The 131,477-nt window shown below is 44.9% G+C and overlaps 3 protein-coding genes, 1 long non-coding RNA gene and 1 other non-coding gene across 9 annotated transcripts; 2 read left to right on the top strand and 3 right to left on the bottom strand.

Moving 5' to 3' along the window:
* Positions 1-6,148: 6,148 nt before the first annotated feature.
* On the top strand, positions 6,149-26,143 carry LOC142666408 (zinc finger protein 512B-like). 3 transcript variants are annotated; one of them, XM_075846437.1, is made up of 17 exons: positions 6,149-6,232; positions 7,714-7,812; positions 10,424-10,497; positions 11,408-11,536; positions 12,292-12,464; positions 12,918-13,069; positions 13,203-13,274; positions 15,427-15,552; positions 17,653-17,777; positions 19,044-19,136; positions 21,310-21,408; positions 21,500-21,667; positions 22,759-22,953; positions 23,166-23,267; positions 24,128-24,190; positions 24,268-24,366; positions 25,310-26,143. In XM_075846437.1, exons 1-17 carry the CDS (start codon positions 6,202-6,204, stop codon positions 25,589-25,591), a joined length of 2,082 nt encoding a protein of 693 aa, XP_075702552.1. In that variant the 5' UTR covers positions 6,149-6,201; the 3' UTR covers positions 25,592-26,143. The 3 variants fall into 3 exon arrangements, with proteins under 3 accessions (XP_075702552.1, XP_075702551.1, XP_075702553.1); XM_075846436.1 differs by having other exon boundaries at positions 12,292-12,506; XM_075846438.1 differs by lacking the exon at positions 23,166-23,267 and having other exon boundaries at positions 12,292-12,506.
* Positions 26,144-30,723: 4,580 nt separating this feature from the next.
* On the top strand, positions 30,724-50,623 carry LOC142666058 (uridine-cytidine kinase-like 1). 3 transcript variants are annotated; one of them, XM_075845937.1, is made up of 15 exons: positions 30,724-30,821; positions 36,247-36,431; positions 36,954-37,060; positions 37,382-37,552; positions 38,836-38,907; positions 39,037-39,226; positions 39,348-39,409; positions 40,562-40,578; positions 47,918-48,016; positions 48,205-48,298; positions 49,188-49,250; positions 49,366-49,488; positions 49,895-50,002; positions 50,080-50,236; positions 50,481-50,623. In XM_075845937.1, exons 1-15 carry the CDS (start codon positions 30,769-30,771, stop codon positions 50,549-50,551), a joined length of 1,572 nt encoding a protein of 523 aa, XP_075702052.1. In that variant the 5' UTR covers positions 30,724-30,768; the 3' UTR covers positions 50,552-50,623. The 3 variants fall into 3 exon arrangements, with proteins under 3 accessions (XP_075702052.1, XP_075702051.1, XP_075702053.1); XM_075845936.1 differs by having other exon boundaries at positions 30,727-30,821; positions 36,244-36,431; XM_075845938.1 differs by lacking the exons at positions 50,080-50,236; positions 50,481-50,623 and having other exon boundaries at positions 30,727-30,821; positions 36,244-36,431; positions 49,628-49,987.
* LOC142666061 (uncharacterized) lies at positions 40,351-86,503 on the bottom strand. Its single transcript, XR_012851628.1, has 3 exons — positions 86,269-86,503; positions 61,710-61,912; positions 40,351-40,628 (listed from the first exon to the last, which is right to left on the bottom strand). It is a non-coding gene; the product is annotated as an uncharacterized LOC142666061 (long non-coding RNA).
* Positions 86,504-92,922: 6,419 nt separating this feature from the next.
* LOC142666417 (dnaJ homolog subfamily C member 5) lies at positions 92,923-119,408 on the bottom strand. The gene is made up of 5 exons (XM_075846446.1): positions 119,232-119,408; positions 103,830-103,945; positions 102,215-102,428; positions 97,420-97,591; positions 92,923-96,826 (listed from the first exon to the last, which is right to left on the bottom strand). Exons 2-5 carry the CDS (start codon positions 103,934-103,936, stop codon positions 96,720-96,722), a joined length of 600 nt encoding a protein of 199 aa, XP_075702561.1. The 5' UTR covers positions 103,937-103,945; positions 119,232-119,408; the 3' UTR covers positions 92,923-96,719.
* Positions 119,409-127,899: 8,491 nt separating this feature from the next.
* On the bottom strand, positions 127,900-127,971 carry TRNAE-CUC (transfer RNA glutamic acid (anticodon CUC)). Its single transcript has one exon. It is a non-coding gene; the product is annotated as a tRNA-Glu (tRNA).
* Positions 127,972-131,477: the final 3,506 nt, after the last annotated feature.

Below are 131,477 nucleotides of genomic sequence, written 5' to 3'. Positions count from 1 at the left end.
TTGATTAACTTTATTTTAGGAGAGAATTGAAAATAAGCAGCTATTCCAGCATTAATTTTTACGTTATAAATTTACGCCGTGTACTATGCAGCGTAAATAACATGTTTAGTTTATTCTATGGGTCGGCACGATTACGGGGATACCAAATATGTAAAGGTTTTATATGTTTTTTCTACGTTTGCACAATAAAAACCCTTTTAGAAAAAAATTACTTGTTTTTGCATCGCCGCGTTCCAAGAGCCGTCATTTTTTTATTATTCCGTCTGTGGCCGTACGTGGGCTTGATTTTTGCGGGCCAATGTGTAGTTTTCATTAGTACTATTTTGGGGTACATAGGACTTATAGATTAACTTTTATTTAATTTTTTATGGGGGGAATGGGAGAAAAGAGAATTTTGCCGTTGTTTTTTGCAGTTTTTTTGGACGCCGTTCATCCGGCGGTTTAATTAATGTGTTCATTTTATTGGTCAAGTTGTTACGATCGCGGGGATACCATATATGTGTATGTGTGATTTGTTTTGACACTTTTACTGAATAAAACCACTTTTTGGGCAAAAAAAGTAGTTTTATTTGATTTTGACTGTAATTATTTATTTATTTTTTTCAACAAACTTTATTTAACTGATTGACATTTTTTTTTAAAGTCCCACCAGGGGACTTCACTATGCGATGTGCCGATCGCATATATAATGCTTTGGTATACTTCGTATACCAAAGCATTATTGCCTGTCAGTGTAAAACTGACAGGCAATCTGTTAGGTCATGCCTCCGGCATCGCCTAACCGGCAGTTGCGGAAGACAGACCTGGGGGTCTTTGTTAGACCCCCGGCTGTCATGGAAACACGACGGCGACCCGCGATTTGTTTGCGGGGGCGCAGATCGGGTGACAGAGGGAGCTCCCTCCCTGTCAAACACATTAGATGCCGCTGTCACTATTGACAGCGGCATTTAATGGGTTAAACTGCCGGAATCGGAGCTCGCTTCGATTCCGGCAGTTGCAGCAGGAGCCAGGCTGTGTATAACAGCCGTGCTCCTGCCGCTGATCGCGTGGGTACAGTGACAGTACCCGCGCCATCACAGGACGGATATATCCGTCCTCCTGCGCGAACTAGCAGCTGCTGAGGACGGATATATCCGTCCTTCGGCGTTAAGGAGTTAAACTAATACATCAGCATGGCACATCTTGACTTGGCAATTGTTGCCCACTCTTCCTTGCAAAAGCTCCAAATCTGTCAGATTGCAAGGGCATCACCTGTGTACAGCCCTCCTTTAGGTCACCCCACAGATGTTCAATGGGATTCAGGTCTGGGCTCCGGCTGGGCCATTCCAAAACTTTGATCTTCTTCTGGTGACGCCATTATTTTGTTGATTTGGAGGTTCTATTTTGGGTCGTAGTCGTGCTGAAAGGTGAAATTCCTCTTCAGCTTCTTAGCAGAGGCCCCATAATGCTGCCTTCGCCGTGCTCCATAATGCTGCCTCCCGCCGTGCTCCATAATGCTGCCACCACCATGCTCCATAATGCTGCCTCCACCATGCTCCATAATGCTGCCACCACCATGCTCCATAATGCTGCCACCACCGTGCTCCATAATGCTGCCTCCACCGTGCTCCATAATGCTGCCACCACCGTGCTCCATAATGCTGCCACCACCATGCTCCATAATGCTGCCTCCACCGTGCTCCATAATGCTGCCACCACCGTGCTCCATAATGCTGCCACCACCGTGCTCCATAATGCTGCCACCACCCTGCTCCATAATGCTGCCACCACCGTGCTCCATAATGCTGCCACCACCGTGCTCCATAACGCTGCCTCCACCGTGCTCCATAACGCTGCCACCACCGTGCTCCATAACGCTGCCACCACCGTGCTCCATAACGCTGCCACCACCGTGCTCCATAACGCCGCCACCACCGTGCTCCATAACGCCGCCTCCACCGTGCTCCATAACGCCGCCTCCACCGTGCTCCATAACGCCGCCACCAGAGTGCCCCATAACGCCGCCTCCACCGTGCTCCATAACGCCGCCTCCACCGTGCTCCATAATGCCGCCTCCACCGTGCTCCATAACGCCGCCTCCACCGTGCTCCATAACGCTGCCACCACCGTGCTCCATAACGCTGCCTCCACCGTGCTCCATAACGCCGCCTCCACCGTGCTCCATAACGCCGCCTCCACCGTGCTCCATAATGCTGCCTCCACCATGCTTCACTGTGGGTATGGTATTCTTTTGGTGATGTGCAGTGTTGGCTTTGCGAAACCTTTTGGAATTATGGCCAAAAAGTTCAACCTTGGTCTCATCAGACCATAACACATTTTCCCACATGCTTGTGGCAGACTTGATGTAAGTCTTTGCAAAACATAGCCGGACTTGGATGTTGTTCTTTCTTAGAAAAGGCTTCCGTCTTGCCACCCTACCCCACAGCCCAGACATATGAAGAAAACGGGAGATTGTTGTCACATGCACTACACAACTAGTACCTGACAGAAAGTCCTGCATCTCCTTTAATGTTGCTGTAGGCCTCTTGGTGGCCTCCCGGACAAATTTTCCTCTTCTCTTTTCATCAAGTTTTGAGGGACGTCCAGTTCTTGGTCACTGTTGTGTAATCCACTTCTTGATGACCGTCTTCACTGTGTTCCATGGTATATCTAATGCCTTGGAAATTCTTTGCTACCCTTCTCCTGACTGATACCTTTCAACAATCAGATCCCTTTGATGTGTTGTAATCTCTCTCCGGACCATGGTTTTTAACAAAGAAAATTTCAGGAAAATCCTAATAGAAGAGCTGAACTTTATATGGGATTTCTCAGAATCACTATAAATAATGGCAGCTGTGTACTGACTACTACTGAACATGAGTTTAAATGTGATTGGCTAATTCTGAACACAACCACATCCCCAATTATAAGAGGGTGTCCACACTTATGCAACCACATTATTGCAGTTTTGTTACTTTTATTTTTTCCCTTTAAATGATTTCCGTTTCTTTTTAAATACAATTGTACAGATTATGGGTCACATTAAAGGTGGAAAAGTTCTGAAATGATTCGTCTTCTAGTGATTTTTTGAAATGACAAAAACCTGGCATTTTAACAGGGGTGTGTAGACTTTTTATATCCACTGTATATGGGATATGTATATGAGATCAGTCAGTATATGGGATGTGTGTATATAAGATTAGTAGGGATATGGGAGGCAGATGTAGGATCAGTAGAGATATAGGATGTGTATATAGGATCAGTAGATATATGGGTTGAGTATATAGGATCAGTACGTATATGGGATGAAGGTATATAGGATCAGTACGTATATGGGATATGTGTAGAAACAGGTACGTGGGGTGTGTGTATGATCAGAATGTATATAGGATCAGTAGGGATGTGTGTGCATATACAATCAGTAGGTATATGGGATATATGTAGAATCAGTAGGTACATGGGGTGTGTGTCTGATAAGAAAGTATTTGGGGTGTATATAGGATCACTAGGTATGTATATAGGATCAGTAGGTATATGGGATTGTATATAGGATCAGTGGGTATGTGGGGTGTTTTTAAGATTAGTAGGAATAGGGGATGTGTATATAGGATCAGTAGGTATATGGCATGTAGGTATATAGGATCAGTAGGTATGTGGGGGTGTAGGAACAGCAGGAATAGGGGATGTGTATATAGGATCAGTAGTTATAGGGGTTGTGTGTAGGATCAGTAGGTATGTGAGGTGTATATAGGATCACTAGGTATGTGGGGTGCATATATATGATCAGTAGGTATGTGGGGTGTATATAGGATCACTTGGTATGTGGGGTATATATAGGATCACTAGGTATGTGGATGTATATAGGATCACTAAGTATGTGGGGATGTGTGTAGGATCAGTAGGATGGGGGAGTGTATGTAGGATCAGTAGGATGGGGGGGTGTATATAGGATCAGTAGGTATGGGGGATATGTATAGGATCAGTAGGTATGGGGCGGGTGTATGTAGGATCACTAGGTATGTGGGGTGTGTATATATATGTATAGGATCAGTAGGCATATGGGATGTATATAGGATCAGTAGGTATGGAGGATGTGTATATGGGATCAGAAGGTATGTGGGGTGTATATAGGATGATCAGTAGGTATGTGGGGTGTATATAGGATCAGTAGGTATGTGGGATGTATATAGGATCAGTAGGTATGTGGGGTGTATAAAGGATCAGTAGGTATGTGGGGTGTATATAGGATCGCTAGGTATGTGGGGTGTATATAGGATCACTAGGTATGTGGGGTGTATATAGGATCACTAGATATGTGGGGTGTATATATGATCAGTAGGTATGTGGGGTGTGTATAGGATCAGTAGGTATGTGGGTTGTATATAGGATCAGTAGGTATGTGGGGTGTATATAGGATCAGTAGGTATGTGGGATGTATGTAGGATCAGTAGGTATGTGGGGTGTATGTAGGATCACTAGGTATGTGGGGTGTATATAGGATCACTATATATGTGGGGTGTATATAGGATCAGTAGGTATGTGGGGTGTATGTAGGATCAGTAGGTATGTGGGATGTATGTAGGATCAGTAGGTATGTGGGGTGTATGTAGGATCACTAGATATGTGGGGTGTATATAGGATCACTAGGTATGTGGGGTGTGTATAGGATCAGTAGGTATGTGGGGTGTGTATAGGATCAGTAGGTATGTGGGGTGTATATAGGATCACTAGGTATATGGGGTGTGTATAGGATCAGTAGGTATGTGGTGTGTATGTAGGATCACTAGGTATATGGGGTGTGTACAGGATCACTAGGTATGTGGGGTGTATATAGGATCACTAGGTATATGGGGTGTATGTAGGATCACTAGGTATGTCGGGTGTATGTAGGATCACTAGGTATATGGGGTGTGTATAGGATCAGTAGGTATGTGGGGTGTGTGTAGGATCAGTAGGTATGTGGGGTGTATGTAGGATCACTAGGTATGTGGGGTGTATATAGGATCACTAGGTATATGGGGTGTGTATAGGATCAGTAGGTATGTGGGGTGTATGCAGGATCACTAGGTATATGGGGTGTGTATAGGATCAGTAGGTATGTGGGGTGTATATAGGATCAGTAGGTATATGGGGTGTATGTAGGATCACTAGGTATGTGGGGTGTATATAGGATCAGTAGGTATATGGGGTGTATGTAGGATCACTAGGTATGTGGGGTGTATGTAGGATCACTAGGTATGTGGGGTGTATGTAGGATCACTAGGTATGTGGGGTGTATGTAGGATCACTAGGTATGTGGGGTGTATGTAGGATCACTAGGTATGTTGGGTGTATATAGGATCACTAGGTATATGGGGTGTGTATAGGATCAGTAGGTATGTGGGGTGTATGCAGGATCACTAGGTATATGGGGTGTGTATAGGATCAGTAGGTATGTGGGGTGTATATAGGATCAGTAGGTATATGGGGTGTATGTAGGATCACTAGGTATGTGGGGTGTATATAGGATCACTAGGTATGTGGGGTGTATATAGGATCACTAGGTATGTGGGGTGTATGTAGGATCACTAGGTATGTTGGGTGTATGTAGGATCACTAGGTATGTGGGGTGTATGTAGGATCACTAGGTATGTGGGGTGTATGTAGGATCACTAGGTATGTGGGGTGTATGCAGGATCACTAGGTATATGGGGTGTGTATAGGATCAGTAGGTATGTGGGGTGTATGCAGGATCACTAGGTATATGGGGTGTGTATAGGATCAGTAGGTATGTGGGGTGTATATAGGATCACTAGGTATATGGGGTGTGTATAGGATCAGTAGGTATGTGGGGTGTATATAGGATCAGTAGGTATATGGGGTGTATATAGGATCAGTAGGTATATGGGGTGTATGTAGGATCACTAGGTATGTGGGGTGTATGTAGGATCACTAGGTATGTGGGGTGTATGTAGGATCACTAGGTATGTGGGGTGTATGTAGGATCACTAGGTATGTGGGGTGTATGTAGGATCACTAGGTATGTTGGGTGTATATAGGATCACTAGGTATATGGGGTGTGTGTAGGATCAGTAGGTATGTGGGGTGAGGGTCGGGACATGACCTATGTGTAGGGGTCAGTAATGTGTCCGGTATATACAGATCTCGGCACCCCCTCCCCTCGGTTCTCCCCCCTTCAGTACCGCGAGAGTTCGGGCTCCGGGGGCGGAGTAAGCTCAGCGCATGACCGACAGCAAGCGACGGGGCCCGGCAGGTAAGATCCCGGCACACCGGAGACCGGATTCCTGCTCCCACACTTGTCATCACCCCAAATATACCTCCGTGTACCTCACACCTCACTGCCTGCCTGTCCCCGGTACCGCACACCTCACTGCCTGCCTGTCCCCGGTACCGCACACCTCACTGTCTGCCTGGTACCTCATACCTCACTGCCTGCCTGTCCCTGGTACCTCACAGCCTGCCTGTCCCCGGTACCTCACTGCCTGCCTGTCCCCGGTACCTCACTCCTCACTGCCTGCCTGTCCCCGGTACCTCACTGCCTGCCTGTCCCCGGTACCTCACTGCCTGCCTGTCCCCGGTACCTCACTGCCTGCCTGTCCCTGGTACCTCACAGCCTGCCTGTCCCCGGTACCTCACTGCCTGCCTGTCCCCGGTACCTCACTCCTCACTGCCTGCCTGTCCCCGGTACCTCACTGCCTGCCTGTCCCCGGTACCTCACTGCCTGCCTGTCCCCGGTACCTCACTCCTCACTGTCTGCCTGTCCCCGGTACCTCACACCTCACTGCCTGCCTGTCCCCGGAACCTCACTGTCTGCCTGTCCCCGGTAAATCACTGCCTGCCTGTCCCTGGTACCTCATACCTCACTGCCTGCCTGTCCCCGGTAAATCACTGCCTGCCTGTCCCCGGAACCTCATACCTCACTGCCTGCCTGTCCCCGGTACCTCACACCTCACTGTCTGCCTGTCCCTGGTACCTCACGGTACTTGACCTTTCAGCCGCCACCTGATACTTCACATCCCACTACCTGCACTTGGTACCTCATGCCTCACTGCCTGTCAGTACAGCTGATATCTCCTACATCACTGCTGTCTCTATACCTCACTGCCTGCCACTAAGCCTGGCTCGTGCCTCACCCTGTCCCTACATCTCATACCCCACAACTTCCGTCCTGCAGAGGGGGCAGTCACACCCAGGCCTAACAGCCCCTCTGCCACATAAGAAGGCCCCAGTCTTATAGAGGGCACATTGTAGCGGGGAGGGGGATCTCTGTTATGTCCTCCTGTCCCTATTCCCCATTACCCCCCCCCCCCCCCCCCCCCCCCCCCCAGGCTCCGTCCTCACAACTGATACATTGTTACCTACATCCGATACCTCACTACATCATTGTTCTTGTGCCTCGCACCTCACTGCCTTTCTCCACCCTTGATACCTCACTTATTACTTCATGCCTCTAGCTGTCCCTCACCACATACCTCACGCCTCGCTGCACGTGGCTCATCCCACTACCTGGACGCCTGCTTTATGTGGTATATATGGTGCCAACAGCTGGCGCCAGCGTCCGAACTGGAACTCACCGGTGTGCGAAGAACGTCATTTTTCCCTAATCCTCAAATCAAAGAAGCTTACACTCTAGTTTCCCTACCACACATTCTCTATGGGATGTCTAGTAATCTGCCACTGTGATGCCCGCCCTCTGCCCAGATTGACTCCGCCTTTTTAAAAATTTCTCGCCAGTCATGGCTGACTCTCTCGCCACGGGATCCAGAAGGCAATTTCCCAGGATCAGTAAATCCAGAGCTTCCACGCAGCTGCAGTTCCTCGCTTCGGACTCCGGTAAGTGTCTGTCTCGTCTTCCGCTCTGATTGGCTGCTCCTGTGAGAAGTACCACAACATTTATAGATTGGCTTTATTGCCCCCTACTGACATTTCTGGTGCACAGAGATTTAGAAGGTGCGACATACCAAGAGATGGGAGAGCAGATCCCGCAGGAATTCTTGTGACCGTGACACCTTTTGCTCAATGTTTACCGTTGACGTCTATTGGAATGGGTCTCAAATCGCGTCAGAGTCGCATTGTGGCGCCAGGAATCTCAGAGCAGAAATCTGAGCTGTGGAGAAGGTTCGGCCTTGGCTACGTGGGGACTTTTACTGATCACTGGCAAGCAATTTCTTGTCTCTGCCCATGGCCAGGGCATTGTGTGCCAATCGGTGTCACGGGTAGTGCCACCCAATACTCATAGGTCTCCCAGTGAGGAAATTAAGATACAGACATATTTCAATGTTGTCTTTTTGGCCAATGATACATACAATGCCCATTACTCTAAACTGTGCCCATATCTAGGTGCCCAGTGGTATGTATAGTTGTCACTTGCTGGTGCCCAGATGTATTGGCATTATATACAGGGTAACACACAATAACCAATCCCTTTATTTCTCCGTATTTGTGATGCCCAGGCCATTGTTCATTGGTATATTGTGTGCCCGCTGGCATGTATATTGCCAATGCTGTTATGTGCAGTGGTATAAGGTGCCCAATCCCTGTCAGTCAATAGTACCTGGTACCCGCTGGTATATACATTTCCACTGCGAATAAGGCCTGTCACATGATGCAGGTTTTGCAGACTGTGTTGCCACATTTATTCCGTTAAACATTCATGCCCCTCGTTCACTACTTGGTGCTCATTAACATTTTGTGCCCATTTAGTTCCTAATGACGGTCGATTCTCCTGTAGTTGTGGTGCTGTAGGCTCGGCACAGATCCCTCTGGTACATCTTCAAAGGGCCGTGACGTGAATGCCCAGGGCACAGCGTTCACCCAGGTTGTCATGGATGCCGTCATGCTTTGAAATTACACCCAGGAGATCCCTTTCTTTGCCGACGGCTGCACAGAAATAACCCGGCGATGGTTTACTGCAGGTTTAAAGACTGACGCAATCATTATGTATGATTCCCAGATCCAAGTGCAGGCCAAAAACATATGAGCTGCAATACCGTTCACAGCCCATAAATCAAGAGTGGCGCTGTTTCTGGGGAATTTTTTTTTTTTCTAATTTCCTACAACCCCTTCTAGATAACATACGCCACCAATGCCAAGGAAAGTGACACGAGGCTATTAAAGAGCCGTGCCACTTTGTCTGCTGTCGGCTCCGTTCTGCTTGCTCATAGCTGCCACGTGCTCGGCCACTGACTATAAGAACAAGCTGAGAGGATTCGGCAGAAGACCAAGTGGCACGAGCTTTCCTAGCGCCACTGCCACATCACCGGCAAAGGTCAAGATGGTTGTACACCCTCCGATTCTTGGCATATCCTTGCAAGATTGAGGCTTCTTTCTACACGGAAGTCATAGTTAAACCGGGCACAATGCAGATCCCTTACCTACAGAGCGGTGCCAGGCTGCAAAGCATCATGGCCCCAAATTTTATCACCATGTAAATGGCATTGACCGGCGATAATTATTCGGCAGCCCTACCGCTGTATTTATACTTCTGTTGCCATCCAAGGGGAAGTGCTGAAAAAAAATACCCCATATGGAAATTCCTTATGATCTGTGAGGGTCTTCTCCCTTTTTTCTTAAATGTCTATCAGTGTGTTTGGTGCAACTTTCTAATTTAGTTTTTATTAAAAATAATTTTTGCTTTTTCAGATACAGCTGCTTTGTATCCTGTACATAGAGCAGCTGTATCTAGCGCTGAGACCTGAATCCGTCAGGTCCGCGGGACTGACGGGTTCAGTGACAGCGGGTCCTGCGTGTCTCTGTTATCGATCACATCTAAGTTCATAACTTAGATGTGATCGGTAACCGGTGGATCCGGTGTAGACCCGCTGACACTGAACCCGTCAGTCCCACTGAACTGACGGATTCAGGTCTCATACCCTAGATACAGCTGCTTTGTATCCTGTATACAGAGCAGCTGTATCGTTCGCTGAGACCGGAATCCATCAGTCCCGCGGGACTGACTGGTTCAGGGTCAACGGGTCCAGGCAGGATCGACCTGTAATCTATCACATCTAAGTTAAGACCTTGTTGCTTATATAAAACATGAAGTTATAGGTGTAGTTGCCCTTTAAGAGTTATTTTTGTACATTTTAAGTACGTCTTGGGTATATTTGGAGCGCGCTAGGTGTGACGGAGAGTGTCAGCGATAAGTGATAATTCCTGGTGGGGCCGGGGGGGTGTTAGTTTCTGAGGTAAGATGCATAATAATCAGCCAGGGAGTTGACGGCGACGTGTGAGCTACCACAGAGAAGAGAGAACGAGGAGATGCTGGGAGAAGACGTTCAGTATTTTGTTCCTGATAGAATCCGTTTATTTGGCGCGGTTTATAGTTTCTCGCTACAATTCTCGTCTGATAGTTTCTGTAATAAAATGGTTAAAATAATTGCTTTGTACGAGCGAGTCCAGCCCTGTACACGACTCTGAATCTTCTCTCCTCATGTGTTTCCAGGAAGCTTTTACAACAAGAGGACAGTTCAGAAGAGATATGCTAGACCAGAAAACCGCGAGCTGCGAGGAATACCTGTAAGACACCACTTAAAGGGGTATAAAAAAATGGGGGTCCCAGAGCTGGATACCCCACCTATCTGGAGAATAGGTGTAGTGTGTCCCCTGTTGTGCCTTTGAAACCAGCACAACCTGGGCCGCAAAGGGGGAAGTGCTGCGGCCCAGCGTTGGCACTCTCCATTATAGTCTATGGGGAGATATGGAAATGGCCGACTGTCCCCTTTGCAAATGTTCTCCGGCCTTTTCAAAGTCAAAACGGGGGGTACACAGGTCTGCTTTTCTCCCAATAGGTGAGGGTTCCAGTCATTTATGGTATATAAAACAAGAAATTACTTCCTGTCAGCCATATTCGCTCCTGTGGGGCTAATATTTTTGTCACACGGTCACTGACAAAACTTAGCTTATTTGTGCCTGTATAAGGCTTCCACCATTCCTTTGTCAACTCTCCCTGGCAACCAATCTGCAATCAGCTGTTCAAGCATGCCAATATAACTGCAGACTATTGCGCCCACAGCTGGCAGAGAAATCATGTAAATGTATAAAGTCAACACATAAGCACAAAGCATATGAATAATATGTGCGAACATTGAAAGCACATATTGAATAATATATAGACAGGCGTCGATTGCTCCCCAGTGAACTAATTGGAGGCTATGTATCCTATGCATGCTGGGCAATGTATCCTGATGTCATAATTGGGGGAGGGCTCCTGCTGCAGCCAGTTGCCTTACAGCCAAGGACAGTTTTGATCTTCACAGATAAGAGAATTCTTTATAAATTGATCACAGTTTTGATTGTAGTATGAGACAGTGGGATACAAGGAGGAGAGGGTACTGGGTACTAAGGGTGGAGTTTCTTTTTTTTTTGTATATTTCCTACAGTTTTTTTCAGACCATTTGAGCATTTTTTTGTCCCTTTTATATTTCAGCCCTCCCTGATCAGCGAGTGGAAAGAAATGTTTAAGACGTTGTCGAGGGTGAGATGTCCAAGTTCAGGCTGCTGGGTGGAGTTCCCCAGTGTGTTAGGACTAAAACAACATTATCAACGGTGCCAAGGGGTAAGAAAAAGTGGGTCAGTGGTGGGTAAGACGTAGGTGGAACTGACAGAACAAAGCTCCATAATGAGCATAATCACAGCGTGCATAGAGAGCCTTAAAGGGGAGATACTCCTTTAAAGGAAGACCCACACTTACATATTAGAAAAATCCCATATACAGAAATTCCCAAACATACCTGCATAATCCGAGTCACCGTGGACCGGGGGATCCCATTATACAGCAGAGAAGCGGCGTAATATGAAATTCCTTATGTCGTCCCTAACAGCCGCTCACCAGACAAGGGGTCATTTTATGTCAACCTTTGTCTGCGGAGCCATAGGGGGCGTTAAAGATAGCGTTACATGTGGCTTCCTGGAGCTACCACTAGGGGGAGCTCACTACATTCCGATGTATACAGTTCCCATTGAAAACAGTATGTAGTGAACTCCTAGGCTCCCCCTAGTGGTGGCTGCAGGTAGGCAAGATTTAATCATGTAGGGGAACTTATTAAGCTGTTTACGCCACTATAGTGGTAGAAAAAAGTTGCAGATTTAGGCGCACAACTTTTTTACTTTTTACGCGTGGCACTTTTACCAAGTGGCTTAACAAAATGCGGCTTTTGCAAAAGGCCAACCACGCGTTTATAGCATTTACTATCATTCGGCCCAGAAACTGGCATAAATTATATAGGAAAGTGGTGTGCTTTATATCTGCGCCGATACAGACTCCTGTTCTCTATATTGCCTGCTTTTCTCACGCATTTTGTTCCTTCCCAGGCGCCGCTCGTGTCCCGGTTGGTGCTCTCCTGCCCGCACTGTGAAGCCGTCTTCGCCTCAAGGCCGCAGCTGCAGAAACACTTGATGTGGAACCATTCAGAGACGGAGGAGACCAGAGAAAACAGGCCAACCCCACACGTGGTCTCTAATGGGGCGAAGGAGAAGTGCAAGGGGTACCCCAAAATTGCACATGGCAACACAACGCATTTTGCGCAGTTAAATGAATGGCACCGCTATATTAAGACTGGGGTGGACTGAGCAGGCGGGCAATCGGGCAGTTCTCCGTGGCATAGAAATAGGCGCATTTTTTGCACGTGGGGCCTAGCAGTGCGATCCTGCCACAACCTAGGACATCTCCACAATTCCTCTATGTTCATTTAAAATACCGGTAGCCGATCTTTAGCAGCCATTAGCCTTGTTAGGGACATCATTGAACCCGGTAGCGTCCAATAAGTCAGTGACCATTCACCATCTACTACGTGAAAGGCTGCTAAACGCCAGTTTGGGGGGCCCAACGACGTCTCAGTCCACCCCAGTAATTGTATTTTATTTTATAAAGCTTTTTCTGTTTGTATGGTCTTGTGGTGTGGTCTTGGTTTTAAGTTTTCTCTTTATATTGCCTTCAGGGTGATGAAAAAAAGATCTCCGGCAAATAAAGTGTCAAAGTCGGGTACAGGGCAGACACGGGGGGAGAACGGTGACGTCCCCCATCCCAAGGACAACGACAAACAAGGGGATCTATGTCTGTCTGATGAGGATCCGGAGAGAACGAGGCACAGTAAGGGGAGGGCTGGTGGTTTATTAGTCATTGTATAACCTCTCCTTCTCTCTTAATGGCGCCCGGTTGCTTTTTCTCGCCTTTCGAAATGGTTTTCATTTATTTTATTTGTTTCTGCTCTTTCATGAGTCAGGAAGGAAACAGAAGACTCCGAAGAAGTTCACAGGAGAACAACCGTCTATCACCACCACCTTTGGGTTAAAAGGTAATGGATGTATAAATCTAATATTGTACTTCATGCAGGACATTACTCTGTTGTGTTCTAGATCCAGCAGGATAGTCCTTGATTTCGGGACTGCAAAACGTGCGGTAATGTCAATGAGACAATACTAGCTTTACTGGCTGCTGCCAGCAGAGGGCAGCATTACTCTGCATCTGAGAGGAGGAGAGTTTGTGTTCAGCGCAGGTGCAGTGGCTACTGTGATGGGGAACTCGCGGACCTTAGGCTCTAAATTAAGCATAGTATGGTGTTCTCTGGCCTCCATATGGCACTATGTGAGTAATATTGGGCCCCTATGTGGGCAAAATATAGCACTCTGGTCACTGTTCGCTCCATGCATGAAAAATATAGCACTATATGGGTTGGGGTCCATGTAGGCACTGTATGACACTATCTGGGCAAGGTATGGTAGTCTGGGTATTTTAGTACACGTAATGTATCAGGGCAGTAAATGGGTCCGGTATGGTACCGTCTAGGCCAGGGGTGGGGAACCTTTCTTCTGCCGAGGGCCATTTTTATATTTATAACATCATTCGCCGGCCATACAAAATTATCAACTTAAAAATGAGCCTGCTATATTTGGTCAAACATCTAATTAACTCCCCCCTAACGTGATGGCGGGAGCTGCTTCTCTTTGGTGCGGCGTGCGATGTTCGCCGGTATTGATAATGTTGCGTCGGTCAGTCCGGAGCGCGGTCGACTCTTTGCAATGGTTAGTTTTGAAAACAACTCGCACCGACTTCCATACTTAAAGGGGTTTTTCCCATCAGGCACATTTATTACATATCTACTGGATATGTCAGATACATTCAGGTCCCACCTCTGGGACCCGCACCTATCTCTAGAACGGGGTCCCCTAAACTCTGTTCTACCGCTCTGTGTTCCGGCTGATTTCCGACCATGAATAAGAAAATAGCGTAACTCGCTGAGCTGTTTCCGTAACTCCCATAGTAGTGAATGGCGGTTACGGAAGCAGCGCAGCATGCGAGTTACGCTGTTTACAGAACTACCATTCAGTTCTATGGGAGTTACGGAAACAGCACAGCTCAGCGAGTTACACTGTTTTCTTATTCATGGTCGGAAATCACAAGCTTCTGCCACAACATGAAGAGGAAGAACAGGGTTTTAGGGGGCCCCGTTCTAGCGATAGATCTGGGACCCGCACCTACCTGACATTTTATGACATATCCTGTGGACATATCATAAATGTCCTTGATGGGAAAACCCCTTTAAGTCACCTGGCCTCACCTCATGCATTCAGCACAGGTGCTATGTCGACTCTACAGCTAAATTTCTACATTTAGGCCTCAGTTAATTTTCAAAATTTTAGGTCAGGAGCAGGAGGAGGGCAGATGAGCCAAGTACTGGCATCACTACTAGTGAATGAGGATGTGGCGGTCTGAGTGAGGAGGTCAGTGCGTGCCGGCCCGGGAGCGGACCAGTCCAGTCACCTGACCTGAGTTACCTGACCTCACGCACCAGCCTCACTCAGACCGACGCCATACTTGGCTCCGTCCACCCTCCTCCTGCTCCTAAATGTGAGTAAGTAAGGCGGACGGAGCCAAGCAGGTTATTCCACGGTGGCAGGGCGGTCAGAGTGAGGTCGGTGCGTGCTGTGACGGGAGTGCACCAGTCCAGTCACCTGACCTCACGTGACTGGATTGTGCTGGCCCGGGAGTGGACCAGTCCAGTCACCTGACCTCCTGTCACTGCCGTGTGGTCAGGCGACCGGACTGGTCCACTCTTGGGCCGGCATGCACCAACCTCACTCAGTACGCCTGAGCCCAGTAGCGAACAATGCGCGGTCTGAGTGAGGTTGGGCCGGACCAAATGATCTCGCGGGCCGGACTCTCCCCGCCCCTGATCTAGGTGATCCGTAACACTTTCTGTGCATTATTTATGCAGAACTATTTATCTATGGACATATGGCAGAAACATTGCTACATATTGATGTCCTAATGTGATTTCAGGAGGTATATGAAGAAGGGCCAGGCAATACACAGATGTGATAAGTGTGAACTTGGTTGAATCGTTGAAGTAAACGCTCATGTGTAACGTCGGTCCACGTCTCATGGAGTGCTGCCATCAAAGAGCATTGAAGACTTGAGGAACTCAGATCCCAACTTTTTGTCCACAGGTTTGGGAAAAACAGAGGATAAGTCCAGAGGAAGACAAGGACGGGTTGTACAGGGGAGAGTTGAGGAAAAGAAGAAGATAGAAAGTGCGAACCTAAGACTGGAGCATATCATGAAGCCCCCCTCAGGTAAGAAGCACAATACACCAATCTTCACAATTACTCTCAGTAAGTCACTACTTAGGCCTCATGCACACAAACGTGTTTTTGCGTCCGCAATTCATGCATAAAAACGGATGGGCCCATTCATTTCTATGGGCCCATGCACGTGAGTGTGGTTTCCATGGTCCATGCATTGGCCAGGAGCCTGGACCCCCCCAAAAAATAGGACAAGTCATTCTATGGTCCAGGTTTGAGGTTCGGGCTCATTGAAATCAATGTGTGCATGGTCCATGAATTGCGGGCCGCCCGCGGGTGACACTCCGCGGCCGTCCGAGCCGTAATCACAGGCCGTGCACACGGCTACGGTTATGTACATGAGGCCTTAGGGCACACGACCGTAGCTATGTGCATTCATTTCAATGTAATAAGACATGTCCGTTCTTTCTGCGGTCCAGGTTCCCGGGCCATGCACGGACCGTGGAAATCACGGTCGTGTACATGGGCCCATTGAAATCAATGGGGCCGCAATTCACTCGCAGATTTGCGGGAGAATTGCGGCCGCAAAAATAAGTTTGTGTGCGTGCGGCCTCAGGGTTCGTTGTTTAAGAGCCCTAGCTGGACAATCCAGTTTTGCAGGATAACATTTATGGGATATGTATTGTTGTGCAACCATGTTTTATTGCTCCTAGGCATCCAAAATAAAAAAGGAACTATGCAAATAGTCTTGATTAAAAATAAATAAATAAGCAAATCCTATCGTTTTGTGTACACAGGAGCTGTGCAGATCTATGTGTTTCCATGGTTGCATAATGCAAACAAACCCTGGGTGCACAGTGATCCTGCAGTCATGTGTTACTCCACTCACTCTGTCTCTAAATGCATAAGCTATAGTTTGCCCTTCAATCACTTCTCACAGGCTTCAGGATGATTTGAAGAAGAGAGTCAAAGGTAACGTGGGCTTATCCCTAATACTTAGATTTTTTTTTGAAGACATGAGCCCTCCTATGATTGGCTGATAGGGCTCTCTGAGATTCAGCTCACATCATATGCATATAGTGTGGCTCATTTCTGCCCCCTATTGGCACTTCAGAGAACTCCTTTTCAGAGAACTCCAGAGAACACGTCAGGTGAGAAGTTTCCTTTAAAGGGAATGTGTCGCTAGAAATAATTTTTTTTTCTTTTTTCGTTTAACAGTTATTATATACATGATTACACATTGTTCTACTTTTTTTCACGAGTCAGGAAATATTATAAATTAGATTCTAATTTATAACATTTCCCAGTGCTGGTCACTAGATGGAGCAATTCCCAAAATTGCAGCATTGGCATGTGGTAAAGCAACCTCATTGCTTTATGCTGCAAAATTTGAGAAGACACACTCGCTCTAGAGTCCTCAAACAATCCCCCTCCTTTATCCTTGCTAGTGCCAGGAGAAGGAGGGGGTTGAATCTTCAAACCTCCTACACTGTGTGCCGCCATTTTTTGAGCTAACACACAGTGTAGGAGGATTAGATACAGTGGTAATCACACACTAAAACACGAACATACACAGACATAACTTACCTGCTCCTGCCGCCGCCGCTCCGTCCACTCCTAGTCCTTGCTTCTGACCACATGTCCGGAAGCCGCGACCGGAAGTAGTCATCTTACTGTCCGGCCGCGGCTTCCGGTCCACAAGAAAATAGCGCCGGATGTCGCTCGGCCGAAGACCTTCCATTTGCACTGTGTGGGAGCGGCGCATGCGCCGTTCCCACACAGACGGCGTACACCATAGTGATTGGAACGGCTCCCGTTCGCATTCTCTATGGGGTTGTATGTGCCGTATTCCATCTCTGTATGTGTCGTTAATCGACACATACAGAGATGAGAAAAAAATGGCAGCCCCCATAGAGAAGAAAAAGTTAGAGAAAAAGTAAAACACAAACACACATAAATAACATTTATTTTAATAAAACACTAAAAGCAAATTAATATGAAAAAAAAAAAATTTCCGCGACACCCTTCCTTTAAGACACCCCACTTGTCTTGCTGTCAAGGCACTGGAAAAGCTCATGACGTGTGATTTGATGAGAATATTCTTCTTTGGATGGGTACAGATCGCTCTCACATTTCTCCCCCTTGTACCAGGCAGTGTGGATGACAAGTGCCAACGTCAAAGCAATAAGAAGGGTGAGGTGACCTGTCCAAACTGCTCATCCGTTACACGCAAAACCATGGCGGGGTTAAGAAAACACATGGATGTATGTGAACAGGTGAGGCTGACTGACAACCTGATTTCCTCCTGTCTACTTTAGGGATTTCCAATAGTTGAATCAGGCTGGAAAAAAAAAAAGGAAAACATAAATTCTGGATTCTTGGAAAGCTGGGTGACAACCAATATGGCCACCACTACTGCTTTCACTCAGCTTTCCCAGACTCCATAATGGTAAGTCTGCCCGGTTGTGCCTGATGAATCCCATGTCTCCTAGCTCAGCAGATTTGCCATGACAGACTCTAGGAAAGCTGGGTGACAAGTGTGAGCTGTAATATTAGTGGTATATGTTGTCACCCAGCTTTCCTAGAAAGAGTTATAACTAATAGAATATTTTACAAGTTGACGGGAGAGGACAAGTCTTTACTGGTGGTTCCTGGATTATATTGGGAAGTCATCGTGGACGTTTTTTTAGGAGAAAAACATCAAATTTAAAGGAAAACTCCTCCAATATTTTACATAAAAGTCTAATAACTTTTTGAATGCTTTTCTTTACTTTGTACTGATTTTGAGCTATTTGTTGTTTTCTTCTCCATTCACACCCAAAGAGAGTAAAAATTCTGCTGGTTCCTTAATAAAATCTGTATGCGTCTTATCTACACTCTGCAGACCATCATATGGCCTAACAGCTGAGCTCCCACAATGCACCACTCTCCGGTAACAGGAGTATTTTTAATCTTCCTGACGGAACGAATAGTAAAAAATAATATGATTAAATCTCAGTATGATATAAGTAAAGCAAAGTGTTTACAAAGATATTCAACATAAACTGTAAAATGTTGTCAATATGTTGTATAAAGTGGAGATTTTCTTAATGGTTTGGCTTAGAAAGCGTGTCTGGCACTGGAGGACCGGCGGGCACCTCTATACATTACATGACAGCCCATTGATGTCATTAGGAAGAGTGCAATACTTCATTTCCCCTGTGGTGGCACTGCAGTGGAATTATACAGGTTCTCCCCAAAGGTTACCGCTGATCACTGATGGTCTTCTCTGTGATCAACTTATCGTCCTGGTACCCTTCTAACAAAAAGGGATTGTCTGGCGCTTACACTTATATATACATTTCATATTGACCGTTTTTGTTTTAATGTAAGCTTGCTGTATGGGAATCCTGGGAGTTGTAGTTTTCCAACAGGTTGGAGATCACTGCTATAAGGGATATGTCAGTTTGTGTGTAATGATATCTTCAGCTCTTTGTGGGGGTAGTTACACAGCAGCTGCAGAACCAGCCATGCGCTGACGTTACCTGTCTCTTATTTTTAAGCTGCAAGAAGCACTGAGGTGCCAGCAATGCAGGAAGCAGTTCAAATCCAAAGCCGGTCTCAATTATCATACCATGGCAGAGCACATCAATAAGGTGAGCTAAACGCCCGCGCTCTGCAGCTTCTACAAGGTCGGCGGAAGGAATTCTATGGATTTTACCTATGTAAACACATGACATTACTTATCCTGTACTGATCCGGAGTTACATCCTGTATTATACTCCAGAGCTGTACTCACTATTCTGCTGGTGGAGTCACTGTGTACATACATTACTTATCCTGTACTGATCCTGAGTTACATCCTGTATTATACTCCAGAGCTGCACTCACTATTCTGCTGGTGGAGTCACTGTGTACATACATTACATTACTTATCCTGTACTGATCCTGAGTTACATCCTGTATTATACTCCAGAGCTGCACTCACTATTCTGCTGGTGGAGTCACTGTGTACATACATTACATTACTTATCCTGTACTGATCCTGAGTTATATCCTGTATTATACTCCAGAGCTGCACTCACTATTCTGCTGGTGGGGTCACTGTGTACATACATTACATTACTTATCCTGTACTGATCCAGAGTTACATCCTGTATTATACTCCAGAGCTGCACTCACTATTCTGGTGGAGTTACTGTGTACATACATTACTTATCCTGTATTATACTCCAGAGCTGCACTCACTATTCTGCTGGTGGAGTCACTGTGTACATACATTACATTACTTATCCTGTACTGATCCTGAGTTACATCCTGTATTATACTCCAGAGCTGCACTCACTATTCTGCTGGTGGAGTCACTGTGTACATACATTACATTACTTATCCTGTACTGATCCTGAGTTATATCCTGTATTATACTCCAGAGCTGCACTCACTATTCTGCTGGTGGGGGTCACTGTGTACATACATTACATTACTTATCCTGTACTGATCCAGAGTTACATCCTGTATTATACTCCAGAGCTGCACTCACTATTCTGGTGGAGTTACTGTGTACATACATTACTTATCCTGTATTATACTCCAGAGCTGCACTCACTATTCTGCTGGTGGAGTCACTGTATACATACATTACTTATCCTGTACTGCTCCTGAGTTACAGCCTGTATTATACTCCAGAGCTGCACTCACTATTCTGCTGGTGGAGTCACTGTGTACATACATTACATTACTTATCCTGTACTGATCCTGAGTTATATCCTGTATTATACTCCAGAGCTGCAATCACTATTCTGCTGGTGGAGTCACTGTGTACATACATTACATTACTTATCCTGTACTGATCCTGAGTTATATCCTGTATTATACTCCAGAGCTGCACTCACTATTCTGCTGGTGGGGTCACTGTGTACATACATTACATTACTTATCCTGTACTGATCCAGAGTTACATCCTGTATTATACTCCAGAGCTGCACTCACTATTCTGGTGGAGTTACTGTGTACATACATTACTTATCCTGTATTATACTCCCGAGCTGCACTCACTATTCTGCTGGTGGAGTCACTCTATACATACGTTACTTATCCTGTACTGATCCTGAGTTACAGCCTGTATTATACTCCAGAGCTGCACTCACTATTCTGCTGGTGGAGTCACTGTGTACATACATTACATTACTTATCCTGTACTGATCCTGAGTTACATCCTGTATTATACTCCAGAGCTGCACTCACTATTCTGCTGGTGGAGTCACTGTGTACATACATTACATTACTTATCCTGTACTGATCCTGAGTTACATCCTGTATTATACTCCAGAGCTGCAATCACTATTCTGCTGGTGGAGTCACTGTGTACATACATTACATTACTTATCCTGTACTGATCCTGAGTTATATCCTGTATTATACTCCAGAGCTGCACTCACTATTCTGCTGGTGGAGTCACTGTGTACATACATTACATTACTGATCCGGAGTTGCAGCCTGTATTATAGTTCAAAGCTTTAGTCGCAGTTCTTCTGGTTGTTACTGGAAACAGTCAGCAAGTTTGCCTACTTACCCCTAACATCTCGGCTGAGTTTTTCCTACTTCTGAATATTGTACGGGGACTGGTGTTCTGATGACACTTCCCAGAATGCAAATCACTAGAGCAATCTTTGTGCAGACACTGAACAAGCAGGGATTACTGGGAGATTTCTGCTCTGAAGCCTGGTATGCTTTATGGTGTATGGCAAATGCTGAGAATTTAATAGTTTCTACAATATTGGTGTGTGTGTGCACATATATTCAGATTCTCATATATTCCCCTTCCCAAAGTCTTCCAGTCTTCACGGTAACCCACTAGATGATCCCAGAGAGCGGGAACGCCTGAGAAAAATGTTGAAGCAGATGGGAAAATTGCGCTGTCCTAAGCAGGTATACAGCGAACTGTAAATGCCATATATTGCTATTGCCGGCCCACCTGTAGCGGTAACACTGTGTGTACTCTCGGCTTCTATGATCCCAGAATTGCACGGCCACATTTTGCAGCTTGATGGGGTATCAGTACCACACCCAGCGCTGCGGCACCCAGCAGTGCGACCGGGAGAAGCTGCACTTCTCCTGCCCTCAGTGTAAGAAGGCTTACCAGTCCAAGGCCGGAAGGGATTACCATGTGCGCTCGGAGCACTGCGCGGTGAGTTGCTCCTTTGTAAAAGATGTTGTAATTGTGTTTTTCCAGATCCTGAGGCTTCTGCGCGGTCCGAATACTTTAGTTAGGCCCCACGACCATAAGAACCGTCCGCAATTACTGACACATTCACCTCTATTGACCACGGATACCTTCCCGTATATATTCACGGGAAGGTGTCCGTGCAGTAGAAGTGTACCGCACAAGGTAGGACATGTCCTATATTTTGTTTTCACGGACCATGCTCCCATTTATTATACATATGGGGGCACGACCTTCAAATGTGGGTGGCTGTCCGTGCCCGCAATCTGATTTCGGGCACGGCCGTGTGCATGGGGCCTTGACCAGTTACCATTCATGACTTCCATTGATGACTATTAAGACCTGAACTAAAAATGTCAATCCGTCCTTATACTGACAGTAGCCGTTTTGGCCCACAGCTTATCTAGCCGACTTCCTCATACACCCGCATGTTCATGTGCTTCTTCTGCGAGAACAGGGGATCGGGGATGATGAAATTGATCATTTCCAAACCTATTTTCCCCTCGACATCTGCCACTAGAGAGGGTTGAGACAAATACATGAAAATTATATAGGTCAGCCGGCCCCGCCGAATTAGGCAGGTATGGCGGACTTTCATCTAGTGTGTATGGGTAGTACTTGTCACCCGTGTGTTGTGTGCATTGCCACACTTAGGCCTCATGCACTCGACCGATGTCAGCACCTAATATATATATGCGTCTCCCTCGACCTCCCCATAAACGTGCACAGTTGACTCGGCCATCTTCCTAACCTTCCCCTGCCTGCGGGGTCTCTGCTAATGTTCCGAAAACTGTCACCAAAAATCTGTCCGTGGGGGAAGAGGGGGATGCAGCTGCAGTTTCTCACTAGAGTTTGATGGGGAGAAGGAGAGCAGCAGGGGGAGACATTTGATTGGCTCAGAGCGCACAGCTCCACGTAGACTACCCCCGATGGAGAGAGAAAATGTGCATTAACGCATCACTAGGTCACATGACCACAGTACGTACACGCGGCCGGAGGCTGCAATGACTTGCGATTCAGGAAATGACTAAGAAAGCCACATATTTTTTTTGTAGGATTCTGCGGAACCAGAGCCAGAGTCAAAGCAGACGAAGGTGGTGGAGGATTTTGAGCGCACCCCGAGTGGCAGGGTCAGGAGGCACTCGGCACAGGTCGCCGTCTTCCATTTGCAGGAAATTGCAGAGGACGAGCTGGCGAGGGAAGGAAGCCGCAGGAGAAAGAAGGAGGATTTGGTACCTGACAGCAAGAGGGTGAGAGGCAGATTATGAGAATCTGTGGCGTCTAACGTTTACAGGTATAATGATAGAGACGGAAGCCGCGCTCGTAGGTATAATATGGGAAGGTAAGTGCACTGTCTGCAGCTATTGCTTGCTGTGATGTCACATCTGTAGAATATATTCTGCAGCCGTCTAGTTATGTCTGAGGTCCAGTAGGGATGTCTAATATGCATGTCATGTGACAGCTGAACTACCTCCGCCCCGGCCTGCCGACCTTTAACCCCCACCTCCTGGACCGCTGGAAAGCACTTGTGAAGGAGAACGGCTTCATTTGTTGTCCCAATAATGTGAGTGGATGTGGGTTTGGGGAGAAAATGTAAAAAAATGAGTAGTATATCTGAACCATTTTCAAGATCTCTGCTTGCAATCTGTGAATGGAAACATACTTGTTTACACACAGAGGCTGAAAACATCAACAGACCTAATACTTCTCACAGCTGAGGATTTGTTATAATTGTATCCAGTCTAGACTAAACAGGCTGATACATTGTACATGCCCCGATACATTGTAACAAACTATCAAGACAGGGCAGAGATTTGTTTTACTGATTTGTCACAGATTGTTTAAACTGGATACAATTGTAGCAGCTCAGCTGTATAAGCAGGACAAGTTTTCAGCCTCTGGATGTAAACAAAAATGTTTCTATTCACTTACAGCAAGTAGAGGTTGTGAAAATGGTAAGGAACTGAAGTATTTAAACTATTTCCAACTTAAATGTTTAAAAAAAAATGACCCGTAAATTGAAGTTCTTGATGGTCGTTTTCTCAAAAGTTCTTAGAAATTCTATTACGCAATATCTCTTCTTTGGAAAGCTGGGTAATATTAAATGACCTCCAATATGGCCGCCGTATCGACTCCCACAGGAAGAAAACTGTCTGACCTATTATATCCGGAACTTGATTTTCACTTTGGATTTGCCATAGCATTAGGATAACCAGGTGGCAACTCCTGTGGTGGATGCAGTAGGAGGCCTAGAGGGGGTCACCCAGCTTTCCCAGAAACAGATATGACCTGGAAATGAATAGAACTTTTAAGAACTTGACCGAAGAGAATGAATCCGGAACGTTTATTTACTGGGGACTACTTTAAGGGGAAAATGCTCTTTCATGCCGGCCCCGTCACTCATTCCGTGCTTTGCTTTGGCAGTGCTGTGAAGCGATATACTCCAGCGTGTCTGGGTTGAAGGCTCATCTAGCAAACTGTAATAAGGTACCAAGTTACTACTTTTCCATCATTGCAGGCTGTTGTAAGGGGGTGGTCTTCATCCTGTTGTATTTCCCTTATAGGGAAATCACTCCGGGGGGAAATACAGATGTCTGCTGTGTCAGAAGGAGTTCAGCTCCGAAAGCGGCGTGAAGTATCACATCCTGAAGACGCACTCACAGGTGAGGAGCCGGTGATGGGGAAAGTTGCGCTCCTGATGGGGGAGCGGTTCACTGTCCAGCAAGGTAAGGCCCTGTTCACACAGTTTTTTTGCATTCAGAAAAGATCTGCCTCAGAATTCCTTCAGGAACTATTTTTCCGCGTCGTTTTTTCGCCTGCGGTCATTGAGGCTAATGCCAGGACCATGGGCAAGAAACGCTCAGAAACGAGCGCCGTGCGTTTTTTCTGTCCCCCATTGATTTCAATGGGAGGTCAGAGGCGGAGACTGCGGCGAGAAAGGACATGCTGCTTTTTTTCCCTGTGAGCGGCTAAATGCTGACAGGAAAAAAAACGCCTCTGCCTCTCGGGCGATTTCGGACGTTTTTTGTAGAGCGGATTCCCTCTTCATACGCTGTAAGGCCCTGTTCACACTGGGTTTTCTTTACACTGATGTTGACACGGAATTTGCGTCTGAATCAAATTACGTCCGAAATCGCCCCCCATGGACTTCAACGGGTGTTAGTGGCGTGTTTTTTTTTCCTGCGTGGGTTTTAGCCGCTCGCGGGAACAAAAAACGGCATGTCTTGTCCTGATTGCCGCGGCGTCCTCCTCTGGCTTCCCATTGAAAAAGCTGCGGCGCTCATTTCCGAACAAATTTCACTGCTTTTTCTGCCCGCGGTCTTTGCATTCGCTTCGTGGCCGTGTGCGAAAAACGCTGCAAAGACTCCCGCAAAAAAAAAAAAAAGCTACTTCTGAGCCAGATTTTTTTTATGCCGGCAAAACACACTCTGTGTGAACAGGGCCTAATAGAGAGTGACCGCGCCTCTGCGACGGTATGAGAACCCATGTCAAGGAAGTGGGGGGAGGGTGGCAAGATGGAGTCACACGTACTGGGAGCATGCTATGGGATCACAGGACTATTTGCAGCAGAGTAACCCAGTTCTACTACTGGCTGTGTATTCCTAGAACTGGTTCCGGGTTTCCACCGTTTCGTCGCCTTCTAAAAGAAAAATGAGTCCGGAGCGCTCCCCTGATGTGTCGGAGACGGAGGAAATAGAGGAGAATAAAAAGATGAAGGTCGAGGAGAAAGCCCCGTCATGCCGTCCCCCAACCTCGAGCCCACCCCCCGCTCAAGAGACTCCAGTTGCACTAAAAACCCAACCGAAAAAAGCATCCAGTAAACCCGGGGTCTGTATGGCACCCAAGGGGAACGTGCGGAAGGGTGGCCCATCAAGAAGAGGGAAATGACACCCAAGCGGTGCCACAGTCCGGCTCCAGAACCCACTTTAGTAACCAACGATAGTCGCACCAATCAATATACACATTCCTATTGTGCCCACCGCTGCAGCGTAACACAGGACCAAGTATACTCCGTATATCATCCGCTCAATACTACTTGAAAGTCAGGATAGAAAATAGTGACGTTATTATTGAATATTGTTATAGGAATCTATATGGAAAGGATATCCGCTGTCTAAGTGTCGCCCCCAAAAAAGGAAGAAGGGACGACTGTAGTCATAGGGGAGACAATGCTAATATTGCATTTAGGTGCAAAGTCGGCACTGAGGAATAGCGACCATACACGACCTCGGTTACCAAACGCAAATAACGCGCAGTGCAACGCAGCTTGGAGTCTCGATGCGTCATCTTATCTGCGTGAGGGACGTTACTGAGAAATGTGTCGTAAAAGGATTTTCCAGTTTTATATAAGTAAAGCTTGAAGGGGTTGTATGGGATTAGGGAAAAAAAAGTTTTCACTTTTTTATTTTTTAGAAACAGCGCCACTGTTGTCCATGGCTGTGTCTGGTACTGCAGCTCAGTCCCATTTACTTGAATGGATCCGAGCTGTAATACCAGACACAGCCATGGACAACCGTGGCGCTGTTTCTGGAAGAACACCAAATACTCTCATACAACCCCTTTAATCATTGTATAATGAATTAAGACAAAGTATATTAGAAAGTCGCAGAACTTATGCTCACCGTTTTTAAGATGTCTGCTTGCTTTCAGTGAATCGAAACCTTTTATATTCAGAGGCCTGTAATCTCATTCTGATCTGACGGAGGTCCAAAACTTGTACGGCTGCATTCACGAAGGGTTCTATGGTGATAACATTGGGTTCATTTGAACCATGGCAGGTCCGGGTTTTGCATCGGCTGGCGGTAAAATGTTGCTTTATTTCTGTCGTCTGTTCTTACAAAAGGTAACGAGCTGTGCATCTGTGTCAGTTGAATAGGATCGGACCGGTTTCTAGCCTCTGGATGTAAACAAGAATGCTTCTATTCACTGACTGCAAGCAGAAATCCTGAAAATGGTAAGGAATTACAACACAAAGTATATTAGGAAATCTGAGAACTATTGATTACACATAAAACTGGAAAAGCCCTTTAAAGTGTAACTAAATGTTTGACAAACCTCTGACATATCAGAAGATTTGATTGGTGGCGGTCCGAGCACTGAGACCCCCACCAATTCGCGTCTTGTTTGTCTTTTTCCGGAAATCAATGTATCGGAGTACAGGATCAATAGAAAGTCTAAGTGTCCGTACTCCGATACATCGGCTTTCCGGAAAAAGCAGAACAGAAACGAAGCGGCTCCTCCGAGTCGTGTTGCCGCTGCGTTGTAGCGATTGCTGGGGGTCTCCGTGCTCGGACCCCCACCAATCAAACCTTCTGACATATTACCATGACATGTCAGAGGTTTGTTGAACGTTTAGTTACCCTTTAAGAACCACCTATGCACTGAACAAACTTTTCCCTAGGGGAACCGTACAAAATTTGTATATCACCTAGTTGCACCCTGTCCCTGATTCGCGCCCATATGGCGCCATTTCATTATAGTACAGGATCCCCTTCACCTATGGAGTAAATCAAGCTGAACTGTGCCTCATGCATTTCATAACCGAGGTCTATAGACTTGCACTACAGATAAACGCTGATTCCTGATTGGTTGCTGGGCTTTTACTGCACCTGGATGCAATGTTGCCTTGCAATGCCGGCCCTTTAAGGGTGAGCTGCATTCAGACCCTCCCTGCTGAAATCAGGAAAAATCATGGCGCATAATGAAGACAATGCGAAGAGAAATGACTGTTTATTGACTCCGGTATAAGAAAAGAAAAATTATATGAGACGTTTAATTTATATATTTAATAAGCACTTACCGATCCGCCAGTGGTCAACGTCTGGAGACCGCCAGACCTAGAAGATACTATGATGTCATCGTACATACCTGGAACGCCGCGAGGCAGCCATTTATAGGACGCTAGCTGCGCACACAAAGGAGACGGCTATTTTGCTTATTCACTTCAGTAGCAACCGGAGGAATTTGTAAGAATACAGCGCGCTTAGTAAAGCGGCTCGGTCCAATGTATTGTCGTGGATATTGTGTTCAAAATGGACGCCCCCGCTCCGTGTATGATTGTAGATTTTATAACGCAGCTCCGCTTTTGCACGTGTACAGTTTAAATCCACTTCTAATATTGAGTAGCATTGCAGGAGCCTTGATTTTGCTCATCTTGACTTACATCATGTCTTATACTCCAATCACATCCAAAGCTGCATTCACATTTCTCCAGTTTTTCCAAATATAGCTGTCCCACAGCAGGCTCTTGCATTTCACTGCTACCCCCTGTCGGTTCAATGTCCGTACTGTGGTGCGTCGTACGTGATGTTGATGACATCTCCCACAATGCAATGCAGCCAGCAGAGTACAAAGCTTTATAAAAGTCTGACCGATGCCAAGTGGATACCAGCGGAATTGGGATTGCAGCTCTGGATGTGACTGGAGTATTGGACACACTATAACTGAAGATCAGCATTTGCAGAGTTGCTGCACGTTATACGAGGATTTAATGACGTGCGGGAGCGGAGCTTCACTTTAACACTAAGCACATAAAATATATACTCCAGTCTTTAGTTTCTCTTATGGTTGACCTTGATGCTCATCCATGACCATTCCCAATACTTACGCTTTTATTTGTATCCATATATGACCAGATATTCAGCCGCAGCTTTGTAGGTGTGTAGAGCAGATACTGATTTACGCACTCACGTGAAGCTCTGTGTATACCAGTTCCCCGTATTCCTCCCGTGTCTGTCATCTCTCCGTTGTATATTATTTGGCATCCGGCTTCATATTACAATAAAATGACGACAAGATTCTTGTACGCGGCGTGGGTTGGTATGTGTCAGTGTTGTTATACATCGTTCTTACAGAGGTATTGTTCACACGGTGCAGATTTTGCATGCAGTTTTATAAACCAATACCAGAATTGGATGCAGGAGAGCAGAATTATAAGGCTTTCCGTTATACATTTCTTCTGTTTAGGTTCTGGCTTAAAAAAAATACAAGAAAAACCTGCAGGAAATCTGCGCTGTGTGAACAAGGACACACAAATCTGGATCACGACAAACATGGCTGCCTTTTATGGGGATTGCCCCCCAGCTTTTTCAGACCACTGAATGGAAAGTAGAGATACATCATGCACTGCGTTATCACTTTATTGGCAGGTAGATTTGCCATTCAGGACCGTAGCGAGCTGGGTGACAGCCCCTGCTAGAGCTATAATATTCTTTCATGGATATTGTCTGAAAAACTGGACACCTCCACTGCGTACCGGATTGTAAAACGTAACTCCGCTTTGGATCATCCGACCGGTTACCTCTACTTTCTTCATTTTGAGATGTATCAGATCTTCCACTCCAGTCACATCCAAAGCCACATCGACAATTCTTCCGCTTTCCAATTAGAGGGCAGTCACCACTCCGAGCTGTGGTGCATTGTTTTGCGGAGCGGTTTCCGTGCCAAAAAACTCATCAAAATACTCTAAGGGTTGTAGTATTTATACCAGTGTGATGTAGAATGCTGCATCTCCCGCAATGCAGTACAGCAGATTGCCGACTGTGAGCTGTAAGATCCTACTATCTCCGTCCCCAGATATTTTACACCATATCGCTGCATGGCCAATAGCAAAGTAGCCACCCGGCCACGGCCTAGCAAAATATCTGGCTGCAAAACTGATTCATTAGAGTCGGAGGACCCCTTTAATACACTTGAGCAGCAGCGATCCTGATCACCTGACACTTGGGGTATGTTCACACGGACTATTTTGAGCTGGTTTTCGGGCCGTAAACGACTGAAAAATCGGAAGCAGAACGCCTACAAACATCTGCCCATTGATTTCAATGGGAAATACGGCATTCTGTTGTGATGGGGCGATTTTTACGCAGCCATTTTTAAAAACGGACCTGTAAATAAACGCCTCTTAAAAAGACGTGCGTGTCAATTCTTGAGCCGTTTTTCATTGCCTCAATAGAACAACCGCTCCAACAACGCAGCAAAAAACGTAAGTTGCTTAAAAAACGGCTGAAAAATCAGAGGCGGTTTTCCCTTGAAATCAGCTCCGTATTTTCAGACGTTTTTTTGTTAAGCGTGTGAACATAGCCTTACGGTAAACAGCGGCCTGTATTCTGCTGACAGACTTGACCTGCCCGCCGCCATGCTCTATTATCAGAGAGCTACTAATAAAAGACAACGCTTTGTTGAAAAAGATGGCTAGATCTACAATTCTAGTATCCACGGGTGATCTCTAACCTGAGACTCTTCGGCTGTTTCGAAACTACAACTCCCATCATGCCCTGACGGCTGCAACTCAGCCCGGTCCCAGCCTGAGGTAAGCACGAGCTTTGTTTTTTGGAGGCGGGGCCACGTTATCACCAGTGGGGTAAGAATGACGCTCTTCAAAATGAGGCGGCCATCTTGGGCTCTCATGGCTGGCACTCATGCAAATCAATAATTCACCGATTGTTTAGCCACGCCCCTTTAATGCGTCTTTTTTTTTCAATCTTTCTGTCGTACATGGGGCACAGAAAAATTAAAACCGGCGCACGTCCTTCATAAATATAACCCATTTATCTGCACCATTTTTGGGGCACAAAATGAGTCACTTAAAGAATATTTTAGTGGGTATAGCGTACCTATTTCCCATTCGAGGGTACGTGGCTGTGTTAACCCTTTAATACTGTTACTTTATCCTTTTATCTATGGCCAGCGATAAGTAATGGCCGCTGTAACTAATGGCAACCAGTACATTTAAGTAATTGAACATGTCAATATCGGTTTGTCACGTGTTCTACAATTTTTATTTCCTATTGGTTACTAAAGGGATCTCTGGGTAAACATGGCTGACTGGTGATTTATTTTTGTACTGATAATGTGAGGCCTATGGAAGCCATCTGCTCCCATGCCTGCTTGTATTTGGTTACCTAGGTAACCAGACTGCCGCAGCCTCCTGTTGGCGTCGCTTACTGCCGCAGGGTCTGTCGGGAACTGTAGTCCAATCTGGCAATTTACGTCCTATTAGGCGTCTGCCTCGAACTACAATTACCGACAACCTCTGCGGCTCCTGCTTGTGACATTCCCCTGCAATGGCGGAGCCTGAGAGAGTCTGGTCTGGGAAGGAGGTTGGGGGCATTGAAAGGTGAGAGGGAGACTGGAAGAGGGAGGAGACAGGTTACCGTGGTTTGGAGTAACTACAGTAATGGAGAGGAAGGAGACGACATTGTAAGACTTTGGGAGCTGCTGCTGTGTCACTCTTAGCCCGGTCTCTCCACGGCTGTCGTGTAACTACAAATCACAGCAGGTGCAAGGTTGAGAATTGTAGTTTAACAACAATGCTAGAGCATTTGCAACAGCCGCAAAGCTTCTCCATGAAGCTGCCGCAAAGCTTCTCCATGAAGCTGCCGCAAAGTGTCGCACAGCTCGGGTCATGTGATGGACGTGCAATTATTGCACAACGCCCCCCCCCCCCCCCATTTCCAGAACTCTGCAGGGGGCAGCGGTCACTACAACCATCAAGGTTCAGACTGTTTCCTCACCATTTCCAAGATCTCTGCTTGCTGTCAGTGACTAGGAACATTGTTGTTTACACATAGAGGCTAAAAACCGGTAAAGACTTAAAGCTCTGTTCACATTAGCATCATGGATTCTATTCTTCGGATTGTCTCATGAAGACCGCCCCTCTCCATGTGCTCCATTTAGTGTAGACTCCCCTCTATGAGCCAGAACGGACGGCGCCGTAGCACATGGACGACCGTTCCATCTCCCCTCCAGGCTGTGGGGGCTTCTGGAACCCTTTTTAAAAGGGGCTTTATCTGAAGAGACCCTTTAACGCAGCCATAACCGCTTATATGTTTTGAATCCCTTGTGGATCCAGCAGGTGTTTCATTTTTTTTTAAGGCCTGAATAGCGCAAAAGAATTTGCTATAGTTGCCGCTGAGGCACAACAGAAAATAAATGGAATGGGGAACAGTGTTTTTGTGAGCTGAGGGTTTGTTACAGTTGTATCCAGTCGAGATAATCCTCAGGGCTTAAAAGGGTATTCCGGTGGCGTGATGACGTCTTCCGAGATACTGGAGCGCGTTCTAGCAGCGGCCGTGTCACCTGTCTGAGCCGTCTTTCTACTTTCCTAAAATTCTCCGCTTTTATCAAAGCGCGCTCACGACGGCCGGCGCGCCCTGATTGGCTAATCTCTGAGCAGCCTGACGCACGTCCAACTTGGCGCATGCGCGTTCTTGAGGGATACTAGACCGTGAATGGGCCAGACTATGTGACGATATTGTTTTATTCTCGTTTCGACAAGGGGCACGTGCAAAATACAGACTTTTTTCTTATGAAAAACTAGGATTACGTTAAATTGATACATTATAGCCCATCCAAAAGTTATAAAATGTAACTGGATTACCCCTTTAAGGGCGTGGCCTCCAGACTGCTACAATGTATCTATGAGGACAGGAGAGAGATTTGTGCTCTGATGTGATGTTTATCTCACGGAAGATTGTCTAGACTGCGTACAATTGTAACAAACCTTCAGCTGTGAGAAGTAGAAGGGCTAGTTTACATGGAGTATTTTGGCGCTGTTTTTGAAGCGGAACCCGAGTTGGAAACAGCGGCGATAAAAAACGCCCGAAATCGCCTCCCCATGAGTTCAATGTGAGGCGGAGGCGTTTTTTTTTTCCTGCGAGCTGTAAAAAACGTGCGTGCATAGGTTTTCTCCCTTTGGGTGTAAGCAAGAATATTGCTTTTCACTGACAGCAAGCACGTGTTTTGAAATGGTGATGAAATGTATTAGAAAGTTGCAGATCTTTTCATTTTACAGAAACCCCCTGAAGACGTTACCAGGGGAGGGGGGGGCATTGTATGACCGTCTTGTTTGTATACTTACTGTAGGGGATGTGGGGGGTTATAGTACAGTGATGTCGCCGCGGCTCCGGTTTCGCCATTCTTGTCCTGTAGCCGATGTCACCGGGTCGCTGTTCTGCTGTGTAAGGTTTGACCTATGAGTGACGGCGACTTCTGTACACGTAGAAGGGGCTTCTTTTTGAGAACCCATTTTAATGTTTCGCTGTAACTCCGAATTGTGTGCTGAGCTGTGATTGGCTCAGAGGGACCATAGCTCATGGATAGCGCCGCCCTGACGTCACAGGGGGTTGTTAAAATGAGGACCAGGTCTATCCCCGGAACCTTTAGGACAATTCCACTTGGCGATAATGAATACTTTTCAAAAATGTGCCAATTAGTGCATCCAAAAATATGTAAACAGGATTTAATGGGGCTTGGGTCAGATGGCGTTAATGGGGGTCATGTGAAATAGCCTGTGCAAAGAACTCTGAGAATGCAGCCCCCTATAATCTAATATTCGTGGCAGCAATGCACGATATGGCACTGCGATCAACACAAAGTGGGATAATCGTGGTGCATTAAAGGGACACTCCGGACAAATCTATAACACTGGGTTATTCCTAATGCAGGTCTATAGGGGGTGGTATGTGACACAGGGATTCACAGAACAGCGTCGTGCCCCCTCCCGCAGGCTCTGCATTAGGCATCAGTTTTGTTCGGAGCGTCCCTTTAAGCTTTATTTAAGATTTGAGGACCCCTTTAAATTGAGTGTTGGTAAACAGGGCAGGGTGTCATACACAGGTCAACATGCCCCCATTCCATAATTAAAGGGACATACACTGTAGATAGCTGCAACAATTGGAAAATCGTTTCGATCCTTTTCTTAACATTGCACGATGATCAGTAGGGATCGCCTCTTGTGGTCAATCACCGTTACGCCTGCCGTTAGTGATGATCGCACGCGTCCTGTGACCAGCCGTGTTTGTTGTGCTTGGTTTTGCACAGCCATATTTATATCCTCCAGGCTATTAATACCAGCCTGGAACATAATCCCTACTTGAGAGGGACACAGGATTTTCTCCGGATGAGTCTGTCCCTGTGTCCTGGTTCGGGGGTGACCGGGTGTTGGAATCTTGGGGCGCACACCAGGTCAGTGCTACTTACCTGCCCGGTCCCAGATCCTTACTGACCCTATAGCCCTGAGTCTTGTATCCGCAGCAGTCGCCTCCACGTATTGTGCTGCCCTATAGGCACCTGGCAGCTGTTCCGATCTCCTATAACACAGCGGTGCAGCTTCTCTGCAGCTTGTTTTTGTTGCTCTGTGTCAGGATTGTTGTGACTGCTTCAGCCTGAGCCAGGACATTTTAGAAGCTTTGTAATGATGCCCCGAGGATCGCGTGACGTCCCCACCTCCCGACATTACGCCGTCACCCCCTTCCCTGCGCTAAATAAACCTGCTGTCCTGCGATGTACGTGGACGCAGCCGTCCGGTCATCCAGCTAGAAAATCTCTGTAGAGCAGCGTGCGGTAACGAATGGCGTAGAGCCGTGTCCTCGTATATTGTCTATTATACTGGATGTGGGGGGGGGGGGGGTCGAGTCTTCAGGACTACCGGGAAGGTTTGCAGCAGTGATTTCCTGACTATAATAATGTAAAACGCGTTGGCATTGATCCTCTTACCGGTGGACGGGGCGGCCGGTTATTTTAGAATCTGTTCGTGTTGTAATTCCTTAATATTTGCTTCATTGAGATGAAAGGGTCTTTAACCTTTCCCGCTGTCTGCGTGAAAAGCATAGGGTCTCCGCAGCTTGGTCCGTGTATATATACGGGATAGAGCAATGATGTCGCTATATGTATATGTTTGGTGTATATGTTGATGCCATAGAGAATCATTAGCCAAACTTATGCAAAAAGTTTGCATATATTTGGTCCGTATACATTGGTTTACCGTTTTTTTTATAAAGCGTAGAAGACTTACGCATTTCATACAAGGTGATTACGCAAGAAAACATATACAGTGTCCTATAACGGCAGACGTATGAAAGTTTATAGGCCTAGAGTTGTAGACGTAAGATCGGGTTCACATTGTTGGTGTTTCCGTTGTTCTGCTTCCTCCGTCATACAACGAAAATACCAGAAGCGCCGGTTTCGTTGTATGACGGACATCACTAGCGCTTGACGGAACCCATTGGCTTTTATGGGTTCTGCCAGGTTTCCGTGATTTTACCAGCATGCTGCGCTATTGTGTCCGGTATTTTTGGCTGGATCGGTGACGGAGCCCGCGACGCAGATGTGAACCGGTTCTTAGGCTGAATTCAGATGCGGCAGGGCTATAGTGGATTTTTCGGTTCAAACTCTGCACCAAAATCCTGCAACAAATTTACAGTACAATGTCAGTATATGGGATCATATAAAACCCCATTCGCACTTGGTGGATTTTTCTGCTGCAGATTTTATTATTTGTGGCACACTTATTATATTGTGAAATTCGCTTCAAATCCACGTCAAAATCTGTGGCGGAAATCGGGGTACTCTGTGTTTTGTTTTTTTTACTGCAGATTTTGCCGTCTGCAATGCAAAGGGTGAAATCCGTGAAGTCCGGATATAACGCGTGCAGATTTTGCTGTGTTTTTCGCGTTTAATTTTTCCTTCAAACATTGACGCCAAGTGTAATGCTGGAATAAAATGCGTAGTTTTAGGCTGGGTTCACATGAGCATGTTACGTCCGTAATGGACGGAACGTATTTCGTCCGCAAGTCCCGGACCGAACACACTGCAGGGAGCCGGGCTCCTAGCATCATAGTTATGTACGATGCTAGGAGTCCCTGCCTCGCTGCGGGACAACTGTCCCGTACTGTAATCATGTTTTCAGTACGGGACAGTAGTTCCACGGAGAGGCAGGGACTCCTAGCATCGTACATAACTATGATGCTAGGAGCCCGGCTCCCTGCAGTGTGTTCGGTCCGGGACTTGCGGCCGAAATACGTCCGTCCATTACGGACCGAACATGCACGTGTGAACCCAGCCTTATACAGCGGTAAAAAAACAACAACCACACATTACGTTCCAGACACACTGCAGGGGGTCTAAACATAAAAATACCAAAATCTGGTATCCAAGGGAGATGTCCGTAGACAGAGGCCAGGATGCAGATAGCGCTGTCCATTCCCTGCTGTTGTGTGGATCTTGTGCTGTCGCAGAACATCGCGCCCAGCCTGCAGCTCTGTAAAAACGACATTTTCTCAGACACGCATTGAGGTTTCATTAATAAACTGAGACATTGTGACCGATACGTTTTCTGATGGATCTAAACGGACGCTGACTGACTGGTATTATTGACAGCGAGAATAGAGAATCAGACGGCACTATTCTTACCATCAAAAATACAGGGAAGCTGGACCGTAATCCCGAAAGATCCCTCGAGCGGTAGTGTGAACATCGCCTCTACGGTTTTGAGTACAATGATCTTGTAACACAGGACCGGAGGGCAGAGCTGTCAATCACACTGCAGCCCCGCCCACATTCGGCTGCTCTGCACTGTAAACAATGGGGACATTGAAACAAGATATTTTATTTTTTCTTTAAACCTTAGAATTTTACCTTTATTCAGTGATCGTTGCTATTCATATAGTACCCGTTCTAGATGTTACCCATCCATGGATTATCTTCCTGTTGATCCTTTTCCTCCTTTACTAATATTTTTCATCCCCTGTTATCGCCAGCAGCGCAGACTCCGGTCATGGCTTACTACCCCCAGCCGGCTCCGGACGATCCAGCCGAAGGCGGACGACCAGCCAGTGTAAGTCAGAGCCCCCTCTCCTCAGAACCAGCAAGAGGACCATCTACACCGCCGGACGACCTCCTTGGTACAACGAGCACGGGACGCAGTCTAAGGAGGCTTTTGTGATCGGTAAGACTTCAGCAGTCAGAAACTTTTTATGCAGAGAATGTGTTACTAGGCGGTCGCTGCAAAATCAGCCAGAGATATCGGGAGCCAGATCTAATAAGACAACCCCCCCCCCCCCCTATGTAAGCAACTAATCACAAAGTATCTCCCCTGCTGGGACCCCAGTGATCAGCTGTGATCTGTGGGGAAACCTGGCAGTAAGTGTTTAATTTCCCTGCAGCGCCACCACAGGACAAGTGAAGCATTAGCTTTTACACGGGCCAATAATTGGGCAAACTAGCGCTCTTCCCCATACACGATCGATGATTAATCCTTGTGAAAGGAGCAGACGAGCTGTCACGTTGATCAGCGCTCGAGCAAGAGACGTTTTATGGAACCGCTTCACACCAAGAGATGAGGAGCCCCCTCTATAAACTCCTCCAATAGGGTGTATGAAAATTTGTTTTCTAAACTGAACAACCCCTTTAAGTGGTTTTTCATACTTTTACATTTTTTATTGCTCTACTTCACTCTTTTTCATGCCAGGTCTAGGTGGTGGCAGCGCGTCTGGTAAAACCACCGTTGCCCGGATGATCATTGAAGCTCTGGATGTCCCCTGGGTGGTCCTCTTATCTATGGACTCTTTCTACAAGGTAAACCCAAATCTTTCAATGTATGTCCCTCCAAATGCCCCAATCCCCGGTACGTCCATTAGGGGGAGCTTCGTATCATCGGTAATTGGAATGGATATCCCTTCTGCTATTAAAAGAGGTTTGGCAGCAGCTCCGGCAGTGTACTAAGCTGCTGCATAACCTCTTTAAGCAGAGAAGCGCATCACACAATAAAGTACCCCGACTTTACATTATTAAGAATATTAGAAGTCACCTTGGAGTTGGACACTTGGTTTTAATGTGACTTGCAAAAGTATTCAACCCCTGATAACTTTAATATATAATCCATGTTCGGTCTTGCAGGTGCTGACGGAAGAACAGGAGGCCCAGGCGGCCTGCAATGAATATAACTTTGATCACCCGGACTCGTTTGACTTTGACCTCATGATCAGCACATTGAAGAAGCTGAAACAGGGAAAGAGTGTGAAAATCCCCACATACGACTTCAGCACTCACAGCCGAACCAAAGATTGGGTGAGGGGATGGACGGGGGGGGGTCGCACTGCAGTGGTTTAGGAGGGGGAGATGTTCAGGACCGGGCTATTTGGAGCCTTCAGGACCCGTTTAGCCATTTTCTGCTTGCGTTGGGCCTGGTTCACATTGCGTTGTAGCCCGATGTTTAGCGTGCGCGTCGGGAAATCTCTTGACGTACACACTAAACGTGTCCATAGGGGCCCCGTTAGGCAAATGGAGGCTAAAAGAATCTCCCTTTGGCCTCCGCCGGGCTGGTAAAGAATGGTATACTTTTTTTTTTTTTTGGAGGATGGAATAACATAGTAGTCTACGCTGCTCCATCCCTAAGGAACCCACAAAAAGAAAAACATATATTAATTTTTTTTTAACACCGAAGGCTATGTGTACTGGAGGCTGCTTTATGGCATCGGTCAGAGGTATACATTAAACATATACCTTGGGGAGCTTCCCCAGGGACAAAGTCGGCAGGAAGAGCATCCGGTAGCGCTCCCCGGGGATTCCGGCCCTGGGGTAGCCCCTGATGTCACTTTCCATATATGGAAAGTGACGTCAGAGGTTTTCAACTATGGAGTCTCCGACCAGAGTAGCGGTAGCATTCTGACAAGGGACTCCGGGATTGTAGAAGCCCATGATGTCACTGTCCATATATAGGGTAATTGGGTCAGGGCAAGTGATGGGTGTGGGAAGCGTTTTTGGGGGGAGGGTATTTTTTGTCTATTTTTATTGAATCTATTGTTAGTTTTTTAACGATTATTTTATTTTTATTATTCTGGTCGGTCCCTCAAAGGTCAGAAAAGACATTTGGGGACTTTATTATTTCGTGATTTTTTTTTTTTTACACTATACTTTACTCTTTCGCTGTAACTGGGGCTGCACAGATACTGTTGTAGCGACTATTGTTGCTGTGCCGGGGCTAGTTAGACCCAGCAGCAGCCCCCCCACTACCGGCATGCCAGCGATCATGTGACCAGTCGGGCCAATAGAGGCTCATTGAGTGCTAAACGCGTGAGTACAGAAAATACAGAAGCGGTGAAAACTTCTCTCCAGGGTCAGACACCGTCGGCCGCCATCTTAAACCCACGCCATAAATGTACTACGGCGCGGGTTTAAGGACCTGTACCGCTCGCCGGAAATATACAGCGGACAGTCGAGGGGGGATTTCAGGCATTTACGTTTATCACTATGGGATCGGTAATATAATTTAGATCGGTGGTGGTCCAACAGATGAGACCCCTGATATTCGTACATATATGATCTTCATTTCCTTGTGATCTTTTCATTAGAAAACCCTTTACGGAGCCAACGTGATCATCTTTGAAGGGATCATGGCATTCGCACACGCAGATCTTCTAAAGGTTTGTACTTTTTGGGTTTGGGGTTCATATTTACTATTATCTTCCTATAGGTCACGATATATACGGTAACCCGGCTGTATACACACTTCTTACCCCATCTTAAAGTAGTTGCCTGCGTTTTCATTGCAGCTTCTAGACATGAAGATCTTTGTAGACACAGATTCCGATATCCGCCTTGTACGGAGGCTTCGGAGGGACATCTCAGAGCGAGGCCGAGATATTGAGGGAGTCCTCAAACAGTACCATGCCTTTGTGAAGCCGGCTTTTGACCAGTACATACAGCCCACTATGCGCCTTGCAGATATTGTCGTGCCGAGAGGTAAGATACTGTAGAGCTTCAAGTGAGAGAGAAATATCCGGTGGGGGGGCGGATGGGACTACCATAAAGGGGGTCACCACCAATTTTGTTTGAACTTTCCTCTCGTTCCTATGTCTTTCAGGTAGCGGTAATACAGTGGCCATTGACTTGATTGTGCAGCACGTACATAGTCAGCTGGAGGAGGTGAGTGGAAATGAAGACTCAGTATAGGAGCCATTGTTGTAACACCCAGTCACCACCTCATGCTTAAAGGGGCCATATCATGAGACATGCGACACCTTTTGAAAACTTTTTTTTTTTTTATATAGAAATATAATATCTATAAGTGTGTTTTCTGTAACTTTGTAATGACTTTTTATTAAAAATTATCTTTACTTTTTGAGATACAGCTGCTTTGTATCCTGTATATAGAGCAGCTGTATCTAGCGCTGAAACCTGAATCCGTCAGGTTCGCAGGACTGACGGGTTCAGCGAGATCGGGTCCTGTGTCTCTTGCAGGTTCGAGCGGTTATTGATCACATCTAAGTTATGAACGGTCAGAGACACGCAGAACCCTCTGTCACTGAACCCGTCGGTCCCGCTGACCTGATGGATTCAGGTCTCCGCGTAAGATACAGCTGCTCTATATACAGGATACAAAGCAGCTGTATCTCAAAAAGTCAAAATAATTTTTAATAAAAATTAGAAAGTTGCGCCAATCACACTCTCATGCAGTTTTATTTTTTTTAAAATAGTCGTTCTCAAAAGGTGCTCATAGCCCTTAAGGTGGATTTTTCTGCCCACAAGTGTCGATCGATAATATAACGAGTCAATCGGCGCTTGTTAACCAGCCCTTTTACACGGGCCGATGCTATACTGTATAGGTACGAACCATTAATAATACAATCGTTTGGTCCCTATCGGTTTGCATTACAACCATGACTTTATTGCCTGCAAAAGTGATGTGATTAGCCGATGAACGGGCGTTCAGACTGATCGCGGCTCCGTCACACAGGCCAATAATTGGCCGAGTGAGCGTTGTAACGTATGCTCGTTCTCGATTGGCCGGTGTAAATGGGCCTTAACCTACCTGTTCCAATGACCGTGGCTGCCGTTAGACATCCATAGAGTGCTACATCGAGGAGTGCAGGAACTCTATGCATTTTAATTATTCAGAAATAATTGCTACATGGGGTGATATACCACGTGCCTCAGGAAGCCCCGCTGCATGCTGATCTTATTCCAGTAAACGAGGGGTGCCCTGCGGGGGATCTTTGGGGCTTCCAGGAGTTGCTCTTTGTGTCTGTCTATCTGTGTCCTCTTCAAGCTGTCTGTATGTCTGTCCCATTGCTGCAGAGGGAGATCAGTGTCAGGTAAGAGACCCGCAGACGTTTGCTGCTCTGTCCGTGTCGATCGGCCCTTCCTGTGGAAAGATATCTCGTTCTGAGAATCGGGTCCCATGATGACCGCGTTAAGTGATGTCAAGACATTTACCACAACGATGACATCACTAAAATAAGTGATATATGGGGGATACAGGGAAAATATGAAAGCAGTGAACAAATTGTATATAGTAGATGGAGATTACTGCCAGGGATACACCATACACTGCCCACCAGTACCCTATAGAATCTGCTGCCCTGTAGCCCTCCCAGGCCTCGATTCCTAATCTCTGCCCCACCCCATTGCCAATTTGGCCCTAAATTAAATGCCCACTATAGCATGTCATTTTTAAGTACACAATTCTGTGCTGACTAGCATCTTAAAATACCTTTTTAGCAATCAGAGTCCCATTTTTTTCTGTCTGCCTGCAGCCACCACTAGAGGGAGCTAACTGCATACTGTTATTTTAAATGTATGCAGTATACTCCCCCTAGTGGTCGCTGCAGACTCTTAAAATATAACAACTTTTCTAAGACTTTTGACATGTCAGAAGTTTTGATCAGTAGGGGTCCAAGGGAGCGGTGTATGAACTCATAGACTTTCTATTAAGCCCGTACACTGCTCGCTCAGCTTTCCAAAGAGAGACCATTAGAAACGAAGCGGCACACCGCTCACCTGAGCGCTACTGTCACTTTGTTTTGGTGATTAGTGGGGGTCTCAGTACTCGAACCCCACTGATCAAAATTTCTGACATGTCCAAAGTTTTATAAATGTTTACTTACACGTCTGAGCAGGGGATTTGGAGCTCTGTATCAGACAAATGGAACTCCAACTGCTATAAAGAGATATTAGGAAATTGATCAGCACCGAATGTTGGACTTCCGTGAATTAAAAACAGCAAGAAAATGATGTTCAGTTCCAGGGTGGACAGTCACTCTAAACTTAAGGTTCGAGTTAGGCCATGTTCACACTGAGGTTTTTTTTGCAGACAGATTTTGCCCTGCCTGCACTTTCTTTGACACATTTTTCGGCTCTGGCCATTGAGCACTGTAGGCAAAAAACTCATCGAAAAATGCTTTCTCTGCCTCCCATTGATTTCAATGGGAGGTCAGAGACGGAATCGCGAGAAGAGAATGACGCTTTTTTTTTTCCCACAAATGTTTTTTTCCCCGCTTTTGGGAAAAGAACGCCTCCGCATCCCATTGAAATCAATGGGAGGCGATTTGACGGTTTTTGGTGCGGTTTCCTTGTTGAAAACCGCTCCAATAAACTTTGTGTGAACTAGGTCTAAGGGCAGATTCAGACGAACGTTGCGTTTTTGCGCGCGCAAACAACGCGGCGTTGTGCGCACGCAAAAAACACTTGACAGCTGCGTGTGTCATCCGTGTATGATTCGCGGCTGTGTGATTTTCGCGCAGCCGCCATCATAGAGATGAGGCTAGTCGACGCCCGTCACTGTCCAAGGTGCTGAAAGAGCTAACTGATCGGCTGTTAACTCTTTCAGCACCCTCGACAGTGAATGCCCATCACAATATCGAGAAACCTGTTAAAAAAAAAAGAAAAAGTTCGTACTTACCGAGAACTTCCCTCCCGGCCGTTGCCTTGGTGACGCGTCCTTGGTGACGCGCCTCTCGACATCGGGCCCCACCTCCCTGGATGACGCGGCAGTCCATGTGACCGCTGCAGCCTGTGATTGGCCTGTGATTGGCTGGAGCTGTCACTTGGACTCATCCCGGGAGGTCAGACTGGAGGAAGAAGCCGGGAGTTAGCGGTAAGTCAGAACTTCGTTTTTTTTTTTCTACACGTTCATGTATATTGGGATCGGAAGTCACTGTCCAGGGTGCTGAAACAGTTTAACTCTTTCAGCACCCTGGACAGTGACTTTCTCCTGACGTCGCGTACCGGAAATTTTTTTGCCGAGTTCGGCCGAACCCGGTGAAGTTCGGTTCGATTGTCCGGGTTCGCTCATCTCAAAGACACTCCGTTTGGATGTTTGGAAACAGAAAAGCACGTGGTGCTTTTCTGTTTACATTCATCCTTTTGACAGCTGGTGCGCCGTTTCAGTTGGTTCGCACGGAAGTACTTCCGTGCGACCTGCGTGGTTTTCACGCACCCATTGACTTCAATGGGTGCGTGATGCGCGAAATACGCAGAGATATTGAGCATGTCGCGCTTTTTGCGCAGCTGACAAACGCTGCGCAAAAAGCACGGACTGTCTGTACTGCCCCATAGACTTGTATTGGTCTGTGCGTGGCGCGTGAAAACCACGCGGCCCGCACGGACCCGATACACGTTCGTGTGAATCCCCCCTAAGGGTGGGATTCACATGCAGCAGATTTTGTTGCAGAAATTTTTGCAACTAAGGGCTTGTCCTCACGTAACAGAAATTCTGCAGAAATTCCGCTGCGGAAAAACCGCACCATTTCCTGCGTGTTTTTTACTGCAGAAAACGGTGCGGATTTTGCTGCGTTTTTCACAATGTTGGGGGATGGTGACGACATCTCTGAAAAACGCAGCAATTCAGTCAGTTGATATTTCTGCTCGGAGTATTTACGCAGCGTGGATGACATTCGTTAAATCTCCCCCACTTTGCTGCTATTGTATTCTGCGTATTTTCCATCTGCAGTTCCGGACAGAAAATACGCAGCAATTCCGTTACGTGTCATTCATTTATCTGGACGTGCGGAAATCTTTACACCTTCTGCAGAAGGAACCAATTCTGATGAATAGAACTGAAATTCAGTCGCAGAAATTTCTACAACAAAATCTGCCATGTGTGACTGCAGCCTAATATGGGACAGGCTGGTTGCTAGGGATATGCTGCCTAACAACCAGTCTTAGCTTGGCAGCAGTCTCCGCTCTTTTTTTTTAAGATCTAGTAAGGTGGAAAACCTTATTACATTACAGTGACGGTTGGGTGCTGGGCCGTGCTGGGCTCTTCACACTTTTGCAGCCGGTCCCTCCACCTGTTTGGTAAAATCTTTGACAATACGGAGTCCTTCACATCTGTGCCTGTCCGTCGCTGACAGAACGTATGTCTCTTTTCTACCCCTCCCATGTCTCATGTGGCCTCGGCGAGGTCTAGGGTGGAGGGGTATTTTCCACTGTTGGTCAGGCTGTGTGGTGAGAGCAGGAAACTGCCCACACTCCTTCCTCTCATCGCTCCGCACACCGCAGCGGAAGCTTCCTGTCATAAGTGTCAGCTCGGCCTCGCTGCCTGGACGCTGCACCCCGAGCTGCTATTTTCAGATTTTACTTTGGCGTTCAGATAGAGATCTGTCAGAACCGCAGAAGACGGAACAACTGCACATTGTACAAGCTACGGCAGGTTATTACCCATACATGATGGGGGATGTAGTGCTGTGTCCGAGAGCTTAGATACAGCAGCTCAGCAGATATTACACACTAGGATTTAGATACACAGCTCAGCAGACATCATCACACAGGATAGGCTTAGATACACAGCCCAGTGAACAGGATCACATAGGATAGGATTAGATACTCCAGCTCATCAGCATATTATCACACATGAGGCTTAGATACACAGCTCAGCAGACCGCATCACACAGGATAGGTTTAGATACACAAGTTCTGCAGCAGGCAGTATCACACAAGATTAGATTCACGAGCTCACCACGGTATCACACAAGATTAGATACACAAGCTCACCACAGTATCACACAAGATTAGATACACAAGCTCAGCAGACAGTATCACACAAGATTAGATACACAAGCTCAGCAGACAGTATCACACAAGATTAGATACACAGCTCAGCAGACAGTATCACACGAGATTAGATACACAGCTCAGCAGACAGTATCACACATGAGATTAGATACACCGCTCAGCAGACAGTATCACACATGAGATTAGATACACAGCTCAGCAGACAGTATCACACATGAGATTAGATACACAGCTCAGCAGACAGTATCACACATGAGATTAGATACACAGCTCAGCAGACAGTATCACACATGAGATTAGATACACAGCTCAGCAGACAGTATCACACATGAGATTAGATACACAGCTCAGCAGACAGTATCACACATGAGATTAGATACACAGCTCAGCAGACAGTATCACACATGAGATTAGCTACACAGCTCAGCAGACAGTATCACACATGAGATTAGATACACAGCTCAGCAGACAGTATCACACATGAGATTAGCTACACAGCTCAGCAGACAGTATCACACATGAGATTAGATACACAGCTCAGCAGACAGTATCACACATGAGATTAGATACACAGCTCAGCAGACAGTATCACACATGAGATTAGATACACAGCTCAGCAGACAGTATCACACATGAGATTAGATACACAGCTCAGCAGACAGTATCACACATGAGATTAGATACACAGCTCAGCAGACAGTATCACACATGAGATTAGATACACAGCTCAGCAGACAGTATCACACATGAGATTAGATACACAGCTCAGCAGACAGTATCACACATGAGATTAGCTACACAGCTCAGCAGACAGTATCACACATGAGATTAGATACACAGCTCAGCAGACAGTATCACACATGAGATTAGCTACACAGCTCAGCAGACAGTATCACACATGAGATTAGATACACAGCTCAGCAGACAGTATCACACATGAGATTAGATACACAGCTCAGCAGACCCTGTCCCTGGAGATTATTTTTTGGATGAAATTCAGTGACATGACATGATGGGGAATGTAGTGCTACGTAGTTATGAGGCTGTATCATACAGGATAGGATTAGATACACCGGCTCATCAGAAGTGGAACGTTTAACAACCATTTGGAGGCCATAATAGTTGTCACCCAGCTTTCCCAGAATCTGATAAGACACAGATGGCTCGTCCTCTAGAGAAAACGAATGACATTGTAAGTTAGTAATTGATCCAGAACTTCCTTCCTTACTGCCAATTGCTCTCGTTTCCCTCCTATGTGTGACTCCCCCCTTTCTGCTCATCCCCTCCTTCATTGCTGTGTGTATTCTGGGCAGAGGAAGCTCCGCTGGGACATGTGAGATCCGTGTTCAGGCTGCCTGCGTGTGTCTTCACCTCCATTAACCCCTCGTGGGCTCGCTCTGCATTATTCTATCTGTGTGACGGCCACTGATCTGACCCGCTTAACCCACTCGCATGTCTGCCATATGTGATTTGTTTGCAGCAGATGTGATCTATAAAGTGTAGGGTCACCTTTAAACGTTGGGCGACGTCTAGATCTAGTCTACATATATTGTTGTGGGACTTTGTAATCGCTTTACTTTTCATGCACAACATATCCCCTTCATCCAGACATGCGGAGCTTTCGACTTCACGTCTCCCTGCTGGTTCAGTGTCTGTATAGATCATAATCTGATGGGTGAATAAGATTGTATACCAGTCATCTGTCGTAGAAACCACGTCACGTGACGCATTGACCTAATATACTGTATTAGGGGTGTGTCTGACAGCAAAGTGTTGACTGATTCCAAGTAGCAACCAGCAGACTTGTGAACTCCGCTCCACATAGGAATAGCTTATAAGGCATGATGCTACTCAAGATCTGAGGAGGTGTTTGTATGGGCTGGGTCAATGACATGCCATGTTAAGATCGAACGATCACATCCTGTATAGAATCTATATACATCCGTTCGTACTGTGAGGTGGCTCCATCAGAATACGGTTATGAGACGTTATTGCACCATTATCCTGCTTTCTCATTTGGCTCAGTGGACTATGGGTCCCCATTACAAGGTTGTAGTCCAGTTACAGTCCCTATCCCTGCAGCCCCTATAGCGAAGCCTCCGCTCAAGATCAGTAGAAATATTTTTGCATAGTCATGTCAACCTGAAGGTTACGGTAAGTGGGACAGCTCGGACTCCCCCATAAACATGCTCCTTTGGCTCGGCAAAGTGCATTTTATTTCAATAGGCGCGGGAGATAAGTGGCTGCCAGATTCCTGGCACTGCTTATCACGAAACACAATGGAATGAGACTGGTTGAAATGCAATATCTTCCTTGTTTCCCTTGATGTGAAAGGTAGGGGACATTTTTGCAGTCCCTGTGGACATGCGGACCCGGTCTCATTTTGCAGGATCCTAAATCTGTCTTTAGGCAGAAATCAAAATGCTACGAACTCCAGCTCGGCAATCCCGTACTGAACAAAAGAAACCTGTCCAAGGAGGATAATCCTCATTTATGGATGACCCTATGATGGAACTGCCCAAACTCTGCACCACAGAAGCTGCTCCATGCAAAGCAAAGGTCCATTCATCTCAATGGTGTCTGGTTTCTAGTAGCAGAAGTCTCTGAGCTGTGCCAAAGGGATCTGATCGCTCTATAGAGCCAAATCCTTCAATCTGGATTTCCCCTTTAATGTATTCTGGCTGATCGCCACGGGTTCGGCCTCTCTACCCCCCCGGGCATATAGACAGGGGTGGTCTTTATTTCACAATATGCAGCATCCATAGTAGTGTGCAGATGTCCATGTTAGATGAGAAAATGTAATGTCCAAAAGGTGACCCTACACATTTATATGTTTTATTTTCTTGTGTGAAGCATAAACTAATGTTATCTCTGTAGCTTCCGTTAGATGTGTATAGGTCTGCTTGCCATGCCACTCAGAGGCTCACCTTATGGGTTAAAGGCGTACGCTTAGTACAAGTTTGTTGTTGCCATGTTGCATTTACTTGAACCACCCATAACATGGTAGTAACACCTGGCAGCTTCACGGTTATAGTACGGCTAGACTGACAAGCTGCCATGTTTTTGGATCATCCCGCCGGCTACGCCAACTTCACTACAATCCATTCATTCATGTAGCTGCCATGTTGAGTTGGAAGAGGAAGTAAAGGCTACAAATGATCTTTCAGACCCCATTTCTTTTATTACTTTGGGTGTGGAATATAATAGGGGGCGACCAGGACACTATATTATCTATGCATGTATGGACTATGTCTGGACCAGAGGTTGAACTTGAGACCCCCCCCCCAAATATCGCCAGCTGTTTATAGTACCGTCTTGGTACAACTGCAACTTCTCCACCTCCTATAACCACACACCTGGTTTGGACGGATCCGTGGTAGACTAGGTTTACGTTCAGCTTTATAGGCAGGTGGTGAAATCCTTTAGACCAGTATAGACCTGTGGCATTACGGGGTAGCAGAGGCTATTATCCTGTACAGTCCTATAGGAGATGAGGCATTGCATGTGTTGTGGAGTGTTGCCTTCTACTGTATGGGGGATGGCTGCTTGGCACTGGTGGATGGGAGGCTTGGCACTAACGCATATGTACAGGTAATCTGCCGGATGTCCCTTATCTCACTTCTCTTCTTCTGACATTAGGGCCGCCCTGGCCTCTGCCCATCAATCGCAGCCACTTCCAAGGACACTCTGCGTATTAAAGGAGACTCCTCAAGTAAGCGTCATGCACACAATAATAAGGTAGGTGATAGCCGGGTGTCGTTTACCTTCTCTTCTCGGCGGACATTTTTGGCCAAGTTTCGCTAATGATGGAGAATTCCCATCCAGAACATCCTTCCTGTTAAAATCCCGGGATAGAATAGAAAACAAATGTATGTTACCAACCAGACTATAGACCCCCTAACATGTCAACGTTTTCCATTATTCAGGAACAAGGAGACGAGTCGGGACGAATTCATCTTCTATTCTCGTCGCCTCATGCGGCTTCTGATAGAACACGCACTGTCCTTTCTTCCATTCAGGGTAAGGGAACAATCATTTTTTTCTGTTTTGGTAGATCAAGGGGTTTTCCCAGAATCAAAAATTAAGTTATCGCCTATGCACAGCAGAAGTGATCGCTGGATCGTGAGAACGGGGGGACTTAACCCCCAGATCCTCCTGGCTGCCCCCCCCCCCCCCCCGCAGTGCTGTTTCCGTCATTCCCATACACTTTGAATGTAGCGGTGGTCGAACATGCACACTGTCGCTGCATTCAAAGTCTTCCTCACTGCGGCCGGTCAGTGAGGAGTATCTGGGGGGTTCAGGACCCCCATTCTCAAAATCTGTGGAGGTCCCAGCGATCAGAGAATTATCACCTATCACCGTGGATAGGTGATAGTTTTGGATTCTGGGACAACCCCTTTAAGCTGAGCAGCAATCCAAGAAATACTTTGGGTGGAGTTCTCCTTTAAGTAGATATATAAATATTTAATTACTATTTGGTAACACTAGTATTAGGGGCGGGGCTGTGACAACTTCCTGTCATTTTGAAGTAGTAGTGGTCACCATTAATTGGTGAAATACTTTCGTTCGTGTAAGGTGTAAAATGGATGGTGTAGTCAAGGGTGTACTTACTATTAGGGCAGCGGCTAAGGCGACCATAGCTCACCCACCTTTACTACGCACTGGGTTCCCCCTATCCCCAGCAAGTAAGGGGGAAACAGCAGATCATTCACTTCTACTAGGGATGGAAATGTGAGGGGAGGGATGCAACACGCTGTGGGCCCCCTGTCCTAAGACTATAATGACATGAACCAGCACCTACAGGGGGCACCGCTGCTCCATATACACCCCATGATATAATTATTATAAGAATGTGAGACTTTCATTTACAAGATTCTGCTCTTCTAAGTTTTCTTGCCTTTTTGCATAGAGCTGCATTGTGCAAACCCCACAAGAACATGACTACAATGGACGGACATATGACGGCAAACGGGTGAGTAATGAGGGTGTGTTTTTACGGTTGTGGCATATGCGGCTGTCTGGCATTATCTGTGCCCGGTATTCATCCCATGTCTGAATATTTGCGTGTTCTCTCATTTCTGCTCTAGATAACCGGAGTTTCTATACTGAGAGCTGGAGAGACGATGGAACCAGCGCTGAGAGCCGTGTGCAAAGACGTGAGAATTGGAACCATTCTTATCCAGACCAACCCCAGCACCGGGGAGCCGGAGGTACGGGGCCACTGGTAGAAAAATTGGGGGCAATAGTTGTAATGAGAATGAACCGGACTAGGAAAATTTTGGCGAGTAATATTTACCGTTCTCCTAAACCTCCGATCTGTGGTCATCAGGAGGTCCTCTCACTTTATAGGGGGGGATTCCGACTCCTATGCTGGGGTAACGATGCTGCGGCTCTTTCTAAAGGCAACGGATGGAATCTCCTGCTGATATAAGTAAAAGGGGAACCTGCTGTATCCAGGATCGGGTGATCAGACAGAACAGATACATAGTGATCGTATTGATTAGATCTAATGCATTTCAGAACGGCAATAATACGGACCCCTGTATACAAGGATCGCTTAGTAAGTAGTAACGCCATGGATGAGATTGTTGTTGGTTTCATCCGTTTCCTCCTCAGCTGCATTATCTCAGACTTCCCAAGGATATTAGTGAGGACCACGTTATTCTGATGGATTGTACCGTGTCCACGGGAGCAGCAGCCATGATGGCCGTTCGGGTACTGCTGGTGAGTGAATGGGGAGACGATCAGGGTTATAATCCGGGGATTTGCCGTCTCAATTCTTCTGTCTTTTCTGCTGACAGGACCACGAGGTTCCCGAGGACAAGATCTTCCTGCTGTCCCTTCTTATGGCGGAGCTGGGAGTGCACTCTGTGGCTTATGCTTTCCCCCATGTACGGATCCTAACCACAGCAGTGGACAAGAAAGTCAACGACATGTTCCGGATCATCCCTGGGATTGGTACGTTTTGCTGGATAATTCTGAGGTGGAGGCAGAAATAATCACGAAAATCTTCAATTTATCATTTCTGTTAAATTACTAAACATTCTTTGGTGGTTTGTCCCATGCGTGGCCCCTTCTCTACCAGGAACAGACCCCCATCATTATTGGACAATTTTGGGAGTCCCCAAACTTTTGCGGCATATCTGATCGATGTGCGATGTAAAGTCCCTTCCCCCCTGGTTAAAAGTGTTTTTCTTTGCAGGTAATTTTGGGGATCGTTATTTTGGGACAGATGCCCCGGCGGACTGGAGTGATGAGGACGATCCGGTCTGATCGGTCCTCCCTTCCTTATTCACATAAATGTTCCTTATTGTGTCGTCGTGATCCAAATCATATTTTTTAAGTAATAAAAAAAAAAAAAAAAAAAAAAAAAAAAAAATCGGACAAACTTCAGTCATCTGTCTAATTATTCCAGAAGATCAATGTGTGATCGATGCCGGGTGGATGATGGCGGAGCCGATAGTGAGAGGCGCGTGAAGCCGCTTATTTTCCTGCGAGTGTTTTCTTTCTGCGTTTTTTGGGGTGGTTTTCGCGTAAAAAAAAAAAACAGGGCCCAAGGAAGGGGCTGATATTTTTCCACACAGATGATCTGAGTCTGATAATTCTGCTCCGTACATAAATGAACTGTTATGTGATTACTCAGGACCCCGTAATCGTATATTATGTTTATAAATAATAGGGGGCAAATATCTGCGCGGTGTGTTCATACAAATAAGGATCCTATTGGATCCCCCCCATTATCCTCCTATTCGTATGTTCACATCATATTACGTTGGGGCTGAATACTCAGATGCTGCTTTTCCGCACGTTTTGCTTTTAAAATCTGCCCCATGGAGGTTTTGGCTTTGAACTTTATAAATCGGCGAGCTGTTTTTAGTGCTTTTCAGTGCCGAATGTCTTTGGCGCTCTTTTTTTTTTTTTCTTCTTTTTAGCGTCCCATTGATCTCAATATGAATTTTCAGGCAGAACGATAAACAATTTTTTTTTGCAAAAGACCTCCAAAACAAGAGAAAGCAAAATAGGTGTTTTCCACACGGATTGTTACGCTGAAAAAGCATCAGAATCGGCTTGCAAGTAAAGCCATGTGAACAAGACCTAACACTGCCAGTGAACGCAGCAGCGTTATAAGAGATGGAGCAGGGAACTGCACTGGACAGACCTGGGGGGGGGGGGGGGGGTCAGTAGTCGGCCTCAGCAAACCTACTATATGGCCTCTTCCAGGTATATTATTAGGACCTCCTTATCCTACCACCTAGTGCAACAGTTATTGGACCAATATGGGCAAAAATACAAATCTGTGCTACAGCCAGTAAATGATAAAGAGCGTAATAACATCAGCAAAAATACAAAATAAAAAAGGCAAGTGGCCAAGGATAGCAGAACAAATCCCAAAAAATGTAAGTCTATAAACGCCAGAAAGCCAAGGTCTGAACATGTAGGACCCCCAAATAGTGGTATTGAGGAGTTACTCGAGGGAGAGAAAGCAGAGTTACTAAATAGGTTATTTAGCTCTGTAAATACAACAGAAGAGCAGCACAGGCAGGGCCAGTGCTGAGGAGCTGGGGCCAGTGCTGAGGAGCGCTGATGTGGCCGGGGCCAGTGCTGTTAATACATCAATTAGTATAGTGAATTGGCTGAATGTAGAGAAGGTCCAAGGTAAGTTAAAATAAATGTACACAAGGCCCCAGGACCAGACGGGTTACACCCAAGAGTTCTTAAAGAACTTAGTTCAGTTATTTCTATCGACCCTTTCAATTTTCAGAGATTCTCTAGTGACTGGTATAGTGCCAAGAGACTGGCGCAGGGCAAATGTGGTGCCGATTGTCAAAAAAAAGGCTCTAGGTCTTCCCCGGGTAATTATAGACCAGTAAGCTTAAAGAGGCTCTGTCACCAGATTATAAGTGCCCTGTCTCCTACATAATCGGATTGGTGCTGTAATGTAGAGAACAGCAGTGGTTTTTATTTTGAAAAACAATAAATTTTGAGCAAGTTATGAGCTAGTTTAGATTTATGCCATTTAGTTTCTTAATAGACAACTGGGCGTTGTAAAGAGAAGTTTATGACTGTGACCAATCAGCATCATACACTTCTCTCCATTCACGCTGTGCTGTGTGATTAAGTCCCACAGAAAATTTACCGAAGTGTCGGGAGTATGAATAGACATCGCGTCCTGGCTGGAGGTGATGTCTATTCACTCCCAAGACACTTCAGTAAAGTTACTGATGTCAGCACAGTGACGAGATCACGCTATGCAGTGAATACAGATGGACATGAATGGAGAGAAGTGTATGACGCTGATTGGTCACTGATTGGTCAGCGTCATGCACTTCTCTTTACAACGTCCAGTTGATCAAAAGTTAAACGCCCATTTGTCTATTAATAAAATAATTAGTATAAATCTAAAATTTTTCATAACGTGCTCAAAATTGTTTTTTAAAATAAAACACACTTATCTACATTATAGCGCTGATCACATTATGTAGGAGATAGGACACTTATAATGTGGTGACAGTCTCTAACATCAATTGTTGTAAAAATGTTTGAGGGACTATATACAGGATTATGTGACAGATAATTGTATAAGTGACAGCCAGCACAGTTTTACTAAGGACAGAAGTTGTCACAACCGGATTTGTTTTTATGAAGAGGTGAGCAGAAGCCGAGACATAGGGGCCGCTGTGCATATAGTGTGTCTAGGCTTCTGCTCACCTCTCATATAAACACTATATCCACAGCGGCCCCTCTGTCTGGGCTTCTGCTCACCTCTCATATAAACACTATATCCACAGCGGCCCCTCTGTCTGGGCTTCTGCTCACCTCTCATATAAAACACTATATCCACAGCGGCCCCTCTGTCTGGGCTTCTGCTCACCTCTCATATAAACACTATATCCACAGCGGCCCCTCTGTCTGGGCTTCTGCTCACCTCTCATAAAGAGGGGCCGCTGTGGATATAGTGTTTATATGAGAGGTGAGCAGAAGCCCAGACAGAGGGGCCGCTGTGGATATAGTGTTTATATGAGAGGTGAGCAGAAGCCTAGACAGAGGGGCCGCTGTGGATGTAGTGTTTTTGGACTTTATGAGGGACAGTGTCAAATGCCTTTACAGACGTCTAATGGGTAAATTAAGGACTATAGGTTTAGAAAGTATCGTTTGGCTATATCCTTGAGCCAATTCTCAATCCAATTACAGAGAGTTGTGGTCAATGATTCCTACTCTGTGGTCCCCGGTAATAAGTGGTGTACCCCAGGGTTCAGTGCTGGGACCACTATTATTCAACTTATTAATGATATAGAGGATGGGATTAATAGCACGATTTATATTTTTGCAGATGACACCAAGCTATGTAATATAGTTCAGTCTAAGGCAGATGTTTGTAAATTACAAGCGAATTTGGACGCACTGAGTGTTTGGGCGTCCACTTGGCAGGCATTATATGTCCTAGGGGGAGCTACACTAGGAGTAATAATCTGCAGCATCACATGTCCTAGGGGGAGCTACACTAGGAGTAATAATCTGCAGCATCACATGTCCTAGGGGGGAGGGCTACACTGGGTGCAATAATCTGCAGCATCATATGTCCTAGGGGGAGCTACACTGGGGGAGTCACTTGATGAGAAGGATCTGGATGGACTTTTAGATCATAAACTAAATAGCAGCACAATGTCAATCAGCTGCTTCAAAGGTCAGCAAGATATTGTCGTGTATTATAGAGGCCTGGACTCGCGGGACAGGGATGTAATATTACCACTTTACAAAGCATTAGTGAGGCCTCATCTAGAATATGCAGTTCAGTTCTGGGCTCCAGTTCATAGAAAGGAGGAAAAATATAAAGAAGAGCAACGAAGCTAATTAGGGGCATGGAGAATCTAAGTTATGAGGAAAGATTAAAAGAATTAAACCTATTTAGCCTTGAAAAAAGACGACTAAGGGGGGACATGATTAACTTATATAAATATATGAATGGCACATACAAAAAATATGGTGAAATCCTGTTCCTTGTAAGACCCCCTAAAAAAACAAGGGGGCACTCCCTCCGTCTGGAGAAAAAAAGGTTCAACCTGCAGAGGCAACAAGTCTTCTTTACTGTAAGGGTAGGAACACGGTGTAAACACTGCAGATTTTCCGCAACGCATTCCTTGTCCGCAGCGTATTACCGTAGCAGCTGAGTGGATGATATTTCAACAAATCTCGTCCCCACAGCGGAAAAAAAATGCATGCCGAAAAAACACACACAAATTGACCCGCAGTGCGGTTTCTTCAGCCGCGGCATGTACATTAATGTTGCAGAATCGCTGCTCTTGTTGCGTTGCAATATTTGCTGCGGTATCGCAGCGATTCCGCTGCAAAAATCCCAAGAAAAAAAAAAAAGTTATACTTCCACAGAGTTCCTGGCTTCTTCTCCAGTCCGGCCTCCTGGGATGACGTTTCATCCCATGTGACCGCCGCAGCCAATCACAGGTTGCAGAGTCATCCCAGGCGGCCATACCACGCACAGGAGAGGGGGTAAGTATGAAAGTTGTTTTTCCCGCAACGTGGTGCAGATTTTGGCGTAGATCTGTGACCCTTTTAATAGCCGACCGCAGGAGCCGTCACAGCAGGGACATTACATGGCCTTAAAAAAAAAAAAAAAAAAGATAATTTCCTAGAACTGAAAAATATCAGCCCCTATTTCAGAGTAGAATTTTTCTTTCATTTCTTCCCCTTTCCCATCACCTGGTTGAACTTGATGGACATGTGTCTTTTTTCATTGATGGGGATACATGGGTGTGGGGCTGCCGGCACCCTGACAGATATATCTAGATATGAGGTGGGGGTCTCTGCTGCTGGGCTTGTCCAGTTTATAAGACAGGACATCGTGGCTCAGTCACAATTTATAAACCACACCCAATACACCCCCCCCCCCCCCCCCCCCCCGACCATACACAGGAAGCACACACAAGCAGGTCTGAGTAGCCAATCACCTTGCACCATCTGGAGGGGGAGGGGGGGTTGTATTGGGTGCGGTTTATAAATTGTGACTGAGCCACTAGATTATATAGTGAAGATGAGACCTGCAGGTACCTGACAGGTGAGCGATCACATCTCCCTTTATATTATATCAACTTTATAAAAAAATCGAGGACTACTAGAGATTTAGGTCTCTGAATGTAATGATAAAGATCAACGATAAGTGACCGGACTTTTGGGGGATTTTTCAAAAAAATTTGAATCGGTGACTCTCCAGCGGTCGTGAAACTACAACTCACAACATGCGGCTGTCCGGGTATGCTGGGAGTTATAGTTCATGGGTGATGAACAGTTTAAAGGGCCGGCGTCTAGTTTGAGGTTTATTCTTTGTATAGTGAAGTTCTGCAACTTTCTAATAGATTTTGGGGGATTTATTAAGACGGACGATTCATGCCGCAGTCTAGAACGGAAGTTTGTTGGAGTGTTATGCGCCAAATTTATTTCGATGAACAGACGAGCGAGTATTTCTTTCACCACTGGTCCTTTTGCCGGTGCCAATCAGATTTTTTCCCTATTGGTGCGCTCTGTGGCTTTTCTCTTTTCTAAATTTATTTTCGGCGCACGCATATTGATAAATTTGGCGCATCTTGGGCCGTACTTCAGATAGAAAATGAAAACTAGAGTGACGAAGCAATTTCCACCATTTTTGGTCTTTAAAAATGTTAAATCTGTTAAACTTGCTAGCCTAGCCCCGCCCCATCCCGGTTAACCCCCACCCACCCTTTGCCATTTTTACAAAAGTGGTGCAAATTATTGCACAAAGATTACGTCCGTCACAATTTGCAACTTTGTGCCACAAAACTAGTGTAACTGGCTTAATAAATTCCTCCTTTTGTGTTTCAGTTCCTCACGAGACCTCTGCTTGCTGTGAGTAAATAGAAAATTTTTTGTTTCTATTCAGGCATCTAGTGCTTCTCACAGCTGAGGGTTTGCTACAATTCTATCCAGTCTAGGAAATCCTGTATGAGATAAATAGTCTGGACTTCAGACTGATATATTTTACCTGCACCCATACATTGTAGCAAAAGGTCAGAACAGGAGAGGGATTTGAGCTGCTGCTATATTTACCTCCTAGAGGATTTTCTGGACTGGATACAATTGTAGCAAACCCTCAGCTGTGTGAATGAATGTAAACAATAATGTTCCAATTAAGTGACCGCAAGCAGAGCTAATGAAAACAGTAACAAATTTTAAGACCATGTATATTAGAAAGTTGCAGAACAGACCCCCCCCACTTATACTGTTCATATATCGGCCTCACTCCCCAATAAATCTATAGCCACAATGTAACCGAAACCGTATAGTAACGGTGTGTGTGGCTCACGGGTGACGCCAAGGAACCATCACAAAGTAGGATCGGGGATTTATACACCCTGGTTCAGTGTCAGCGGGTTCTGCCCGTCTCTAAGGCCTTATTCAGACGACTGTAGAGTACATCGGGGTGATGGCCATTAAAACAACACCCGTCACGCGGACGCTTGTATCGCAATGTGGCCGGTCACACGGCCGTTTCAACAGACTGCGTGAAGGGTCTGATGAAAAATTAGAATCGGTCCCATTATCATCCGTTTTCACAGATCCCTCCATAGCTTCAAGTCTATGGGGATCCATGGAAAAGGGACCCGCACTGGGCAACGCGGACGTGAAAAACTGCCGTTTTTCACGTCTGAGTTTCCCCACGTTAGTGTTAATAAGCCCTAACACGCAGGATCGAGCCGTTACCATCTAAGTTGATCACTTAATGTAATGAGTTGCACCCGACACACGGATTGAACTTTTTATTTAAAAAACAAAAATCTCTTTCCAAGGTTTACGCAGCCTTTAAGGGGTTGTCCCGAAGCAGAAAAACAAATGGCAGCTTTCTTCCAAAAACAGCACAACGCTCTAATTCACTTCAAGGCAGCTGAGCTGCAATACCGCACACGACCCATGGACAGGTGTGGCGCTGTTCATTGAAGAAAGCTGCAATTTTTTCTAGTTCTGGACAATGAGGTTTTACATAAATTTTTTATTTTTAGCCCCTTTACATTACCTCTGACTGACGGCCAAAACGCATACGTTCAGATGTGAGTTTTCCCGAAGTGCAAAATAAACGTAGTTCATAAACGCGATGTGAAGACGGCCTTAACCCTTTAGTGGCCAGCCTATTTTGGGCCTTCATGACTGAGCGATTTTTTTTTTTTCCAGTTTTTTTTTTTTTAGAAAAAAAAACGTAATTTCAAAAGTCATAGCTTAGTCGTTTGAGGACAAGTTGTAATTTTTACTGGAACTATTTTGGGGTGCATATTTATTAACTGTTTTGTGTGGGGGGGGGTAATAATAAAAAAATAATTCACCATGTGGTATAAAAACGTTATTCTACAGGTCGCTGCGATTACAGCCATACACAGCTTTTATGTTTTACTATTTTTGCTTTTTAAAAAATATAATTTGCTTTTGTGTCGCCCCATTCTAAGAGCCATCATTTTTTTTAGCTGTATAAGCGCTTATTTTTTGCAGGAGGACTTGTAGTTTTTATTGATACCATTTTGGGGTTCATAAAACTTTTTGATCACTTTGAATTATTTTTTTTTGGAAGACCGGCTGATAGGAAAACAGCAATTCTGCCATTATTTATTTTTTTATAACATCTTTATATAGATAACAAGCTCCCCTCCTCCTCCTGGTTAATTCCCTATTGGGGTCCTCAAAAATGCATAAAAAAAAATTATATTTTAACCGGTTCAGTACCAGACACCGTTTAGCCATTTTTAGCACGTTAGATAAACGGCTATAACTTACTTGTTGGGCTAGCAACGGGATTTTTGTGTTTTTTTCCGTAGACCGTGCAGGTTTCTTTTTTTCTTATCATTTCTAATCACATCCTTTTTGCCATTTTTGAATTATTAGGCTTCAAGTTTGAAAATAACAGTAAAACAAAACATTTTTTTTACTTTTTAGCTATTTTTTTCTGCTAATAACATTTTTACCCTAAAATAGACCTTTTATTTGTGATTGTCCTTGTCTACAGTAAATTTTAATATATTACATGTGAGGGGCTTTTTTTGGAGTGGGTATTTTAGGTGTATTTATAAATTATTTTTTTTTGCACTTTACGTTTATTTTTTTATTACTATGGTCTGTCCCTCAATAGGTCAGAAAAGACCTTTGGGGGACAAATGTTTTTGTTTTTTTGCTTTCACACCAGGTTTTTCCAATGTAACTGGGGCTGCACAGCAGATACAGGGGGAATCAGCCTTCTCATAGGGACTCATTGTCACGAATAGGGCTGTGCTGTGTCTAGTAAGACCCAGCAGTAGTCTACCACTGACGGTACCTGGCGATCATGTGACCAGTCACACAATCACGGTCACAGTATCGGCCTCTAGTCATATACACAGAGCTGTGTAGAAGAGATCAGACACAATAGAAGCAGCGAAAGCTGCTTCTATCCTCTCCTCAGGGTCCCCGGCAGTCACTGACAGCCGGAGACCCGACATTCAGCTGCCCGACCGCTCGGGCAGCCAGCTAAAACCCGCGCTGTAAATAGTCTATGGCGCATGTTATAAGGACCCTGATCGCCGGCCGTAAATACAGCCAGCGGTCAGGAACCGGTTAAATTTTTTGTTTATTTCTATCATTACTATTATATTTGTTCATATTACATTGTTTATTATTCCTGTTGTCATTTATTTATATTATTACTTTACAATTGTTATATTATTATTGTCTATTATTCCTGTTAATCTTATTATTCAGCATACGGTTATTGAAAAAAAAATATTTTATTTCTCATTTACTATTTTGTCTGTAACACTAAAGGGTCTAAACTATTATCATCTTTTTTAATTTTTTGAAGATAAAATTTGTAAAATCGCGTAGAAACTCGAACACATTACATTTCTTATTGCCAGTATGACTCGTATAGGAAGTCATTGCAACAGTTCAAGACCCCGATCACCAGACAGCCGTTGTGAAGGCGGACCGTCCACCATACTTTATACTGATGGGATTTTAATATGGCGGCTTGCAGTGTTAAAATGGGGAAGACTTAACGTGTCGTAGCTTTAAAAGCGGAGTGGGTCAGAGGGGATGTTTTTCAGACCGGTAAAATAATGCTGCTTTTTTTTGGTAGGTGTGAATTTTTTTCATCATTGTCTAAAAACAGAATATAGGAAGACGCATGAAAGGGCAGTAAAAATGTAGTCGTTATCGGTACCGTATTTTTATTTTTTTTTACTCATCTTCCGTCTTTTATTAAAATAAACGTAAGATATAAAAACACAGTATAAAAGGTTTATCCTAATATATATATATTTTTTTAATTCTACCAAACATTTTTTCACCAACTTGTGCCATTTTTTTTAAATTATTTTTTAAAAAGTTTTACAAAGTCATGATTACCTGACATCTTATATTCGCTTTCCTTGACAAGTGCGTTTTATAGATTTTTCTATAACGGTCCAATAATCCAGTATATTTGATAATCCGGGATCTATCAGGTTTTAGTAAAATTTGTTTAAAATCGGATTATATATATTTTTATCTTAAAGGGCAGCGGCACTCGTCTATAGGCTCTGCCTGGTGTTGCAGTAAGCCAGTGAATGGAGCCGAGCTGCAATACCAGACACAGCCATGGACAAAAGTGGCGCTGTTTATTGAAGAAAAAAAAAACAAAAACTTTTTATCTAATCCCAGACAACTCTTTAATTCAAAGTTTAAAGACTATTTACCTCCAATCTCCGCTTCCTTCATTTCTAGGAAATACCCCTCGTGCCGTTCCCCTTGGCCCTCGTCCTGCCACCATTGACCACCACTAATTGAGAGATGTCCCCAGGACTGTCTGACCTGAGAATGGAGGAGAATTAAGGTCAATCTCAGGTCTGTCAGCCCAAGGAACATCTCTTCTGAGCACCAAGAACTAAAGACCAGGGTCCTCCATCAAAACGGACGATATAACGACGAGTTACCGTACGAGCGGATTATGTGTAAACTGCATAGATATAGATTTTTAGGTTTATGTAACTTATTTTTTACCAGCAAATATCCTGATTGGAGGATACAGACCTCAAAATTAGAAGAAAGCCGCTCCAGCCACAAGTGGTAAGAGGCAGCGTTTATCTAATCTTGGGAAAGCTGGGTGACAACCGTGACCATATCAATGCCCTGTATTGCTGCATGACTAGGTAGATTTGCTTTTCAGGAATTTGGAAAAGCTGAGTAACAAGCCTTGCGTGAGCTGTAATGGAGGCCACCCAGCTTTCCCAGAATCAGATATTACACGTCTCAAGGACACAAACCGACATTGAAGCATTGAAACAAACACGCTGATTGGTTAGCTCCTGTTCACATCTGCATTGGTGTTTCCGTTGCTCTGTTTCGTCAGAGGAGCAGAATGATGAAAAAAAACAGAAGTGCCGGTTCCATTGCACGGCGGACACCTTCGGTTCACGATGCAACCCATTGACTTTAAAGGGTTACGTTTGGTTTCCGTCGTTTTACCGGAAGCCATAGAGCTGCGTGCTACGCTATTGTGTACGGTATTTAGGGCCAGGATCTGTGACAGAGGCCCCAACGCAGATGTGAACAGGCCTTATGTCTTCCTGAGAGTTTGCTACAATGTATTAGTGCAGGTAAAATGTATTAGCCTGGAGTCCAGACGATTTAGTTCACAGAGAATGATCTAAACTAGATAAGATTGTAACAAATCATCAACAGTGAAAAGTATGAGGTCTTTTCCAGCTTTCAAGAATTCACTGACAAGCAAGCAGAGATCTTTAACATTGTGAACTGAAGCGGTTATCACCAGGGGAAGCAGAGCATGGGCATTCAGATGAATTTCCAACCTCATCCTCCACAGTAGGGGAAACTCTATCCTGGCTTATATAGGGAGTTCCCGCATGGAGGACCCCCCCCCCCCTTATGCTTCCCGCAGCAACCCCTATTTTTTATTTATATATTTGACGGTCTGATATTTGACCAATGTAAAGGGTGGTTGTATGGGAGCCAACACCAGACCCATATAGGACCCACACACCTCAGGACAAGGATTTCACAATCTTACAGTTTTGTACTAAAATGGAAAATCCTAATGTCTCATCTAATTTTCTTTCAGACTTTCCCTTCTAGGCTACCGTAGATCAGCAGCTGCATTCAAATCCGTGTAAAAGCTGACAGCGTGCAAATAATAGGGGAGGAGACAGCAGAGGCTATGCATTTCTGGGTGACTCTGTGACTAAACGATAGCTCCACAGCTACAAAAAAAATGGCCGCAACTCCTTAGAGCCATCTACAAGTACAGGTCTACAGTATGATCGGATGACAACAAAAAAAACAGGTCACCTGTAGCCATATTGTCCCTCAGATGCCATATTGTATATATAACAGAGACAAAGTTTAATTTAGAGTAACTTTATCTTGTCACATTGTGTCTGCCACGTACCTCTCATATCAGACGCAGTGCCCGGAGGTTAATACGCAGATTTTCCCCAGGAGTTTTGGCGCTGTCAGAAGGGGCTCGGCTCAGATGACAGATTTATAAGAGACCGCTCATTCTCTTGGGTGATGGTAATGACGGCTTCCTGCCAAATCTTGTCTCCCACACGGTTTCCAGGTCCCTGCACGGACATCACATCATACAACGATCTGTTCATTAGACAAATCACAACAAGCATTGGAGCGGGCGCCGGAGACTGGCATCAGGTGGTGTTTTATCCCACTTCGGCATCCTTATAATAGTTTTTATCAAATAAATCTTAATCATTGTATAATAAGAAAGTTCTGCAGATTCCTAATATACGTTGCGTTCCAATTCCTGACCATTTTCAAGATCTCTGCTTGCTGTCAATACAGGGTTACACCAAAATTCTGAAAACCTGTACAGACCTAAAACGTCTCATAGCTGAGGGTGTGCTACAGTTATCCTGTCAGCTGAATAGTCTGGACTCCAGACTGCTACAATGTATCAGTGCAGGTAAAGTGTATCAAACTATCAGGACTGGAGAGAGATTTGTACTGCTGATAATGGTCTATACTGGATACAATTGTAACCAACCTGCAGCTGTGAGAAGTATTAGGTCTGTACAAGGTTTCAATACAATGGCAGCAAACAGAGGTCTTAAATGGTGAGAAATTGAAACGCGTAGTATATTAGAAAGTTGCAGAACTTGGTTATACACCGACCAGCATCAGTTCAGAGTTTATGGAAGCTTTAATAGGGCCTTCTTGCAGCTTTATAGGGATATAGTAATTTAGGAAAAGGACACCTTTACTGTACAATATCTACCATGTGCTGTTAGTAGGCAGAGCTGGCGGGCACAATCGCACCTACTAAGCCGTTTAACAAAGTGCCAACTAATGGCACTTTGGCAGCTATTTTGAGAAAACCTCTGTACTTCAGCTTTGATAGGACGTCATACAGATTCTGTATCATAAAGAGCACGGGTCCTAGAGGTAAGGCCCTTTAAAGGGGTATTTCCTTCACAGGATATGCCATGATGGCGGTCGCCTCACCTGGCAGGTTAGGGATCGACGGACCCCCATTCTAGAGATAGGCCGCACCCATCAGACACATATGGCATATTCTGCAGATATGACATAAAAAGGTCTTACCCCATGTAAAGTACATTTTACAAGATTGTTACAACTTTATAGGATCTCGGAGTTCAATGTATATTTTATTCCTTATAAACTTCGTAAATGATAAAAACGATGAGTGAATGTGTCTGAGATTTACTCTGGCGTCCCCTCCTGTCACAGACCAGGTGCCTGTCACCTGGTTCAGCACTCCGGACAGCTCCTATATATCCATCTGATGCTGCTGATCCTGTGCTCTATAAATCTGCAGTTCGCGGCTGTGGAGAGAGGCCTCAGGCAGGTGACATGTAGAGAGGGGGGGCTCATATATACGGTGCATGTTACCTGTAAATGCATTTAACTAGAAGACAACTGGGGATCATTAAAAGCGAAGCTTCACCTGTGTAACTACTTTACCGAATATATTAGGCAATTGCTTTACTAGCAGCACACGACAAAGTGGATTCAGATCTACTGAAATGTTTTATAGAAATCTATATATATATTCTCCTCTAAACCCCATTATACGATTTATATATAGAGCTAATCTACATAAACAGTGGAGTCACATTCGTTATTCTGTACTGATCCTGAGTTACATCCTGTATTATACTCCAGAGCTGCACTCACTATTCTGCTGCTGGAGTCACTGTGTACATACATTACTTATCCTGAGTTACATGCTGTATTATACTCCAGAGCTGCACTCACTATTCTGCTGGTGGAGTCACTGTGTACATACATTACTTATCCTGATGTACAAACCTACTGAACAACCGTGTTTTGTAGAATACGGATGCTACAATGCTGCGGAATTATGGCCATCTGAAACCGGCCCTACATTGCAAGTCACATGCCATGCCCCAAAACCATACCCATTTTTACCTGGGAAACCTGGCCAGTATTTTTGGGTAAATAACGTAGCAACCCTCATTGAGGTCTATTCATAAGGTTCCTATAAAAGGTCTCCATAGATGAAAAGTTTTGATCCTGATTATTCACCAGCTTGGATGGACTAAATAAATGGAGGCAACCAAAGACCAAAAGCAAAACATGGCATCCACCAATATTGACATCTACAGTTTCCTTTTCATGTCCAGGTTTGGAATGACAAAAATTTGCCTACCTGAAATTTTCTTTCCCTTGAGTCCAAGGCAGCACCCATGTGTTCCAACCCGAAATAAAGGACAGAACCTACTAAAAAGCCGCAAAGAGTTAACTCCCAAGTCCCTCCCTTAGACCATAAAGGCTTCAGTTACCCTTAGGTGTGTGAAATAAGGATAAGCAAACGAAGTGCAATTAAATTAATTGGGTGGGCTACTGCCGCCTCGGACTCAAGGAAAAGTACATTTAAGGTAAGCAAATTTTCGTCTTCGTAATAGTCCTCAGCAGCACCCATGGGACTTAGATAGCTTAGTACAATGCGGGTGGGTCTTGAATAGCTTTACTTATTACTCTGGTGCCAAAGGCGGAACGCTCAGGGGAAGGAGTGTCCAGCTTGTAGTGCTTTAGCAAAGTAAAGGATGCTGTTTTGCAGATGAACTGAAGAGGAACTTCTCCAATTTCTGCCCAGGAGGCTGCGGTGGCTCTAGTTGATTGGGCATGAATACCATCAGGCACTGAAATGCCTTCCAGGGAATGACCCAAGGAGATAGTAAGGCTTCTCTTGCTAGGTGGCTAAAGTCTACCGAGTGCTAGACCTTTTCTTGCACCAAAGAGTTGCAGAAATAGCTTCTGATTGCCTGAAGACAGAGGTTCTCTGGAGGTAGATGGAAACATCCAGGAGTAGTAACAGCTGATCTTCAACCTCACGGTTTGGCAGGGAGAAAGCAGGTAAGTAAATCTCCTGGTTTAGATTAGCTTCAGGATAGACCTTCGGGAGGAAGGACGGCACAGTTCTCAGACGAATACAGTCCGGGAGGATCTTCAGGTAGGGTTCACCAGTGGAGAGCGCTTGTAACTCGCCAACTTTCTTGGCTGATGTGACTGCCACTAACATCACTTTCCAGGATAGAAGCTTTAGGTTCACCCTATCTAAGGGCTCAGAAGCCAGCTTCTTAAGAACTACAGCCAGACCCAAAATGGGAAAGGGGATCTGACATTAGGTCTAAGGATCCTAAAACCTCGCCTCACCAACTGGCTATTTGAAAATTAGAATCTTGGACCTCGAGTGTATTATACTTAGGGCCGTTATAAACTGGTGACAGAGCCTCGATCTCCCACCTAATCTGATAGGCGCTTTAATGTAGATAACTAGGTCAGTTTTTTGTTTTTTTTTAACTTATTTTTGACCAAGTTATGAACATTAAGATTTATGCAAATTTGTTCTTAATGCCCAACTGGTTGTTTGTTTTACTTTTCACCAAGTGGGCGTTGTAAAGAAAAAAGTGTATGAAGCTGAGCAATCAGCGTCATACACTACTCTTCATTCCAGCCCAGCTTGATCCACAGCACAGCGTGATCGAGAGATCCTGCTGTGACGTCACTTCATCCCGCTTGACCTTCACCAAAGCCATGGAAGACTGAACAGACATCGCCTCCAGCCGCTGCATTCGCATAAGCGTCCTGGCACGGCTGGAGCCGATGTCTGTTCACTCTTCAGTCGCTCCAGTGAAGGACATGCGGGAGAAATTTACGTCACAGCGCGATCTCGCGAGATCACGCTGTGCTGTGGATCAAGCTGGGCAGGAATGAAGAGGAGTGTATGACGCTGATTGGTCAGTGTCATACACTTTTCTTTACAACGCTCACTCGGTGGAAAGTAAAAAAAATGCCCAGTTGGGTATTAACAAATTTGCATAAAAATTTGAAAATGTTCATAACGTGGTCAAAAATAAACATTTTTCAGAAAAAAACACAAAACGTAGTTATCTACATTAAAGCGCCTATTAGAGTAGGTAGGAGACAGAGCCTCTCTCCCCTTTTTGGAAGCTCTCCTGGAGAAAGTCTAATAAATCTAAGACTTAAATCTCCCTGGGGAAAAAAAAAATAATCATGTACTAAACACTAGGAGGAAAACACTCGCCATAGTCGGTTATATACAGAATGGGTCGAAGCCATACGGGAAGAAAGCAAAGTCATAACGCCATGGGAAAGGCCTTGATCAGCTAGATTTAGTCTTTCAATATCCAAGCCCTCCGGTGGAGCTTCTTGAGACCTCCTTGGAGAATATCTTCTCTAAGGTGTAAGGTCCTTTGAAATTTCTAATGAAGCCTGAAACCATGCCCTCCTGGGCCAAACTGGGATAAATCACCAGAACTTTGGCCTTGTCCTGCCTGATCTTCACTAGACACAACTGGATAGCGGACTAGGCAAAACAGGTTCTAAGGCTTTTTTTTATTTATTTTTTATTTATTTTTTTTACAGATTCCTTCAACAGGGAGGTGATCTGAGGACGATTTCCTGGGTTGAGGAGAAATCTGGTTGGCGGAGGGCAGGCAAATTCTGGAAAATAACCTTCATTATTTTTAGCACCCAGATGTCTGTGGTGGTAGCTTGCCAGATGTGGTAGCAACGTTTCAGCCTGCCACCTACTGGGAAGGGGAGGCAGACTTCTGGCATATTAAAAAAATAAAAAAATAAAAAATCAGGCTTGGAGGGAGGAGCTGAAGGCTTCTTACGTTTTTTTGGCAGAGTCTGTTCTTCTTTGTCCTGACTGTTGCCTACTAAGGGGCCAAAAGGGTCTTCCTCCCCTAGAAGTAGATGATCTATAGGTTTGGCCTGGACGAAATCTCCTTCTTGCTGAGGAACCAGGGGAAAAAATAATTACCCTTTTCTTCATTAAGATTCCTTAAATTGAGTTCTCCAAAAAGATACCCCGGCTGGAAAGACAATGAGCAAAAATGATTCTTTGAGGCCATATAACCAGATCGGGTTTTAGCCAAACCGTACATCTGTCAGTATTAGAAGTCGCCATCTACTTGGAAGGCAGGCGCAAAACATCCAGGGCAAAAATCACAGAGGAAGTCTGAGGAGGCTTTCATCATAGGGATCATCTGCAGAATCTGGTCTCCAGGTTTTCTTGCTTCTATATCATTATACAGCCGGATTAACCGGATCCTGAGAGCTCTGGCAACAGGAGCTGTGGCCATGGAGGCTTTACATGGGGCTGCAGAAGAAGAGTAAATCTTCTTTAGTAAAGTATCAGCTCTTCTGTCTAGAGAGTTCTTTAGAAGAGAAGAATCTCCAGCAGGAAACACTACACCTTTAGACAACTTAGCTACAGCCAAGTACATTTTAGCAAGAGAATCCCAGGAAACAGTTATTCATCAAGTCTATAGATGGATTTGAACCTATTCCCAAAATCAGGTTTTTTTGTCGGGAGCTGCCCACTCTTTAGTAAGCCGTTTCCAGAATAAGATGGGAGGGCAAAACTTTACCCTTCTTTGGAAAATGAGAGAGAACTTTTCTACCTTGTATCGGAAGTTTTGCATCATCAACTTCTATGGTGGATTTTACAGCTTTAATCAGTTTAGATACTGGTTCTTTCCTAACAAGGAAAGAATAAAATATAGTCGTCGCTAGAGGTCGCCATTGAAGACTGTCAGAGGAAGAAAGCATTCTGCCCTGTTATCACAGAGGAGTCTGCAGGTTTAGGGACTGATTTAGTGGATTGACCACTGGATATCACCACTTCTCTACAGGTTTCCACCAAGTAACCTTTAAACCATGCAAAAAAAGACTTTGCTTCCCAAGCTAGGGGCGACTCCTCCAAAGCAGTGCAGTAAAGGCGGAGTTCACATTACCTTCTGTGTTCCACTGAGGGGTTCCATCTGAGGTTTGTCGGGTTAACCCCTCAGCGGAAAGGCAAACGTAAACCTCCGCTTCCGTTTCGCTCGCCATTGATATCAATGGTGAAGGAAACCTAGCTAATGGTTTCCGTAGTTTTGACGGAATGAAGCGACTGCGCTATCGGTTCTGTCAACAACAACGGAACCCTGTCACAACCGGAAACCATTATTTAGGTTTCCTTCACCATTGAGTTTAATGGCAAGGGAAACGGAAGTTTCAGTTTGCCTTAATGCTGAGGGGTTAACCCGACAGAAACGGAACCCCTCAATGGAAGGGCAATGGTGATGTGAACAGGCCCCAACACAGACATCCTGCCTCTACTCCTCTGACAAGGGCTGTTGACAGACATTGCACTCTCTATGTCTGGTCTTTCTCATAACAGGCTCCTTCCTCCTGGGTAACTCCTCAGATGAACTGGACATCAAGGAAATGAGTCAGCAAACTTCATAAAGTAGCCCCAAGAAAAGACACAGAAGAGACCAGGCATATATACATACATCACAAAATACCAGGAGCATAGCTCACCCTTCCTGCTGGAGCGATCCACTGCCTGACACTGAGCCACCGCATGTTCACAAACACAGGAACTACAACAAGGCCGATCCAGACCTGGGGCGGGGCTTACCTCTAAACAGGAAGTGCTGCAGGCGCCATCTTTGAATATCCCCAGCATGTGCACAAACAATACATGATGAATGGGCAGTGAGACACAGAAAGTCGTTCCTACAGGGAAGACAAGAGACAGCCCTGGTGTACTAAAACAGGTATTATGATATAAGCGGGTTCAGTGCCAGGATCGTGGCACTGAACCCGCACCAGCTAGACACCCCCAGCCGGCTCTCAAAGACATAAGAAAACAACATAAGAAAAAATACCATTACAATGTACTAACACGGCTGCTGCTTACCTGGTCAGAAGAGACTCTTACCAACCTACCTGTCCTATAGGGGACAGAACAAAAACTCACACACCTAAGGGTAACTGGAGCCTTTATTGCCTAAGGGAGGGGCTTGGGAGTTAACTCTTTGTTGCTGTTTGTTTTTTTTAGTAGGTTCTGTCCTTTATTTCGGGTTGGAACACATAACCCATGTGTGCTGCCGAGGACAATGAGGAAAGACTGGAAATACAATACTGCTTGTGTTTTTGAATTCGAATGGCTCAGGGGTGTGGGTGTCTGGTGGTTGTTGCTGTGGTTCAGGAGCTCCCGGTTCACATCCACTGTGGTCTTATATATATTGAGGGCTTCTTGAGGAACTTCTATGGAGGCTTTCTCAAAGTTTTAGTGACCAAAGTCAAGAAGAAGACCACCACTTCTTCTACAAGCTCAGATTTAGGTAAAGAGTTTGCTCAGGGAGTAGCTTGAAAACTGAAAGATTGGGACGTCCGTATTTTCATCTATCCCGAAACTGTCCGTAAATACGGATCCATATATACGGAAAGGAGTTCGTAAATACGATCCGTATTGCATCCATATTCCTGATTATTCACCAGCTCACATGGGCTAAATGAATGGAACCAACCGAAGGCCAAAAGCCTACAGCATAACATGGCATCCATCAAGATTGACGTCTACAGTTTCTTTTCATGTCTAGGTTTGGAATAGACTGGAAATATGACACTGTTTGTGTTATTGAACTCAAGTGTTTTGGTGGCTTAGGATTGTAGTGATTTCTGGGGTGAAGAAGCTCCTGGTTCAAATCACCCTGTGGTCATGTATGACATTGAAACAGCAGCATAGAAGTTCCTCCAGAAGCCCTTGACATTTTAGTAGACCACAACTTTTTCTACAAACTCAGATTCAGGTAAAGTGTTACTCAGGGAGTAGCTTGAAAACGAAAATCGATTGGGGCGACTGTAAGGGTATGTGCACACACACTAATTACGGACGTAATTCTGGCGTTTTTGCCCCGACTTACGTCCAAAAAAAGCACCTCGATAGCGCTGACAAACATCTGCGCATTGAAAGCAATGGGCTGACGTTTGTCTGTTCACACGAGGCGTATATTTACTCGCCGCTGTCAAATGATGGCGCGTAAATAGACGCCCGCGTCAAAGAAGTGACCTGTCACTTCTTGGGGCGTAATTGGAGCCGTTATTCATTGACTCCAATGAATAGCAGCGCCAATTACGTCCGTAACTGATGCGGCGTTCAAGCGCCTGCACATGCCGTTACGGCTGAAATTACGAGGATGTTTCCTCCTGAAAACATCCCCGTAATTTCAGTCGTTACGGACGCTGCCGTGTGAACATACCCTAAGAGTCATGGCGGCGCTGCGGAGATGAAGACTGACGTGTTGTTGGAGTTTTTGCTTCTTATCTTATTTTTTGTCTCTTGATAGATTATATTCATCTGGTATGTGCAAACCACACTAGTAAGAGTTGTGGTGCTTAGTGTTTGCCCAGTGGGTTGTACTTTGTCTTCGTGCAGCTCCAGGTTCTAGTCCTGCTGCCCTTTTTGGAACATTATATTCCTTTGTGAAAAAAAACAGCATTGGAGAACATTGTATTTATCTGGCGAGTGTTCTCAGTCATGATCTGGTCCAGGGTATAGGGAAAAGAACAAGACTGTGGTGTGAGAACCTGGAGTTCTGGCCCCATGAGGGGACTTTATTATTTATCACATTGAGTAACACAGGAGGAAGTGGCAGAGGGGACCGTAGTCGCCAAGGTGGAGATGGCAAAAGTGACCATGTTGGCTGATGCGGAAGTGGTACTAGTGGCGAGGGCTCAGGAGGTTGGTCATGAGGCGCAGCCAATGGTTGGAAAATTTGGCTCGATTTTTCTTAAACTGCATTAATCTTGCTCACTGTATTGACTATTAACCCATGGTAAGAAGTAGGACGACTTGGATGATGCCCATGGTTGAACTTGATGTTGACTCCTTGATATAGTTGGTCCATGTTGCTCTTTGCTTGGGATGACCCGCGCCACATAAATAATCTTAAGCTTCAGTGTTGGGAACGGGGCGGGCGGCTGATCTAGAAGTTGTTTTTTGAAGTATGAGAAGTCTTCTCTGCAGGAACATCTGAAGTCCTGGCCTGAGTTGGAGACAACTGAGCTTAGGATTTTCTTTTTTTGTCTCCCAATGTCCCTTCCCCTGATGTACCCGTCTTAGGACTTTTAGATTCTTCTTGGTGTAACTTTTCCATTATTTTAGACTTATAATTACTAAAACCACCTATGATTTTCAGATCTGGCCGTGGGTCAGAGGTAAGTGCAGCGGCTTGAATAGTAAGAAGAAGTCATAGGTTCTAGCCCTATCTGCTGCTATTTCATTTGTTTCGTTGCATTCTGAGCAGATTCTGCATTTTTTTTGGCCACGAGGGTCGGAACCCTCAAAACCGCTCAAAACCCTTCCTCCTCTTTCTCGATAATGACATTAAGAAAGGTACTCTTATATATATAGAGGTGGAGCTGGCTCAGAGAGTAGAGCGCAAGGAGAACAGGTAGTGGTTCTGGAGACCAGGGTTCGAACACTCGTGCTGGCTCCTAGGAATAGCAGCTCAGTTGTCTGGGACACCAAATACCGCACACCTGTAGTGCAGCCGTCTGGAGTGGAAGTGGCGGGTTATAGAAAAATGGAGCATTTTTTTCACACATCTGAACAGTAGGGGGTGTCTTTCTTCAGCCAGGATTCAGGAAATGAAATGACCAGAGGAGATTTGAACCTGGGTCTTCAGCATGGGAAGCAGAGCAGGTACCCTCTGAGCCATCTCACTATTTGTTACTAGACTATAGATTTTGGCAATGATGACATTTAGATTTAGCCGACTAATCCTCAAGTTCCCGTCCTGTGAGGTTCACTTCCGTGTCGGGATTATTAAGAGAGAAGCGTGTTCAGAGAAGATGCAGGTCTCCGGGGTTACCTCCGACATGGTAAGATCTGTGTTCACGAAGGTATTTGAAGGCGAAGTGGAAGCTCCATATCCATGATCCCCGGAGATTCGGCTATTTATTGAGTGAGCCCGGCCACGCATCATGCAATATACTATTCCCATTCTGTAGATGATTCAGTATCAATATAATATAATAATTCTTGTAATTCTCATGAGAAGACGGAAAAAATTGCTGGCACCGCTCAATCCAACAAAAGACGCTGCACATGGATGGAGTTTCACCACGGTAATTGTACTGGATAATTGATCCTGCAGCAATAGAACAGCACAAAAGCATGTAAATACAGTCGAGCCACATTATTATAACCACCTCCTACTTTCGACGTCAGCAGCGCGTAGCCCATAAAGGAAGTGATGTGTCGTGGGCTTGGTGGGTATATAAGGCGTGCGGGCAGCTGTCTGATCACATATCTTGTTGTTGCCAGGTGGAGATTTATCAGAGTTGCAAAAAGGGATGATTATTGGCTTTCGGGCCAGGGTGGCAGAATTTCTCGAACAGCGCAGTTTGTGAACTGTTCGCATGCTGCTGTGGTGACAGTGTATCATGACTGGAGAAATGGTGCCATTAGAAATAACCGACATGGTAACTGCGGAGCACCACGTGCCATTTATGTGAGAGATGAATGTCAGCTACAAATGGGCATGAGGGTCGAACGATGCGCTACAGTTGAGCAGCTTACCGTGAAAATCAACCAGTGGGGGTACCAGAAGTGTTTAAAACAATAGTTCAGCAAACCCAACTGCGTATGGGGCTCCGAAGCAGACGGATGGTCACTGTTCCTATGCTAATAAAGGTGCATCGGGGAAAAAAAAAAGTCTACAATTTGCACGGCCGTGTCAGAATTGGACCACTGATGACTGGCAAAGGGTTGTGTTCTCCAATGAGTCACGTTTTCTGCTTCCTGGAACGGATGGCCGTTTCAGGAGAGAAACATCAGAGAACAAACACCCGTCAGCCACTGCTGGAAGAACACGAGTCGGTGGCGGCAGCGTTATGGTCTGGCGGATTAGTTCCTGGCTTTCTCTGGGCCAATCATCCACTTGGACAGCTCTGAAGCGATCTGGGTATGAATCCATCGTTGCAGATCACATCCCCCCATACATGCTGATTATCTTCTGGGGGTAGATGGAATCTTCCAGCAAGACAATGCGACAGGTCACACAGCCAGAAAAGTCTGACAGTGGTTGGTCGTGCACGACAAGGAGCTCCAAGTACTTCCCTTGCCCACCAGACTTCAACCCAATTGAGCATCTGTGGGACCTCAATCAATAGTTGGCTCTATGGATCCTCCCCCACACAAACCCTCGAGGAAACGTGGAACGCACTGCAATAAACGAGGCGCCAGAAACCGGAGACCACCGACCAGCACGTTGAGTCACCCCCAGCACGCCTACCGTTGTCCGTGCTGCACTCGGCGGTTACTCTGGATATTACCTGCTCCTCATAATAATGGGACTCGACTGTGTATATGTGATAGTAAACTGATTGTCGCAGCAATCACCGATCCTACAGATTCCTTTACTTCAATTATCTCGGTCTATAGGATTTGGAAACAAATCGCCTGCGGCCGTTTTGTTTGTTCCCACGCTTTGTCAAGTCCTGGGTGTCATTTCCTGCACTGCCCCTTATATACGTAACATGTGAACTACATTCACTTAATAATTGTGAAATAATTAATATTACAAAATACAGACTTAGCGACAAGAGCTGCACATGTAAAAACATCAGAAACACAGACTACATAATAATAAATAAAAAAGATGATTATGTATCGGGATCAGATCACAGTAGGATGATTGCCTCCCAACACCGATTCTTCTATCCAGTTTATTCTTTATTCACGCTCGATTTGAAACGTCCTCTCACAAATCCATCTCCGATATTACATCCACGACCTCCGATAAAAGTGGATGCAACACCCATTGTTCCTGATACTTTACTCATAGGGCTGCGCTGAAATGACAGCGCAAACCCGTTTTCTTATTTTACTATTTTTTTTGCTCTATTGCTTTATATGCACAAAAGGGCGATGCAGTTTTTATTACTCGCTTTGATCAGCGCGTTAGAAATAATATTGGCAGGATTCCCCCATAACCTTATTCTCTTACTAAATTCTTCTTCCTCATCACTATTAATTAGTCGTAACCTTAAGATCTGTGTAAGGAAGAGATTTCCAGACCCATTCCGGGTGGTAACGGTCGTACCTCAATAACGCATTTGTGGCGGCAGGTTTAACCCTTTGTTTGTATCGTTCCCTCTACTACTGATACACGGACATCGAGGAATTCTATTTCCTGATCCCCAAACTTACTCATGAATTTCATATTCACACGGTTACAATTTAAATGAACTAATTCTTACAATTTAATTAATGTCCCGGGGCAGATGATAAATAGATCGTCTATATAACGCAAAGTTGCAAAACGAAATATTATTCTGTAATACGAATGATATCGCAATTCTTCAGTGAATGTAGTTTCCATATTATGTATAAAAACGGCAGAGCAAGAGATAGGTGGATCCTGCCTGTCAGTCACGCAGGACCTGCTGACACTGAACCCATTAGTCCCGCGGACCAGGCCGGAACAGGATTTAGCACATGATACAGCTGCTCTGTATACAGAAAACAAAAGCAGCTGTGTCTCAAAAAGTAAAAAGGAATCAGATCACACTGATGGCCATATTTTTTTTTCCTTTAAATGTTAATCAAAGGATTCCATAACCTTTAAAAATAGGGGGGTTACCTGCTACAAACCACAAGACGACCCCATGCAGTGCGCATGGCCTAGAGCAGCAGTCCCCAACCTTTCATACCGTCTGAGCCATGCAACAATTTTTTTTTACTTAAATGCAGCTCCTGGCCCTCAATCAAAATCTAAACATATTAAACGTGTAAAAAAAAAAAACACGTGTTCATAGTCCTCCGTTAATCTTCCAAATGGTCCCTTAGTCGTATGCTGTTCCCTGTGTTCCCGTGCCCTGCTACCTGTATCCCGTGCTGTATTTGTTCCTGTGCCATCTCTAGTGTTGGATTCGTGTTGTGCCGTTTACTACACCTGCTGACTTACACATCTGGTGTCATCTGCCACGTTTTGCATCACCTGCCGCCAAGATCCCCTCTGTGCCTAAGCCGTTGCTACTGTCTGGACTATTACAGGTACCATTGTGCCCGGAATTTATATTGACCAGCAGCTACTCCGCTACGGCCTAGTGGGTCCACATACCCACAGATCGTGACACCTATGTTCAGAAAACAGGGTTCCCAAGGCAAGCCACAGAGCAGGGGGTTGCGAACCGCAGGTTGAGGACCACTGGCCTAGAGCGTCAGCTCGTGGTGTCACTTCTGCATCTCAGAGTGGTTAACACCCCCCCCCCCCCAAACAGATCTGAGCAACAGACAAGTAATGGAGGCTACAGGGAAGGCGAAAGATCCAGCGGACTGTAATGTATTGCACTGATCAAATGAGTCATTGTGTACATATATTACTTATCCTGTACTGATCCAAAGTTACATCCTGTATTATACCTCAGAGCTGCACTCACAATTCTGCTGCTGGAGTCACTGTGTACATATATTACATTACTTATCCTGTTCTGATCCAGAGTTAGATCTTGTATTATACTCCAGAGCTGCACTCACTATTCTGCTGGTGGAGTCACTGTGTACATACATTACTTATCCTGAGTTACATCCTGTATTATACTCCAGAGCTGCACTCACTATTCTGCTGGTGGAGTCACTGTGTAGATACATGACATTACTTATCCTGTACTGATCCTGAGTTACATCCTGTATTATACTCCAGAGCTGCACTCACTATTCTGCTGGTGGAGTCACTGTGTACATACATGACATTACTTATCCTGTACTGATCCTGAGTTACATCCTGTATTTATACTCCAGAGCTGCACTCACTATTCTGCTGGTGGAGTCACTGTGTACATATATTACATTACTTATCCTGTTCTGATCCCGAGTTAGATCTTGTATTATACTCCAGATCTGAACACTGCCCCCTACTGTAACTTAACTGCTCTGCTAGTATTACGCAGGCACTATAGAAAGTAAGAATTAGTCTTACCGGTAATTCCATTTCCTTGAGTCCACCATGACATCACACTAGGAGGATAACCCCTTGACCTCTGTAGGGACAGGAACTAAGAGGTTAAAAGGGCCCCACCCTCAGCCTCCCACCAGTGTGTGCCATAACCCTACACTGTAAAGAACTAGCTAACCCTAACTGTATGTTAACTTTACATACCACTAAGAAGGTAAGGTGGGTAAATGTATGCCGTCATGTTGGACTCTAGGAAACTGAATTCCCGGTAAAACCATTTCTTACTTTCCATTTCATCCCCCAGGACGGCACACTAGAAAACAAATGAGATGGTTTAGGGTGGGACTGCCGCCTGGAGTACTTTGCGGCCCAAGGTGAAGTCTCTCCTAGCTGAAAGATCTAGCCTACAATGTTTTGCCAAGGTAAGGGAGCTAGCCCAAGTAGCTGCAGTACAAACCTGGTCTAAGGAGGCTCCCCCCTTTCTGCCCATAATGAAGATGTGGATCTGGTGTAATGGGCTTTGATATTCATAGAAACATTTTCGTTTTTTTCTCCAGAGAATAACACATTTTAATTGTTGTTTTTATCCACCTAGTGAAGGTAGCGTTTGAGGTTTTCGGTCCTTAATTTTTACCCCAAAACTGGACTTGGGGGTTGGAGTCAAGCTGTAAATATTGTAAGACTGCCCTTCTAACATCAAGACAACCGAATTCTTCTTTTCGAGTTTTGGCAAAATGAAGGAAGGACAATCTCCAGGTTTCTATGACAATCTGGGATGACTTTTGGAAGGAAATTAGGATCAAGTTTTAGTACGATTCTATCATCCGTTATCCTAAGATATGGTTCGTCTGTGGATAGCGCCTGTATTTCCCAAGTCTCTTGCTGTAGTCATCGCTAGCAGAAAGGCTACTTTAAAGTGACAATGTTCTCAATTGGTCCGAAGGGGTGTTTGATTAGAGCTCGGAGGCCAATGCCAAGCTCTCACTGCGTAGATGACTGTCTAATGGTCGGCCATAGTTTTGAGGCTGCAGACATGAATCTTTTCACCTGTGTTCTGACAGCTGGGTGTCAAAAAACGTACTTCGGGCAGAGACCTGTACTCCGAGGGTGCCTGGTCTAAGACCTAGATAAAGCTCCTGCTGTAAAAAGTCCAGAATCTGTTAGATGACTGTCCTCTGACCTACAATGCTCATTGCAAGAGGTGGCTCTTTGACATTTTTTGAGATTGGAAATTAGGGTAAAGTCCAGTAGGACCCCTAGAGACTTTGCCCGAGTGTGCGGAATCAGATTTGATTTTTGATAATTATGATCCAACCCAGTTCTGCTAGTTGGCCTGTTAGTAGCTTTACCTGAGTGGTAAGAATATTTTGGGTACTCGCAGTAATTAGGAAGTCGTCCAGATAAGGGACTATCATAATTCACTGTCTGCGAAATGAAGGCATCACTTCTATCATTATTTTGGTGAATACTCTTGGGCAGATGAAATCCCGAAGGGGAGAGAGCTGTAAAGAGTAGGGATGATTGGGGACGTGGTAAAAACAAATCATTTTGGAGGAAGGGATGAAAATTCTATTCGACAGCCGTTCTTTATTATGTCTAAAACCCACTAGTTTTGGGTGAGGTTGTTCCAGGGACCGTAGAACTTTAGCAACCTTCCTCCGACTTTGGCATCTGTTTTCTTGTCTCTAATTATTTGGGTTGAGCAAGAAGCCTCTACCCCTCCCCCCTTTTGGGTAACTCCAACAACCTGTCTTTACATTCCCTCTATAGTTTTCACTCTGGGGTCTTTGGGAATGAAAGGGAATTTTACTTTTTATTGGTTTATCGTCTTGAAATCACTTCTTTCTATCTGCCGCTTTCTCGAGGATTTTGTCTAGGTCTGGGCCAAAAACAGTCTCCCTGAAAAGGAATGCTACAAAGTCGGTTCTTGGAACGAGTGTCCCCCTTTTGCCAGTATCTTAACCACAGAGATCTTCTTGCGGCATCGGTAAGGGCCCCTTCTTTGGCTGCGAACCGGATACATTCCACCGAGGCATCTGCTAAAAAACCTGTTGCTGCTTTTAGGAGCAGAATGGATTCTGCTAATTGGTCTTTGGGTGTTTTTACCTTAAGGTGGTTTTCTAGTTTGCCTAACCAGATAAAGAGGCTTCTAGCTACTGAAGTAGCTGCTATGTTGGGCTTCATACTAAACATTGATGCTTCCCAGGCCTTTTTTAGAAGGCAATCAGACTTCCGATCCATGGGGTCGGTCAACGGAGAAGAATCTTCAAATGGCAAGGATGTTTGCTTAATTACCTTTGCCATTTCGATATCGTCCCAGATACATGTATACTCTTCATTAAAAAGGTGGCAATGACTTCCGGTTCCGGGGATGCAGGACGCGAGTGACTGAGCTCCCGCTCCCGTCCAGCCTGTAAGCTCGCAATAGTCGCTACGGCGACGATAATCAGCGGGGAAGTCACCAGCCTTGCACAAGGCAACATCATCGGTGGTGCCTCTATGGACAGGTACCTCCTCAGAAGCGCGCAGAAGCCAGCCATGGAGGAATCAGCCGCGGCCGTGGTAAAGGGAGGTAAGATGGCGGCGCTTCCCGCCACTGCGACCCTGCTATACACACAGGAAGATGAGCTGCAGCACCATCAGTCCCAGCTTTCAAGCCCGGCAGAGCATGTACTGTCCGCTCTTCCAGTAGCCATTGACTATGTAACCCTGGCCCGTGAAGTAGCCAAGCAGATAGCGCCAGACCTGCAAAAGGCGCTGGAAAAAACGGTGCAAGATTCTCTAAACCGCGTGCATGCGGAGCTGGCACAAGTCACTATCAGAGCTGATGAGTTAGAACAGCGTATGACGCTGCTGGAGGATGAAAATGAACGCCTGCAATCCAAACTCAAAGGGGTGCTGTCTGTTACTGCGCAGTTGGGGGACAAGGTGGAGGATCTGGAGAACCGCTCCAGGAGGAGCAACCTGCGACTGGTGGGGCTGAAAGAAGCGGTGATATCTGCTGATTTGCAACGAGTGTGTGAGAGGACATTGCCGGAAGCCTTAGGTCTCCCACGTCCATGCCGGGTGGAGAGGGCGCATAGAGTGGGGCCGGACCCCAGAAACCTCCCAGCAACAGCTGACCACAATTCACATCGTCCCAGACAAGTGATCTTCAAACTGTTGGATTACAATGACAAGGTGGCACTCATGAAAGCTTTCCGCAGCAGATCGCGTCCTTTGGAAATAATGGGCATGAAAGTGCTACTATTTGAGGATTTCTCGGCGGAGGTTGCAAAACGAAGGCGGGCTTTCAGCAAGATCTGCACCGCGCTGTTCCAAGCGAGAATACGCTTTAGCCTGCAGTACCCAGCCACCCTGCGGGTGTTTCAAGAGAACGGGCGGAACAAGGTTTTCACCACTCCACAGGAAGCGGAGGACGCACTTGCGGAGCTTTGTGGGAAGAGATCACAGCAAGAGGAGCGTCACAGTCCAGTACATAGTCCGCAGCGCAAGTCAAGAGAAGACAAAAGGAACCGGCTAAATATGGAGCGTACCTGGGCAGAAGCCTTAATGCCCACACCTGGAAGATCCCGGGGGGGTCGAGCCGGAAATAGAGGGGACTCTCCGAAGCCGCAGAGGCGAACACGGGACCGCACCCGATCCACGTCTCCTGATTGACGGACGAAGTCCTTTTTGGCGCATTTTATTTAAGCTGTTGTGATGATGATTTTGTGGACGCTGTAGACCAATTGCAGATTCCGACCAGATACAGATAAGTTTACAGATAATCTGAAAGTTATTGAGGGGGATATTTTGCGGTCTTATACAGCACTATGTTTCGGTCAATAGTTGACCTATTGTTACAATGCTACAATGTTATCAAGGTTGAAGTATATGCATTCTGATATTTCCCTGCTTTTTCACTGCAAGATATTTGTGAGGGAGTTAGATCAGGATCTGAGATTGTCCCTGGTGGGCGGGATTGAACGGGAGTGATACAATGCCTCCCCCACGCAAGGGATTAGTGTTATCTGTAAGGGTATGTGCACACACACTAATTACGTCCGTAATTGACGGACGTATTTCGGCCGCAAGTCCCGGACCGAACACAGTGCAGGGAGCCGGGCTCCTAGCATCATACTTATGTACAATGCTAGGAGTCCCTGCCTCGCTGCAGGACAACTGTCCCGTATTGTAATCATGTTTTCAGTACGGGACAGTTGTCCTGCAGCGAGGCAGGGACTCCTAGCGTCGTACATAAGTATGATGCTAGGAGCCCGGCTCCCTGCACTGTGTTCGGTCCGGGACTTGCGGCCGAAATACGTCCGTCAATTACGGACGTAATTAGTGTGTGTGCACATACCCTTACAATGGCAGTCTGAGGGAAATTGTGGTAGGAGATAGGGGACACGGAGGTAGGGAAACCTTGAAGCGAAGCAAGGTTCATAGGGAAATGTGAGGATGCAATCCTAACGGACTCTAGGCTGTTAAAAGTAATGATAAGGGAATGTACATAAGGGTGCGCAGGCGACAAAGAGGTACTGAGGGGGCAAGGGCAGGTGTTACTTCCTCATGGAAGGAGCCATATAGGCAGGCTGGGGGGGAGGGGGAGGGAGGGGCGCGTTCTGGCATAACAGAAAAAAGTGAAGTCACATACACCAGTGGGTATTAAAGGGAATGTGTTGCCAGAAAAACATGTTTTTGTTTTTTTAAATTAAACATTTAGTGTGTGGGTGATTAAACATTGTTCAAATTTTTTTTATTTTTTTCACGAGTCAGGAAATATTATAAATTAATTCAAAATTTATAATACTACCCATTTTTGGTCACTAGATGGAGCTATTCCCAAAATTGCAGCATTGCAACATTGGGTTAAAAGCCCTCGCTCTAGTGAGCTCTCAGCATCCCCCCCTCCTTTATCCTGGCTAGTGCCGGGATAAACGAGGGGTTTGAACGGTGTAACCTCCTACACTGTGTGTCGCCATTTTTTGAGCTAACACACAGTGTAGTAGGTTTACATACAGTAGTAAACACACACAAACACGAACATACATTGAAATCTCTTACCTGCTCCTGCCGCCGCGGCTCCCTCCGGCCCGTCCGCTCCGTTTGCTGCCGCTGGTCCAAGTGCACAAATCCGGAAGCCGCGACCGGAAGTAGTAATATTACTGTCCGGCCGCGACTTCCGGTCCACAGGAAAATGGCGCCGGACGGCGCCAATTTCGAATTGGACTGTGTGGGAGCGGCGCATGCGCAGTTCCCACACAGACGCCGTACACTGAAGTCAATGGGACGGGAGCCGTTCGCAGTCCCTATGGGACTGTGGCTGCCGTATTCCATGTCTGTATGTGTCGTTAATCGACACAGACAGAAATGGAACAAAAAATGGCAGCCCCCATAGGGAAGAAAAAGTGTAAAAATAAGAAAAAGTAAAACACAAACACACAAATGAATATAAACGTTTTTAATAAAGCACTAACATCTTTAACATATAAAAAAATAATTTGTGATGACACTGTTCCTTTAAGGGACTGCTAACCCTTGCCGCAGGTGATTTTATGATTTTGTTATGTAAGGGATGGTTGGCCTTGTTGGTTCTGGCTTACAAGCCAGGGTTTGGTTATGATGTTAATGTTAATGTTTGTACATGGCTCTTGGGAAAAGACGGATCTGACTCCCTGGACTCCACACGACTTTTAGGCACTTTAGCTCATCTTAAACACGGTCCAATAACATGAAAATAGTTTCTTGGAACGTTAAAGGGCTGAGATCCCCACAGAAACGGACCAAACTTTTAAGGCACATGAAACGATTGCATCCTGATGTGGCCCTATTGCAGGAAACTCACCTTACCGAGCCGGAGTTTAAGTATTTGCAAAAGTTCTGGGTGGGTCAGGTTTTTGGCTCGTCGGCAAGGGAGGGTAAGGCGGGAGTTATAATTCTGGTACATAAAAACTTTGCGTTTACGCTGGTGTCCCAGGAGCGGGATGACGAGGGCCGTTGGATCCATCTAGTGATGGAACATGCAGGGGAAACCATCAGTATTCATAATGTGTATGGCCCAAATACGGTTAACACTGGTTTTTTTGGTCACTTGGAAACCCAACTCCAGCAGGATCGCACTAGGTTTTTGATTTTAGGGGGAGACCTTAACACTGTAAGGTCTTCAAAGGAGGATAGGAGCGCAGGGACTAGTTCGCAGAGAAATAGAGATAAGATCTTGCCCGACTTTTTAAGACACACGGCCCTAATAGATGCGTGGAGGAGTTTACACCCAGATGCGCGGGAATATACACATTTCTCTCATGTTCATCAGTCATGGTCGCGTATTGATTATTTGTTAGTGACGCAATGGCGCGACGTTTACGTGAAGCGGCAATTGAAGATTTAGTTATTTCGGACCATGCTCCGGTTACCATTACATTGGCTGACACAGTAGCTAGAGGAACGGATTTTATCTGGAGGTTTCCCGCTTTTCTGGCAAAGGATGAGGGCTTTACACAGAAGCTTAAGGGGTGGTGGATGGAATTCGATGGGGATAATGTAGCGCATCGCTCGGAACAGTCATTGTATTGGCGTACAGCCAAGGTGGTAATAAGAGGGAAAATCATGCAGTATATGTCTAATCTTAAACGTAAGACGACCGAAGGATACAAGGCAGCGAGCGACAGATTACGGCGTGCGTACACAGCATTCCTACATTCGCCATCAATGCTATTGGGGGAGGAATGGAAGGAAGCCAAGCGACAGTTTGGTCAATGGTTAGACAAAAGAGAGAGTATTTACCGGTCCCAATTTGATGCTGATTTAATGCGTTTCGGCAATATGGCGGGCAAATTATTAGCGCGGTTAGCAAAGGGGAGGTATGCACCGGCACATATTACAACACTTAAAGAATCAAACGGAACTCCTACCTCGGACCCAAAAAAAATCAATACCATATTAAGTAAATATTACCAAGCCCTTTACTCAGAAACACCCATAGATCTCCAAAAAGGGAGGGAATTTTTGGAGAAGGTGAAGTTGCCAGGGCTCACCCAGGAGCAGAATGGTCATTTGAGCGCGGAGATTACACTAGAGGAAGTTTGGAGCGCCATTAAAACATTATCTAACGGAAAGGCCCCGGGTCCGGATGGATTCACAGGGGAGTTTTTCAAATCTCTGAGAGAAGAAATCAGCCCTACCTTGGTGGCATATTATAATACTTTACTAGGAACGGGAGCTCTACCAGCAGAGGCCAAGGTAGCGCATATAAAGGTGTTACCCAAGAAGGGGAAGAATCCTCGTGACCCGGGGTCGTACCGCCCCATCTCGCTGATAGATCAAGATCAGAAATTTCTCACAAAAATTTTGGCCAATCGACTGGCTATGTATCTACCCATACTGGTGGGAAAATCTCAGGTAGGCTTTGTAAAGGGCAGGGCTGCAGTGACAAATTTACGCAAGGTATTGACGGTGCTAGAAACAGTCAGGCACGATCCCCAGCCAGGTACCAGGCCGGCACTTTTAGCGCTAGACGCAGAGAAAGCCTTTGATAACATACAATGGGAATGGCTGGGGATGGTGCTAGACAAAATGAACATTCAGGGAGATTTCCGGGTCTTCCTGAAGGGAGTCTAGAATAGCCCGCAAGCACGCGTTCACTCCTCGGGGTTCCTATCAGATCCCTTCCAATTGCATAAAGGAACACGACAGGGTTGCCCCTTGTCGCCCCTGCTATTCAATCTAGCATTGGAACCTATGGCCAGATTCTTGGAGGAATCGGATATGTTCAGAGGCATTCAAGTGGGATCTTGTGCAGTGAAATTAGCCCTGTTCGCTGATGATGTCATACTTATGTCAAACCCTCAGGAGCATTTAGGGAAGGTTTTTCAATTTTTGCAGGAATTTGGGCAATGCTCGGGATACAAAGTCAATATAGCTAAGAGCGAACTGCTGGAGTTGGGCAGACCATTGCCAAAGACCTTTTGGCAATCCTTGGGTTGCGGGATATCACCGGTGGAACACTGCATTACCTATCTGGGTATCAAAATAGGGAGGGTACCAGACACTCTGTATGGCTTAAATTATCCCCCGTTAATAAAAAAAATACAAGCGGAACTCACTAGATGGGGCCAATTGCCGTTGTCCCTCTTGGGAAGATGTCATCTGATCAAGATGGTTAGTTTTCCTAGATTGCTATACCCCTTTCAAACGCTACCTCTCTTATTGAAGCATGTGGATGTCTCGAAATTGACGGCTTCATTCACTAAATTTATATGGGCAGGAAAAAGGCCGCGCATAGCACTCACCAAGTTCATGATGGGCAAACAAGAAGGGGGTGTGAACTTTCCGAATGTCAGGGGTTATAACGTGGTCTGTCTTATGCGTCATGTAGTAGATTGGCTTCATGAAACAAGCAATTATTCCAACTTAGATCTGGAAGGGGAGTATGCCTCACCCTGGAACCTGAAAGCTTTGTTACATTGTAGAATCGCTTCTCTTCCGTGCCGTCTCAAAACCTCCATTGTATTGAGAGATACAGTTCTAGCTTGGAAAGTGGTACGTAAGCAGTTTGGGTTACCCCACCTGGTATCGAAGTATATGCCGTTGAGCGGTCATCCGGAGTTTTTACCAGGAATGGACAAGGGGGACGGAATTGCCTCATGGGGGAGGGTAGGCATTGGTAGCGCAGGGGATCTTATGCACACAGAGGAAAAGAGGTGGTTAACTGGGGAGGAAATCACCGCTAAACTCAGGCCCATAATAGATAGAGTCAATTTTTTGCAAGTACTTCAGGTACGAACATTTTGTACCTCCAGGCTCAGGGATTTGAGTAAGGAAGCTACTCCGCACACTATGGATGAGGTCATAGGTCCAACAACTGGGCGGGCGACCATTTCAGGAATGTATAGAGCATTGAGAGAGGGTTTTGTTCGTCCGCAATTAAGGATTAGTTTTAAAAGCTGGGAACGGTGGACTCAGGATCCAGATATAGGAGAGACCATACTGGGGGGTTGGGAGACGGTACGGAAGAGTGTGATAAAAGAGAGCTGGAGGGAAACCTATTTCAAGTTGATGCATGCAGCAATATATGGCTTTAATATCTTGCCCTCACAATCTTTCCCTGATCGCATTACAAGTTGTCCCAAGTGCAATACACCACTGACGAATTTGTGGCATGGAGTGTGGGGGTGTGTACATACGAAACGATTTTGGGGGATGGTACAGAAATATATTAAGGACCATTGGAAAACGAATCTCCCAATGACGCCTCAAGCGCTACTATTCCATCAGGCGCGGCCGCCAGAGGAAGAGGGTGCTCGAGGAGTAAGATCACCTCCCGTGTTGGTGCACACGATTTTACTGGTAGCTTTGAGATGCCTCCTGAGTCACTGGTTAGAGGCAGACACGCCGGGGTTAGAATTGATTGTGTCACGGCTGAAACAGTTATTGGTTCTTGAGAGGGTGGAGGTGGAAAGGCGGAAGGAAACGGGAACCAAGAAGCTATTTGATAAGTGGCAAGTATTTATAGAAACGCAATGTACAACAGCCGAAATAGCGGAAATTGTTAGGCCTTTCCAGTACACAAAGTGGTACTGCACGCAGCTCTTGGCAGGCGCTTTAGGGAGGATGCAACTGTGAGCCAGCTGGGGGAGAAAGGATGAGTGGAAACTCATTGATGATCTAAGTGGTGTTGGAGTTGGGGGAGTCATGTTTGTTTGGTCCATCTGAAGATCGACAATTATGCCATGTTTCTATGTTGGTGTGTTTATATGTTATGTTGAATTTAATTTAAAAGTTAATCCCATGACAGTTGAGTGCTGCGCACTCATGATGTAACTCTTACGTGAAATGTTTGTAAAAAAATGTGAAAACTGACAATAAAAAGGATATTTAAAAAAAAAAAAAAAAGGTGGCAATATCCAAATTGACGGGAGACCCCCGCAGCCACTTTTCTGGGTCCTTCCATTCGTTATTTATTAATTTAAACAAGTTTTCACTAACATGGAAACACACGCTTTTTCTTTGATTTTGAGCGACCAAACATCTCATCTTGGATGGTCTTTTTGTTTTTTAACTTCTTCAATATTCATCGCACCCGATTGCTTTTAATAAATCGTCCATATCTTCAGAGGAAAAATAGTATTTTTTCTCATCCTGATCTCCTTCAGGATTTATTGACCCAAATTCGTCTATGTCCCCGGGATCTTTGAAAGAAAAAGAGGCCCCTTCAGTGTCTGATTTAGATGGAGGTTCGTTTACTAACTTCGCCTTCTTATACGGGGGAGGTATGGCCACGTATTGATGATAAGGATTAAACTTCCTCTCTAATCATAGAACGTAGGTCGTCCATAAAGGAGGGTTGTTCTGCTTTGATTACTTTATTAATACATGTCGCACATAGTTGTTAGTTGTATGCGTCTGCCAGCATTTGAGCATGTAGCGCATTTCTTGGATCTTTTAAGCTCTCCATGCTTACGTTTTTGGGATCCCTCTTTCTCAACCTAATGAACGAGAGAGGGATAGTACAGCTTACAGTAACATGACGGGTATTATCCCCATGGGGAAAACTCACGGGAGTGGATGGGCAGGAGACCTCAGATTCTTCAAACTGGGACCCCACCGGATCGGCACCAGGAAAGTAAACGTTTGGAAACACAGGCCTCAGAGCAGGATGCACCCGGCAATTTGCACTGAACACGCCGGTCTATTTACCTGTTCCGCGTTGCCGATGCCGGTCCCCGCATGCGACATCACTTCTGTCCGTGCAGTCGTCTGACGCCACTTCCACCGGATGTTTGGTCGCATAGCTGAAACCCCACGTGGGTCGGGACGCCGGTAGAAGTGCTCCGCTCAGCTTTAGTCTCACGGGACTACAGGCGGACGGGTGTTTTCTTAGGCAAGGGGAGGGAAACCCCTAGGTACACTCCCCCCCCCCCAAGTGGAATGCTTGTCAGGAGGGAAGCCCCCGATCCTGACCTCAATGTCGAAGGTTAGAAATCTAGTGTTCAATCCCCCCCCCCCCCCCCCCTAGGATGAAAATAGAATCCTCTTCCCCTGACTCCTGTAGGGACAGTAAATACACTGGTGGAATGCTGAGGGTGGGGCCCTTTTAACTGCTTTCAGTTCCTGTCCCTACTGAGGTCAAGGGATCATCCTCCCAGTACACCATCATGGGGGACAAAATGGAAATAGAGGTTTAAGTCATTATTATAAAGATTATGGGCTTTGCCTTTCAGTTTTCACCTTAGGCAATGTAAAGACAATAATGAAGGAGTATACAGATAATAGCAGATGTTACATATCTCCCTACTGGCCATAAGCAGTAACTGCAACCAGGGTAAGAAAAAAATTAAAGTGCTAGAAAGCTCTCTCTTATTAGGGGGGTGTATTTGGATGTATCTAGGCAAAACTGGAAAATACTGATAGGAATGTCTAAAGGAAAACTACCCTTTACATTTTTTTGCGACTTGTTTTAGAGCCCGCCTGGTAGCTGAAATGTAGGCTTTGTATGCAGTAGCATTGAAGTGTCCCATCCTACACGTGGTACCCTGCTGTCCTCTACCACTCAGTGTACATTATTGGGGTCTCAGTCCTCACTCTAGGAGTAATCTGGACAGAATGGACCCCCACAAGACTCTTTACTGACAGAGGACACTGATAACCGATCAAATATCCGGGTGTGAACCCAGGGCTCTAAGTGTGACCTGCATGCTTACCTTATCAGGGCCTGGACGTGGATTCATCTTGCCAGGAAACACCACCTATCAAAAAGACACGATGGGAAAATGAAATCTCTTGACTTCAACATCCATCTGCTTAGGGAGAAACTGCGGCTTTCCATCGCAGAGAAACTGGCACAAAAAGATCAGAACGGCAGAAAAATTACAGAGGCTAAAGGGAAGTAGAAAGATCCAGCGGACTGTAATGTATTGCACTGATCAAAGGAGTCACTGTGTACATACATTACTTATCCTGTACTGATCCTGAGTTACATCCTGTATTATACTACAGAGCTGCACTCACTATTCTGCTGGTGGGGTCACTGTGTACATACATTACATTACTTATCCTGTACTGATCCTGAGTTATATCCTGTATTATACTCCAGAGCTGCACTCACTATTCTGCTGGTGGAGTCACTGTGTACATACATTACTTATTCTGTACTGACCCTGAGTTACACCCTGTATTATACTCCAGAGCTGCACTCACAATTCTGCTGGTGGAGTCACTGTGTACATACATTACATTACTTATCCTGTACTGATCCTGAGTTATATCCTGTATTATACTCCAGAGCTGCACTCACTATTCTGCTGGTGGAGTCACTGTGTACATACATTACATTACTTATCCTGTACTGATCCTGAGTTATATCCTGTATTATACTCCAGAGCTGCACTCACTATTCTGCTGGAGGAGTCACTGTGTACATACATTACATTACTTATCCTGTACTGATCCTGAGTTATATCCTGTATTATACTCCAGAGCTGCACTCACTATTCTGCTGGTGGAGTCACTGTGTACATACATTACTTATTCTGTATTGATCCTGAGTTACATCCTGTATTATACTCCGGAGCTGCACTCACTATTCTGCTGGTGGAGTCACTATGTACATACATTACATTACTTATCCTGTACTGATCCTGAGTTACATCCTGTATTATACTCCAGAGCTGCACTCCCTATTCTGCTGGTGGAGTCACTGTGAACATACATTACTTATCCTGTACTGATCCTGAGTTACATCCTGCAAAATACTCCAGAGCTGCAATCACTATTCTGCTGGTGAAGTCACTGTGTACATTCCCACTCCCTTCCATGACTATGAGCCCTCAAAATGGCCACCTCCAGTACATGAGACATCTCTATAAAAGACTTTGCTTTGCTTTCTGCTGTCAAAGTGAGGCTGTACAGAACATTACCACCAACAAAGATGGTCAGGTTTTTTTATTCCAGTCTAAAAAAAGAAGGATCTTCTCCCATTTGTTTTACACATGTACCATCTGTTGCTTAAAATGTTTATTAAATATTCACTACGTACGTGCCAAGCACTCCTACACATCACCAGCGCAGGATGAATATATACAGAGCAAAGAAATAGAACTGGTAAATTGAAGAGTTTTCTACCTACGTTATTTATGATACTGATGAAATATGGGAAGGGAGAAAACCTGTTATAAGAATATAACTACTATAATACTGCCCCTTATATACAAGAATATAACTACTATAATACTGCTCCCTGTATACAAGAATATAACTACTATAATACTGCCCCTTATATACAAGAATATAACTACTATAATACTAATCCTATATACAAGAATATAACTACTATAATACTGCTCCTATATACAAGAATATAACTACTATAATACTGCCCCCTATATACAGTAATATAACTACTATAATACTGCTCCCTGTATACAAGAATATAACTACTATAATACTGCCCCTTATATACAAGAATATAACTACTATAATACTAATCCTATATACAAGAATATAACTACTATAATACTGCTCCTATATACAAGAATATAACTACTATAATACTGCCCCCTATATACAGTAATATAACTACTATAATACTGCCTCTATATACAAGAATATAACTACTGTAATACCACCCCTATATACAAGAATATAACTACTATAATACTGCTCCTATATACAAGAATATAACTACTATAATACTGTCCCCTATATACAAGAATATAACTACTATAATACTGCCCCTATATACAAGAATATAACTACTATAATACTGCTCCTATATACAAGAATATAACTACTATAATACTGTCCCCTATATACAAGAATATAACTACTATAATACTGCTCCTATATACAAGAATATAACTACTATAATACTGTCCCCTATATACAAGAATATAACTACTATAATACTGCCCCTATATACAAGAATATAACTACTACAATACTGCCCCTATATACAAGAATATAACTACTATAATACTGCCCCTATATACAAGAATATAACTACTATAATACTGTCCTATATACAAGAATATAACTATTATAATACTGCCCCCTATATACAAGAATATAACTACTATAATACTGCCCCTATATACAAGAATATAACCACTATAATACTGCCTCCTGTATACAAGAATATAACTACTATAATACTGCCCCTATATACAAGAATATAACTACTATAATACTGCTCCTATATACAAGAATATAACTACTATAATACTGCCCCTATATACAAGAATATAACTACTATAATACTTCCCCTATATACAAGAATATAACTACTATAATACTGCTCCTATATACAAGAATATAACTACCATAATACTGCTCCTATATACAAGAATATAACTACTATAATACTGCCCCTATATACAAGAATATAACCACTATAATACTGCCCCTATATACAAGAATATAACCACTATAATACTGCCCCCTATATACAAGAATATAACTACTATAATACTGCCCCCTATATACAAGAATATAACTACTATAATACTGCTCCTATATACAAGAATATAACTACTATAATACTGCCCCTATATACAAGAATATAACCACTATAATACTGCCCCTATATACAAGAATATAACTACTATAATACTGCCCCCTATATACAAGAATATAACTACTATAATACTGCCCCCTATACACAAGAATATAACTACTATAATACTGCCCCTATATACAAGAATATAACTACTATAATACTGCCCCTATATACAAGAATATAACTACTATAATACTGCCCCTATATACAAGAATATAACGACTATAATACAGCCCCCTATATACAAGAATATAACTACTATAATACTGATCCTATATACAAGAATATTACTATAATACTGCCCCCTATACACAGGAATATAACTACTATAATACTGATCCTATATACAAGAATATAACTACTATAATACTGCTCCTATATACAAGAATATAACTACTATAATACTGCTCCCTCTATACAAGAATATAACTACTATAATACTGCTCCCTCTATACAAGAATATAACTACTATAATACTGCCCCTATATACAAGAATATTACTACTAGAATACTGCCCCTATATATAAGAATATAACTACTATAATACTGCCCCCATATACAAGAATATAAGTACTATAATACTGCTCCTATATACAAGAATATAACTACTATAATACTGCCCCTATATACAAGAATATAACTACTATAATACTGCTTCTATATACAAGAATATAAGTACTATAATACTGCCTCCTATATACAAGAATATAACTACTATAATACTGCTCCTATATACAAGAATATAACTACTATAATACTGCTCCTATATACAAGAATATAACTACTATAATACTGATCCTATATACAAGAATATGACTACTATAATACTGCTCCTATATACAAGAATATAACTACTATAATACTGCCCCCTATATACAAGAATATAACTACTATAATACTGCCCCCTATATACAAGAATATAACTACTATAATACTGCTCCTATATACACGAATATTACTATAATACTGCCCCCTGTGGACAAGAACATAACTACTATAATACTGCCCCCTGTGGACAAGAATATAACTACTATAATACTGCCCCCTGTGGACAAGAATATAACTACTATAATACTGCTCCCTATATACAAGAATATAACTACTATAATACTGCTCCTATATACAAGAATATAACTACTATAATACTGCTCCTATATACAAGAATATAACTACTATAATACTGTTCCTATATACAAGAATATAACTACTATAATACTGCCCCCTATATACAAGAATATAACTACTATAATACTGCTCCTATATACAAGAATATAACTACTATAATACTGATCCTATATACACAAGAATATAACTACTATAATACTGCCCCCTATATACAAGAATATAACTACTATAATACTGCCCCCTATATACAAGAATATAACTACTATAATACTGCTCCCTATATACAAGAATATAACTACTATAATACTGCCCCCTATATACAAGAATATAACTACTATAATACTGCCCCTATATACAAGAATATAACTACTATAATACTGATCCTATATACAAGAATATAACTACTATAATACTGCCCCCTATATACAAGAATATAACTACTATAATACTGCTCCCTATATACAAGAATATAACTACTATAATACTGCTCCCTATATACAAGAATATAACTACTATAATACTGCCCGCTATATACAAGAATATAACTACTATAATACTGGCCCTATATACAAGAATATAACTACTATAATACTGCTCCTATATACAAGAATATAACTACTATAATACTGCCCCTATATACAAGAATATAACTACTATAATACTGCTTCTATATACACGAATATAACTACTATAATACTGCCCCCTATATACAAGAATATAACTACTATAATACTGCTCCTATATACAATAATATAACTACTATAATACTGTTCCTATATACAAGAATATAACTACTATAATACTGCCCCCTATATACAAGAATATAACTACTATAATACTGCTCCTATATACAAGAATATAACCACTATAATACTGCCCCTATATACAAGAATATAACTACTATAATACTGCCCCCTATATACAAGAATATAACTACTATAATACTGCTTCTATATACATGAATATAACTACTATAATACTGCCCCTATATACAAGAATATAACTACTATAATACTGCCCTATATACAAGAATATAACTACTATAATACTGCCCCTATATACAAGAATATAACTACTATAATACTGCTCCTATATACAATAATATAACTACCATAATACTGCCCCCTATATACAAGAATATAACTACTATAATACTGCTCCCTATATACAAGAATATAACTACTATAATACTGCTCCTATATACAATAATATAACTACTATAATACTGCTCCTATATACAAGAATATAACTACTATAATACTGCTTCTATATACACGAATATAACTACTATAATACTGCCCCCTATATACAAGAATATAACTACTATAATACTGCTCCTATATACAATAATATAACTACTATAATACTGCCCCCCTATATACAAGAATATAACTACTATAATACTGCTCCTATATACAAGAATATAACTACTATAATACTGCCCCTATATACAAGAATATAACTACTATAATACTGCCCCCTATATACAAGACTATAACTACTCTAATACTGCTCCTATATACAATAATATAACTACTATAATACTGTTCCTATATACACGAATATAACTACTATAATACTGCCCCCTGTGGACAAGAACAGTCCTATCATTCATCACACAATATTCTGGGACAGATCGGAGACGACTCAAAGACACAAGACACTTATGCGAGTTTCCTTCACCGAAACATTTATTTTACAGTAGTGGTTCAGATAACTTAACATCCGTCTGGCTTTGTTTCACGTTAGGTAATATTCAAACATACATAATGACATGCTACAAACAAAACATGATTTTTGTCCTCTGCAAATGTTGAGGGACCTCAGCGTCACCCCGACCCCAACCCAGCCCCCCCCCCCAGATAACTAAACACACAGATTCGCGGACGCCAACACTTGCAACGTTTACTCCTGGCAGGTCGTGGACAGCAGAAACGTCTCTAATAATAATAATAATTAAACAAATTCAGAACAGAATCGTGTAAAATATCGGTCCGGATTTCTAAGAGGGACCTGCGGATATGTACGTGATAGCGATGAAATCTTCAGGGTCAGACTAAGGAGACAACGTTCCCCTTAAGGTGAGAAATCCAGTTCTAGTTCCACCATCTCACACATACATTGTTATACTTGCCTTGTACTGAGCGGTGTCATATTATACTCCAGTCACATCCAGAGCTGCGCTCATAATTCTGTCTGTTCACCTTTACCTTTTAAACTTCAGGACCTCACATCCTCCCAGCTGATTCAGTCACTGTACAGCGCACACTGCTGTGGTGCATTGTGGGAGATATAGTATTTAATCCTATAGTCGATTTAAAAATGTTACATCCTACATGGCACAATGCAGCAATAAGCAGCAGCTAAGTTATGTCTAAGTGTGGGGCATCCCTGTCAGCTTAATGTGGATAGATTCCAATTGGCATCTGGAAGAACTTTGAATGCAGCTTTGGCTGTGAATGGAGGGGACGTTTTGACTTAAGATCAGTACTAGAGAAGTAAAAAAGTATTTGCCAAACTGTACAGCCTATAGAGGGAGGCAACGCCTATCAGACAGGGGGAGGGGAGCTTCAAATATTTAGCATTGACACCCACATTCACCCAAATGGATAGTTATATGGACTTGAGGTGCAAAATAAAGGACCGTGGAAGAAACCATGACCTCGAGTGAAAGGGTCTTAGCTAAACTGACTCTCTCGTCCTTGCAGAAATCCAGGTACCACTTCCAAGGCCTTAAGAAAAGCGGAGTTAATAGAAGGGGTTAATATAATAGACCCTCATCTATACGCAGCTACAAGGTGCGTCTCATTATGGGCAGTTCATTTACTTCAATGACCACTGTGTAATGCTTCATTTCCCCTGTGGTGGCGCTGCAGGAGAACTGAACAATTACAGCCAGGTTTCCCCACAAACTCCAACTGATCGCTAAGACTCCCAGCAATCCGTCACCCTTGTGAAAGTGGATAACCCCTTTAATTTTGTAATCGAATCTTTGTAAATATAGACATCTGCAGCGTCACCAAGTGGTCAGAAAATGTAGCACGTGTGTATATTCACAAGAACATGCAAATTAAATTATCTTAGGCTCTGTTCACATTACTATTAAACACTATTCGGTGCCTGCGACAGAAAAGCTTGCCATAGCGTATAAATAGTGCGCCATTCACCCGATGTATGCCAAGAGTGTCCTTTTGGCATAGGATGGGGGTTAGGCGTTGGCATATTCCATACACAGGCATCCAGTATATATGTTTTTTGTACAATGGGCCCCATTGGGCGACATGCCGCTGTATGGCTATAGAGAATCATACATGTGATATGAACAGAGCCTTACATGTACATTGACATGTCTGAAATTTATTTTTAGTATATATATATATATATATATATATATATATATATATATATATATACATACATACACAGACACATATACACATACATATATATATATATATACACACACACACGTGTACACACACACACATTACATATATACACACACACAGGGCAAATATACTCAGACAAGACGCAATTTGCAGGCAGCTGCGCCATCTTGTGGTGAGTAGATGTAATACCAGTCACTAATCCATATCACTGACCGAACCGCAGTCCACCCCTTCTCTAACCAAACTCATATTATACCAGACAGATAGAGCGCTGCGCCTGTCCTCATCGGAGGTTGGCCGGTCATGCATTATATGGTCTATGCTTATTTACAACCTGCAAGTAAAGGAAAACAGGAAAATAAACACAGGCTGTCACAAATGGCAAATATACTGATCTACAGCATCAAGGCTTAGACTGGCGCTTTTTTCCGGACCCATGGCACGTTTGGTGTGATCTGCGCACAGCTTGGGTGGTATTACACATGGGGATAGTGGAAGCGTATGAAAAAAAGCGCCTACAAAAACGCATGAGCGTTCATAGCGAATGCATTAGGGCTGTATGATACGCTGCATCCAACACAGACCACTGGTCATTGGGTACACCCGACCCGCTGAACAGACCATGGGCGCGAAGAGAGCTCCCGAATACACATACAAGTCCACGTTCCCTCCAGAAGACATTAGAAAATTCATATTGTTCCCAAATCAGAGACAGTCTGAGGGCGATAAGAATGACACCGCCGCGGTTACGAGACTGTCACTGCACGAGCGCTAGGACCCGCGACAAGCCGTTAGGGGGGCAGTTCACATATCTTTGGCATAGTGACAATTACTCTCCCAGCATCAGACACACGCACACCATACAGCGCTGTGTACACTAGTGACACTATATACAGATAAATACAGCGCTGCAAACTACTACTGACATTATATACAAATAAATATGGCGCCAGCAATATGCAGGGGGGGGGGGAGTACTCAGTCACTGCACCAGGGCTCCAAAGTTTAGTGGGTGGCGGCTGCATGGACACCAAGCACCCCCATGTCACCGGGTGCCGCTATCCCACCTTACTTTGGACGTAACGGAATTCACTGTCCCTTACGAACGATATACTAACACAAGCGTACACCCATTGCTGGGGGGGTGGAATCACACGACAAGTAAAAGAGAACGGGAGAATGTGCTAAAATGCCGTCACGGGGGGCTCCAGTATGACCAATTAATACACAGCACCTCCTACAGGTTACACAAGTGTACTGCACCTCAAAAGTGAAATATTATCCAAGCGCAATTTTGCCAAAATTTCCAAGCAATTCAGCTCCCAGAAATGTCTGTGCTATCGGTTTAAAAAGACTTAAAAAACAGATTTATAAAATTATGTCTTTTTTTTCGGGCGCATGTATATGGTCGAGCCAATTCTGCTGTCTGCCAGTAAACAATTTTACGCAGGGAAAAAAAAAAAAAAAAAAAAAAAATGACATTACAGCAGCAGAACCGTCCTCTTCTGTAAAACGCCCTTCATGCCAGAAGAGAGAAGCTGATTGGACGGCGTCCCTGTCACTCACACACAGCAGGTCCACCCACACACTCAGACTACGATGTGACGTACACAGAATTAAAACGCATCTTCAGGGGAACACGGGGAAAAATAACACAGGAAGTAATCTGTGCTAAGAGATCAATTTTTGCCCCCGTCACGCTGATCTGGAACATGACACACCGCATACCGAGAACGTAACGGAGGGCTGGATTCGGCACGCTCAGAGGGTAACAAAGGGTTAAGAAGGGAGGGGTGCAGAAGTAACAGGTCCCCATACAAAAATATACCCATTAAAAACTAGACACAAACAAAAGAAAAATAAATTAAAAAGATTTGATCATGAAAAGGAAAGTGGGGGGGTGGGAAGGTGAGTGGTGAGCATGCGCTTTACTCCCCGGATGTTCAATCACCGCACCGAGGGGACAAGATAATAGCTGGTCAGATGAGGGGATGGGGGTATCATTACACAGAGGGCTGTAGGATGAGATCAGTTCTCCCCCTCCTCTCTAATCCTAGTGACCTGGGGGGTCCCGCACACGCTCAGTTGAATACGCTGTCGGTGCGGTAGCTGGCGTGGGAGTCGGTGGTGAGCTGTGTGGTCTCCGTGGCTGACATGGGTTGTACCAACACTGGGATATCAGTAGTATCTGAAATAGAAAAGTAACATTTATAGTTTTGGCGCTGTTGGTGGTTCCAATACTGCAGCAAAATGAAAAAGGTTGGAAGAAGCCGATGCAATGATCAGATTAATATTGCAGCGTGTGCCCCTTTAATGATCGAGGTGCTCATTAGATCAAAGGCAAATTGACCTGCTTATAGTTTGTTTAATAAATAGCTATGTAACCCTTCCCAAGTTGATGATTTAACAGATTCGGAACTCATGGTGCCGGATTATCGGAACGGATCGGGAGTTCAAAGAATTTTTTGATATTGTCACAGCTGATAGTAAATGGAAAGGGATTAAAGTGGAGCGCCTGAACCAACACTCATCAGGGAAGACCTGCACACGTGATGTGTATGGAGTACAATGTATACGGCATTGATTGTTGCTGTAGGTTTCTGCATCGCTATACTCCCTTTTGCAGACAAAGTCACTTGTGCCTGGACGTTACGTGGTTTACCTGCGGCCATATGGGCTGGAAGGAAAACTTGACCGGTTGCCATTGGGAATCTTAATGCTTCTTCTCTGCCGTCTTTTTGTACATGTCCCGCACAACGTCCACCCTTTAGCATTACTCACCCCTTTCATCAGACTGCATCTGTGCCTCCAGGTCCTCGGGGGACACGTAGAAGTCTGTCTCTTCTCCTTCGGGGGGCCGTGGTTTACACTTTCCACAGCAGCAATTACAGCAACAGCAGAGACAGCAGCAGCAGTAACATCCGGTGATCAGGCCGCAGAACATGAAAAGAGCCTGAGGAGACAAGCAAAAGTCACAGCTATACATAGCACTGAATATATAGAGCCTGGGGAGACAAGCAAAAGTCACATACAGCCCCCAGAGGTGTAAGGACCAGAGACTGCAGCTATACAGAGTGCTCAATATATAGAGCCTGGGGAGACCAGGGAGACAGCTATACATAGCACTCAATATATAGAGCCTGGGGAGACCAGGGAGACAGCTATACGTAGCACTCAATATATAGAGCCTGGGAAGACAGCTATACATAGCACTCAATATATAGAGCCTGGGAAGACAGCTATACATAGCACTCAATATATATAGAGCCTGGGAAGACAGCTATACGTAGCACTCAATATATAGAGCCTGGGAAGACAGCTATACATAGCACTCAATATATAGAGCCTGGGGAGACAGCTATACGTAGAACTCAATATATAGAGCCTGGGAAGACAGCTATACGTAGAACTCAATATATAGAGCCTGGGAAGACCAGGGAGACAGCTATACATAGCACTCAATATATAGAGCCAGGGGAGAAAGCTATACATAACACTCAATATATAGAGCCTGGGGAGACCAGGGAGACAGCTATACGTAGCACTCTATATATAGAGCCTGGGGAGACCGCTATACATAGCACTCAATATATAGAGCCTGGGGAGACAGCTATACATAGCACTCAATATATAGAGCCTGGGGAGACAGCTATACATAGCACTCAATATATAGAGCCAAGGGAGACAGCTATACATAGCACTCAATATATAGAGACTGGGGAGAAAGCTATACATAGCACTCAATATATAGAGCCTGGGGAGACCAGGGAGACAGCTATACATAGCACTCAATATATAGAGCCTGGGGAGACCAGGGAGACAGCTATACGTAGCACTCAATATATAGAGCCTGGGAAGACAGCTATACATAGCACTCAATATATAGAGCCTGGGAAGACAGCTATACATAGCACTCAATATATAGAGCCTGGGGAGACAGCTATACGTAGAACTCAATATATAGAGCCTGGGAAGACAGCTATACGTAGAACTCAATATATAGAGCCTGGGAAGACCAGGGAGACAGCTATACATAGCACTCAATATATAGAGCCAGGGGAGAAAGCTATACATAACACTCAATATATAGAGACTGGGGAGAAAGCTATACATAACACTCAATATATAGAGCCTGGGGAGACCAGGGAGACAGCTATACGTAGCACTCTATATATAGAGCCTGGGGAGACAGCTATACATAGCACTCAATATATAGAGCCTGGGGAGACAGCTATACATAGCACTCAATATATAGAGCCAAGGGAGACAGCTATACGTAGAACTCAATATATAGAGCCTGGGAAGACAGCTATACATAGCACTCAATATATAGAGCCAGGGGAGAAAGCTATACATAACACTCAATATATAGAGCCTGGGGAGACCAGGGAGACCGCTATACGTAGCACTCTATATATAGAGCCTGGTGAGAAAGCTATACATAACACTCAATATATAGAGCCTGGGGAGACAGCTATACATAACACTCAATATATAGAGCCTGGGGAGACCAGGGAGACCGCTATACGTAGCACTCTATATATAGAGCCTGGTGAGAAAGCTATACATAACACTCAATATATAGAGCCTGGGGAGACCAGGGAGACCGCTATACGTAGCACTCTATATATAGAGCCTGGTGAGAAAGCTATACATAACACTCAATATATAGAACATGGGGAGACAAGCAAAAGTCACATACAGCCCCCAGAGGTGTAAGGACCAGAAACTGCAGCTATACAGAGTGCTCAATATATAGAGCCAAGGGAGACAGCTATACATAGCACTCAATATATAGAGCCTGGGGAGACAGCTATACATAACACTCAATATATAGAGCCTGGGGAGACCAGGGAGACCGCTATACGTAGCACTCTATATATAGAGCCTGGTGAGAAAGCTATACATAACACTCAATATATAGAGCCTGGGGAGACCAGGGAGACCGCTATACGTAGCACTCTATATATAGAGCCTGGGGAGACCGCTATACATAGCACTCAATATATAGAGCCTGGGGAGACAGCTATACATAGCACTCAATATATAGAACATGGGGAGACAAGCAAAAGTCACATACAGCCCCCAGAGGTGTAAGGACCAGAGACTGCAGCTATACAGAGTGCTCAATATATAGAGCCTGGGGAGACAGCTATACGTAGCACTCTATATATAGAGCCTGGGGAGACAGCTATACATAGCACTCTATATATAGAGCCTGGGGAGACAGCTATACATAGGACTCTATATATAGAGCCTGGGGAGACCGCTATACATAGCACTCTATATATAGAGCCTGGGGAGACCGCTATACATAGCACTCTATATATAGAGCCTGGGGAGACCGCTATACGTAGCACTCTATATATAGAGCCAGGGGAGACAGCTATACGTAGAACTCTATATATAGAGCCAGGGGAGACAGCTATACATAGCACTCAATATATAGATATTCAACAATACTGTACAAAAACAGCTCTTAAATAACCAGTACATAAATATGTAATCACTGGATAAGGGGTACAGATAAAAAGTGAAAGAAAGATCAAAGATCCAGATTGAAATCAAATACCAACCCGTATTATGCATATTTGCCCCTCAACAAGACAAACCACAGACCACAACCAAGGGGTATCGAGAGCCAGGGGAGACCAGGGAGACAGCTATACATAGCACTCAATATAGAGAGACTGGGGGAGACCAGGGAGACAGCTATACATAGCACTCAATATAGAGAGACTGGGGGAGACCAGGGAGACAGCTATACATAGCACTCAATATAGAGAGACTGGGGGAGACCAGGGATACAGCTATACATAGCACTCAATATAGAGAGACTGGGGGAGACCAGGGATACAGCTATACATAGCACTCAATATAGAGAGACTGGGGGAGACCAGGGAGACAGCTATACATAGCACTCAATATAGAGAGACTGGGGGAGACCAGGGAGACAGCTATACATAGCACGCAATATAGAGAGACTGGGGGAGACCAGGGAGACAGCTATACATAGCACGCAATATAGAGAGACTGGGGGAGACCAGGGAGACAGCTATACATAGCACTCAATATAGAGAGACTGGGGGAGACCAGGGATACAGCTATACATAGCACTCAATATAGAGAGACTGGGGGAGACCCGGGAGACAGCTATACATAGCACTCAATATAGAGAGACTGGGGGAGACCCGGGAGACAGCTATACATAGCACTCAATATAGAGAGACTGGGGGAGACCAGGGAGACAGCTATACATAGCACTCAATATAGAGAGACTGGGGGAGACCAGGGAGACAGCTATACATAGCACTCAATATAGAGAGACTGGGGGAGACAGCTATACATAGCACTCAATATAGAGAGACTGGGGGAGACCAGGGATACAGCTATACATAGAACTCAATATAGAGAGACTGGGGGAGACCAGGGAGACCGCTATACATAGCACTCAATATAGAGAGACTGGGGGAGACCCGGGAGACAGCTATACATAGCACTCAATATAGAGAGACTGGGGGAGACCCGGGAGACAGCTATACATAGCACTCAATATAGAGAGACTGGGGGAGACCCGGGAGACAGCTATACATAGCACTCAATATAGAGAGACTGGGGGAGACCCGGGAGACAGCTATACATAGCACTCAATATAGAGAGACTGGGGGAGACCAGGGAGACAGCTATACATAGCACTCAATATAGAGAGACTGGGGGAGACAGCTATACATTGCACTCAATATAGAGAGACTGGGGGAGACAGCTATACATAGCACTCAATATAGAGAGACTGGGGGAGACCCGGGAGACAGCTATACATAGCACTCAATATATAGAGACTGGGGGAGACCCGGGAGACAGCTATACATAGCACTCAATTATAGAGAGACTGGGGGAGACCGCTATACATAGAACTCAATATATAGAGCCTGGAGACAGCTATACATAGCACTCAATATAGAGAGACTGGGGGAGACAGCTATACATAGCACTCAATATAGAGAGACTGGGGGAGACCCGGGAGACAGCTATACATAGCACTCAATATAGAGAGACTGGGGGAGACCCGGGAGACAGCTATACATAGCACTCAATATAGAGAGACTGGGGGAGACCCGGGAGACAGCTATACATAGCACTCAATTATAGAGAGACTGGGGGAGACCGCTATACATAGAACTCAATATATAGAGCCTGGAGACAGCTATACATAGCACTCAATATAGAGAGACTGGGGGAGACAGCTATACATAGCACTCAATATAGAGACTGGGGGAGACCCGGGAGACAGCTATACATAGCACTCAATATAGAGAGACTGGGGGAGACCCGGGAGACAGCTATACATAGCACTCAATTATAGAGAGACTGGGGGAGACCCGGGAGACAGCTATACATAGCACTCAATATAGAGAGACTGGGGGAGACCCGGGAGACAGCTATACATAGCACTCAATTATAGAGAGACTGGGGGAGACCGCTATACATAGAACTCAATATATAGAGCCTGGAGACAGCTATACATAACACTCAATATATAATCTTTAGGACCTGGCTCTCCACCAGCACGACTTACCTTCGCCCACCAGCTGGACAGCACAAAGTATGTGTTAACATTCTCTTCCCCGAACTGTTCTGCAACGTAGAGGCCGAGTGAGCCGTACTTGTCATAGATATTTCTCTTTGTAGCGTCCGTTAGTATACCGTGCGCATTGTTGATCTCCTTGAATTTCTCGGAGGCTTCTGGATTATCTGGGTTTTTATCTGGATGGTATTTCAATGCTAACTTTCTGCAAGATGCAATAATAAATATATATAACATTTCCTATAACATTGTGACCCCCCCCCCCCCCCATATTATCCAAGAAAGAATCTGCAACGTGTCAACGCCGTTCATTATTTGCTCCCAGCTGCAACTTTGTGGCTCATTAACCGGAGTCTTCCTCAAGACCGGCCCTGGTTACGGATCCAAGATTTTACAACGGAGGTCACAAGAAACCTGGAACGCCACTTACTCCTACATACGGATGCCAAGGGTACTGTCCCTTTAAGGGGCCTTCCAGCGTCACGAAAATAAAGCTTATTCAGCAACTTTCTAATATACTTTGCGTTTCAGTTCCTCACCAATCTGAAGATCTATATTTGCTGTCAACGAATTTAACTTTCTTGCTGAAAAACCTTCTACTTCTCAGGCTGAAAAACCTACTTCTCACAGCGGAGCGGTTGCTACAGTTGTGTCCAATCTAGACAATCCTCTGTGAAGTACATTCTGATACATTTCACCTGTGCTGATACATTGTAACAAACTACAACAAAATAAGAAAAGGAGAGAGATCTGGGTTGCTTATGTATTTAGCTCACGTAGAACGTTCTAAACCGGATAAAAAAGTAGCAAACCCTCCGCTGTGAAAAGTATCAGGTCTATGTGGGTCCCTTAACAAGAATGTTCCATTCACTGTGAACAAGCAGAGATCTTGGAATACACAAAGCATATTAGAAAGTTGCCGTACTCCTCATGATATAATAAATTTACATGGAAACCTCGAATAAGAAGCAGCTTTGTAAATGTATAACAAATCCCTTTACAACCGTTGTCCGTGATTAGAAAAACATGGCTGCTTCCTTCCAAAAACAGCGCCACACCTGCCCACAGGTTGTGTCCGGTATTGCAGCTCAATTCCATTAACCTCAATGGAGCTGCAGTACCAGACACAACCATGAACAAGTGTGGCACTGTTTCTGCAACTAAGCAGTCATGTTTTTCTAATCCTGAACAACCCCTATGAAGCTATTTGAGTGACATCAGCATATATGCGGGGTGAGGCATAGCTCTAAAGGGGGTTTTACACTGGACGATTATCGGGCAGATGAGCGTTCATAGAACGCTCGTTGCCGATTAATTGCCTTGTGTAAAAAGGGCAGCGATCAGCAGATGAACGGGAAAACGCTCGATCATCTGCCGGTCGTATCGTTTTAAGAAAGTAAAATATTCTGGTTGTCGGCAGCGCATCTTGGTGTGTAAACCGGGAGACGCGCTGCCGACATGGTTATAATGTATGAGGACGAGCGATCAGAGTAACGAGCGCTCGTCCCCATCCATAGCTCCATGTGACCGGAGCAAACGAGCGTCGATCAACCATGATTCGCTGCAGCGGCCGCTTATTGGCCGGTGTAAAAGGCCCTTTACCCACCGGTAACATCTTTTGATGTCATCAGATGTGGCATTCTTATCCAGTCCTAGAACATGATACAGGGATTCTCCGGAGGTAGAGAGGGAGCGCTGCCGTTGGTCCGCCATCTTTTGTCACTAAAAAGAAGAAGGAGAGTATTAGTTATCTTGGACGGACGAGAAGAAAAAATAAATAAACAAAGATGTCTGTCAAAGGCCGAATATTCTACAAACAATGACAAATCATAACATCCCCTACACCCGTACGTCTGAGAGGAGCAGCGTCTCTACTTCTCCACTCACACTTCAAGTTAGTCAATGTTTGACAAGTCCCCCATTTAACGAGAAGACGCACAGGTTCAGCCAGTCCAACCCGTGTCCTGTTATCAGTGCATCAAAAGGGTTGTATGAGGTTAGAAAAACATGGCTGCTTTCTAGCAGAAACAGCGCCACTTTTGTTTAGGAGACGTGTCCGGTATTGCAGCTCAGCTTTATAAGTGAATGGAACGGAGCTGCAATACCAGACACAGCTCATGGACAAAAGTGGCGCTGTTTCTGGAAGAAAGCTTCCATGTTTTTCTAACTTCATACAACTAATTTAAGCTCGAGCAACAAAAAACGCAAAACATGGCGGCCGTATGCATATAAGCAGTCAGACTAGTGGCCTTAGACACTGCAGATGAGACCAGGGACTAGAGCCATAGTGTAAGGACCGAGATGGGAATGTGTCGGATTCATCATAGTCTGTCATTGAGAACAACAATAAAAGGCGACACTACGATAATGTGATGGACAACTAAAGTAGACATGTAAAACGTTAGCAAGATGATCGCCCCTTCGTAGTCTCCCTAACAACCCAATCAGCTTGGCCAGGCACGCATGTTATTTCAACAAGGTCAGAGAGATAAGTGTCTGTCAGAATATGGTGCCGCTTATCGAAAGTGGAGCAAAGATTCAGGCTGGTTGGCCCAAAGACATCAGATAATTAGTGGATTCCACCAAAAAGCACGTGGAAAGGGTCTAAAGCAGGTAGTCCCTTGTGGAAGCCTAGGACTGTGTGGTGAGGGTCAACGTCTTGACCGAAACAATAAGGATCGGCTGGAAAGACCTAAAAATTACCCTGAGGAGTCCGACCATGCTGGCACCTAGATACGACCTTGTCCAAATCAGGTGACAATTCTATAAGGCCTCATGCACACGACCGTAAAAACTCAATTACGGGCCCATGGACTTCTATTGGCCACGGGTACCTCCCCATATGCTTACGGGAAGGTGCCCGTGCCGTTGAAAAAGATAGAACATGTCCTATTTCAGGCCGTAATTACGGCACGGGCAGCCCATAGAAGTCAATGGGGCACCCGTAATTACGGGAGCGTTGCTAGGCGACGTCAGTAAATAGTCACTGTCCAGGGTGCTGAAAGAGTTAAGCGATCGGCACCCTGGACAGTGACTACCGATCACAATATACATCAACCTGTAAATAAAAGACGTTCATACTTACCGAGAACTCCCTGTTTCTGTCTCCAGTCCAGCCTCCCGGGATGACGTTTCAGACCATGTGACCGCTGCAGCCAATCACAGGCCAATCACAGGCTGCAGCGGTCACATGGACTACCGTGTCACCCAGGGAGGTCGTACTGGATGTCAGGAGAGGGACGCGTCACCAAGACAACGGCCGGTAAGTATGAATTTCTTTTACTTTTATTACGGAAAGGGCTGCCCCTTCTCTTTATCCTGCACTGATAGAGAGAAGGGGCTGCCGATTAGTGCAGTGCAATTTTGCAGCCAAAAACGTGCCCGTAAATACTGGTGCAATACAGGTCGAATACGTGTGACCAAGGACCCGTATTTATGCCAGTATTTACGGGTGGACAAAAATACGGTCGTGTGCATGAGGCCTAAGGCAGTAGTCTTCATCATCTGGCTATACAGGTGTTGCAAAACTACAACTCCCAGCATGTCCTGACAGCCAATGGTTGGAGACACTGATCTGTTCCATAATATTTGCATAGATGCAAACAAACAGAAGGCAGCAATAAAACCAAAAGCACGGCTGGGTAACACGTGGCCATCGTCATTGTGCCGGAATTCGGAGAAAAGCGGCATAAACAAGGCGGCAGCAAGTAGGCAGTGACGAGGAGTCAGTACGAGGGACAAATGTCCTCACACAGTTAAATCCCCTCGGGAAGAGCCCTTTCTAATACACTGTGATCTCCCCTCCTCCCCACCATCTGCTGCTCAGTACGTTCTCTCTTTAATGGTCTGCGGGGTCGGAGGTGAGAGGACGCCATCACTAGATCCACAGATAATAAGCTCAATAAGCCTTCATCCGTCTGGTAACGCAAGTCTCGTGATTATCGGGAACAGTAGAGGGGTCAAAAGTCATCATCTATAAGGTTTATTATAGACACCCTTCAATCCATAGTCTCTGAGATCGACACAGACAGTAGCAGCCGATCGCCAATCCTCTCCTGCTGAATACAAATCTATGTTCTGCAGTGCGATCAGTGAGACATTGAAACTGCATAAATAACAATTGCTTAAAGGGGGATGTCCAGTCCTATGAAATTCCATCCTCGGGAAAGGCCATCAACATCTGATCGGTCGAGGTCCAACTCCGTCACACCCCCACCGATCACTCAAATGGGAGTAGGCTGTAACGCTGTAAACCACTGCTACAAGTGTAGAGAAAATGTGCAGTAAAGAAAACGAAGGGGAAGAAGAGCTCGTAAAAGTGCTGCGACCCCTTCAAAACCGCTGATCGGTGGGGATCCCGGGAGTCAGACCCCGACAGATCCCGAGAATAGGCCATCAATTTCTTAGAACTGGACAACCCCTATAAAGATACCAATATTAAATCAGAAATCCCAACACAACAGCGGGCATTTGGATGATTTCTGGGGGATCAAGAGAATATGTCCTGTATAAAACAAGAAAGGATTAGAGATCGTCAGATCGCCTTCTCTACTAGGGGATCAAGTTAGAAGAAAAGTAAAGGTGGCTGTGGATATAGGATAAGTATCGCCCCAATGAGTTAATAGACAGGGTTCGCTGTTCAGGATCGTATCTGAGTGGAGAGCGGTTACATGGAGCGTCTCTGGAGGACCTGTCCTGTATTACCCAGACAACACACAGATATAAATGGACACTGTGTAATGCCTCATTTCTCCTGTGGTGGTGCTGCAGGGAAAACACTTACTGCAAGATTCACACACCGATCACAGCGGATTGCTTTGGGTTCCAGCAGGACGACACCTTGTGATCTGCTTATTGTAAAAACACCCTTCTAACAAGAATGGACTGTCCAAAGTGGAGAACCCCTTTAAGTATACTGGGAAGAGAGACCTCTTGTTAGAAAATAAATAAATAATAATAAAAAATTAAAAAAAAAAGGACATTTCAGGGATAACCCTCCTTAGCAAACACAACTAGAACATCCGACAGACGGGCATCGGCCCATGCAACGGCACGAGTATATAAAACACAACATAAAATTATGACAATCCTCCCCCCATGACAATCAATGTTCTGTCTGACCAATTGTATGGGGGGCGATCAATCTCTTATACAGGAAGGGAGTGAAAAGCAAGGTCATTAACCCCTCTGCTGCAAAACTAATAATGCACACAGCAAAGAAACAGTTAAAAAAAAAAATCAATCAAACGCCTGATCCGCTGATGGTGCTGAATTCATGCTAAAAACAGAAGCAAAGGAAACGAGTCCGTAAGAGCAAGACTCACCCAAACCCGGTGCAGTATACCGAATTACAGCCGCGATGTACGAGGCGCGGATGAGGTCAGCCACACATATGGATGGCGAGGTGTCTGGAGATATGTGACATAGCAGTGATCACGGGGGCAGGGAGGTTTCTACACTTCCTCATCACATTGAGTCAGACACTCCCTAGCCTGAAATGGATGATAACAGGGAGCACTAGAGATAGAATAGAAGACAAGGGCGGTATCCCTTAAATAAGGCAATATCATCAGTGCTGCACATATATAATATACCTACGGAGCACAACGTGTTTAAAGGCACGTCTAGTATATTTTACCTATACCAGAGACTAACCATGTGACCTCCACCGATGTATTCATTAACCCGCCAGTGAACTTCCCGCAGAGTATGATCATAAGACAACAACCATAATGATCTTGCCCTTTGATTGTCATTTTTTCCCCTTTGAGTAATTTATGCAGCGGAGAAAGACTGCGATCCCTCGGTTTCAAGATCTCTATTTACTGTCAGTAAATGGGAACCATCTCGTTCACTCAGGATAAATCCCATCCGGACCTCACAGCTGAGTGTTTGTTACAATTGTATCCAGTCTAGACAGTCCTCTGTGAGCTAAACACATCAACAGCAGACATCCTTGCCCTGATAGCTTTACCTGCCAATATCAAACTATGTTCCCGTTTGCGTCATGGCTTCCGTTCATAACAACGGCCTGGGTGGATCTAAACAATGCTCGATGGGCCCCATTGATGCCAAAGTTCCAGTTTTAACAGCAAGAATAGCGCCGCATGCTGCATTATACTTGCGGTCATAGATGATGGAAAGGTCAGCCGAACCGCCGTGTGAACACAACCAAAAATGTACCAGTCTGTAGCTCAGACGATTTGCTTCACAGAGGATAGGATTTAAGCGGGATAGTAGCAAACCCTCAGCTGTGGGAAGTTTTAGCTCCGTGTGCGTTTTCAGCTACTGGATTTATTGTCAGCAAGCAGAGATCTTGAAAATAAGGAACGGAAACACAAAGTATATGAGAAAGTTACAGAAACGTATAAAATCACTAAAGAGCTTGAGTGACCTCTGGAAAAACTGGTGAAGCAACAACTCGCAGTACAGGAAATGTTCATTCTATATTGCCCCGGGTAAGGCCTCATGTACACGACCGTAGTGGCGTGCACTGCCAGGATTGTCACCCGCGGGCCGTGCACATGGCCGCGTTCATTAATTTCTATGAGCCTGGACAGCAAGATGCGGCCGTAATAAGACATGTCCGTTCTTTTTGCGGTCCAGGCTCCTGGGCAATGCCCGGGCGGTGGAAGCCGTGGTCGTGTGCATGGACCCATTGAAATGAATGGGGCCGTAATTCTCTCGCAGATTTGTGGGGAATTGCAGGCCGGAAAAATAAGTTCGTGTGGATGGGGCCTAATACAAAAAAAAACAAAACTGAAAACTAAGGACAAAAAGGGAATAAAAATATATTATAAAGATTCTGGATTTCACATTAAAGGATTTTTTTAAATCCGCCACAACAAACGTTCTCTATAGGGTCCTATTATTTGTTCCAGGCCGGACGGTTACGTCCCCCCACAACAGGTACTTGGACTCTGTGTAGTCCTTTTATGTGTTATTCCTGGTCAGATGACAACCATAAAACGGCAGCCATTAGAGGTGATCACCCAGCTTTCCGCAGGCCCTGAAAAGCACACAGGACTATAGTCAGTCGTCATCTATAAATTTCTTCAACCTGCAGGAATACATGAGATTGTAGCGGCTCAGTCAACCGGTGATTAAACCAAATTAAGGAAAAGGGGGGATCAATATTTCCATTCCTCTATTACAAGGCTGTGGACATTATACAGGACGGGTCTCTGGTTCACTCGTTTTTATTACACAGCAGAGAGCCGGCTGCTGGCAGGAACCCCATGAATCTGCCTTTCGCCAATGTCTGTTTGTCAAGCCACATCGCCTGAAGGGCTGGAGAGGCGAAAGTGAACGCTGAGCTGGAAATCCGTCACCCAAGAGATATCCCGTCGCAGAGCGGTCAGTGGCCGGAGGAAGGAGAGCTACAAGCCCCATTTGTCATGCTGCTGCTCTGCAGCAAGGAAGGGGTTAACACTGGGGTTACGCATCAGCTGGTATGTTTGTGAAAGGAGTTGGGTGGACGGCTGTATGCAAGTCATGTGAGGGAACAGAAAGTGTTAACAACGCAAACGTCTCATATTCCAGTCTGTGGGCAGGCGGTGGAGAGGGCGCAGCCGCACGCGGGGCAGGCGGTGGAGAGGGCGCAGCCGCACGCGGGGCAGGCGGTGGAGAGGGCGCAGCCGCACGCGGGGCAGGCGGTGGAGAGGGCGCAGCCGCACGCGGGGCAGGCGGTGGAGAGGGCGCAGCCGCACGCGGGGCAGGCGGTGGAGAGGGCGCAGCCGCACGCGGGGCAGGCGGTGGAGAGGGCGCAGCCGCACGCGGGGCAGGCGGTGGAGAGGGCGCAGCCGCACGCGGGGCAGGCGGTGGAGAGGGCGCAGCCGCACGCGGGGCAGGCGGTGGAGAGGGCGCAGCCGCACGCGGGGCAGGCGGTGGAGAGGGCGCAGCCGCACGCGGGGCAGGCGGTGGAGAGGGCGCAGCCGCACGCGGGGCAGGCGGTGGAGAGGGCGCAGCCGCACGCGGGGCAGGCGGTGGAGAGGGCGCAGCCGCACGCGGGGCAGGCGGTGGAGAGGGCGCAGCCGCACGCGGGGCAGGCGGTGGAGAGGGCGCAGCCGCACGCGGGGCAGGCGGTGGAGGGCGCGGACGCACGCGGGGAAGGCGGTGGAGAGGGCGCGGACGTACGCGGGGCAGGCGGTGGAGAGGGCGCGGTCGTACGCGGGGCAGGCGGTGGAGAGGGCGCGGCCGTACACGGGGCAGGCGGTGGAGAGGGCGCAGCCGTACACGGGGCAGGCGGTGGAGAGGGCGCAGCCGTATACGGGGCAGGCGGTGGAGAGGGTGCAGCCGTATACAGGGCAGGCGGTGGAGAGGGTGCAGCCGTATACAGGGCAGGCGGTGGAGAGGGTGCAGCCGTATACAGGGCAGGCGGTGGAGAGGGTGCAGCCGTATACAGGGCAGGCGGTGGAGAGGGTGCAGCCGTATACAGGGCAGGCGGTGGAGAGGGTGCAGCCGTATACAGGGCAGGCGGTGGAGAGGGTGCAGCCGTATACAGGGCAGGCGGTGGAGAGGGTGCAGCCGTATACAGGGCAGGCGGTGGAGAGGGTGCAGCCGTATACAGGGCAGGCGGTGGAGAGGGTGCAGCCGTATACAGGGCAGGCGGTGGAGAGGGTGCAGCCGTATACAGGGCAGGCGGTGGAGAGGGTACAGCCGTATACAGGGCAGGCGGTGGAGAGGGTACAGCCGTATACAGGGCAGGCGGTGGAGAGGGTACAGCCGTATACAGGGCAGGCGGTGGAGAGGGTACAGCCGTATACAGGGCAGGCGGTGGAGAGGGTACAGCCGTATACAGGGCAGGCGGTGGAGAGGGTACAGCCGTATACAGGGCAGGCGGTGGAGAGGGTACAGCTGCATATAGGGCAGGCGGTGGAGAGGGTATAGCTGTATACAGGGCAGGCGGCAGAGGGGATATATATGTATGCAGTGCAGGCGGTGGAGAGGGTATAGCTGTATACACTGACAGCACTGGTTAGTATATAGAGATATGCAGTAAAGATGGTGGACAGACTACGAAGTCAGAATAAGAAGTCACGGGTATATATGGCAAGGCGGGTGGAGAGCATATACCTCTATTATATATATGATTAGGTATAGATCGGCACATACAGTAGAAATGCTGCTGTGATAGTAACAGGAACGGATTTGCCATCTACATCGTTTCCAAACACAGAAACGAGAACAACAAGATTCATTATGAAAACAGCGACATTTCCAGCAGATTTACATTCCACATCCACGGAGGAGCCGCGCGCTCTGAAGAATATATATATATATGTAAGAGATTACGGCGCTGGGACTAATTCTACACGAGACACCTCGGTGGGGTTGACTCCAGCTTAGTACATAACCGTTCTACCACGTCACGCTAGCAGCTATTCCAGGAGGCCCCACAGACCGCGGCCGCAGCTCTGCTCACTGGCCATAATCTCAGACCTATATTACGATTTCACCTTCTCTGCGTTCCCCTATTACTCCATGCACAGCAACAGCCCCTTACCAGGGAGGGACCTCCAGCCACGCTCATCCTGAGCCTTCTGGTTCACGAATAAAGGAAAACTTACATTTAGGGCAGTTTTACATGGCCCTAATTTAGAAATCCCACTGCAGTTCAATTTAGGCCAACATAGTGCCCAATAGTGGTGTAAGGTCGGTGCAGTAGATCCAATGGGGGTCGCGGCTGTAATACGGACATTGAAAAGCAGCCATATTATAAGCAGATTTATCTGCCATTCAGATCTGTGAAAAGCTGTGTGATGGGCTAGTGCTGGTCACCCAGAACAACACAGAAACAGCTGAACAGACTATTTTGGCCGGGTTCCCACGTAGCGTAAACGATGCGGAATTTCCGCAACTAAATTCTAGAGATTACGATGTAACCTGTCATTTCAAATGAGATTACGTTTCCCTTGCTGGAATCTCACAGAAAAGATTCACAAGCGTCAGGATTCTGAATAAACATCATGTCCAGGCTGGTAGTGATGTCTATTCATTGTCAGGACACTGCAGTAATGTTATAGTGTGTGTATGTGGCTGCACATAGTGATAACTATATCGCTAGTGCAGTGTAAATGAATGGAGAGGAGTGCATGACGCTCATTGGTCACTGATTGGTCACTGATTGGTCACTGATTGGTCACTGATTGGTCAGCGTCATACACTCCTCTGTACAACGCCCACGTGGTCTACAGTAAAACACGCCCACGTGGGCATTAAGCAACTCATTAGCATAAAGCTAAAAATCGCTCATAAAGTGGTTTAAAATAGATTGTTTTTCTAAATAAGAAGCATTGCTGTCACCTACATTACAGCACCGATCTCCTTATATAGGAGACAGGGCACTTATAATGTGGTGACAGGCACTCAAGGCAAAACAAAACCACTGTAATATCCCTAGTGCAGAGCCTGAGGGGGGGGGGGCCATGAGACTGGGATGAAAAGAACCTCAGAGAGAATTCTTGTGTCATGCTCCACCCCCTCAGGTCCTGCACTGGGATTTTTATTTTGAGAGAAATGTTCATTAAAAGAAAGGAAAATAACCAACTAATAGAAGGATACAACAACTCAGATTTGCACTGATTCCATCACTAGACACATGGCTACCACATTGTATTCTCCACCAATCACAGGAGGCGGCATTAAGGAGCTATGACCTTCTGTAAGATAACACCAAGATCCTTTCACCTATCAGAGCTTAAGATCAACAATCAGATCAGAGTCACAAGAGGAGTATAGAGTGTTTCTCGAAGGCCGAAACGGACGTCATATGACATCAGGTCCATGCGCATGTCTCTATGATGTCACTTCCTCTAAAGTGACCCATTTCCAATATGCCATTTATATAAGCAGCGTCTGCCCGTAATTCAGAGGGTCTTCAGATGACGAGTGAGGACACAGCGATAAGCAGCGCCGAACGTCTGGAAGATCTGAAAGCAATTCCTTATTGCCAAACAGTGTGAGGCGCAAGTAATGAAATCCTCCGCCGACACCCCCACCCCCCCCCCCGATCGCTTAATTGTAAATCTCACCAACTCTGACACTTACACGGGTGCAAGAAAAAAAAGACGAGACTAGGCATTTCCTGCGAGAAATCCTGAAAATGGATTTGGCCGAGAATTTTCTGCAGAAGTCACTTATTATTTTGGCGCGGTTTTGCAGCAGAACAGCTGCGCTTCTGCATACGGATAAGCCTCATACAATAATCTGCGTGTGGCTACCAGACACTGTATTCACAGTCGACTACACTGCGGAAACCACGTCAAGAAGTGACGTCACTTTTTTCAGATAGCAATTTCGCCTGCTGAAAATTCCACTACTTGGAGACAATAGGAGGCTTTTTTTTTTTACAAGCGTTCTATCAGTGACACTCCGACATGGAAAAAGTAGCAGAATCGCCGTGAACATTGCACCGTGTGAACAAGGCCTAAGGAGACCATCCTAGATGTGTAAGATGTTATACATAAGAATTAATTTTTTTTCATTCTCTGATGCATATAAAATAAATAAAGCAAGTCTTGCTTAAAGAGGCTCTGTCACCAGATTTTGCAGCCCCTATATCCTATTGCAGCAGATCGGCGCTGCAATGTAGATAAGAGTAACGTTTTTATTTTTAAAAAACTAGCATTTTTGGCCAAGTTATGACCATTTTTGTAGTTATGCAAATGAGGCTTGCAAATGTCCAACTGGGCGTGTTGAAAAGTAAAAGTACAACTGGGCGTGTATTATGTGCGTACATCGGGGCGTGTTTACTACTATTACAAGCTGGCCGTTCTGATGAGAAGTATCATCCACTTCTCTTCAGAACGCCCAGCTTCTGGCAGATCACGCTGTGTCGTCACTCGTCTGACACGATGCAGGACCTGTGAGTGACGTCACAGCGTGATCTCTCGAGAACACGCTGTGTGTCTGCACTGCCAGAAGCTGGGCGTTGTGAAGAGAAGTGGATGATACTTCTCATCAGAACGCCCAGCTAGTAAAAGTAGTAAACACGCCCCGATGTACGCACATAATACACGCCCACTTGGACTTTTGCAAGCCTCATTTGCATAAATACAAAAATGGTCATAACTTGGCCAAAAATGCTCGTTTTTTAAAAATAAAAACGTTACTGTAATCTACATTGCAGCGCCGATCTGCTGCAATAGCAGATAGGGGTTGCAAAATCTGGTGACAGAGCCTCTTTAAATAGCTCCTAAAGTTGTGAGTCTACAGCACCTATGTAGACCTAGGTGTCTCCATGGTTACAGACTACAAACATACCTTGTGTAGTCTGATCCAGAAGTCATGTGTTACTCCACTCCCTCATTCCTCTTCTTGATTACCTATAGCCATAGTCGCCAACCTGTGGCTCTCCAGCTGTTGCAAAACAACAACTCCCAGCATGCAGATTGAGAGATACAGGTTGTAGTAGACCAATGATCTCCAGAGAGTAGAAAAGAAGTCAGTGGGAGCGGAGTATCAGACATCGGACTTTCACTTTCAAAGAAACACGTGACGTTATGTACAGCATACATATTTCGAGATATTTAAAGGGCCACTCCACTTTAAGCAGCTTATAAAAGTGCGGCAGCATTATAAGGAGAATATCACTCACACATACCGATGCAAATGTTTCTGGAGATTCTCAGCTCTGGAGAGAACATCACAGCCTAATATGGCTGACAACAGAGGATAATAGATTGTATTCAACTGCACAGAAAATGGAATTAAATCTATACCGCAGAGTTCACGTCCCTTTTAAAGGGGTTGGCAGAACTTGACAATCCCTTTAAAATACCATATTAGGGTAAACTGCGCTATCCGTCACTCTGGAGGACCCAGCGCATTTGAGAATTGCACGAAGAGCCCATTGATTTCCTGAGTAATGCTTCCTCCCCCTGCAGCCATATTGCTTTCCCCAGCAATAACAGCTCATCCCATTAGCAGGGCCCCGCAATCAGCTAATAGGCGTAATCTACACATGCTGCAAAATAAAAATGGAGAACGGTATGAAGCGCCTCAAGACCAGGAGCGGGACTCCGCTTAAGCCTCATGCAGACGACAGTATTTTCATCTATCCCGAAATACTGACCGTAAATACGGATCAGTAGGCATCCATATTTCATCCGTACATACGGAAGGGTGTCCATAAAAACGGTCCGTATTGCATCCGTATTCCATCTGTATATACGGATCCTTACAAAAAGCGGGAGGTTGCAAATGATGTCAAACATGTTGCCTAGCAATGCTTCCGTAAACACTGACTGTTTACGGATGCTCATCAGTAGCCGTCCGTATTTATGGAAGCTTCCATAGATTTCTATGGCACAGTCCTTGCCGTAATTACTGACAAGAATAGGACGGGTTCTCTGATTTTTTTCCAGCACGGACGCCCATCAGTAAAATACTGAAAGGTGTATGTATGTGGCCAATAGAAATGAATGGGTCCGCAATTACTGATGAAAAATACTGTCGTGTGAACGGGGCCTTACCCCTAGAAGCTGCACCCCAGTATATAGTTGTGACATTTAATGGTTCAGAATTTCAGATAAATCTGCACGTTGGGAGTCCCAATGGTGCCGGATTATCAGACTGACCCACCTATCATCTGCGCATCTAATGGCGCAAATTAGTTTTTCTTCTACCCTTCACCCTAAACTTGGGTGCGTCTGTATCTGTATGTGTGAGGGTGTAGGTTTATTGTCACATACGGCTGCCATCTGTCCCCTGCTCCATACGGAACAACGATCACGGACTGGACTGTAATGGAGATTACTGGACTGCACTTATAGTCCGAGCAAACATGAGAACAATATCTCCCCATACATACAATGACGGTGGTGGAAGTAGTCGTCTAGCGGTCACCTGCCGGAGGTGTAAACGGTCTGAAGGGCGTAATATCTACACAACGCACAACTACTCAGCATCACCACAATAGTGAGAATAGAACCACACAGGACAGACGGCGAAATACACCGAGGTGACAGATGGTTCCCTGAGGTGACAAGAGATGGAGATTAGCAAAGTGTATGTAATGTATGTAGGAGTGTGCGAGTGTGTGTGTGCGAGTGTGTGTGTGCGAGTGCGATCGAGTGCGTGCGCGAGTGTGAGTGCGCGAGTGTGAGTGCGCGAGTGTGAGCGAGCGTGTGAGTGAATATATAAGGGCTCGTCCACACACTGCAGAATTGCCGCGTTTTTTCCGCACGCCATTTCAGACGGGAAAAAGCGCAACAGAACAAAGTAGCAGCACAGGGGATAACATTCAACAAATCTCATCCACACGCCGCGTAAAAATTCTGAACCGAAATTGTCCTGCACATCAATTCCTGGTGCGGAAAGTGTGCAGAATTGCTGCGTTTTTCAGATGTCGCCATCCCCCAACATTGTGAAAAACGCAATAAAATACGCACCATTTTCTGCCGTAAAAACGGCAGGAAATGGAAGGTTTTTGCCGCAGGAGAATGTCTGTTTTTCAACGGAATTGCTGCAGAAATTTTCTGCAGTAATTCCGTTGCGCGTGGACAAGCCCTTAGGGTATGTATATAAATGTATGTATGTTAGGACTGGGCAGCTATAAACGACATAAAAATCACGATTAATTGAACATGTAACCTGGATTACAATGAATGATTATTTAGGCCACACCCCTTTTTGCATGCCACGCCATTGAATATATATTCCGAGCCTGATGTATACTACTGGATATAATATGCCCCCAATACTGCCCCCCCCACCCTGTATAATTCCCCCATAGTTCCCCCCCCCACTATAATGCCTCCCATAGTGCCCCCACACTGTATAATTCCCCCATAGTTCCCCCCCCCCACTATAATGCCTCCCATAGTGCCCCCACACAAAGTATAATTCCCCCCACACTATAATGCCTCCCATAGTATAATGCCCCATACAATTCGATGCTCCCATACAGTATAATGAAGTATTAGGCCCCCCCAAACAGCCCCCTCAAAGTATAATACCCCCATAACTGCCCACACACCGTATATTGCCCCCATAACTGCCCACACACCGTATATTGCCCCCATAACTGCCCACACACCGTATATTGCCCCCATAACTGCCCACACACCGTATATTGCCCCCATAACTGCCCACACACCGTATATTGCCCCCATAACTGCCCACACACCGTATATTGCCCCCATAACTGCCCACACACCGTATATTGCCCCCATAACTGCCCACACACCGTATATTGCCCCCATAACTGCCCACACACCGTATATTGCCCCCATAACTGCCCACACACCGTATATTGCCCCCATAGCTGCCTCCTCGCAGTGTAATAAAATTAATAACATACACCTAACCACAATCCAGCAGCACCAGTCAAAGTTGTGGATGGGTGCGCGCCCTGGGAGCTGGATCACTGCTCCAAATCCAAGTATAGTCGTCCAAAGACAGGCAGCGCTCCAAGTATAAGTGAAAAAAGCTCCATACGCTGAGCCGAAACGTTGCACAAGGGCTAAATAAAAGCCATTTTTTCACTTAAACTTGGAGTGCTGCCTGTCTTTGGACGACTATACGATAGATAGAGATATGAGATAGATAGATATGAGATAGATAGATAGATAGATAGATAGATAGATAGATAGATAGATAGATAGATAGATATGAGAGAGATAGATATGAGAGAGATAGATATGAGATAGATAGATAGATAGATAGATATGAGATAGATAGATAGATATGAGAGAGATAGATATGAGAGAGATAGATATGAGATAGATAGATAGATAGATAGATAGATATGAGATAGATAGATAGATATGAGATAGATAGATATGAGAGAGATAGATATGAGATAGATAGATAGATAGATAGATAGATAGATATGAGAGAGATAGATATGAGAGAGATAGATATGAGATAGATAGATATGAGATAGATAGATATGAGATAGATAGATATGAGATAGATAGATATTAGATAGATATGAGATAGATAGATATGAGATAGATAGATAGATAGATATGAGATAGATAGATAGATAGATATGAGATAGATAGATAGATAGATATGAGATAGATAGATAGATAGATAGATAGATAGATAGATAGATAGATAGATTCTAATACATAACATAGTAGATGATGATAGATGATAGATAGATAGATAGATAGATAGATAGATATGAGATAGATAGATATGAGATAGATAGATATGAGATAGATAGATATGAGATAGATAGATATGAGATAGATAGATAGATAGATAGATAGATAGATAGATAGATAGATAGATAGATTCTAATACATAACATAGTAGATGATGATAGATGATAGATAGATAGATAGATATGAGATAGATAGATATGAGATAGATAGATATGAGATAGATAGATATGAGATAGATAGATATGAGATAGATAGATATGAGATAGATAGATATGAGATAGATAGATATGAGATAGATAGATATGAGATAGATAGATATGAGATAGATAGATATGAGATAGATAGATATGAGATAGATAGATATGAGATAGATAGATATGAGATAGATAGATATGAGATAGATAGAGAGATAGAGAGATAGAGAGATAGAGAGATAGATAGATAGATAGATAGATAGATAGATAGATAGATAGATAGATAGATAGATAGATAGATAGATAGATAGATAGATAGATATGAGATGGATAGATATGAGATGGATAGATATGAGATGGATAGATAGATAAATTTCCTTCCACAGACATGAATAGACGTTATGAGCCGGCAGTAGATGTTGCGGTGCATCGTGTACAGTCCGGTATATAGATATATAATAGACACATCACGACACGCAGCCGTTATATACACTACACATTATATGATTGTCAATGACCGTCCGTGTGGCCGGGAAATACAGAGATGGAAATCAATGGAGATTATGGATGATGACTATATTTAGCCGCCCCACCCCCTCTTCATCCAGCCTCATCACCCAGCAGCCCGTATGTCCCTCCCCGGTAGGCTTTTACCCGCAGTACGCGGCTCCCCGCCACCATCCCCGGTTCTCTCACCTCTCCCCGGTGCCGCTCGGTTCGGCTCGGTCACGTCTCGTCAGTCAGACGCAGAGGGGGCGGTGCGCGCGCGGGACAAGCAGTGACGTCACTTAGGACCGCAGAATGCGCGCACCCGGAAGTGAGGGAATCAGGGGACGCGCACAGGGGTTCCCGGGGGCGGGAAAAGCTGTATGAGGAGGAAGATGTGAGTGCGGCGATGACTGAGAGGAGGAGGAGGCAGAAGCTGAGGGGGGAGGAGGCAGAAGCTGAGGGGGAGGAGGCAGACACTGAGGGGGAGGAGGCAGTCACTGAGGGGCTGGCACCGGGAAAGCGAGGAATGAGAGATATAGGGAATGAGGCAGGTGGTGGATGAAGTAATGGGGCGAGTAAAGGGAAGGCATATAACGGGGCAGATAAATGAGGAGGGGTCAGTAAAGGAGGAGATAAACCGAGGAGGGGTCGGTAATGGGGCAGATGAATGAGGAGGGGTCAGTAAAGGAGGAGATAAACCGAGGAGGGGTCGGTAATGGGGCAGATGAATGAGGAGGGGTCAGTAAAGGAGGAGATAAACCGAGGAGGGGTCGGTAATGGGGCAGATAAATGAGGAGGGGTCAGTAAAGGAGGAGATAAACCGAGGAGGGGTCGGTAATGGGGCAGATGAATGAGGAGGGGTCGGTAATGGGGCAGATAAATGAGGAGGGGTCGGTAATGGGGCAGATAAATGAGGAGGGGTCGGTAATGGGGCAGATAAATGAGGAGGGGTCGGTAAAGGAGGAGATAAATGAGGAGGGGTCGGTAATGGGGCAGATAAATGAGGAGGGGTCGGTAATGGGGCAGATAAATGAGGAGGGGTCGGTAATGGGGCAGATGAATGAGGAGGGGTCGGTAATGGGGCAGATAAATGAGGAGGGGTCGGTAATGGGGCAGATAAATGAGGAGCGGTCGGTAATGGGGCAGATAAATGAGGAGGAGTCGGTAATGGGGCAGATAAATGAGGAGGGGTCGGTAATGGGGCAGATAAATGAGGAGGAGTCGGTAATGGGGCAGATAAATGAGGAGGGGTCGGTAATGGGGCAGATAAATGAGGAGGGGTCGGTAAAGGAGGAGATAAATGAGGAGGGGTCGGTAATGGGGCAGATAAATGAGGAGGGGTCGGTAATGGGGCAGATAAATGAGGAGGGGTCGGTAATGGGGCAGATAAATGAGGAGGGGTCGGTAATGGGGCAGATAAATGAGGAGGGGTCGGTAATGGGGCAGATAAATGAGGAGGGGTCGGTAATGGGGCAGATAAATGAGGAGGGGTCGGTAATGGGGCAGATAAATGAGGAGGGGTCGGTAATGGGGCAGATGAATGAGGAGGGGTCGGTAATGGGGCAGATAAATGAGGAGGGGTCGGTAATGGGGCAGATAAATGAGGAGCGGTCGGTAATGGGGCAGATAAATGAGGAGGAGTCGGTAATGGGGCAGATAAATGAGGAGGGGTCGGTAATGGGGCAGATAAATGAGGAGGAGTCGGTAATGGGGCAGATAAATGAGGAGGGGTCGGTAATGGGGCAGATAAATGAGGAGGAGTCGGTAATGGGGCAGATAAATGAGGAGGGGTCGGTAATGGGGCAGATAAATGAGGAGGGGTCGGTAATGGGGCAGATAAATGAGGAGGGGTCGGTAATGGGGCAGATAAATGAGGAGGGGTCGGTAATGGGGCAGATAAATGAGGAGGAGTCGGTAATGGGGCAGATAAATGAGGAGGGGTCGGTAATGGGGCAGATAAATGAGGAGGGGTCGGTAATGGGGCAGATAAATGAGGAGCGGTCGGTAATGGGGCAGATAAATGAGGAGCGGTCGGTAATGGGGCAGATAAATGAGGAGCGGTCGGTAATGGGGCAGATAAATGAGGAGGGGTCCTTTGTTTTCCTGTGGCAGATCCGCAGCGTTATACGGCACCAGCAATGTTTATGAGATTTGACGTGATCTCTTCTACACTTTGCAGAATTTTTCCGCAAAATCCGCAGTGCGTTCATTTATCCGGCGCTTTCGTCTCACAATTGTGTCTGACGAGTTTCTAAAAAAGAAAAAAAAATGCACAAAAATCAGCAAAAAAACGTAAAAATCGCACCTAGAAACAAATCAAAAACACCGTATTGAGTGCAAATTTCATCCGTGGAATTAGCGGCATTTTTGATGCTTTTCCGCTTCTGATTACGCCATGTGTGCGTGTAGCCTCAGGCCTCGTGCACGGATCCCTCACCGTTTTGATGTCCGCATAAAAACTGGATCCCTGTGTCCCTTTTGACCTTCGTTTGTCCATTAAGAAACTCATTAGCATAAATCTAATATAGGTCATATCTCATTCAAAAATGATCGTTTTTCTAAATAGAAAACACTGCTGTAATCTACATTACAGCGCCGATCACATCATGTACAAGAGAGGCCACTTATAATGTGGTGACAGCCTCTTTATTACTAGGACCACTGTTCTCTACATTACAGCGCCGATCACATCATGTACAAGAGAGGCCACTTATAATGTGGTGACAGCCTCTTTATTACTAGGACCACTGTTATCTACATTACAGCGCCGATCACATCATGTACAAGAGAGGCCACTTATAATGTGGTGACAGCCTCTTTATTACTAGGACCACTGTTCTCTACATTACAGCGCCGATCACATCATGTACAATATAGGCCACTTATAATGTGGTGACAGCCTCTTTATTACTAGGACCACTGTTATCTACATTACAGCGCCGATCACATCATGTACAAGAGAGGCCACTTATAATGTGGTGACAGCCTCTTTATTACTAGGACCACTGTTATCTACATTACAGCGCCGATCACATCATGTACAAGATAGGCCACTTATAATGTGGTGACAGAGACTCTTTATTACTAGGACCACTGTTCTCTACATTACAGCGCCGATCACATCATGTACAAGAGAGTCCACTTATAATGTGGTGACAGCCTCTTTATTACTAGGACCACTGTTCTCTACATTACAGCGCCGATCACATCATGTACAATATAGGCCACTTATAATGTGGTGACAGCCTCTTTATTACTAGGACCACTGTTATCTACATTACAGCGCCGATCACATCATGTACAAGAGAGGCCACTTATAATGTGGTGACAGCCTCTTTATTACTAGGACCACTGTTATCTACATTACAGCGCCGATCACATCATGTACAAGAGAGGCCACTTATAATGTGACAGAGACTCTTTATTACTAGGACCACTGTTCTCTACATTACAGGGCTGATCACATCATGTACAATATAGGCCACTCATAATGTGGTGACAGAGACTCTTTATTACTAGGACCACTGTTCTCTACATTACAGCGTCGATCACATCATGTACAATATAGGCCACTCATAATGTGGTGACAGAGACTCTTTATTACTAGGACCACTGTTCTCTACATTACAGCGCCGATCACATCATGTACAAGAGAGGCCACTTATAATGTGGTGACAGAGACTCTTTATTACTAGGACCACTGTTCTCTACATTACAGCGCCGATCACATGATGTACAATATAGGCCACTCATAATGTGGTGACAGAGACTCTTTATTACTAGGACCACTGTTCTCTACATTACAGCGCCAATCACATCATGTACAAGAGAGGCCACTTATAATGTGGTGACAGCCTCTTTATTACTAGGACCACTGTTATCTACATTACAGCGCCGATCACATCATGTACAAGAGAGGCCACTTATAATGTGGTGACAGCCTCTTTATTACTAGGACCACTGTTCTCTACATTACAGCGCCGATCACATCATGTACAATATAGGCCACTTATAATGTGGTGACAGCCTCTTTATTACTAGGACCACTGTTATCTACATTACAGGGCTGATCACATCATGTACAAGATAGGCCACTTATAATGTGGTGACAGAGACTCTTTATTACTAGGACCACTGTTCTCTACATTACAGCGCCGATCACATCATGTACAAGAGAGGCCACTTATAATGTAGTGACAGAGCCTCTAAGTTCCTGCTGGGGAGCACCACCATCTCACGGATTATCCGGGTGACCTGCGAGGCAATCTGGCTAAGGCTCAGGCAGACGGTGATGCCACAGCCAACAGCGGAAGACTAGCTCAAAATTGCCGACGGCTATCTGGATTCAGCGCGGTTTCAAAACTGCATCGGGGCGCTGGACGGAAAGCACATTCGTGTAAGGAAGCCGCCTCGCTCAGGGTCCCGGTACTATAATTATAAGCAGTTGTTCTCTGTATTGCTGGTGGCCTTGGCTGACAGACACTACAGGTTTATAATTGTAGATATCGGGGCCAATGGGAGCACTGCGGATGTTCGCATCTTCTGGGCTTCCGGAACGGGAGAACGGCTTCAAACGAATCAGCTCTCCCTCCCGGAACCCAGACCACTACCAGGATCATCTGGACCGCCAGCCAGGGTCTGATGAAGGTTTTGCACTCTCACCCCGCATCACGCGTCCTTTCCCCTGGCGAGGGTTTGGACAACAGGAGGCAAATTTTTAATTATTGGCTGACACGTGCACGTCGGTATGTGGAGTTCGCCTTCGGGATTTTAACCCATAAATTGAGAGTGCTTATGTCTGCCATCCAGATGGATCCGGACAATGTGACCCTGGTGACACAAGCGTGTGTGATACTACACAACTTCACCAGGATTCACGATGCTTGTTTGGACATGGATCTCGAACGATACAGTTCTGCAGTGGTCCCACTCGATCAGACACTACATAGAAGACCTGGATCATCAGGACCGGCTATCCAGGAAATGTATGCGGACTATTTCCTGACCCCTGAGGGAGCAGTCACCTGGCAGCAGGACTCTCTCCGTGCTGCTCATTAAATATTTTATTTTCTGGAATGTTTATAGTGACTGTATAATACCCCCATACTGTTACTGAATCACACCGCCACACCATAACCACATAGTGACTGTATAATACCCCCATACTGTTACTGAATCACACCGCCACACCATAACCATATAGTGACTGTATAATACCCCCATACTGTCACTGAATCACACCGCCACACCATAACCACATAGTGACTGTATAATACCCCCATACTGTTACTGAATAATACTGCCACACCATAACCACATAGTGACTGTATAATACCCCCATACTGTTACTGAATCACACCGCCACACCATAACCATATGGTGACTGTATAATACCCCCATACTGTTACTGAATAATACTGCCACACCATAACCACATAGTGACTGTATAATACCCCCATACTGTTACTGAATCACACCGCCACACCATAACCATATAGTGACTGTATAATACCCCCATACTGTTACTGAATAATTCCGCCACACCATAACCACATAGTGACTGTATAATACCCCCATACTGTTACTGAATCACACCGCCACACCATAACCACATAGTGACTGTATAATACCCCCATACTGTTACTGAATAACACCGCCACACCATAACCACATAGTGACTGTATAATACCCCATACTGTTACTGAATAATAATACACCATAACCACATAGTGACTGAATAATAACCCCATACTGTTACTGAATAATAGCGCCACACCATAACCACATAGTGACTGAATAATACCACTATACTGATGCTGAATAATACCACCACACCATAATCACAGAGTGACTGAATAATACCACTATACTGATGCTGAATAATACCACCACACCATAATCACATAGTGACTGAATAATAACCCCATGCTGCTACTGAATAATACCTCCATATTATAACCACATAGTGACTGAATAATATCCCCATACTGTTACTGAATCACACCGTCACACCATAACCACAGTGACTGAATAATACCGCCATACTGTTACTGAATAATACCACCACACCATAACCTCATAGTGACTGTATAATACCCCCATACTGTTACTGAATAATACCGCCACACCATAAACACACGGTGACTGAATAATACCCCCGTACTATTACTATATAATACTGCCACACCATAACCACATAGTGACTGAATAATACCCCCGTACTGTTACTATATAATATCTCCACACCATAACCACATAGTGACTGAATAATACCCCATACTGTTACTGAATAATACCACCACACCATAACCTCATAGTGACTGTATAATACCCCCATACTGATACTGAATAATACCGCCACACCATAACCACAGTGAATGAATAATACCCCCATACTGTTACTGAATAATACCGCCACACCATAACCACATAGTGACTGACTAATACCCCCATACTGTTACTGAATAATACCGCCACACCATAACCACAGAGTGACTGAATAATACCGACATACTGTTACTGTATAATACCACCACACCATAACCGCATAGTGACTGAATAATACCCCCATACTGTTACTGAATAATACCGGCACACCATAACCACAGAGTGACTGAATAATACCACCATACTGATACTGAATAATACCACCACACCATAACCGCATAGTGACTGAATAATACCCCCATACTGTTACTGAATAATACCAGCACAGCATAACCACAGTGACTGAATAATACCCCCATACTGATACTGAATAATACCCCCATACTGTTACTGAATAATAACACCACACCATAACCACAGAGTGACTGAATAATACCACCATACTGTTACTGTATAATACCACCACACCATAACCACATAGTGACTGAATAATACCCCCATACTGATACTGAATAATACCGCCACACCATAACCACAGAGTGACTGAATAATACCCCCATACTGTTACTGTATAATACCGCCACACCATAACCACATAGTGACTGAATAATACCCCCATACTGATACTGAATAATACCGCCACACCATAACCACAGAGTGACTGAATAATACCCCCATACTGTTACTGAATAATACTGCCACACCATAACCACATAGTGACTGAATAATACCCCCATACAGTTACTGAATAATATCGCCACACCAATACCACATAGTGACTGAATAATACCCCCATACAGTTACTGAATAATACCGCCACATCATAACCACAGTGACTGAATAATACCCACATACTGTTACTAAATAATACCGCCACACCATAACCACATAATGACTGAATAATACACCCATACTGTTACTGTATAATACTGCCACACCATAACCACATAGTGACTGAATAATACCCCATACTGATACTGAATAATACCGCCACACCATAACCACATAGTGACTGAATAATACCCCAATACTGTTACTGAATAATACCGGCACATCATAACCACAGTGACTGAATAATACCCACATACTGTTACTGAATAATACCGCCACACCATAACCACATAATGACTGAATAATACACCCATACTGTTACTGTATAATACTGCCACACCATAACCACATAGTGACTGAATAATACCCCCATACTGATACTGAATAATACCGCCACACCATAACCACATAGTGACTGAATAATACCCCAATACTGTTACTAAATAATACTGCCACACCATAACCACATAGTGACTGAATAATACCCCAATACGGTTACTAAATAATAACACCACACCATAACCACATAGTGACTGAATAATACCCCAATACTGTTACTAAATAATACTGCCACACCATAACCACATAGTGACTGAATAATACCCCAATACTGTTACTGAATAATACCGCCACACCATAACCACATAGTGACTGAATAATACCCCCATACTGTTACTAAATAATACCGGCACACCATAACCACATAGTGACTGAATAATACCCCAATATTGTTACTAAATAATACTGCCACACCATAACCACATAGTGACTGAATAATACCCCCATACTGTTACTGAATAATACCGCCACACCATAACCACATAGTGACTGAATAATACCCCCATACTGTTACTAAATAATACTGCCACACCATAACCACGTAGTGACTGAATAATACCTCCATACTGTTACTGAATAATACTGCCACACCATAACCACATAGTGACTGAATAATACCCCCATACTGTTACTAAATAATACTGCCACACCATAACCACATAGTGACTGAATAATACCCCCATACTGTTACTAAATAATACTGCCACACCATAACCACATAGTGACTGAATAATACCCCAATACTGTTACTGAATAATAGCGCCACACCATAACCACATAGTGACTGAATAATACCCCCATACAGTTACTGAATAATACCGCCACACCATAACCACAGTGACTGAATAATACCCCCATACAGTTACTGAATAATACCCCCACACCATAATCACATAGTGACTGAATAGGGTTTTTTCACGTGTTGCGTTCATGTTAAAGTTTGTGCTGCAGCAGAAAAAAAAAAAGACATATGACCTCAATGTGTGAATGTAGCCTGAAAGGATCATTAAAATAATTAACTATAATATGGGAATAAAACATCTGTCCTAACAAAACCACAAAAAGGTTGCTTTGATCATGTGGAAAACAAGCCTTCATGTGAAATTTGCTTAGCTGTGCAAATTTGTTAACCCCCAGAGGCAAAGGGTTAATTGTTTATAACTATTTGTGGGTCTAAACATATTTGTTGACATTAAAATATATTTACCTTTTTATTTGCAGATGTAAGATTGTAGTAGCTTGGTGGCATTACAATAAAAATTACCTATTTACATGAGATTTAGGTTATGGAGGACGTTTATAAAAAAAAAAAAACTCATTCCCTGACCGGGAATCGAACCCGGGCCGCGGCGGTGAGAGCGCCGAATCCTAACCACTAGACCACCAGGGAAGTTGCTACACATTAGTAACCTGCAGGGCTAAGTGTTTCAACACAGCTACACATTCTATGGTAGAATCCGTCATTTTTTGTAGACCTGCGATCTCGCTCCGTTCTTAATCCACGCCCACGCTAGCTCGCCCCAGAGACGTGTAGTCGCAGAGCTAGCCTATATTTAACCCATTGTGATCCTGAGCTCTTTGACTACGTTGGATTTACTTTTCTACTTCAGCCTTGTTTTATATCGTTTTTAATTGTATTATATTTATAACACATTTTCATCATGTAAAATTCCGAGTACGGGGGCGGTTTTTCACACTGATGACCTCTCCCCAGGATATTTGATTACACCAGGATGTTGTCCCTGCGTAATACCAGTCTAGTCTGTTCTCTACGAAAACTTTTCTAAGTAACGCCATCAATTTGGAAAGTTATTACACTTGAAAGAAAATTAGGCGTGTTTGTATTTCATAGGACATTGTACCAGGTATGACATCCTAGAGATATATGGAGCATTTAATATATATCAATTTTGTCCAAAGGTACATTACAGTGCCTGATGAAGGTCAGGTTGACCGAAACGTCGCACTTGCCACTGGCATAAAGAAAAAGAACATTTCATCTCCAACTTTGGTGCCGAGTACTTTCTTAGGTTATGTGCACACGATGAGAGGCTTTTACGGCTAAAATGACAGAGTGTTTTCAGGCGAAACCAGCTGCCTCGTTTCACACGTAAAAGCTCCTCCTCGTATTATGCGAGGCGTCTGTGACGCTCGTAAATCTTGAGCTGCTCTTCATTGAGTTCAATGAAGAACGGCTCAAATTACGTTGCAAAGTGTCCCGCATATAATGTATACAAGTGTCCCGCATATAATGTATACAAGTGTCCCGCATATAATGTATACAAGTGTCCCGCATATAATGTATACAAGTGTCCCGCATATAATGTATACAAGTGTCCCGCATATAATGTATACAAGTGTCCCGCATATAATGTATACAAGTGTCCCGCATATAATGTATACAAGTGTCCCGCATATAATGTATACAAGTGTCCCGCATATAATGTATACAAGTGTCCCGCATATAATGTATACAAGTGTCCCGCATATAATGTATACAAGTGTCCCGCATATAATGTATACAAGTGTCCCGCATATAATGTATACAAGCGTCCCGCATATAATGTATAGAAGCGTCCCGCATATAATGTATACAAGCGTCCCGCATATAATGTATACAAGCGTCCCGCATATAATGTATACAAGCGTCCCGCATATAATGTATACAAGCGTCCCGCATATAATGTATACAAGCGTCCCGCATATAATGTATACAAGCGTCCCGCATATAATGTATACAAGCGTCCCGCATATAATGTATACAAGCGTCCCGCATATAATGTATACAAGCGTCCCGCATATAATGTATACAAGCGTCCCGCATATAATGTATACAAGCGTCCCGCATATAATGTATACAAGCGTCCCACATATAATGTATACAAGCGTCCCGCATATAATGTATACAAGCGTCCCGCATATAATGTATACAAGCGTCCCGCATATAATGTATACAAGCGTCCCGCATATAATGTATACAAGCGTCCCGCATATAATGTATAGAAGCGTCCCGCATATAATGTATAGAAGCGTCCCGCATATAATGTATACAAGCGTCCCGCATATAATGTATACAAGCGTCCCGCATATAATGTATACAAGCGTCCCGCATATAATGTATACAAGCGTCCCGCATATAATGTATACAAGCGTCCCGCATATAATGTATAGAAGCGTCCCGCATATAATGTATACAAGCGTCCCGCATATAATGTATACAAGCGTCCCGCATATAATGTATACAAGCGTCCCGCATATAATGTATAGAAGCGTCCCGCATATAATGTATAGAAGCGTCCCGCATATAATGTATATAAGCGTCCCGCATATAATGTATATAAGCGTCCCGCATATAATGTATATAAGCGTCCCGCATATAATGTATATAAGCGTCCCGCATATAATGTATACAAGCGTCCCGCATATAATGTATATAAGCGTCCCGCATATAATGTATATAAGCGTCCCGCATATAATGTATATAAGCGTCCCGCATATAATGTATATAAGCGTCCCGCATATAATGTATATAAGCGTCCCGCATATAATGTATATAAGCGTCCCGCATATAATGTATATAAGCGTCCCGCATATAATGTATAGAAGCGTCCCGCATATAATGTATAGAAGCGTCCCGCATATAATGTATATAAGCGTCCCGCATATAATGTATAGAAGTGTCCCGCATATAATGTATATAAGTGTCCCGCATATAATGTATATAAGTGCCCCGCATATAATGTATATAAGTGTCCCGCATATAATGTATGTGTCCCGCATATAATGTATAGAAGTGCCCTGCATATAATGTATATAAGTGCCCGCATATAATGTATATGTGTCCTGCATATAATGTATATAAGTGTCCCACATATAATGTATATAAGTGTCCCGCATATAATGTATATAAGTGTCCCGCATATAATGTATATAAGTGTCCCGCATATAATGTATATAAGTGTCCCGCATATAATGTATATAAGTGTCCCGCATATAATGTATATAAGTGTCCTGCATATAATGTATATAAGTGTCCCGCATATAATGTATATAAGTGTCCCGCATATAATGTATATAAGTGCCCCGCATATAATGTATATAAGTGCCCCGCATATAATGTATGTGTCCCGCATATAATGTATAGAAGTGCCCTGCATATAATGTATATAAGTGCCCGCATATAATGTATATGTGTCCTGCATATAATGTATATAAGTGTCCCACATATAATGTATATAAGTGTCCCGCATATAATGTATATAAGTGTCCCGCATATAATGTATATAAGTGTCCTGCATATAATGTATATAAGTGTCCCGCATATAATGTATATGTGTCCTGCACTTCTTTTACAGGTCGTCAGCACAGTACGTCGGCAAACACATTCAAATGAATGGGCAGATGTTTGCCGACGTATTGTAGCCCTATTTTCAGACGTAAAACGACGCATAATACGCCTCGTTTACGTCTGAAAATAGGTCGTGTGAACCCAGCCTTACTGTTTTACAATTGGGTTGTGCCCCTACTTGAACTTGTGCTATCGGAATCTCTCCACAGCCACAGGATAGGTCATCACTAAATGATTGGTGGGTGTCCAACACCCGGACCCGATCAGCTGTTCTGGCTGCCCCCAGCATCGGCACTGACCACTGCATAACTTCCCGTGCGGGAGGCAGCCCTTACAGCTGATCGTTGCGGGTTCCGGCTGTCAGACCCCCACCGATCATATACTGGTGACCTATCCTGTGGAAAGGTCATCGGTATGAAAAACCAGCCCATGCCCAGACAACGCCTTTAACATTGCAGTCTGATGAGGCCAAAGGTTAAGGCCGGGTTCTCACGTGATGGATACAATGCATAAAAACCACGCAACGTGTCTGACCTGGAACCTGCAGG

The sequence above is a fragment of the Rhinoderma darwinii genome, chromosome 13 (genome assembly GCF_050947455.1).
Source record: "Rhinoderma darwinii isolate aRhiDar2 chromosome 13, aRhiDar2.hap1, whole genome shotgun sequence".
In the NCBI taxonomy this organism is placed as follows: Eukaryota; Metazoa; Chordata; class Amphibia; order Anura; family Rhinodermatidae; genus Rhinoderma; species Rhinoderma darwinii.
This window is presented reverse-complemented; position numbering and strand designations above follow the sequence as displayed.

Bases quoted from the DNA above. Each gene is read 5' to 3' on its own strand.
- LOC142666408 (XM_075846436.1), top strand. From the start codon at position 6,202: ATGACCGACAGCAAGCGACGGGGCCCGGCAG. The intron at 6,233-7,713 runs GTAAGATCCCGG...ATTTCTCGCCAG, and splicing joins CAAGCGACGGGGCCCGGCAG to TCATGGCTGACTCTCTCGCC. The intron at 11,537-12,291 runs GTAAGAAAAAGT...GTTCCTTCCCAG, and splicing joins ATTATCAACGGTGCCAAGGG to GCGCCGCTCGTGTCCCGGTT.
- LOC142666058 (XM_075845936.1), top strand. From the start codon at position 30,769: ATGGCGGAGCCTGAGAGAGTCTGGTCTGGGAAGGAGGTTGGGGGCATT. The intron at 36,432-36,953 runs GTAAGACTTCAG...TTTTCATGCCAG, and splicing joins TAAGGAGGCTTTTGTGATCG to GTCTAGGTGGTGGCAGCGCG. The intron at 49,489-49,894 runs GTACGGGGCCAC...TTTCCTCCTCAG, and splicing joins CCAGCACCGGGGAGCCGGAG to CTGCATTATCTCAGACTTCC.
- LOC142666417 (XM_075846446.1), bottom strand. From the start codon at position 103,936: ATGGCGGACCAACGGCAGCGCTCCCTCTCTACCTCCGGAGAATCCCTG. The intron at 102,429-103,829 runs GTGGGTAAAGGG...TGCATCTTGCAG, and splicing joins GACATCAAAAGATGTTACCG to AAAGTTAGCATTGAAATACC. The intron at 96,827-97,419 runs GTGAGTAATGCT...TTTCTATTTCAG, and splicing joins GATGCAGTCTGATGAAAGGG to ATACTACTGATATCCCAGTG.